We start from the raw sequence: 144,179 nt of genomic DNA on the forward strand, positions 1-144,179 counted from the left end.
AATGCAATAAAGTCATTTTTCAGAATTACCACTATTTTACCATTTTCAACATTACAAAGAAAAGCTCAAAAAACATTTACAGGTTCACTGCATTCGGATAATTAATAAGGTGGCTCTATATTTGCGTTGTAGATTTCTCAACCTCTGGTTCCATACAGAAATCTGATATATGGCAAAATATCGGTTTCGAAGATATGACATATATTACCATACATGGATTTTCCTCATATCCGACCTATGTTTGTCACATATGGTCATATATGTGATATAAGCTAACTTGTTTGAAATTGGCCATTTTTAAATATGGGGCATATATTTCAGCCGTATATCAACATATACAAACATATATATGTAACATACATGTAAAATACGTGGTAGAGAACATTATATATACGTGGCATATATTACTCATGTATACTAGCTTCATGTGTAATTTTTTTGAGTCACTGAGTCAATGCTTCTGGTTTTTCTTTCATTGAGTTTCTGATGTATCAGACTTACAGTATATGTCTGATCCATATATTACACATAGGTGTTAACCCACCTACATATATATATATATATATATATATATATGTGTGTGTGTATATATATATATATATATATACTATATATATATATATATATATGTCCATATTTGATACAAAAAAAATGGAGCTACAGGTTTTCTTCCCACAGCAGCGATATATATATATAGATATATATATATATATATATATATATATTACACATACGTGTTAACCCACCCATCAGACGTACATGTATGATGCATATACTGTACATATATGCCCAATATTTGATACTTACACGTATATATACATATACGTTTGTCTACAATGCGCTGTTTTACACTCACAATTACTTTGTTTACATCTCGACTATTGATTAATGCAGTAAAAAATCAGTGAAATCCCCTTTGAATGTGCATCACATAGCGCATAGTGTGGCATCGGCTACAGTTCAGCTTGAATGAGCCTCTGTTCAGTCGTGACCGGGGGCGGGGCTTGTCTGAATACGGGTGGAAAACAAAGAACGCGCGCGGGTAGACTGACGTTTCCAATGGTTACAGCGTAACACTGCGATTCACACCGCGTTCAGAGTTCAGAGTTGCTCGCCTAACTTTCAGATCATGGGAGACGGTGACAAAGGCAGTTATGATTTAGCTCGACTTCAGGCGGAACTCGATCATGAGAAAGAAGTCAAGTAAGTATGACTATCAGCTCAATAACTGTGTAGATAATTCTAGTTTATTCTACTTAAATGCTACTTTTTTCACCGCTCTTCGTCTGAATGGGCTGCATCCCTTAAAGAGAGATGCTGGAAGATTCTGTCTCTGACCTGAGAAGCACTTTGGCTGATTTGGAACAGCGACTGCACGGTGTGGAGGGAGAAGGTAACGCAGATTAAAATAACTGCACATTTCCCGTTCCCGTTTGTTTTGACCTTAGAAACCCCTTCAGGTATGATAAATGATTTAGGATGAACCTGTTTGGCCTTTACTGAGATAGTAGAAGGGCTGCCATTGGCTGCTGGTCCGAAGTCAGTTCCAGTGTTTATATATATCATAGATACACATTCGTAGATGCCGAGTTCTCTATCTGAGGCGATACGTTTGCACGTCCGCCATTTTGGAGCGGTCAAGATCCTATAATTTACCGAGCTAAAAAAAGCTTTAACCATCATTGTAAATAATTAACTACAACACAAAGTTAAGCTCCCCTGAATAGACTATTAAATGAAATAAGCTTAATATAAAACCAGAGCAAAAACAATCACATCAACAGGTTCTCTGTGCTTCACCAACCACACGGCCATATCTACACAAACATCACACAGACAGATATATATATGTGTGTGTGGGGTGGGTGTATGTATAGTGTCTGAAGTGGAGGTTGGGTACAGTGAGCTGTGAGCTGGCTGTGGATCAGTGTGTAAGGCCTTGGTTTCTGCACTCCTCAGGGAATGAATGGAGAACCAGATATGAGACCCAGCTGGAGCTGAACGGGCAGCTGGAGAGGCAAATTGGGGTTGTGCAGGAGAGACTTGAAGGCCTTCGTGGAAATCCCACAGGTACAGAGCATTGTGAAATATCCATTTGCCATCAGGTGTTGACTCTTCACACATGGCTTGTGTTTGTAGATTTTTTTATTGAATGTAACTGTACAGCTACAGCAATGTGAGTACAGTACGAGCATATTTTACACACCTCAATTCCAAAAAAGGGACAGTACATGAAATGCAGATGCTTTGTAAATCCATGTTTACCTGTATTTAAACAAAAGCAGTACAAAGACAAAGAATATTGTGCAGAGCTTCATTGCTTTTTGTAACTATACATTAATTATGAAATTGATATTTGTAACATGTTCCAAAAAGTTGGTTGAAAATCTAAGTAGGGATAATCCAGCAGTTTAAGTGAGGCTCAATATCTTTTTCATTTCAAGGACATCTATGCTTATTTCAACAAGCCACATTCTGCACCTGGTACAACAGCATGGCTGTGTAATCTGAGACTGTGGGTGAGATACTGGCCTGCCTGCAGTCCAGAGCTGTCTTTCATTGAAAATGTGGTGCATTATGAAGCATAAAATATGACAACGAAAGTGACCTTGTATAAGAAAAGAACGGTATTTTGCTTTCAAAACTGGATCACTCCACAGACAAGTTTTAATTGCTGTTAAAAGAAGAGGTCATGTAAAACAGTGGTAAACATGCTCATGTCCCAACGTTTTTGAAACATGGCATCAAATTTGGAATGAGCATACAAAAAAAAATTAAGTTCATAAGGAAAAACATTTTTTGCACTGTTTTCACTATACAGGGTGATTCAAAAAGATTCATCCGATTTCAAAATGATTTCACTTGTAAATCATTACAGAACAATGCAGTAAACTGTAAATGGTTTAATGGGGTATAAAGTTTATTATGTAATTGTAGTAAGTGCTCAGTCCGAACCTCCTCCAGCTGTACGGTCAACATAAACGCCATAGTCAAATTCATCCCATACTCGATTGAGCATGTCGGGTGTCGCTGTACTCAGTACTTAAATATACAAAAAATATATAAAAAAAGAAACTGTATATATGTGTGTGTGTATATATATATATATATATATATATATATATATATATATATATACACATACATATACACACATACACACATTAATTATTAAATATATACACAATATGCACCAAAATCTATAATTTCATATACTATCTCAACATTTGGAATTGAGGTTTGTATGTTTAATATATTGTAAAAATGTAATAAATATTTTTTCTGTTATCTGAAAGGCATGCTGCTAGATATAATAAGGAATGTCTGTTTGGTATCAAAATTGTTTTAGAATAATTTTCTAAATCCAAGGGCGGCAGGAGCACCCAAGTGTTGCATTAGTCTGTCTTAATGAGGTCAGAATGTTACCTTTAAGCTTGATGTATTTCTTTTCAGATCGACTGGCTTCCATTCGGTCATATGATCAAATGACTGTGGTGAGTGAGGAAAAAACTGCACAGTCACATTTAAGGCTGCTAAATTAGACGACTTCCCAGATTACTGCCCACATTAGTTTACTCCCAGAGCCGGTTTATGAGGAGCCTGGCCTCTTCCTAGGAATGTATTCTTTTATATTAAAATGTTTAAGCATTTATAAACTATGATTTTGCTCCATATCAACCCATTCATTTTGGACTTGCTCAGGAGCGCCCTCTAGTGTTTGAGAAACCTGGAAGACATTACAGAGTGGTAATTCTCCCCTCTAGAAGTTCTCTGTTACTACTACCCTTATATCCGTGTTGCATCCCCATGAAAAGCCCTCTTTTCTCATATCCTGCATTTGCATAGCACAGCCTCTGGGGCGCATCATCCTTGTCCATTGTTGTGCTGTGGACTTCCCCTTTAAAATTGTTCTAGCCTGCTTTTGCCATGAGCAGATTAAAATCATCCTGCTGAAAAATGTTTAATCAGTGAGCAGCAATCAGCTGATGAGGGGAGGGGGAGGAGGAGGGGGCTCACAGCCTAATTCCTAATGAAGGGCTGAGCGAGAGCCCAAGAGGACAGAATGATGAATAGATTGGTCTAAAGTGTGAACATGTCCAGGGTTACTCGAGCCACTGAGCAAGAGGGAGATGAGCAGAAAAGCAGGATTAGAGTCACAGATTGCTGAGCACGGCTTCACTGTGATGCCATGTTGCTGCAGCCTCTCTTGTATTTCATCATGCGCAGTAAGAAGAGATGTGAATGTCCACTTGATTTTTTTTTGCATGACTGCAAGTCCTTAAAGAAGTTATCAAATCTTTAATAGTGTGTCTTAAAGGTGAGGGTTTAATGTGAGTGTCAGTCGAATGAATTGTCCAGGCTTAGATTCACTAATGCTGTGTTCCAACTGCACTTTCAGAAAAAAAAGTACAAAACTGTCACTGGGGTGGGACCCTCAAGGGTACATCTTCAGTACCTTTAGTTAGGGAATATAATAGTACCATTATGTACTGAAATGATATGTTCTAAGCTGTACTGACTCCACACACCCTGTCTCGTCTCCAGGCTTTTATTTTACTGTTCTGTTTAAAACATTCGGTTATGAAAAGGTACAAATACGAACTTTTCACCTGGAAACACTTATTTATGTTTCACAATCAGACCTTAAAACTATTGCTGTACTTATGAGGGTAGATGTACTTTGTTTGTACCTTAATGAATGGAAAATGTACCTGCACAGAACCTTTATTTCTGACAGTGTATATTACCAACTATATACTGTATAACTGTATAATACCAGTATATCACTGTTGTTGGAAGAAAACCTAGTATCTCCAAAATGGTAACTTTACAGGAGAAGGAAAAAACATACTTTACTTTTAATGTAAGTCAATGGAACCAGACCTTTTTCCAAGTCATTTTGGGTCGTTTCTTTTAGTCCATTCATCATGAAATTTACACACAATGTAAAGGATAACAGGCATTTTCAAATTATGTCAAAATTATGAACTGTGCTAAAGTTATGGCACATTTTATATTTAATTTTTTGTTTTTTTCCAAAAAATGTTTCTATTTATTTGCTGAAATTGTGCATTAAAAGAATGTTTCCATGCAAAGGATATTTTAACTTATTGTCACTTGGAAAAATGACAAAATATGTCATTTTATCAGGGACGTTCAAACTAGCATGCAGCATTGTAGAAATTGGGACTACATTTACCTGGATCAGCATTACACAATACAACATAAACGTTCTGCTCTTCTGGAGTACAAAACATTATCAAATATCGAATGCAATATCTGTTCAGTCTAAACATCTGATCATTTATCTGCTGATTCCAGTGATGATTATGATATGATTATCCATCCCTGCCTACAGTTGGGACAAAAATCTCATTCGCCTTGTGAGGGTAGCAAATTTTGTTCATTGATTTTCTCAGGATGCTTTAACACACAGACTCCAACTTCTGAGCACAGAGAAGACGAGCCTTCAGAGCCAACTGCTAGAATGTCGCCTGAGGATTGAGCAGGAGGGAAAGGTGTTTTCTTGCTTTTTCTTGCTCTTACAATTTGTAAAGAAACATAACGCTGCTGTCGGAAGAAAACCTCGTATCTCCAAAATGGTAACTTTACAGGAGACGGAAAAAACCTACTTTACTTTTAATGTAAGTCAATGGAATCAGAGTTTTTTCCAAGTCATTTTGGGTCGTTTCTTTTGGTCCATTCATCATGAAATTTACACACAGTGTAAAGGGTAACAGGCATTTTCAAACTATGTCAAAAATTGGAAAACGTCAAAAACTGAGATATGAGGTTTTCTTCTGACAACAGCGATATGCTTAAACCCTATTCTAATCCTAAAACTCCTAATACCCAAACCAAGATCCAAAGCCTAATCTTTAGAAAGCAATGCTTAAAACAAATACTGAGTTTGAACACAGTACCGCACGTGTGTGGACGTGAGTTTTAAGCTTATTATCTTACTGTGTCTGTAGCACATTCCTTACCGAGGCATATTATTTTCATTGAGGCGGTGGATTGAATGAGGTGACTGGGACTGCTCGGTCTCCCCTGAGACACGATGGCAATTATCTTACACTGATCCTGGCCGTCTTTAACTGGAGAGAAATGGAGGATTAAGTGTAATAACCCAGCCTCGCTCAGTGTAACATGAAGGATGAAGGAAGACCTCCGTGATGTGCAATGGCTGTTCTTGTTTCCATTTGCGTTAGGCGTACCAGAAGGCCTATGATGAGAGACGGGTTTATCTTTCAGAGATTGCAAAGGTGAGTTTAGTGGTTTGTTACATTATCAGGTTTGTGTGCACTGTAGTCAGGATTTAGAATACACTAACGCAGTGCAGAGGCACACTATGAGATGATGCACAGAATGTTAATGAGAGTTTCTTTAGTGTACTGTACATCAGTGAGCCAAAACATTCGGACTACTAACAGATCAAGCAAATAATGCTGATTATCTCATGACAGCGACACTTGTCAGGTCTGGGATTTATGAGATAGTAAGCAAACAGTTGGTTCTTGTAGTCGATGTGCTGGATGTGGAAAAAATGGGACAGAAGACCTGAATGACTTTGACAAGGGTCAAGTCGTCATGGCCAGACGACTGAGAGCATCTCCAAAACAGCAAGGCTTGTGGGGTGTTCCTGGTCAGAGGTGGTGAGTACCTACCAGCAGTGGTCCAAGGAGGACTAACCACAAACTGGCGACAGGGTGTTGGGCGTCTAGGGCTCATCTATGCACAAGGACAACAAAGGCTATCATATCCCAGAAGGGCTACTGTGGCACAAGTCACAACAATCTGCAGGCACAAGTCACAGAAATGTGACTTTAAAGCAATGTTTAATAAAGCAATAAGGTGTTCCCTTCCCTGTGATAAAATCACAGTGACGCACAGCCTCAAGTAGCTTATTGCTTTTATAAAACGCCAGCCAACATGAAATATGATTAAATTCACACTTTTTCAGAAAACAATTTATTAATAATAATAATAACCGACATCAACAAGTATTCCACCAACAAATGTAGTTCCTTTAGAGTATGGTATCGTTACCAAGCAACCGCTGAACAAGGAGAACGTTTGGTTGCCCATCGCTGTATTTTGCGGCCATTTCATGATACTTTTTTTACTTTTTGTCGTATAACAATGAGCATATGATAAGACAGCACTGTTTAATGTAAACTTACTTGTCACTTTATAAGTACTTTTTGGTCACCAAATTACCACCGTGAGTCTTACTTAGCACCAATCCAGCGGCGCCCTCTTCTCACGCTGGGGCTGAATCTCAAACAGCTCCCTGCTTCCTACATAGTGCACTACATAGGAGTTTAAATACTGGATCCTGAAGCCCAACAGAGCAAAATACAGCTAAGAAACAGTCATTTGGGACTCAGACACACCACACTCCATAAATGATGCACTGTTTGGCTGTAGAGGCTAGAATTTATAAACTTTCATAGTCACCACACTATTTAGGGAGTACAGAGCCGTTTGTGATTCAGTCTGGGTTTGACGACTTCTGACTGAAATATGGACATTTGAAGTGTGTAAAACATTCAAGTGATATTTTTTAGACTTTTATACTGCAGTTTTACAGTTAATCAGACCGTAAGTGCTTTAATTCAAGCCTGTGATATTAATGATGGAGCTGTTTAGGCTGTTGGCTCTTTTAGCCTGTTAGCTAGCTGACCAGCCTAGTTCTAGATAAGAACATAAGTTGTCAGCCCATCAGTTTAAACAAAAAACGGGTTCTTACTTCATCAGTACACTCGGTGCTCCATGCGAGCAGCATGAGAGTAAAAGATTATTCATTAACAGCAGAAGGATTTTTCGTGCTGTGGCGCAGTGATACAGAGTCCCGTTGTTGTGAAGCGTCATAGATGTAATCGTGGATTTTACAACAGCTTTGAACGCAGCTCAGCCAATCAGAGTTTAGGACCGGAATTATCCGTTTTATAATGATGGTTATGGGAGGACTGTGTTAGACTGATCAGAGTGCCCATGCTAACCATGCTGTCCACCATCGAAAGCCTCTACAATGGGCAAAAACTGGACCTTGGAGCAGTGGAAGAAGATCTTTTTGTCCTGTTTTCTTTTACATCACATGGACAGCTGGGCACGTGTGTGCTGTTTAAAGTGAGTGAGCTGGTGAAGTGATGGAACCAGGATGCAATTTGGGAAGAAGACAAGCCAGTGGAGGGAGTGTGATGCTCTGGGTAATGTTCTGCTGGGAAGGCCTGGGTCCTGGCATTCATGCGAATGTGAATTTGACATGTGCCACCTACCTAAACGTTGTTGCGGACTGGGTACATCCCTTCACCACAATGCCATGCTGTACACATTGTTTATATATATATATATATATATATATATACAGTATAGTTTGAGGAACAAGATGAAGAGTTCAGGGTGTTGCCCTGGCCTCCAAATTCCCCAGATCTCAAGCCGTCCGAGTATCTGTGGGATGTTTTGAAACAACAAGTTTGATCTGCGGCGGCTCCACCTCACAGACCTTTAGAGGTCCATGCCTTTACAGGTCGAAGCTGTTTTGGCAGCATACAGAGAACCAACAGCGTATTCGGCAGGGGGTGAAAATGTTTTGGCTCAGCAGTGTACACACATTAGCCTGGAATCACAAATTAAAAGTTAGGGATATTCCTTTTTTAAATAAAATAAAATATTGCAGATGTATGAAATGATTCTAATATGATACTAATACTCTACAACTTAGAATAGAACAACATAGAATCAGTCAGAATATTTTGCCAGGTATCAGATGTACAAGGACATCTTGATGCAGATATAAAACAAAATCTAATAATAAAAACTCAAAAATAAATATAAACAGGACACAAACAATCCGTGAGTGATGTAAAGGATAGGCAATGGGACTAGTATAGTTTGATTTTAACTAATTAGTCAGAAGCTGTTAAAAAAAAAAATACATGAATGATGAACAGCTGCAGATGATCTAATAATGACAGAGAAAGCTGTGAAATATTGAGAATGATCAGGAAATTACTATAAATCGATAAATACAGTGCATCATTGCTGTCAGAACAAAATCTCATTCTTTCATCTGATTTTTTTTTCTTTTTAACAATTTTGAAAATGCCAGATGTTGTTTATATTGTGTCCAATTATCTGGTGATCCAAAAAAAAAAACAATTTTAAAACATCTTGAAATATGATATAGTATTTCAGTCCACACTGTCTGCACTGTATACTGTATGAGTTATTATTGAGTAAAATAACAGCGATTATTAAAATGATGAGCAATTCCAAATGTTTGTTTGCTACTGCAGATGTACTGTAGATTCTTCTACATCTTTGAAAATGAAGTGATGTTATTAATTGTACATCCTCAGGTGTCCTCTGCCTTTGATCTGACCAGAAAGCAGCACTTGGCTCAGCCTCAAAAAGCTGCGCAGAGTCCAGAGAAGAGGTAATACTCCAAACATGTGATCTGAGAGTAACTGAGTGGCTCCATGCTTTCCTAAAAAGAATTACACTTACTTTTCTGAAAACAAGACCCTAATAATAATTTTGACATGCCTGAAATGATATTTCATTGGGTAATCCATCCGAAGTTGCGCAGGTGGACTGTCATCAGAGCATGTTTCGTTTAGGTAGACAGAAATTTAATATCAGTCTTCATGTTTTGACAAAAAGAGTTCAGTAGATTTGATGTACATGGTAGAAATGCTTTTCATGGTGGATTATAAAAAGATGATAAATGACTATTGTATTACAGTCAGTGTCTGATTTTATTACTGGGTATTTTGCTGTATTTGATTTTATTTTCCTGGAAACCTTTCTATGCATCAGTTCTATACATAAGTTCTGGGCATGATTGATATTATCAATATAGCAATATTATCATATTATTTCCCAAACATATTATAGCATCATGGTGTCAGTGATATTTATCTTTAATAAAGTTAATAAGTTATTGTTAATTAAGCAATAAAACATGGAACGGAGTGTGTTATCGCGAATAACGTGATGTTATTGGCGATAACACACTCCTCGAGTGTTCTATTGCTTTAATACCACAGTTAAATAAATAAAGTAATAAATTAATAAACTGGGCCGTGAACGCGGCGTTTAATATGTTTTAATGTTCGCAGTTCCTTCACCAAATTATAGTTCCTTAACGAGCAGCTTGTTGCTACGTCAGAGTAACGAGCTCCGCCCACTCGCTGCACAGCGGGCAGTTCGTTCTCCAGCTCCTCACACTAAACTCCCAAACTGTCATCACCACTGAGCAGCTTTTCAGTCGGCAGCTGTGACAGAAGAACAGCTGAACAACCTGGAATCAGCCAGAAATTAACCCAATACCATTCGCCAAACATGTAGCCTGATCTTCAGAGTCTGACCAAATCAGACTGAGCCATAAAACTGACGCAATATCAAGTTCAGCTCAGTTTTGTCAGTTTTTGCCAGATCAGTATTAATGTTGTTTTGTTCCAGCCAGTCTGTAAAGCATCTTACAGACCATTTAGTTTGGCGAATGGTGTTGGGTTCATTTCTGGCTGATTCCAGGTTGTTTAGCTGTCCTTCTGTCACAGCTGCCGACTGAAAAGCTGCTCAGTGGTGATGACAGTTTGGGAATTTAGTGTCGTCTCATCTTCAGAGTCTGACCAAATCGGCTGTCGGTCAAATGTGATCTTAAAAGTGTCCATTTTCTGTTTGTGGCAAAGTAAGAAGTAAAAATGTTCAAATGTCTTGAGCGTCTCCTCCAGCTGTCAAAGTCGTTGCTCAGCAGCGGCGTCTCAGTGGAGTGATACAGTGTTCGTGAAAAAAACGTGATGTTATGGTGAAAAAACAGCACAGTTAGAACGCTTCTCAACCAATCAGCTTGTGTGGCCGGAACTAACTGTTCCATATTGGTTAATGAACCCGTTCTACTTCTCTATGCTGCAGTTAACTGTCCTGGCAACAAATTACATGGCAACAGGGACGCCACTACTTTATGGATATTTTGTCATGTATATAATGGTCATTAGCTATCATATATATTGCTAAAATATCAGTGCTTCGTGCTGCCTTGAATATGTTTTTGATACTCAATGCAAACTGTTTGAGTGTGCTGATAGAGGGCACTGGTCATGCTCCACAGACCATGGTTTAGATACCCTATCTGAAGAAATGTACAGTGCTGTACAAAAGTCAGAGACCACCCTTTATTTACTTTCCAGTCAAAAAGGCCACTAAGTACAAGTTATTAAGATTCAGCGTCAGGGAGCAAAAGTAGAAAACATATTTAACTGAAAATCACACAGAAGCCTCAACAACTAAACGCAATATCACGTTTCAGTATTTAGTGTGTCCATCTTTTGCTTTTCTTTGTGGGAGACTATTCTTTTCAGGAGTCTTGCTTTCACTTTTTCAAAGAAATCTACAGAAATATTTTTCCACACCTTCAAAGTTCAGTCTTAGACGTTTGCTGCACTTTCTGTTTCTCAAAATCCACCGAATTCCAAACACATTTGATGATGTTGAGGTCTGGACTCTGGGGTGGTCAGTCCGTTGTTCAGAGAACACCAGCAGCGTCTTTGTTTGATTTGCACATTTTCTTCTTCTTTTTTGTCTAATTTCATTCTGAGTAACGGCTTCTTCACAGCTGCACAATCTTTCAGACCCACGGGGCTGAGTTGTCTTCTCTCAGTGGAAGGATGGACAGAAACACCTGTGGATGTTCTCAGATCTGAAACGAGTGGAGCTCGATTTTCTTCTATTTCTCAAAAATGAAAGCTTTAATATTTCGTCTTTACGTGATGATAGTTTTGGTGCTCTACCAGATCTTGCATAGTTGTTAGGTCCTCCATTTTCTCTAAACTTAAAATTGTGTTTATTTATATATTGCTGTTTTTCACTTATTTTTCCTTCCTTATACAGGATGATAGTCAAAAATGTTTCCTTGAAAATTAATAACTTTTACTTTCACTGGAACTTCAGGAAACGAATATCTCTGACAGTGCTGTTTATGTTTGGTGGTGTTTTAGCGTTAACACAGTTAATCCTAAACATTCTGTCCTGCTCCTGTTAGAGTTCAGGGGACTGTGCGGCGTGACTGGGAGGGTAGAAGAGGTCCTGCAAGAACAGATGTCACACAGAGTCGACTGCCGAGATTAAAGCGCTGATACAAGAGGCTGCCTGCCAAACAAACCCAGAAAAATTATGACAGCACATTTCATATCACGTTGAGAATCAAGATCAAGAAGAACAACGTTCCTCCGGGGCCTCTGTGCAACATACAGCCATAAGCAAAAGTTTAAACACTCCCAGTAAAATAATGTTTTGTTGGTTTTCTAGGTAAAAATAAGGCATCCTTTACAGAGAACAAACTTCAATGTGATGTTTTTCTGCAAGTTTCAGTGCACAGTTTCTCTGTGTTCTCTGTAGAGGATGTGTTAACATGTAACCTGTGTTTACAGGACCATGCAATACAAGTGAACAAGGTGGGCTACACAAAGTGCAGCTAAACAAGACCAACTTACTGTACAATAAAGACGCAATAGTGCAAAACTGGGCTCAAAACCTTACAGTAAGTGTAACACAGTAAAAAAGAATGCAGGACAAGACAGAATGAGCCACACAGTGAGATGTGTAAAAACATGAGTTGTGTAAATATTGCAGCATTATATAAACTGTATGAGCAGTATTAGCATCATGCAAGTGAAGGGTAAACCAGTTTACAGCATAAATAGCAGCATGCTAACATATTGTACCAGGAATCCAATCAGTAGTCGTTGGGTGATGTTGACGTTCTTGAAAAAGAGGCTGTCGTGATAAAGAGGTGGGCGTGAGATTTGAACAGTGTTTGTTGAGAAGGGCTGTGAATGAAGGGGGATCCTCACAGCCTGGGGGAAGAACCTGCACTCTTCAGAAAAGGTTAGTTTAAGGGTTACTTTTAGAACCTTTACTTTATGCGTAGGGTCTTTAAAAGGGTTATTCACTGTCACATATTCAGAAAAATGGTTCTCCAAAGAACCACCCATGTACAGATGTGGCTAAATGTAGGCCTACTTCTTGAGTTTGCAGCCAAAAGGCGCATCGTCTCAACCCATTTATCAGTGAGATGTCAAACTGCATGATCATATAAACTTTTTTGTAAACCTTTTACACATGTGGTTGGTGTGCAGATGGCATCTTACTGTAGTTTTGGAGATTGGGTGCTCCAAGGATACAACCAGTAATTCACCTCTGTTCTGACATGAATCTTTTAAGGGCCAGGTTCAGCCTTTTACAGAATTATAATAAAATTCATCAGTTGTATAATAATAATAAGGAATAAAATTCTTCAGTTGTTTAATAATAATAAAGAATCAAATTCTTCAGTTGTTTCCCTCAAGTTGTTTTAAACTTTACCCTTTTCATGTGTCTTAATTACTGTCCTGGTAGTACTGATGAGATGTGTAACTGTGCTTTAGCCATTGCATTAAAAAAAATGTCTCCTTTCATTTGTGTTTCTTTAACGTTTTCCATCTTAATAGATGATTAACAGAGTTTGGTGCTTTTGACACGCCACATTTTCGCCCTAGTTAAACAGTAAATGTAAATTGTGGAGGTTCCTAAAAACTCAGATAAATCAGGAATTTTTACTTTTATGTTTTGTTTGTAAGATTTACTTGCTAAACACCAAGAACAGGTCTGGGCGTTTGAGGGTGCAGTGTAGTATATTTGGTGGTCTTAAAGTTGTGCTCTTCTGGACTGAGATCAGGATCCGTTGGAGCCACTGGTCCATGATGGCCCTGAGTGCTCTTATAAACAATGGGAGTATCATGTTTTTTGTTTCTTTATATTCTTTCCTTATTTTACCACTGTTTTGGGCTGCCTTATTTGACACCACTGCTGTTTTCTGCTTTTACCTCTGTGTTATGGTTGGTTCTGTATTACTTGTTTACCTCTGTGAATCCTGAAGTCCTTCAGGATCTTATTTTCCAGATCTGGATGGACACTGCTCAGCAGTCTTTGATCACACTTAAGCACAAAACTGAACCTTTAAATAAATCAAGTTTAGTGGATAATTCTTGACTTAAGAGTTGAAATGAATCTTGAATTTTGACCCTTTAAATTCTCCATCTTCATCTCCTGCATTCGCGGCTATTCTGTTAGGAGTGTGATGGGACTGCCACTTTATTAGGATCACCCATACACCTGCTTAGTTGTGCAGTTATCCAAACAGCCAGTCGTGGCAACAGCAAAATGCAGACATGAGTCAAGAATGGTGAGGGGGTGGGGAGAGGGAGTGACCTACATGACTTTGACCATTGTAGCACTGTTGGTGGTGCCAGACAGGGAGATTTGAGTAGTTCAGAATCTCCTGAGATTGAACAGTAACTAGGGTTTACATGGAATTATGGGTCATTCTACAGAAACGTCCACTTTTCTGTCTGTCCATAGGAGTCACTGGTGTTACTGATCCTCATTGGTGTTACACATTTTACAAAATAACTGCTACAGAGCATCAAACCACATGTTGTCAATCATGGAATATCCACTAAAATATGTAATTTAATCCATTTGTATTCTATTTTTTCACAGTTACCTCAGAATAAAGTCGGTCACACCAGTGACTTCAGCTAAAAGCTTCGTATGAAATCATGAGCTGAATGAGAAAATCTCTGATAACTGAAAGACACAGTGGACTCACCATGAGCTTTTCTTCATAGATCCTCAGAAAACAGGTGAAAGGAAGTCAAGTGATGTCATCAGTGTGACTTTTTATCAAAATAAGACATTTTTGGTTACGCGGTAACACCAGTGACACGACTCCTGGGGACCAGAACTTTCATTATATGTTTTATAATATTTATTTGGTATTTGTTTTCTTTATGTCATTTAAATATATTTCATAGTCATGTATAGATTATTGCAGTTAAAATTGCAGAAAAATGTGTTTTTTTCTTCAAAATATGGCCTCAGCCTTCACACATGACTGTGGGGATGAGCTCTTCTGTGGTGCTTGGAATTCTATATGATTGGTTTAAAAACCAATATTGCTAAATTGATGGCTGAAGACGGTGTGACTGTTAAAATTGTTTTATTTGAAAATGTAAAAGAAATTGTAACCCTAACATGTTTTTTAAGTGTAATATATCTGTGAATGCTACGGACACGAAAATGGATGTTTCTGTAGAATGACCCTTATATGAAAAACAAAACACATCCACTCATAGAACATCCACTGAGCAGATGTTCTATGAGTGGACAATCTTGTTTATGAAAGAGGTTAGAGGAGACTGGCCAGACTTGTTTGAGCTGACAGCAAGACTACACTAACTCAGAGAGTTAGCATCTTTAAACACACAAGGTGGATGGGCTACAACAGCAGAGGACCACATGGGTTTCACTCCCATCAGCCAGGAATCTAAGACTAAAGTGAGCACAGGCTCACCGACATTGGACAGCTGAAGACGGGAAAAACATTACCTGATCTGATGATTCTCAGTTTCAGATGGTAGGACCAGAATTTGGCATAAACGGCAGGAATCCATGGACTCAACCTGCCTTGTATCATCAGTTCAAGCTGGTACTGGTGGTGTATTCATGTCGGGAATGTTTTAGTGGCACTTATTGGGCCTCCTTATACAAATCAAGCATTGTTTGAATGCCACCACTTATCTGTATTGTTGCTGACCATGTGCATCCCTTTATGGCCACATTTTACCATGTTCTAATGGCTAATTCCAGCATGATAATGCACCTTATCATAAAGTAAAAGTTATCTTAAACTGGTTCCATAAATAGACAATGAGTTTGGTGCACTTCAGTGGCCCTCCCATTCACCTGAATCCAATGCAGAACCTTTGGGACACGGTAGATTCACAGCATGAATGTGCAGCTGACAAATCTGCTACAGTTATATGGCGCAATCATGTCAATGATCTTTCAATGATGATCTTTAAGGAATGTTTACAGAACCTTGGTGAATCCATGCCATGAAGACTTCAGGCTGCTCTGAGAGAAAAGGTGGTGATCCTACCCATTATTTAAATATTAAATATTTCAAATTCCTAATAAAGTGGCTAGTGTGTGTACAGAGAATTAGAGAGATAAGATAATCCTTTATTAGTCCCACATCAGGGAAATTCTCAGTACTACAGCAGCAAAAGGACAGCAAGGCCCTTAAGAAAAGAGTAAAAAGAAGAGAATTAACCTGCAAGTAATTGACCTTGTTTACAGTTTTTTGCTTGTCACTATATAGACAATATATATAATACTAAAGGTAAAAAATAAAACATATAAACTCTATCCTTTACAAAAAATAACAACATAAACAATTATGGATAAAAAAGCAAAAATAGCTACACCGTAAGGATATTTTACTCAAATTGCACTTGAAGTACTGATTTGTATTATACATGGGAATGATGAGGAATTAAAGGGGAACTCCACCGATTTTGCAAAAATTACTTCATCATTCAACTGCTTAGATGTAAACAAAATCATTCAGAGTGGTTTGGTTTGAAATGCGCCTTTCTAAAGAAATATGCAGAGTCAGAATTGTTCACTATTGTAGTTCTAGGAACCAGACGTCCGTATATCTACACTACAAATATCACCATTTTATCTATTATTAAAAAATGACCAGTGAACTGTGTGTCTTATAAGGTTTTATATGTCCCGCTGATAATGGTAAAATAGTGCTAAATTCGAAAAAATAAAATTTTTGGGTACTATTTTTTCCTTATAACGCCCTGCATGTGTCTCTCCACCCTGCACATTTGTGTTGTTTGGCTTGGCGGCGCTGTGTCACATGGTCAGCAGAACTCAGAGCTTATGTGAGTAACATTATTCATCAGAGGAGCTGCGATAGATTACAGTTCACCTCGCTGTCCTACCCAGAGCAGAGTAGCAAGTAGTTTGTTGTTGACACCGTCAATTTCCATTCGCTCTGGGTTCTTCTACTTCGGTGCCGGTGCTGTATCCGATTCAGTTCCCCTTCAAATTCACGTTCCCTTTGACAAGGGACCTCGGGCGCTGCATTCACTGAACAACGTCTACAGTGGAACTATGTGTTTTCACCCATCCCCCAATATAAATTCACCCAAGATAATGCAGCACAATTGAGATTCCGTGATAAATATTATTTTCAGTTCAAATACACAGTAAACAATCATACTGATAAATACTGTTTGTACTGTTTGTCGCTGATTGGGTGACTGCAGCTGCCGTACAAACCTTTTTTTTAACATTCTCACTTTCCGTAGTTCCAGCGTTGCTTGGCATTATTATCTGTTCAGTAAACACGTCTCCAAGGATCTGATTTGTCAAACAGAGCGTGAATTTGAGGGGGAACTGAATCGGATACAACACCGGTGTTAGCCGTGTTGAACAGCTGTAGCTAGTAACTACAAAAGCACGTTCACTCGCGCGCATTGATCTCAGCTGAGAATGTGGTTTTGACAGGAAACACAGAAGTGATCCTGGAGTAATATTTTATACTAAAAATACGTTTTAGGCCAAAACTTTATAACAAAACTATCACAAAACAATGTCTCAGGTATCAATCAATAATCAATTCTGTAATAACTTAGCGGGACCCATTCAATGCTTCAGACATCTGGTTCCCAGCACTATAATGGTGAACAATTTTGACTTGATAAAGGCGCATTTCACCCCGACCCACTCTGAATGATTTTGCCCACATCTAAACCACCGATTGATTAAGTAATTTTACAAAATCGGTGGAGTTCCCCTTTAAGAATTGGCCTTGTTAAAAAAAGAAGCTGATCAGCTGGAAGATGTTGCTGTCTTTATGATTCCTTACAGTCATATTCTGTTCATATTCGGTCCGGTGTGATGTTTCTAGGCTCTACATCTGAATAATCTGCTTCATGCTCTTTCCCTCCGCTTTCCAGGTGGGCCGTGTGAGTGAGAGGAGGCACGACAGACGAGGTGTATGTGGGGAGATCCCACTCGTATTCAGACGAGCCCCGCCCCTCCGCTGGGATTGGTTAGCCTGGTTGTCTGTCTGTGAGAGCGCCGCTGTGTGTTTCTCAGCTTCTGTTAAGAGTATCGAGGTCGGTAATCCAGGTCCAAAAAGTAAAAACCCTCCCCAGGATTTTGTTCCAACTGCCTCAACACCTTTGCTGCTGGTTGGAGCAAATTAGAGAAGTCAAGCAGTTGGAACAAAATCCTGGGGAGGGTTTTTTTACTTCTTGGACCTGGATTACCCACCTCTAGGTTTACTTGTGCTCGTTAGGTTACATTCTGTTTTATTTTTTATGATTTTTTTCTATTTCATTTCGAAACTACTGGCCAATCCCAGCACAGTGGGCGGGGCTTGTCAGAATACGAGCAGGAAAACCCGTCAGTCCCGCGCGGGGGCGTGCGTACTGCGTAATTGAATAAGGGAGGGGCGAATGCAAATGAGGACACGACGCGGAGGATCCAGCAGCAACCTCCTCACTCTCCCAGCAGCAGCGCAGGAGGAGAGAGAGAGAGAGAGAGAGAGAGTGAGGGAGGACAACAAAGAGGAGAACACACGATTCATACCGGCCAGGATCACGACTCACATTTCGGCAGCCCAGAAGAAACTCTGAAATTCTTTGAGCCTCTCGTCACTGTTTCAGTGAGTAAATCCCCTCATTCTGTCTGTCTGAATTACCTGCCATGGAGAGAGTTGAAGCTGCAGTCAGTAGGACAGTCTGTAATGTATATTTATGTGTTTCCTGAATTGTCTGGTTTAGTCATTGTGGATATTAGTTTTCTGACGTCGTAACTGATCATAGCTACAGTGTCTCGGGATGATACAGCAGGAGTAGCTGTAGCCTCCTCTCCAAACTCTGCTAGTGTCCTTAAATTCACAGTCTAGCAGAGTTCTGAGAGGAAGCTAGCTGTATGACAGTACATGGTCGAAATGTTTAGCTAATGTTAACGTACAGACCACAGAGAATGGCGTTGTGTACTTCATATCAGATGCTGTATGAGGGCTAAAGTCAGTATGGAACTCGTAGCATTGACACTGTCACCAAAGCTGAGAGCTTTGAAACCTACGCAGATTTAAAAATGTAGTCTAAGCTGGTTTATCTTTTTACAAACCTTGCCTGGAATTTGTGGAAATGGAGTTTGTTTTTATAAATGAACCCACTTTCAACAAATTCAGCCCTGAAACAGCTCCACAAAACAGCCTTTGCAAATGGAGCTTAAGCTGTGCTCATGAATAGAACTCAAGAAGTCTTTACAAAAGTAGCCTGTCCCTCTAAAGGTAACCTGTTTTTCTCTTTAAATGCTGCCTAAGTAGCCTTTACACATGGAACCTAAATAATCTTGTAGCTTAAGCAGTCTTTACAAATGTAGCCTCTCTTTAAAGTCAACCTGAAATCAAAACTGACCTTTTTACTTTGTTAGCTGATGTTCCTGGCCATATTATTCATCATACCAAATAGGGCTGAGCGATTTTGGCGAAATATCTAATTGTGATTTTTCTGTCCAATATTGCAATTATGGTTTAAATTGCGAATGTTTTCTATAAACTGATGTCTGAGTCTTTTTTTGAGTAATAAGACCAGCGTATACGTTTCTGGCTTGAGGCTTGAACTCTTAACACGGAGCACCAGCCTCCCAGTTATTTGCGGTTGTGATGTCACAGCACACGGTTGTTTGGTTGTTTCTGATTCATTAAAGTCATCTAAAAGCAGTTCAAGAGCTCCGTGTGATTAGGTTAAATTTCCCTACTTAAACCTCACAACGTATCAACATTCACGCTCCAAAAAGACGGTTCTTTAAGGGTTCTTTGTAAGGAAAATGGAACTATGAACCCCTCAAGAAACCCTTGGCCTGATTAAATGTTTTTTTGCATTGTGAAACGGTTCTTCTGATTGAAGGAAAATGTGTTGTATATGGTTCTGTATAGCACCCAGAAGGGTTCTGCTACTGTTACTAGCTTGACACTATAACAATAGAAGAACCCTTTTGGGTGCTGTATAGAACCCTTTTCAAAAATGTTCTATATAGAATCATCTACAGCACATTCTCCATCAGTCTGAGGAACCATTTAATCATGCAAAGCGTTCTTTGAGGGGTTCACGGTTTTATATAGAACCATTTTCTTTACTAAAGAACCCTTGAATAACCATCTTTTTTAAAAGTGTAGTTGAAAAAAAACTATAAGACTATGATAAAAATTGCAGCTCTTCAAAATTGCGATTTCGATATAAATCCGATTAATCGTTCATCCCTAATGCCAAACCATTGAAAAGACAAAATTCTTGTATTCTTGTTGTAATCTTTGCTGGAAGTGTAATAGCTTTTACCTACGTCTAAAACATCCTCGGAGTTCTGGTTATGTCACTCTGCACTAGTGGGGGGGAAAAATAATAATAACAAATAACAAATAATATCGTGTTTCTTCTCCCTCTCCTCCTCTCTCGCCTTTCGCTGAACAACAACCCTCAGCTAGCTCAGAGACCCTGACCGATACCATGTTTTACTTGGAAACACAAACAGCCCAGAAGGAAAATGCATTATTACTTCCGATTCACTTTGACTTATTATCAGTGTATCTTTATCAGTCTTAATCAGGAGCAGATCCTCGTAATCTTACCCAGTTCAAGCAATTCCTGTATGTCTTCATTACAGTTTAGCACTTGGCTCTCTCACCTTCGGCAAGAAATGGAGGAGCATTTCGACGAGAGGGACAAAGCTGAGCGGAAAGGCCGTGGCAGCTCGCGGGCGAATGGGCTGCCCAGTCCCACCCACAGCGCCCACTGCAGCCTGTACCGGACACGGACCCTCAGGGCCCTGAGCTCAGAGAAGAGGGCCAAGAAGGTGCGCTTCTACCGCAACGGTGACCGCTACTTCCATGGCATCGTGTACGCCGTGTCCACCGACAGGTTCAGGTCGTTCGACGCCCTGCTGGCTGACCTCACGCGCACGCTGGCCGACAACGTGAACCTGCCCCAAGGGGTCCGGACCATCTACACCATTGATGGAAACAAGAAGATCACCAGCATCGAACAGCTGGTGGAGGGTGAGAACTGAAGTGACTTAATGTTGTCAGAGTGAAAACATCAATATTTTGTGCTTGTGTCTTCATGTACTTTGCAGGTTCTCACTCAGCAGAAGAGCTTTTCATACTGATTAGAAACAATGCACTGACCTCTAGCCCAGCATAGTCCACTATCACGACTACAGCAACAGAGATAGATGCTGGAATACTGGCACTCATTCTCAACCATTTAACACAGAGTCATTTCAGTTACACAGCAATTGGGATAGGCCTGTCTAGTAATGTACTAAGTGCAATGTAATTTCCAATGTGACTGAGCAACGTTACATGCATTAACCCCTTAAAACCTCAGGATTATTACATACTAAGGCTAGTTATTTGATGCAAACTGGCTGAGCTATTCTTAAGTCGTAAAAGTGTGTAATAAAACTTTGGGCCGGCTGTGGGTCTGGGCCATTTAAGGGGTTAAGCTACATATGATTACAACAGATTCTCAGGCTCCTGATTTACAGACTCACCAAATTCTGACATTGTTGAAATGCGTGGGACAAATCAATGCATTTCAACAGAGACATCAATCAGTTGGTCCCGGTGGAGTGTTTAATGACTTTGCTTGAGCGTATTGCCTGTGGTGCTTTCCCTTAGAAACCCCTTTTGAAGTATGTGCTCGCACTGTTATGCAATCACTGCTCTGCCATAAAGCTTTCATATCATATTGGAGGACTGTTCTGATTTCTCCATACGCAAACAAAATAAACTCCCTTACTCAATTTAAAAAATCATTGGTTAAATTGTTCCTTCATGAGGAATTAGCAGTGAATAATGCATATCGCTGTTGACAAAACAAAACCTCGTATCTCCAAAATGGTAATTTTACAGGAGAAGGAAAAAACCTTCTTTACTTTCAGTGTAAGTAAAGGGAACCAGACTTTTTTCCAAGTCATTTTTGGCCATTTGTTTTAGTCCATTCTTCATGAAATTTATACACAATGTCAAGGGCAGCAGACATTTTCAAATTATATCAAAAGCTGAAAAACACCAAAAATGGAGATACGAGGTTTTGTCCCGACAGCAGCGATATGTGTCCACATAGTGTTTGTTGATATTTTTAAAGGGCCCATATCATAGAAACCCTGATTTTCCACGCTTTTTTGAGTTTGATGTGGGATGTAAACATTATTCATGGTTTAAAATGCTTTATTCACTCCCTAGTCCATATTGTCTGTAAATGGAAACTAAGCCTCAAAAATAGTCATGTAAAAATGAATTAGCGAATATTACGATGTTATTAATGTTTTTGGTACGTAAAACCACTCAAACCTCATATTTGGACCGGAAGGGGAAAATATATAAGACAAAATGTAGGATATGGACCCTTTAAATGATATTTGTAAAAGATATGAAAATTCTGAAATTCTGTTCATGGTTTGTTGTTCTAATAAGTTTTGCTTTTATTATTTTTCTTCTTAAAAGTGAGTCCAGTCAATAGCGACAGTCCTAATCTGTTGTCCATGTCATTTGTCTTTCTACTCCAGGAGAGAGTTATGTGTGTGGATCTATCGAGGCCTTCAAAAAGCTCGACTATACGAAGAACGTTAACCCCAACTGGTCTGTGAATGTGAAGGCCTCGGTGAGCTCCAGATGCCCTCCGTCACTGTCCAGCTCCAAAACAGGGCCCAACGAAGCCAGAGAGAACAAAGACTTCATCAGGCCCAAGCTGGTCACCATCGTACGCAGCGGGGTGAAGCCGCGCAAGGCCGTGCGCATCCTGCTCAACAAGAAGACGGCGCACTCCTTCGAGCAGGTCCTCACCGACATCACGGACGCCATAAAGCTCGACTCGGGCATTGTCAAGAGAATTTACACCCTGGAGGGAAAGCAGGTACGATAGTTTATCTCTCTGATTGCCGTCACTGATGTTCTTTGCATTATAGCATAATTATTTTATCAAAAAGAGATTCAAACTTTCTGCCTTGTGTTGGATTTGTCATTCATGCTGTTGTGGGCAATGTTCATGTGAGTTTGCTTGATGAGAGTTAATCCTAAGATCAGTGATGTATGTAATTGAATCAGTGGATGTTTGCTCAGTGATCACTGATCACTAATCAGCTGTGGACTTTAATCAGTGGATCTATAAGCCTGGTGCTCAAAGCCAGATAAATGAGTCAAACTTTATAGCTCAACATTTCCCAACCACTTCTTTGGCCATCCTGAAGTATTGACATTTTAAATTGATAAAGCAGGATTGCCTGAAGTGAAGCCCGCCAGCCAAAGTTGACCTGTGGAGCCGTTTGATTTGGCCTATCAGAAAGTTCCCCTAACCCTGCCCCCCTACCCAATGAGAGAACTGCTGTTATGAAGCTTCAAAAGCTTTATTTGGGGCTAACGATGCCCCCTTGTGGAGAATATTTTGCTGCTAAATGTGAGTGAATGAGTGTGTTATAAGCCCGTTTCATGAGGTTCTTTGCATCTACAACTCCATGCAAAACCTACCTGCCTTCTTTATTTGTATATGCCCAAGACAAAAAGTTTGGGCATCCCTGCCTTAAAGGCACAACCCTACATTTTTTAACTTAACCTCTATCTGTTGCATATATACTGGTTGATTTAAAGCAAAAGCCCACTGGCTTCTATTGTAAGTGATTTTTCAGTCAAAAAAAATTTTTTCTGTGTATGCAAAATGCTCTGAAATTATTGTCCATTCTAATTAATTATATGTCAAAGATGTGGCTGATAGAAAGTAGGTTGAAAAATGCTGGAGTGTTCCTTTAAAGTGTAGAGCCTGCATTTTGGACAACGTTTTGATTCCACAAATTATTTTCCAACAAAATGCAGCTTACTCCAGTGAAAGCTTGAGCTTCTTTTACAGTAAATCCACTCATCTGGCTTCTAAAGAGTCCTCTGAACAGTCTATATTAAGGTCTGATCCATGTGGGTCAAGCAGAGCAGAAAAAAGCCTGGCTGTGACCTGTGGTCCTCTGTGATGGGAGAGATGCAGGGGCTTTATGAATGAGAGTCTGTGTCTGAGCCCACGCAGACTCCAAATCTGTCAGCCGCTCTCAGCGCACAGAAATAGCTCAGCATTCACCCTCCTTTAAATTCCACCCACCTCTCTTTACCTCTCTCTACATCTCTACCTCTCTCTGTATCTCTCTACATCACCGCCTCTCTCTTTCTCGCTATCTACCTCCACCTCGCTCTGTCTTTCTCTACATCACTACTGCTGTCTTTCTGTCTTCCTCTCTCTCGCTCTACCTCTCTCTGCATCAGTACATCTCTCTACAGCCAATTCCCATTTCACCCCTTGCCCCTACCACTACCCTGTAACTCAGTTTCAAGGGGCAACGTGACCCTCGAAAACAAGGGGTACTACCTCTTTACCTCTTTCTCTGCCCCTCTGTCCCTCTCTATCTCTCGCTACATCTCACTGGCTCTCTCTACCCCTCTCTATCTCTCTACCTCTCCTTTTCTACATCTCTCTGTCTTTATTTTTCTACCTCCCTCTATCGCTCTTACCTCTTTCTACCCTTTCTATATTTCTCTCTATGTCCCTCTATCACTCTCCCTCTCTCTGTCTCTCTCTTTGTCTGTTCATCTCTCTATATTTCTGTTTCTCTCTACCTCTCCTTCATTCTCTACCTCTCTTTATATCTCTTTCTCTTTACCTCTCTTTCCCTCTCTCTGTCCCTCTCCTTTGCTCTCTCTACCTCTCTGAGTCTCTGTACATCTCTCAGCCTCTCTCCTTCTTTCTAGCCCCCTCTGCCTCTCTTTCTACATTTCTCTATCTCTCTCTACTTCTTTCCCTACTTTTATTTACCTCTCTCTCTACTCTCTCTACATCTCTCTGTATCTCTCTACCCCGTCTCAACATTTCTCTACCTTTCTACATCTCTGTCTCTCGATACATAGTTCTGTCTCTCTCTACCTCTCTCTACATCTCTATACCTCTCTCTACCCCTCTACATCTCTCTCTCCATTTCTCTTTACCTCTCTACCTCTCCATCTCTCTCTCTCTACATCTCTCTCTCTCTACCTCTCTCTTTATTTTACCTCTCTCCCGCTCCTTTTCTCTACACACACGAAGCACTTCAAGCAGTCTGTCTCACACACACACACACACACACACACACACACACACACACTGACTCAGTCACGCTCACGCTGTTGATCCTCCAACTACATCCCCTCTCTTTGTCTCTCTCTTTCTTTCCCTTTCTCTGTCTGTCTCTCTTTCTCTTCTGTCCTTTGCTCTCTATATCTCTCTTTTTGCCTCTGTCTCTTTTGCTCTCTCCCTCTCTCTCTATGTCTCTCCCCCTGTGTCTTCATCTCTTTCTCTGTCTCTCTCTTCTATCTATCTCTTTCTGTCTGTCTGTCTGTCTGTCGGTCTGTCTCTCTCTCTACATGCATATGTGTTCAGACAGGTAAAATGTGGAAATGAGACGAAGCCATCTGGCTGAAATTCATCAAACACTAATTAGATGGTGCACAGTGCTGCTCCTTCTGTGAAGTCTGTGCCCGTTCATCTCTGCTGAAGCCACTGTGAAGCTATTCAGCAGCTCCTCAGAGAGAGAAGCGTTCCTCAGCTTTATCCTCCTTTACTAACCTTCAGCTTGTGGAACACATCATTGCAGTCGTAAAACTCCAAGTCCCCTTATCTCTAAAAAAAGAGAAGGACAGAAAAACGTTCATAGTTTGAATGTACTTTATTGTACCTGGATTTTATTCCATATCATTTTGGACCATTTTTATTGGTTAGTTTGTCATGAAATGTACAGAAAAAGAAAAGAACGGCTGTCCTTTACAAGACATGATAAGGCAGTGATGATATACAGCCATGAACAGATACACTCTATAAAAACTGTGGCGAGCCATTTTGCATGGTGGTCGTGTGGCTATTGTTTCCCTTAATATCATCCTATATACTCATACTATAGAATGAATTCCTTGAATTTCTGGTGTGTATACAGTGTGAAAACATATAGGGATTTGCTTCTAATCTAGTAGGCTCATCCCAAAAGGGGACCAGCGTTGATAGTGTTCTTCCAGAAGAAGCGATACAGTCAGCTAATGAAACGGTGTTCTGTTGTAGTTTTACTTTCCTCTTTATCATATTTAATGTGAAGCTGAACTCAAAGATTAAACAATGCAGTTCCATACGCCCCTCCGATGTGTTAAGAGCATTATGGTTGGCGCTATTTATAGTGCGGAGATCGATTGGGCCGGAAGGCACCGCGTAATGAACCAGATTGGCCCCGCTCAGAATTCCCTCTGATTATGCAATTATGAACAAAGACAAGGGAGAGGGAGGGAGCAGGACTGTAGAGGAGCATAGCTCGCTCATTACGTACTGATACAAAAGAGGTTTTAGGAGGAGATCGAGAGGCACACGCCCCAGATGGTGCAAAACAAGAAGAACTGCGGAAGAAAAATTCTATTTTTTTTTTCATTTTTACTCACTCTTCATCTCTCTGATTACGCAATTTGTATATTACTGTCTAATGTCTGCAGATGGGGGTTAGGACTCATTATCATAAGCAGTGGAGCCCTTTTAATCACAGCTTTAACACTACAGTTCCAGTAAAGCTTAGAATGTGACCTTTGCTCAGGAAAGGTTTCAGAGGACTTGAGAAAATCCATAGAACTGAAATCCATCTGCAAAGTGCTTTTATATGGCAAGTTGAGTGAGCAAGTTTGGGAACTGAGCTAAGACCAGAAATTGTCATTGGTCAGTATTCCAGTGTTTCTGGATTAAGTCAGTGCCGTGCATTTGGTTTGTGTGCCATAGAGGTCTAATGCAAGTGGTTTTGATCTTTTTATTTTTTTCAACCAGGAGAAAAGCAGAAGAAATGCTGTAGATCTCTGAGGATGTCTTTGTTTTATAGTTAGCCATTAGCAGCCGAACAAGCCATTTTTAGCTATGGGAAAAATGAGTGGCATTTTTCACAGTTCACCTCCATCACGTTCTGTGGTTAACCGACAAATTCTAACACTGATAGATTTTATCCTACATACGTTTTTCCACAAATATCACTGTGTCATTTGAATTGCATTGCTAAATAGTGAGATAGGAGCATTGCTACATATTAGTGGTGAACCCAGAGAATTAGAGCTAGTTTTTTTAGTTCAGCCCAAAAACTCAGGATAAAAACAAGACAAAAGACACGTCTATGATAGAGCTCATTTCTGCTCGCGCCCCTGTGGGAGGCCAGCTAATGCTGGTGCACATGACCAAAGATGGGGAAAACAAATTGTACACAATAGACCTCTGTGGTGCTTTGTAATTTTGTAATTATCTATATGTTTTTTAAGGAACTCCTATACTGGTTTTACCAATGAGATAAAAATTGATGCTCTTTTTGAAAATTACCCCTGTGGTAAACAAAAATGTTCCAACACTGAACAGTTTACATTATGTAGTACAGTGGAACGCTTAGCGATTTTTAGACATTTAGAAAAGGCCTAATGATTACTGGATGCTAAAAAATACATGTCTGCAATTTTTTAGTTTACTTTTTACTTCATTGAATCATCATGCTTGTATTTAAACTCTACATGTACGGTATTGTGATGGACTGGCGACCTGTCCAGGGAGTTTCCTGCCATCTTGACCCTTGGGATAGGCTCCAGCACCCCTGGCGACCCAGGAGGATAAGCAGCTTAGATAATGTGTGTGTGTGTGTGTGTGTTTGTGTGTGTGTATTGTAGTAATACTCTTCACTATCAACTTTTTATTAGAAACAAAGGAGTTCAAAACCATACAATCAGGATAACCGAGTGAGCTTCCTCATTAGTTAAGCCTTCAGGAGACGATCAGAAGGCTTTACAAGTTAGATTAACCACCAACATAATTTTAGAAAGTGACACCAACATAATTTTAGAAAGTGATAGTGGAATCAGCCAATCACATTTTGATTTTCAGTGGGTGGGACCAATTTTCTAGAACAGCCAAAAAGCGTTCCACTGTACTACATAATGTAAACTGTTCAGTGTTGGAACATTTTTGTTTACCACAGGGGTAATTTTCAAAAAGAGCATCAATTTTTATCTCATTGGTAAAACCAGTATAGGAGTTCCTTAAAAAACATATAGATAATTACAAAATTACAAAGCACCACAGAGGTCTATTGTGTACAATTTGTTTTCCCCATCTTTGGTACCATATAATTTTATTTCAGTCCATACGTCCGGTCAGACCAGTTCATGTGTTGGGTGTGAGTCTGTCCCAGTCAAAGAGCTTGTGGATCAGAGGAAGTGGGTTTTTGGGTCTTGCAGTAGATCTCAGTGTCTTGGGGCAGCATGCTGTTAACCTGTATAATGAGGTTGGAGACAGTAGATCAAGGCCTTATTCTCATTCCTCTCTCAGTGTGAGCCAATCCACCAGAGACGCCCCAGTGAAATGTCGAACCAACGTCGCTTCAGCATGTAGAGTGACATACTGTAACATACATTGATGACGCATCAGAATTCACACCTTGTTGTAGTTTCTGCCAAGGATCACTGAGTTCCATCTGCATGAGTACCACATACACTACATGGCCAAAAGTATGTGGACACTTGTAACTTTTGGGCTTTTTCAGCCACATCCATTGCTAATAGGTGCATAAAATCAAACATCAGCCATGTATTCTCAATTAACAGACATTGGCAGTAGAATAGGTCTCACTGAGGAGCTCAGCTTTTTTCATTGTGGCACTGTGATAGGATGCCACCTTCCCAACAAGTCTGGTTGTCAAATGTCTGCCATGCTAGATTTGCCCAGATCAACTGTAAGTGCTGTTATTGTGAAGTGGAAACATCTGGGAGAGCAACAACAGCTCATCCATGAGGCGGTAGAATGAGGCTGTTGGGTGTTGAAGTATGTAGCACACAAAAACCGTAGGCTCAGCAGTTGTTCCTCAGGACCTTCATAGTATATTGAATGACGTTCTGCAGATTTATCTGCTTAGAACTTGGAACAGTTTGCGGAAGACCCTTTCCTGTCTGAGCATGATGATGTCCCTGTGCAAGCTTCATAAAACTTCTTGCACAGAGCCTTGACCTCAGCCCTTTCTAACATTCACATTTTTTTGGGTTGACCTGGAATAGAGATGGGACCGATCCGATCCTATATCGGTATTGGGTCTGATATTGACTTCACTTCACTCATAGAATATCGGACGGACAAGACGGACACTTACTGATCCATTTTCCAGTCCGCAGCTTGCACTGGACCATGAACCCGCCATAATGTGACATAACATAACAGACACGTCACAGATCCAGATTCCATTCCACATCTTACCAGTTTCTGCCGCAGGGGCCTAGGCCACTAGGGCCCCCCCCGCAATCTCCCACTGCCTATACGGCACTGCACCGCTCCCCCATGCTGGACCTTGCGGGTGGTGGGCCCACATGGTCTCCCCACGTTGCCTCTTCGGGCTGAGCCCGGCCGGGTTACGTGGGCTGCCCGGCCACCAGGCACTCGCCGGGGACGCTACCCCCAGGCCTGGCTCCAGGGGTAGGTCCCAGTGACCCTCTCCCGGGCAGGGTACACGATCGTCTGTGTCCATTTTTCATAGAGGATTTTTGGATCGAGTTAATCTTGGTCTTCACTCCAGACCTGTTCGCCCTGGGAGACCCTACCAGGAGCATACTGCTCCCGACGACTTAGCTCTGAAGATCCCTAGACCACACAAGCCCTTCCGCCTTGACAAGGCCCCGATCCATGAAACCGCGGCAACTTCAGTCTGTAACTGATTGAGCTAACAGACAGGAAGACACCACCAGGCAGCGACTGTTCCTGATGCTTTCCAGAAACACGATAAACTTCCAGCAGACGACCCAAAAGCCCTGAGCTTCACAACTGATATTTGGACCTCAGATGTGAGTCCATTATGTCTCTCATAAGTACAACTACAGAGTAGAGCGTCAGAGGAAAAGGTGCAGGGGGTCCCACACCAGCAGTTCAGCTGCAGCCTCCATTACAGACACGCTCAGTAATTGGAAGATTAAACACCTTAAACACAGCCTTAAACACAATATCAACAACAATAATGGTAATATTAAGGTAAAAATTAGCTCTTTTATCGGAATCTGCATCGTTATCGGCAGTTGTGCATCAGACTCGGATTGGAACTGAAAAAATGTGGATCAGCCCATCACTAACCTGGAATGCATACTGTGAGCCAGACCTTATTGCCCAGCATCAGTGCCCGACCTCACTAATGCTGTTGTGTCTGAATGGCTTATAACAGCAACGAGTTGTCAAACTCCATATTACTGCCCTTGGTTTTGGAATGAGACGATCAGCAGGCTCACCTAGATATGATGTTCAAGTGTCAGCTTACAGTGTATCTATTATGTAGGCTAAGAAATTCAGTGTATCTGTTATGTAAGCTGTGAAAATCTGTTTTGTGGGCTATAAGAGGGGATTTACTTTTACTTTTATGGTAATTACAGTTTTAATTGGTTAACAGTTAACCAGTAATGTATTTTTCAGTTTATCAACTAAATGTGGATTTCCACATTTTCCAGCTCCGGTTCTCTGTCTGCTATTTTTACACGCCTTTATTTTGTCTAAGGCAGTTGCTGTCAGACGTGCATTGGCCTGAGACCGATTCCTCACAGATTTCCAGAGCTTTCTGGAGCAGAGAGTAAATCTGGGCTGTTCTGTGCTCAGACTGCTTGGGACGTTACGTTTGGTTGGCAGTGCAGATCCATCAAGGCAGACTGAGCGAGACGGGCTGTCCTGAGCCAGATGGGGACAGAAAGAGCACAGAGCCGAAATGAATAATGAAAACATGTCAGATTGTTTAAGCCATGTTAAACCACATTAAAGCATTCTGCTGGAACTGCTATGCCATGAGCTTTGAAACGCTCATGGCTTTCTGTCTTTCTCTTCCTCTCTCGCTCTCTCTCTCTCTTTCTTGTTGTCAATTAAATTCAGTAAATTTGTATTACCATATTTAGATGTGGTCAAAGCATCATCAGAGCAGCAAACTTGAGCATTTAGAACATGTAAAAAATTAAGAAGCCAAAGTACTACTATTAATATTAATAATAATATCATAATCATAATAATAGTAATAGTAACAATAGTAATAAATAAAGATCAAGAAGTATTCTGCTTCTGTCTTTCTCTCTCTCTCTCTCTACTTTCTCTCTTCTCACTGTCTCTTATCTGTCATCTCTCTTTCTCACTTCTTTCTCTTTCTCTTCTTTTCTTTTTATTCTTTTCCCCCACCTATCTCTCTTTCTTTCTCTTTTTTTTCCTCCTTCTCTTCCCTCTCTCTCTGTCTCTCTCTCTCTCTTCACATCATAGCTGTCTCTCATTTAATCAGTTGACACGGGAGACGTGGGTTTTATACACGTTCAGGACTCAAATTCGTGGCAGGTGGCAGTGTGTGGCGCCTGTCTGACAGTAGACCTGAAGGGAGCTAATTTTAGCTGATGTTACCATTCCATTATGATCTCTGCCTCTATTGAAACTGATCACGCCCCCCCCCCTCCACCCAACAGTTTCTATGACGATGTGATCCAGTTGCTTAGGAACGGGCATAGCCTTCATGACGTCACTAGGGGCAGCGCTGTGTGTGTGTGTGTGGCAGCGGGGAGTCGTGTCAATCTGGGGTGAGGTAGAAACTGGGTAAGTGGCTTAGGCCGCGGCCATGGCTCATCTATTCTTATCCACTAAGCCTCTATTTACCTACAGGAAACACACAAGCGAGTGCTAAAACTGCTGCAGCCAGCATACGAACTAAGGGTGGGCGATAAGTTAAAAAAACACTCTCACGATACACAATATTTATCTTGATATTTCTGAGGTTTGCAAACAAGTTGAAATGGACAAAACGTGCTACTAGAAGGGTAGTGTCGTAGTTAGAAAGGTTATTAACGCTTGTGTGGTGTTCAGGTCTGTGGGACCCATTTTCAATGATTACCAAAAGAAAAAAATGGTGTGATTTATTCTTATTTCAACCTCAGATTCTTGGCCTTTGCTCATTTTCTGTGAAGAACATATAAAATAACCAATTTTCAGTGTCTTCGCTCTGTTCACCCCCCACAAAGCGTAAAGAAAATAAGTTGACAGCCCCTTTAATGAAATAAGATGGCACGATGGGCTGACATCTAATCAGCTAGTTACTGTGCTGGTTATGTAGTTGTTATACAACACAAGGATAATTTGACTGACTGAGAAGTTTCTGTGCTGTTATTTGTGATTTACAGCACATTTCTTGTCTCAGTTACTGTATCGTACTGCTGAGCACCAGTTGCTAAGTAAGGTCTCACTTCATGATGCAGCTGACCCTTACTAAGTTTATACTTCAGTTTATACAACAGTGAGTTCCGGCAAGCTGATTGGTTGAGAAGCGCTCTAACTGTGCTGTTATTTCGCCATAACATCACGTTTTTTTCACGAACACTGAATCAATCCGGAAAATGGATACTTTTAAGATCACATTTGACTGACAGCCGATTTGGTCAGACTTTAAGGATCAGACTACACATTTGGTGAATGGTATTGGGTTCATTTCTGGCTGATTCCAGGTTGTTTAGCTGTTCTTCTGTCACAGCTGCCGACTGAAAAGCTGCTCAGTGGTGATGACAGTTTGGGAATTTAGTGTGAGGAGCTGGAGAACGAACTGCCGGCTGAGCAGCGAGTGGGCGGAGCTCGTTACTCTGACGCAGCACCAAGCTGCTCGTTAAGGAACTATAATTTGGTGAAGGAACTGCGAACATTAAAACATATTAAACGCCGCGTTCACGGCCCAGTTTATTAATTTATTACTGTATTTATTTAACTGTTGTATTAAAGCAATAGAGCACTCGAGGAGTGTGTTATCGCCAATAACATCACAGCTGTGATGATCTACGGCGACCAAATCACAGCCGTGATGTTATTTCTAGATACATTAGGTAACTTCTATAAGATAATATTTGGCCTGCAGCCTGTTTTTGTCACATTCCAAAGAACAGTATGACTTCAGACCTACATTTAATCCTGAACATGTTGTTGCCCTTAAGCAAGCTTTTTATTTAGCAGCTGTGACGGCAGAACTGGAAAACTGGAATTTACCAGACGTGAACAGAAGACAGTTATATAAGACTGGCTGGAACAAAACAACAATCAGGTTATTCTGGCAAATATTGAACAAGCTGATCTGAATCTGATATTGTGAAAGTTGATTGGCTCAGTCCGGAATGCAAAAGGGTACTATGTTTTTTTTGGCGGAAGGAAGTGTAAAGCATATTTAATGCAATGTTTGGAGCTTCTTTGCTTTACTTTTCTCTTTATTTTGCATAACTATTGTATGAAAGCATTAGCATACTCAAGGCCGTGTGTTATCATAAATAATGTGATGATCTTTGGTACTTCACAGCTGTGATGTTTCTCCTGATAACACAGAACCTTGAGTGTTCTGTTTCTTAAATATGTGCATTTTGTTGTTTACAGGTGCTCTATAATTGGTCTAAATATTAGATTAGATTAGATTAGATTCAACTTTATAGTCATTGTGCAGAGTGCAGGTACAGCTTCTAACCAGAAGTGCAAACTACAGTATTATTCACATATAAAGTGCATGAAAGTAACCGACAATTGACAGTTACAATAAGTGCAATTAAGCACGTGTTGTTTTTATGACGTGCAGTTGTTTGGTGTTTCAGAAGTCCTGATATCACTCATGTTCAGGCCAGGATCATAAAGTTAATGGCCCTTGTGCACAAACGTTTGGTGGGCCCCTCCCTGGCTGCCTCTTCTGGTGGTCATATGATATTAAAAAATCCAAACCATCAAGCATCCTAAGCTAAAGCATACTGCCACAACAGGTGTGGAGTTTGTTTTCCATTTATATCTTACCTCTGATGACTTTATGCGTGGATCTAGGTCCCATATGTCAAACACAAGGCCCGCAGGCCAAGTTAGGTCTATGGCACAATCCTTTTCGGCCTGCAAAATGATTTTAATTTTCTGTTAATATTAGCCCATTTCACTATGAGCTGCACTACAGTTTCCAGCATGCAATGCAACGTAATTAGTGCTCCCACCCCCTCCCAACAATGATCTATGGGACAGCACCACAAAAACAAAGCAAAAAAAAAGATGGCAGGTGTCCAGTTCAAGCGAATGGGCAGTTTTAAAAAACCTACTGCACTCCCGAAAGGCGCAACTGTCTAAGCGTTTTCACGAATTCGATCCCTGGGGATGCTACAGCCGTCCGTAGCCAGGAGTCCTAGAGAACGCAACTGACCTCGCTCTCTCTGGGTGGGTAGGATGGCCCCTCCTTCTCCCCCCATCACTTAACGTGATGCTAGTCAGTGCAGGCGTCTGTTAGCTGACGTAACAGATCTGGCGGTTGGCGCTTTCCTCCGAGCGCGTTCAGCTGTCCAATGACGTTGCGTGAGTGGCAGTTCGAAAAGAAGCGGTGGTTCGCTTCACAGGTCTTGGAGGAAGCCTGTGTTAGCCTTCACCCTCCTAGCGTTGATAGTATCGTGTGATTGGGGGAGTCCTAACTAGCAGGTGGAATTGGAGACGACTAAATTGGGGAGAAAATTGGGTAAAAATAAAAAAAAACCCCTACTATACACTGGGGACCTTTAAAGAGGTTTAACAGTATCTGCAGCTAATGTAGTCTATTGTTCTATATAAAACAATTTCTTTATATTTAATATTATTTTTGAATTGTTCAAGTATCTATTTTTTGCCGTTGTAGTTTTAGTATATTTTGAACAAACAATGGGGTCATGGCAAAATGTTTAGTAAAAATAAAATAAAAGCACAGTTGGCCTACAGATTTTTTAATATGACCCTTTTAGTGGTGGAGTTTGACACCCCTGATTTAGGCAGTTCACAGATCAGTGCCAACAAGAATGATGCAACTTTTTTGTTTAAAGCAGGAGGTGTTTTATATTTTACATTTATGGAATTTGGCAGACATTCTTATCCAGTGCGACTTTCAATTTCATAATTTCTAGGTAAAGGTAGTGTTAGGAGTCTTGCCCAAGGACTCTTATTGGTATAGTGTAGGGTGTTTACCCAGGTGGGGATTGAACCTCAGTCTACAGCGTAGAAGGCAGAGGTGTTACCCACTACACTACACCAATCACTATATTGCTTTGGAACAGGGAATTCTCTACTCTGTCAATGTTTCAGGCGCCTTTTACAGATCCCCCAGCATGTCTTTTGAATATTTGGAGCTTCAAATTAAAAGTACTTAAAAAAGATCTTACTATTAAAAAAACAAAAGCTTGATGGAAGTAATGGTGGATGGTACAGCGGCTGCTGAGCAGTGATAGAAGGAGAAAACGATGCAGACGTTTTGGAAAGATATGGAGAGGCATGTCTATTATCGAATGTCACACAGTGACTAATCTGATTTTTTTTGCTATGCTGCTTAAAGTTCCCACTGGGGGTCAAGACAGCTGTTTAGATTTTGTCTGCTCCTCTAGTGGCTCAGGCACCCACTAAAACCCATGACCGATGGCCTCTGTCATCTCGCTTCGTCACAGACAAAGACACAGCATTGTTGTAATCAGTGGTCAGTCGTGTGTTCACTTGCATCAAATCGTGTGCTATCTGGACGCAAACTAATTTGCTGCCCTATTGCTTTCGCATACACGTCCTCCCCTCAATTAGGCATGCAGTGGCCTGCTGCGTCTGTCTCCCCGTCAGCCGGCCTTTGTTTAGATCACCATTTGTCCCTCATTTAATCAGCACTGCGGGGGCAGACGCTCCCCCCACCCCTGCTGGGCAGACAGTCAGACATGTCGGCTCTGACATATGGGCTCGCTCTCCTCGACTCATTTTGGTCAGCAGTATTTTTCCGCCCCCCCCCCTCAGTTTTGGGCGTACCATCCCCATATCAGGATTAATACAAAAGCTGAACCTCTTAAACTCCGGGAAGCTGCTGGGGGTCATTCCAGCTTATTATGCTCTACACTCTCATAACTACACAACTTGTGTAATTGTTCTATAGTAGTTATTGAATATTACACCTTAGGATTAAAGGGATACTGCAGCTATTTTCCTCCTAGTCTGTACATCTGTAGCATACGGTGTATAACAGACAAAATTTTGCTGAGAAGGCGGCGGCGTTCCTGAATCCTGTTTATATAGTGTTTCTTCTTTGCAAGGCAGAATTTTAACATGCATTTGTGGATGCAGTGATGAACTGTGTTCACAGACAGTGGTTTTCAGAAGTGTTTCTGAGCCCATGCAGTGATTTCCACTACAGAATCTTGTGTTTTTAATGCAGTGCTGCCTGAGAGCCTGAAAATCACAGCCATCCAATATTGGTTTTCAGCTTCTCCCTTGCAAACAGAAATTTCTCCAGATTATCTGAATTTTTTAATGATATTGTATTTCATAGATGATGGTTTTCACGTTATTTTTGAATTGTTGCACTATTTACCCACACAGTCTTTCACAGAGTGGTGAATCCCTCCTCGTCTTTACTTCTGAAAGACTCTCTGAGATGCTCTTTTTATACTCAGTCATGTAACCTAGGTAGTTGTGAGATGTTCCACCAGGTGATTTTTTTAGCAAAACACAACTTTACCAGTCTTTTGTTGCCCCCGTCCCAACTTTTTTGAAACATGTTGCTGGCATCAAATTCAAAATGGCCACATATTTTCCTAAAAACAATACAATTTCTCACCATTTAATGTGTTGTCTTTGTGCTGTTTTCAGTTAAATATAGAGTTTAAATTATTTGCATTGTTTTCATTTGCATTTTGCAATCTCTTTGTAAAAGAACAGAAAACGTCTTGAATTAAAACGCACTTATAATATCAGCCAATGGGCAGATTCTGCGATTGCCCTGTCTTTTAGAATGAGTGGTTCCAAGGAGTTTTCTTTTCTTACAACATAGCCTACTTAAAATAAGACTACCCTTATAAAAAGTTCATAAATAGTTTACAATTAGTTTATTAATGGTTGTGTATTAGGTCCTGAAGACCCTAACATCATTAATAAGCATTTACAACACATAAATAAAAAGGGTAACGGTGACCTGTCATTTGCCTAACAATGAACTCACATTCATTTATACTGTCAAACGTCAGATTTTGATGTTTACTGATACTTTATCTTTTTCATCAGTTAACATTAAACCTGTCAGCTTCATCACATATTTGGATATAACAGCTCACTTTTGCCCTTTTTATTAATGTGTTATAACTGCTTGTTAATGATTAATGAAGTGTGTATGACTAATAACCATTAACAAACTATTTTTTTTTTAAATTATAAACACTTTATAAAGGTAGTCTTATTTTAAAGTGGTACCCTTCTTTAATAACTGGAATTTAAGGGGTTAAAGCCCGTTTTGAAGCTGCGACACAAGCAAAAGCTGGACTGCATTCCTCCATGCATTTAGCCCATGTAAAAGTTGTTTTTGCAGTGGCAGCATTGCAGTTTTTGATTATTTTTCATTTAGTCTTTTCTGCTCTTGGTTTCTTGCTCTGGTTTTGCAGCAGTGAAACATTCTGGCTCGTGCTGGAAGATGCCGTACATTAGAATCGTTTCTTATATGTAGTACTTTGAAATGCAGTCCTGTTGTTTTGTTATGTGATGTATGTTGTATCAGTGTGTTCAGTGAGAACAGTGCTGCTGTAAAGGTTGCTTGATTGCAGGCGGTCTGAGCGATCTGCTGCTGTTGCTTTGCTGAGTCATTGCTGCCAGGTGGAGGACTAGTGCCCACTAGTGTGTGAATGTCTCTCTCCCTCTCTCTCTCTCACTTTCTCTCACTTTGTGTGACTATGTGCGAAAGGAAGAAAAGTGTGTGGATGTGTGAAAAAGAAGAGAGAGTATATGTGTGTGAGACAAACAAACAGAGACTGTTAGTTAATGTTCATGTATTACTATACTTAAGACTTTAGCATCATGCAGTACTGTGCTGCAGCATGGATCTCTAGCAACATCGATTTCTTACTCTGTCATGCCTGTAAAGCAAAACATTGATTTGATTTGATTTGATTTGAATTGATTTTGACAGACAGAGATGATCAAAGAGACAGATACACAGGCAGACATGCAGACAAGCAGACAAAAACAGAGATGAAAGGACATAAAAGGCAAACAGTGAGAGGGAAAAAGAGAGGAGAGAGATAGAGAGACAAAGAAAGAGAGACAGAGGGAAAGAAATGAACAAACAGAGACAGACAGACAGTGAGAGACAGAAACAGACAGACAGAGAGAAACAGAGACAGAGGCAGAAAGAGATATAAACAAACAGAGAGAGACAGACAGAAAGAGAGACAAGAGAGACGGTGAGAAAAACACAGTGGGAGAGAAAGACAGATAGACTGAGAGAAGGACGGACAGACAGAAAGAAGAGTAAGACACAGACAGACACAGAGAGCGATAAACAGACAAAGAGAGACAGACAGGCAGTGAAAGAGTGAGACAGAGGGAAAGAAATGAACAAACAGAGACAGACAGACAGAGAGAAACACAGAGACAGAGGCAGAAAGAGCTATAAACAGAGAGAGACAGACAGAAAGAGAGACAGTGAGAAAGACATAGTGAGAGAGAGAGACAGATAGACTGAGAGAAGGATAGACAGAGAAAGAAGAGTAAGACGCAAACAGAAACAGAGAGTGATAAACAGACAAAGAGAAAGAGGGACAGACAGGCAGAGAAAGAGAGAGAAGCAGAAAGAGAGAGATGGACAAACACACAGAGAGAGAGACAGACTGACTGAAAGACAGACAGAGAGATGAATAGATAGACAGGGAGAGAAAGAGGGAGAGATGTAGAGAGACAGAGAGACACAGACAGACAGAGAGAAAGAGAGACAATGAGAGAAAGCGAGAGATCAAACTGCAAACCGAAAGAGACAAACAGACAGACAGAGACAGATATGTGTGTGTGTGAGTGTGTGTGTGTGTGTGTGTGTGTGTGTGGGGTTGTAATCTCCCTGTCAATCATTTTCACCAGCATCTGATACCAAAGCACTGTACACAGTAAACAGCAGACAGCAGGCGAGGCTGCTGTGTTAGTGTCATTAACTGTCTCACTGCTTTAAGGCTTCTACTTACACCACTCTCACTCTTTTACCTCTGAAACTTGTGAATTCTCATCTAGCAACATCTGGAGCACAGCTGTCACCAGATGAATAAGTGTTAAAGCTTCCCTCTCATACACACACACACACACACACACACACACACACACACACACACACTCACAGACTGCAGCACGAACCACGTGCCTGTGATTTAACCATCTTCTTTATTTAAGTCTGTTGCTAAGTGATCATTTATCCACTGTACCTTGATACTAACACTTTGATCCTGAAATGCATCTCACAGTTCAGTCTTATCTGGTGTTGATGCTTAATTGAAACACGCTGGAGAGAGAAACAATGTTTTGAGGTTGTGTCTGACGAGCTTTGCCCAAAAGCAGATGCAGTAAGTCATGCATCGTCCTCACTGTATGTAGGTTATAGACTATTCTCATCGTGAGCTCTTGGTGTTGCGTAATACGCGGTTCTTTAAGTAATCCATCTAATGAATTGCCTCATCATTTATTAATGCCTCCCTGTTGATCATTACTCTATCCTTCCTCCATCCTCTTTCTCCATCCCTCCATCCGTTCATTCATGAGCGGAGACAGAGACAGAATGAAGCAGAAGGGCGCAGAGAGAGTGTGAATGGATGAAACGCACGGAGGAAGTAAAGAGGGATAGAGAAAGAACGATGGAGAGCGAGAGTGTAAAGGAGTTGAGCTGGTCTGTAGCAGCCTCTAGTCGTGAGCTTTTTTTTCCTCTGTCTCCGTGGGCCTGGTTTTCTTCTCCACTGCAGTAATACTGCTGTAATGATAAAAAAGAAACTTAAGCTTCTCCCCAGGCTGGCACACAGGATGCCTTATGTAATTGAGCAGTTACGTAACTGCTCTCCTCGTCGGCTCGCCATTTAGCAGGCCTAGTTTAGGAGATCAAGATGGTATCGGCTTCATTTGAAGGAGTGCCTCATTGGGTCCGTCAGTGGACACATGGACTCTGGTAGCACTTTTAGACTCTGAGTGCCCTTAATGTGTTTACATGCAAAGATTTTTGCCAATCCGATTGAAGACATTCCGATTATAGATTAAGATTGAGGTGTTTATGTTCACTCTACTCAACAATCGGATGGAAAATGTCCGTTTACATGCTCACTACAAGTAATCCGATACACAATTACGCACGCCTGTAGAGAACTGCTTAGTGTAGATGTTACCATGACAACCTGCATCACGTGAGTCCAGAGTGAGTCGAGCAGCAGTGAGCAGCGCTTGTGTTTTTAACCGCTTTAAAATGATGTCAGACCCAGGAAAACGTCCTTCACACGTCCTTATTAAAGAAGGCCGAGAGGAAGACGTCGTGTTCTGAGACACATAAGCTGGACGTCCGTCCCACCGCCGTCTTTTAAAGATCAGAGCATAAACTTCGTCTCCTCTGCAGACCAGTTTCTGCTCCGCCATGTTGAACGGTATAAACTCTCACTATGACGCGACAAACATGATCAGAACAGACTTAAACTTTCCGATAGGGAATGTAATCAGATACAGGCGTTTACACGGATATTATTCTTCTATTTAACAGATTATTTACAGGATTACCCACCTCGATCAATCGGATAGAAACTGTATTCCGAATGGCCTCAATCAGACTAGACTATTCTGATTAAGGTGTAAACATGGATGTGTTCTATTCCGATTGAGCTATTAGTCTGATTATTAATGGATTATAAGGCTGCATGTAAACGTGGCCAATGTGGACTAGAATAAAATGACATCACAGGTGGGATCGTCTTTGAGGTAACCGCAACAGGGTTGCACAATATGGACAGTATTGTGGTTTCATTGCTATATATTTTAATCATGATTTGCCTTCCACTATTCTAAAACACATTGTTGAACCCTTAAAGAGGAATTTCACTGATGTTTCAACATTTGGAGTTAGGACAAAATAATGAACTTGTTATTCTGTAACACCTACTATCCTAAATTCGTTCCTGATTGAAGTTGTCATGGTGACTTAACAGATACAATTTCATTGTTAGGGTGTTTCTGTAATACGGCTCTAAAGAATGTAATGGCTCTAAACGCTCCCTCAGAGAAATCTATTACATGACATTCCTATGAATACGCTGCCTGATGCCTGAAACATTGTTTTACACTAATTCTGAGATAAAAGTTTGACCTAAAACATGTTTTTAAAATGAATTCAGATCGGTACTTGCAGGCCTTTGTGACTTTTTTCAGATACAACACTATTTTTACCGTCATCAACATTACATCTAAAATCCAAGAAGACGTGTAGGTTCACCGGTTGTTTTGGCTGGTAAATAAAATGGCTATATTTGTGGTGTAGACATCACAACCCCTGGTTCCTATCACCACCACTGTAAAGACATCTGAGTCAGCAAGTTTCTCTAGCATGAAGCATTTAATCTCAAACCACACTGAATGACTTCGTCCGCATGTAGTTTAACGGCTGATCTGCATTCTATATCTGAATCCATCCAATCCACCCAAAAACATTTATGATTGGTTAAGATGCTCACAGCAGAGAATAAACCATTCAGTGACTGGTTAGAAGCTCTCATGCATGTAGAGATGGAAATGATCTAAAATCAGGAATCAGCAGAAAATGCTGGACTGGATATCGGATAGAAAAGGAGAGTGAATCCATGCAATTCTGGAACCAATCTAGCCTAAAGTAGTACATACTCACATTGTAGTCGTGAGTGATTTACAAGCTCTTTTCGGTATCAGAAACGGTTTTTACCCAAACTAATTGTCTTCTATTAAAGGCTGACCGTAGTCATTAGGATTACCAACATCTGCTGATGCAAATGTAGTAACACATTCCACTGACTAACCAAGCAATGTGGCATGATCTGATCATTGACTGTGTTACTGAAACATCTTCTTAGATAATGTGCTGCTGTTTACTCAAACAGAAACTGTCCTCAGTAAACACAACCCTAGGCCGGTTCTCTTCTAAGAGTACTGATCTAGGAATTATGGGAAGCATATTGTAATGTTTGCTGTTGCTCCAGGCATTGAAATGCCACTAAGTGATCAGATCTGATTTTTCCCTTGCATTATGCTGACAAATTCCCATCCAGTCCTGGTCAAGGACAGATCAATAGTATCAAGTAATCATGTTAAAGTAGACCATCAGTGTTTTTATGCGCTGAGTGTGCTAGCAGTGGGCCTGAGTGCCACTTCCCTGTGTAATCTAATATTTCCTCTGCTGTAACACATCCAGTCTGATTCTGTGTTTTGCAACATACTAAACATCCTGTAGAGTGATCAGTCTGTCTTATCGTGAATTGAATTTCAAGCACTTCTGTAAGTATGGCTATAGTAGATGAGCCCCAGTCCAGCTTTGTGGTGGTTCTTTTTGATTATATCTAAGCTGCAGCAGTGGGAATGGGAGATTCAGCACCATGGACAGCGCCTCACTCACTGTCTACTTATAGTTAGCCTGACTGATATTTTTATCAGCTAAATATTGCAGATGCCATACAATCTCCTGACAGTAGGTTCGCTATTGCTGGCTAGACTTTTGTTTCCCATCTGAATGATAAAGTGCTGAATGGAACTACATATACACAGATAATAATAATAATAATAATCAGAAAGCAACCGAGAAAGTCCTGATAGTTGTGGTCAGCTTTATGCAGAAGACCCACACAGAAATGGAGCAATAAGTAATGGAGCACAGGGACAATCATATCAGCCATTATATCATTGCTACACTGTATACAGCACAATCAAAATATAAACGTAAAATTATATCAGTGGATCAGACTTTTTAGATTTAGATTTGGCTTCAGTTTAGGCCACAGGTGTTACATATCACACGCATATATATCGCTGCTGTCGGAAGAAAACCTTGCATCTCGTTTTTGAGTTTTTGACATATTGTGAAAATGCCTGTTGCCCTTTATTATGTGTAAATTAATGAAACATGGACCAAAAGAAACGGCCCAAAATGACTGGAAAGAAATTCTGGTTCCATTGACTAACATTAAAAGTAAAGTATGTTTTTTCCTTCTCCTGTAAAGTTTTCATTTTGGAGATCCGAGGTTTTCTTCCAACAACAGCGATTAACCATTTTTAGCTTATATATCTGACAATCACCTCTATAAAAAATATGAAACACTACTAAAAATCTAAAATATTAAGTCTCTCTGAAATAGTGTCCGTTGTATTCATTAAATTTAATTAAATTAAACTTTGGGGTTTTTTTGTAAATTGGAATAATTTGAAAACGCCAGCTGTTTCCATGATTTGAATGGATATTTAGATAGAAACAGAAAAGCACCAGGTTTTTGGTTTCACAAACTTACATTAAACAATTAGAAACATCCATCTCCTGTAAAGTTGCAGGTTTTGTTCTGACAGCGATGATACGTGAAACATAGTGTAAACACTGATTTTGCTAATTCTGTTTATTAAAAATACTGGAGTTTATTGTTTGTCCATTTTAAATTACATAAACTGGTAATTAAATCTTATATCTGTAAATGTTGTATGTTTAAAGCTCAGAAACCACTGTTGTCAGTCAGCATGGGGGTCAGTCACATCCCTTTTCAGACTCTGAGCCATTTTTTGGTTTCTGGCAAAATGCTCAGCTGTCTAACGTAGCCATCTTACAATCTCAAGAAAACTGTAAGACATGGACTACTGTGCGCTGTTAACTTTATGCGGCGCTAGATCATTTATTGGTGTTTCTTGATGTGTTAGTTCTTTACTTAGCATTTTATTTCCTCTTTGACTTTTAAAATTATTTTTACCTTGTATTTATATATTTATGAAGATAATCTCTGAAGATTGAGATAAAATAAGCTCTGATTTTCAGTTTTATCAACATCTCTCATTGGCTTTCCTTCCCAAGATCCACAGATCTTGCTGTATTTACTCCAAGCTGGTCAGACATAGTGTAGAGGTATCAGACAGATCTGATGTGCATTGCTGACATACACTCTTGGCACTCTTCTTGTTGTCCATATACCATATGCTCAGTTTTCTAAATGCCATTTGGTTGTAAAAGCCTCTAAAAATGTTTGATATGTCTGGGTCCAGGAGTCTAATGCCATTCTGACTCCCAGCCTTCTCTCCGTTCTTGTTTCTAACTTGAGGACACTGCTTTGCTTATCCAGCATTACCTTAGATTAAAAGGGCAGTGTGGCATGGCAGCCTTTGTTAGTACTAAGTACTAAGTAGGCTGCGGCTAATATCCACAAACAGAGATGGGCATTATTGTGGACTGAATGTGTGGGAACATATAGAGGTGGGCAGCAGTGCAATCTGCCTGGTCTTTTTGGCTGGTGCCTTCTAATTGCTTAGAAAGCCAGCCTTTATGAAGAGGCATCCACCTACGTCTATGCTTTTCATGCTGTCTCCCTTCATATGGTGTGATTTTCTACCTCAGCTCCCCTACAAACACATACATAGACACATGCACATACACAGGAATAAGAGTGTGGGCTGACATTTTCATGTGGTGCAATTTATAACGTCCTTACGTCAACACTTTCCCTACGCCTACATGTGCGCCTACACGCACACAAACAAATGCGCAAACCTGCTGGTGGGTCTCCACATGGTAGTGGGCTGGTGGATGAGTGTGTTGGCTTGGCGAGCCGTGCAGCGTGTCACCGGCTGACCCCCCTGCGTCACGCTGAGCTCATCTCCCTACCCCCCAACAGGCCCAACCTGAGCTGCCTCACCTGGACTCCGACCAGATTAACGACTGCCTTCGTAATTCAAGATGTGGAACACAAGCAAGTGAATACTCTTGGATCAAGGATCATGGTCTCAGTTTCAGCTATGGGCCAGGCATTACTGATCAGCTGTTAGCTGGATTGATTCCTGATAGATAAAACAAATGAGCTGTTTGAATGTGACCAGCTGAACATTGTAGATGGGATACAACCTTTACATATTTTAAAAAAAGAGAAATATGATACCCTGAACAGGGAAGGGAGGAATATACTGTGTAAAAGACAGAGACCACCTTTTATTCCTTTAATTTTCATGAGGCATTTCTGAGGATTGTCCACTTGCACAAAGGAAGGGGAAGGTCAAAGGAAAATAAGTGAAAAAAAACAGGAGTTTGATTAAAAGATACAGAGAAAATGGGACTCTTAACAACCGTAGAAGACCTGGTAGACCACCAAAATGGTCACCATCCAATAAACAGCATTTGAAGCTTTCTCTTTGAGAGATGAATGTGTTTGGGGTTAACTGGATTGTGAGAAGAAGAAAGTTCAACCAAGTTCTAAGACTGAACTTTGGAGGTGTTGAAAAATATCCCTGCAGATTTCTTACTGAAAGCAAGTGTCCTGAAAAAAATGCAAGCTGTAACAGTAAATATATATATATATATATATATATATAATATATATATAATATATAATATACGCTGCTGAACAAAACCTTGTGTGTCCAAAATGTTAACTTTACAGAAGAAGGAAAAAACATTCTTAGTTTTGAATGGAAGTTAATGTAATTTTTTTTCCAATTACATTTTGAGCATATATATATATATATATATATATATATATATATATATATAGTTTACTTTTCCAATTTGCAGAGGGACAGAGACAGAGAGACAAGTCTCATTTATTTAGTAATAAGACTCACAACCTTTTAAATGTGCTGCTTATTCAGGCCATTTTAGTGACAGATGTCTCATTCATTCACTATCACAAAGCAACTAGGCATAGATGAGATGTGCAACCTTTATCTCAGCGAGAGAAATTTTGTTTGATGTGCATACAGGTACATTCATTTATCAAAATCAAAAATAACATTTTGTACCATCTTTTCTCTTGTTGTGAATTACATTTCAAATGTTGTTGTATTCGTAGTTATGGCACAAAGCATTCAAATACCACTATGTGATGGTTCTGTCTGACTGTGTTCAGGCTGTGACAGTGTCAATGGACAGCTCCATATGGAACAAAGCCAAGACTGTTCCATTTAGGTCAGTAAAATGCTGGAATGAGAGATCGTAGATCATCAAATTTCAAAATCTATCTCTAAAGTACACTGTGAAAAATTCTGAGAAAATGATAAAAAAGTCTGGCAGCAGGGGTGCCAGACAAAACCAAACAAATTAACAGTAAAAGAATATTTTCTCAATGATGGTTAAAATCTGTAAAATTACAGTAATTTAGCTTCTTTGAAATATTAACTTTCACTGTAATTCAACAGTTTCACTAGTTGTTGTAACATACAGTATTTTACAATAATAATAACAGTAACTACCATTGAAATAAATGCAAATATCTGTGGAAATAAAGGTGACTGTTTTTATGGGTTTGCATTCAATTTCTGTAAACGAACAACAGTAGTGTTCAAATACAGCATGGATTATTTAGATGCATTGACTTTTTTTTTAAAAAATGGATATTGACCATTAAATTTTACAGTACTTCGACAGTGAAAATACTTTACTACAAGTCAACTGCCCATTGGCTTCTGCTTTAAGTTCTTTTTATGTCAGTGTTTCTTAATAGTACAGTGAAATTATATTTATTTTCTATGGTAATTGACTCTGTGCTCTGTGCAGCAGATGCAGGTTAGGTTGAAATATGGAGTATTCCTTTATCGTGGAGCTTTTTCTAGTGATCCCATAACTGATTGTTATGAATTGTGGGTATTGCTTTCTGTCAGCCTGTTGCTCATCATGTGTCAGCATGGCTGAGTGCTGTGCACATGTTAATTGACCCTGCCTTTCAGTCTGTTAGCGTTTGACAGTCAATCTGTCAGTAATGTGTTCCTGATGGCGTCTCTGTAAGCCATGCTTGCTCTTTGAACTTGACTTTTTCAGGGTACTGGCAGTTCTACCTGTCCTTCTGTCCGATTGCTGTTTGTCTGCCTGTCGCTGATGGATTATGCGTCTGCTATGGAGAGTAGACGCCAAGTGATAATACCAGCCCTTATTGTTGTCCTGCAGATCTATGGGTATTGGTAAAATTGGCAGATAAAGCACTGATAATTAGTATTTTCATGTTGTAATGAACAGGCACCTCTGCTGTTTGGAGAACCCTCACTTGAGAGGATTTAGCAGTTTCATTTTTCAGACACCAATCTTTACAGAGGGTGGAGCTTATAGTCCTGACCTATGCATTTCTATGCCTGTAGAATGAACCGGTAAAACACAAAACACTGCCTAACTACAATAACAGAAATATGTAAAATGCACTCAAATCTAATCTTTAGCTTGAATATAGCATTAAAACACAAACGCGAATCTTTCTAGAGAGAGATAAAAGATAAGAAAATTATAGCTAATTAACAGAAACCAGCAAAACCACTAAAAACTCTGGGAAGCCCCCCCTCAACAACATTTATAATATTTGAAGGGGCAGTTGCTGCCTCTGTTATAAACACGTCTACTCACATCCTGCAATGGTGCCACAATAATCTCCAGATTGGGATCTTCCAGTTTAAAGGCTTGTAAACCCCCTTCTGATGATGTAACTTGAAGGTGAGAACAAATTTTGAAAAACTCTGTTTACTGAGAGAACATTGACGGATGAAATCATGAATCCTGTCAAACCAGTGAGGCTAAGAGACACAATGCTGTGGATATTACATAACATATCAAATGCTATTTTTAGGCCAGAATACCCCTTAAAGGCTTGTTTATTCGAATTGAAGAAATCTCACAACTGAGAACGGCAAAGCAGGGAAAGGCTGTTTAAAGAGGTGTCAAAGCCCATCCAGCTTACAGTTTCCACTTTCTGAAATGTCATTAAAAATGGCAGTTAGGGGAAACAAACATGATCTGCATTGAAGAGTCATCTAACCTTTAACTTCGTCACAAAAGTCAACATCTAAAACATTCAAACCAACATCTAAATAAGATGCATTTTGAAAACGTGCAGTGGATTGATGAAGCACGAATTGAATATTTTGGCCACAATCATCAAAAGCATGTTTGGAGAAAAAAGGAACAGTATTTGATGTAAAGAACACCTTACATACTGTCAACCATCAGGTGGATCTATTATTCTTTAAGGTTGTGCGGCAGCCAGTGGCACAGGAAACGCTGCACAGGTAGATGGAGAATAGATTCCACTTAAACAGCAAATTCTGGAAGCAAATATAACAGCCTGGAAACTGAAGCTGATAAAGGCTGGCGTCAGCAACAGAACATGCCTCAAATTTCACCCTGAACGTTTACAACTACTTTAATTTTTGACCATATAAAATTATATCAGTTGATATTATTGGTTATCAGAAGTTTAGCTCCTCAAAAGTAGTTACACTCACAAAATCTCCATATTGGCCAGGCGTTATTGAAGAGTTTGGTCTGTCCTCCTGTCCCCAGGACTTTCTGCCTGTTTGTAGTTTTGTTTGTAGCCAGGCTAAGTTAGGACACTGAGGCGAGAGAGAGAGATGGAGCAAGGGCGATCAATACTGGCCCCTCTCGTTGTAGCCAGCTGTCAAAATTGCAATTTGTTGTTTACATACCGCCCAGCTTTAGCCTCTGAGAACAGAGGGCTGGAACACAATCAGCGCTGCATCAATACAGTCTGTAGATGTTCTGGAGAACACTGGCTTTTTATATGACAGGCCGTAAAGTGGCCTCAAATGCAGCAACATATTACAGTCACAATCACAGTGTTTCACCTTCTAGAGCCGTTCACAGTAGGTGCAGTCATGAAACCGTTAAGTAGATGAATGAAGCCTCGTTAGTGTACTCATACTCATGATCATAATGTTAGCATTATTGTGATATTGGCTTTTGCAGTATTAATATAAAACAAGGCTGCACCATTACAAATGAGCGTCTACCAAATCACAGGTTGTTTAAGTGTGATATTGTAAGTATTCTCTGATGTTCCAGATGGGTGTTAGGATGAACTGATGAACCAATAAATGTAAATACGTTTGATCACAACAATACAGGCCAGTCTTTAGTTGTGTCAAAGGTTCAACGACATCTTTTAATGGGCCATGTCTGTTTTTTTTTTTGTATTTTATTTTTTCCTCTGAGGTCCACTTTGTTGGGGGTTAACATACTAATTCATTTAAATTCTTTCATTTAATTCATTGTTCTAAATCATTGAATAGTCGACTGGTGGTGGACCAATATCTGATGTTTGTGCAATGTATCTGCCAATATTGATACTTAATCATTAATAAAATGTAGAAATTGGGACTAGATCCACCTGGATTAGCATTTTCTGAATAAAGATAAAAGGGAAAAGTTACATTGGTGCTAAATTGCTTATAGATCAGTGGCTAGGCTAGCAGTCAAAATTGGGCAACTTTATAGGGATTCCCAATGGTTGTATGGTGCATTGGTGTAATGCATGCTGGGTATTGTAGTGAGAGAAAATGGAGGAACAACAACAATATAAAATCTTGAATTCTTTCAAAACAATGAGGCTGAGGAAACGATGCATAACAGAATACCTTTAGCCCTTGTGTGGTGTTCAGGTCTGTGGGACCCGTTTTCAATGTTTACCAAAAGAAAAAATGATGATTTATTATTATTTCAGCCTCAGATTCTTGTCTTTTGCTCATTTTCTGTGAAGAACATATAAAATAACCAATTTTCAGTGTCTTCACTCTGTTCACCCCCCACACATTTATATTACACATGTGGTGTTGGGCTGAACCAGCGGGGAGTAAAAGTGTGGAGGTGCTGTGTCCTTCACTCTGTTCTCCTCCTACATGGCCTGCTGTTAGTGTGTGTGTGTGTGTGTGTGTGTGTGTGTGTGTGTGTGTGTGTGTGTGTGAGGGTGGACAACATGGACAGGCTGCTGACTGGCTACAGCTGCTAAAGGAGAACCCTACGCTGGACACTTGTGATATTTTAAACATCTGGTATTTTTACATAAATTTTTGTGGCTGTATTGATTTAAAAACAATAATGCGGTGGGTCCAGCAGACCACTGAGTAACAAACACATCAACACCACACAAGGGTTAAAATAACTTCTTAAACTCTAGTTTTAGGCCAGACTGCCGCTTTAATGATGCTCATTTCCTGTGAATGTCTCATCCCAGCGGTTCCCTCCGCCTTAAATCTTTCTGAAGAAGAAGAGTTTTCTGGGTTCTGATCGTTTTCCTTTAAGATGGTCCTGTTATCATCATTGCTAGACACAGAGTACCGGTTCACAGCTATATATACTCCTCCCTCTCTCCATCGCTGTCTGCTCCTCTGCCTCTAGGCCAAGGTGGACTGTTTGGAGACAGTTTAGCTGCAAGAAGAACTTTGAGTCTCTAGCACTTTTTTTAAAATCTGACAGAAATAGCAAGTCTCAGTGTTTTTTTTCCCCGGTTGCTGAATTAGCAGAGCTGCGGCTAAGAACAAGACAACCCATGAAATGTAATTTTAGAAAGCTTCTTCAGCGCAGCAACTTCCCTTCTTACAGAGGGATCGAGGTTTGCTGTGAAAGCGGATGCGTTTGCGCTTTTTCAGAAGCTGCCTTTGGAATATTTAACGTGATGCGTGTCCTCATCTGCTGGCAAAGCAGCTGTTTTGAGTGCATGTCTAAACGGCTGACTTACAGTATCTGGCAGCCCATTAACCCTTAGAAGTCCTGCTTATTGTTGACTATGATGAAAGCACATATTAAAGTTATAGTAGTATAATAGTATCTTACTCACTGCTTACTGAAACTGTATTTTGTAGAATAAAATATGTAAAGAATGAATTTAAAAATTTCAATTGATACCACATTTGGGTTCGTAAGTAGAACAGGAGATATTTATTATCATTAAGGATTTACGTTCTTTATGATTTTGCCACATTCTTGTCATTTTTATATTGGAATACCCAGGAAAAACTCAAATCTTTCAATACAGATTGATCTTCCTATGATAGGATAGACCGAAGCCGCTTGAACTGGTGGATTTAAACGCAAAACACCATCATGGTTGGAATAATAAAATCAAAAGTCCAAATATAAACCCTCGGCATAACAATAACATTATAACACAGAAGCCAGTGACAGATATGAATAATAAGGGCTAATTAACAGAAACCATAACTGCAAAAAAGTCTGGAAAAACCGCATCCAGTGCTACAATATTTTTATTATTGTAAGACTGTGAGTTTCCTCTGTTTAAGAGGTGTCAATAATGTTTGTCAGTGAAGCACTGTTTAACTCAGGGGTCGGCAACATGTGGCTCCGGTGCCACGTGTGGCTCTTTTACTGCCCTGTTGTGGCTCCACAGCTGAATCAGATTAGTAGGTAAAAATAAAATAATCCTCCTTTACAGTAAAATAAAGCTCTGCTGATCGTTCAACACAGTTTAACAATAAATGGTCTTAAACTCTGGAGTTAATATAGAACTGCTAATTCACCCGTTTAACCCTGAAGATCAGCGCAGACTGCTGGTCACCATAGCAACACAGACAACAGTCTCGCCTAGCTAGCAGCTAACGAAACAGCAAAGAGAGAGATTTAAGATAAACATCGATAATTTAGAGACGAATGGACTTACTTGTGTTTATAATCACTGCAGCTGGTTTCCTGATACGTTTAATCTGCAACGAGAAACTGACAAACACTAAAATGTCATGAGGCTGAAGTCTGATTCTTGTTCAGATTTTCCCATTCCACCTTAAATGGTGCAGCAGTTCATTCTGGAGCCTCAGGCACCATTTAAGGTGGAATTATTCCGCTTTTCCTGCCGGAGATGTGAGAAAAGCGGCTATAGCTGACCTAAAGCTTAAAGCTGAGCATAGTAAGTCTGTGTTTTTATTTATATTATATTTTTAGCCTGAACTAGAACATCAGCACACACTGAGACATACTTACAGCCAACATGGTAATATGCACATAAAATGTTGTGGCTCCCAAGGTGATTTGATTTTTATTGAAAGGACAAAATGGGCTCTTCTTAACGTCTGGCTGAACTAAAATTATGGGAGTGCAAAATTTTGTTCTAAAATATAAACATAGTGTGGTAGGGTAACACCACTGCCCTCTATGCTGTAGACTGGGGTTCAGTCTCCACCTGGGTGAGCACCCTACACTATACCAATAAGAGTCCTTGGGCAAGACTCCTAACACTACCTTCACCTACCTGTGTAAATTCATCAACTTGTATGTCGCTCTGGATAAGAGTGTCTGATAAATGCTGTAAATTTAAATCGATGGTCATCAGATTTTTTAGCCCTTTAAAACTGTAATTGGTATTGGTCACAAAATGTTTGCGTGGTTTTTATATTCAAACATTACAGCAGAGGGATAGTAATTACTCTAGACGTCTTAGGGATAAAACACACAAAGACAAGGATTTTTTAGATTCCACTTTTCACTGTTTGTTTCTTTAAAGAACCATTTTAGTACATAGAATGTGCTGGTGTGCAGAACCTTTTTTTAAGATTGTAAGATTCTGTTTGTCCAAACCAAGAACCATTTGTTTGAAGAAGCCTTTGTTTTTAAGAGCATAGCATGAGTAAAAGCTCGTCTTCTTTGCATGTTTTTCTTGAGTAAGAGTGACTGAGAGGATATAATCGACTATTTGACATTCTACAGTCATGAATTAAAGCTAAAATGTTACAGTTTGCTAAAGGCTGTGGGCACACTGCCCATGCACGAATGAAGGTGGACACACACGTACATCCCTCTCCCACTCACGCACCACTCAAACATACACACGAGCCCCCCTCAGCTGCCTGCGTCCAGCCCCCAGATCCTCTGGTGCTTCTGTCCTCTTCACGTGGAGCCCTCTCCACCTCCTCTCCCTCTGGCTCAGCCAGCCATGCTGAGACCACTCGTTACTCACTGCACTGCAGGGTGTGTGTGAGAGAGTGTGTGTGAAGGGGTGTATGGGTGGGAGGGAGATTTGTGTGTGTGTGTGTGTGTGTGTGTGTGTGTGTGTGATATACACTGCCCGTCGAAAGTTTGTGGACACCTTGTCTTCTTTTGAAATGTGAATTTTCTTACTGTTATATATTCATAACATATGATTTCTGATACATTCAGAGACTTTGTCCTCTTTAATTTACTGAAACCTGCCCTTAGACCTTAATAAAGGTAAACTGCAGTATTTAAAATGAAGCTGGCATTTAAAAATAATGATAATGTTTCAGAACAATGTCAATTCTATTCCGCTACTAAACAGCCAGATGAACACGTGGGAGCTCACCAGTAGGTGGTGCTAATAGAAAAAAGGTAAAAATCAGAGACTGGAAGAACAAAAAAGCTAAGCATAGTAGCTCAGCGAGGGCTAGTAGCTACACACAACGCTTAAACAGGCTAAATTTCAGCTTCCACTCTAACTCCAAGCACTTGACCGTGTTCCTGCCCGCGTTCCTTGTCCTGTAATCTTAATTAGCAGTTTGTTTTTTGCTTAATGCAACCGTTAAAGCCTAAAGTGGCCAGACTGACTTATCTTGCTTCCAAACTGTCGATATTTTGTAGCTCCCAACTAACGACAGGTAGGTTGTGGGTTCAAATCCCACGACTGACTCGGTCTACCTGGTAGTGCCCTTGGGCAAGGCACTTAACCCCCCACTGCCTCAGACGGTGCTGCACTCCTGGCGATGCTGTGCTGCTCCCTGATTGGGCATAGTTATGCAGCAAAATGACAGATTTCCCTTGTAGGACCAATAAAGTACATAACATATATAACAAACCTGCACTGCGCTGTGTGGCACTGTTTGGGTCTGTAGCCTGCTCACTAAAATTAGGTAGCTGATCAGTCTGCAGATCCAAATACCACAAAACAGGATGAATGTGGCATGAAACACTATCGTCTAAACTGTGCTTTAGTTAGCCAGAATCTTATGCGTTCTGTGGTGAGCAGAGCTGTCATCATAACAAAGCTAATGCTAACCAGCTGCTCTGTCCTAGCCAGCAGCACTGTTAACGCTTAGTAGTTGTTAGATAGATGGTTTGACATGATCCCGGTAAAACCGTATACTGCAGTGATATGTGTAGATGCTTTGAAGGTATGAAGTAGACACCGCCCAACCTTAGAAAGCATAAATGTCCACAAAACAGATCAGCATGTGGGATTTGTGCTTTCTGCATGGTGCCATGTTTTCTATCACTGTATAAAAGAAGCACCAAGTTGCCTTTATTGTTTGATGCACTGTGATGGTTTTTGAGCAAACCTGCATATTTTCAGAATGCAATTTACATCAACTCTTATGATTGCTTTGTTTCATTAGAGTAACAATAAAAGTAGGTCTGACATGATAATGAAACTTTTGCTGACGAGTAATTGCCCTGTAATCTTCATTAACAATTTGTTTTTTGCTTAACCGTTAAAGCCTAAAGTGGCCAGACTGACTGATCATCTTGATTCCTAGTTGTTGATATTTTATAGCTCCCAACTAACGACAGCACAGCTCCAGCTCACATACATGACCATTGTTCACCGCTGCCTTCTAAAATTTCACCGGTCAGGAAGTTAGAACTTTCGTTGTTTTCCTAAGACCAGTGAGTGATCTAACGCCCCCAGTTGACATTTTGCTTGGTGCAATGTAAACATATGATTGTGAAAGTTAATAACTGAAAAATAATTGCAGTCAGCTCAAATATTTGTGATCAGGAGATTATGTTATAACTGTGACAGGCATAAATGTTCATATGCTTTTGCTTTCCTGCTCAAAATGGGTGTTTTTGGCACAAACAAAATAAAATCTGTACCTTTTTAGCTAGTTAAATCATATTTTTAAATAAATGCATCATTGACACATCACATTAATAAAGATGAAGAGTAGATTAAACGGCAGAACAAGTACTTTTTGTCTCTGAATTGTTTGAATTAAGTAGAAAAAATACTACAAAGGACTTAGGATAAAATACATGGTTATTATTAAAAATGAAGTGTCTTTATATTAAAAGTAGTCTTTGCTTAAAAATGATTTGACAGTTTTCTTTGCCGAACTATTAAAAGACTGTATTGAAACTCTTTTGACCACAGCTTCAACGTTTGTTATTGAGTGCTGACATTACAAGAGGATAAAATGTGTGGGGAATGGCGTTATTCCCAACATAGCACTGTCATTAATATGGTCACAAATATTTAAACATGCTACTGTTTTCCTCAAAATAAACTTGGTTAGTCTTTCATATGTTACTCTATTGCAAATTTGACAAAGAAAACAGGCTTAATTACATTAAAACACATAGAAAAGCCAGGTGCCCCAAACATTTGATGGCCAGTGTTAGTTAAACCAGCCGTTTGAAAGCGAGTACAGTACACAGGTAGCTTTCTGAGTACATGAAGGTCGGTCTGCCTGTCTGTCTGTCTGTCTCTCCAGTGCGCTCTGATCAGAGATGTAGCTGTCAGCTCTCCAAAGCACGTTAGCACCTTTGTCAGTCGTGGTTCGCTCCAACGACAGGCAAACGTGCATTCACACGCAGTTCTATCAAAGCCCACACCACAGCAGCTTATTACTGTGGCAGAACTGTGCAGGCTGGCAGCTTAAGCCCTGTCATTACTGTCCTCATAAATACAGGCACAAACCAGCCTGTTTACAACACAACCACCATGTCAGCTGCTCTGCTTTATGTTTTGTGCCAAGCCTTACAGATAACACCAACTGGAAAGTCTACATTTACTGACTTCTGTGTGGAGATGTTCTGATATCTGCTGTCGGTTTTGGTGAAGACTGATGACAGAGGTGCTTAAATGCACCTAAACTACCATGACTTCCTGTGTTTGTACCAAACAGATGAGACAGATAACTTCTGACACCCGATACCCCTTTAGAGCAAGACGTTTGGAGAGAGGATGTGTACTGCAGACTCCCTAAGAGCTTTAGAGTGCAAGTGAACAGTGCCATCTAGTGGATCACAGGAACACTGACTCTCTATCTCTCTGAATGACGAAGGCCTTCTGTGTATCTTCTATGTTCATGTATTATGTAACTGACCTTCCTTTACATTTATTTGCAAAATCAGATGTACATATGAAGAATTCTTGTTAATATGGATAGGAACGGAATACGTCCTCTCATTATGTAACTGGAAAAATGAGACATTTGGCATGACGTGAGTTGTATATGATTGTATATGAAGCAAAATATTGTCACAGTATCCTCATTCTGGGGAAATAAATTTACCATTTACCAGCAAAGCAAACCCACATATTTCAGGACTGATACATGGAAAGCAAGTATCAATCACGTCGGATCTGGAAATCATTTTTAAAAGGTTATATTCAGCCAAATTGTTAGCTATTGTTAGCTATTTCTGTGCTAATTTCATATTAAGAAATAAGATACAGCTCAGGTATAAACGACCACACTGTGGCATATCCTGGGAGGAAAAAACATCACTGCATCACTCTGAATGTAGCACATTTAACTGCAGCATTGATTTTGGAATATTAGAATTAATTATATTTGATTATAGTAATATTCATGTCCAAATAAGTCTGCGTTCTTTTAAAACTATTATTCCAAAATGATTAAATTGAATCTTGAAAGTTGGTGTTTCATGGGAATTTTGGGCTGACGCTGATATCCAATCTTATACATATATGCCACTGCCAGTACATAAACAACTATACATTATATTTATTGAGATTAATATTACAGAGAAATGTAACATTTATTTGTAGTGGGTCACAAATGCAGTAAAACAAATAAAATGCAGACATTTTAGCTCAGTCGTCCAGCATCGCCTAAACGTTCTGCTCTTACAGAGTACAATTAATTTATCAACAATTATCTGTTTGGAATAGCGATCTAAATATCTACCGATACCGACATGATTTCACGATCATGATGCACTCCATCATGTCCTAAAGGACTGTAATAGACCACTGAAGTTGTGTTGTCGCTCTGTAGTCGGCGTCTTGCCTGTGTTAGGAACTCTGTGTCAGATTTCTCTGTGGGGAAAATTAATGGAGTTCTTAAAAAATTGCTGTTATTACAGCTGGTGATAAACTAAAATGTTCCAAACATTTTTCTTTAGAACGTCACTGAAACCTCTGCATTATGTATCACATGCAAAAGTTTGAACACACTATAGTTCAAAAAAGTTAACAGGGAACAGCTTTGTACTTTTTCTCTGCAAAATTTTGATGCACAATTTACACAGTGTATTTCTTTGCTGAGTTTAATATACTAAAAAAAACTAAAATATTAATATGACATAACTTTTGAAAAACTTTGTTTTATTTTTTCACTTTAACAAAATCAACAAATTGTCTTTTTTGACCGGGGGTGCCCAAACTTTTGCAGACAACTGATCGAATATTGCTAAATGCAAGCTAACACTGCTGCACATTGAACTGACATCATAAGACTGGCAGTGTCACTAATATACCCTACAAAAAGCAGCAAGGTTTAAGTGTTCAAGTTTAATAGTAGACTCACTGTTGTACAATGTAATTCCATTGCGGGAGTCTTAGTTTGCCTGTAGCAGGCATGTAGCATTAATTGTATTTTGACTGCTAAAAGACTTTGTAATTCAACGAATCCGGTGACACTGTAGGGAAAACTGTATTTAAATCAAAACATATTAAGTCAAGCTCCTAATATGGGCATGACTCCGGCTACAGAATGATACACGACTTCAGAGACTGAGTAAACATTGTGAGGGCACTAATCTAATGTAGTTCGTGTTTTGTCCTCTAGATGGCAGTGTTACTGCATTTACTGCATTGACTGGACTGACAGCACTTGCAATCATGAATAACAGAAGTCTTACAGACCAGGACAGAGGCTGATTAGCAAAGAACACGTCTTTATTTCATCTGTGACTCTGTTAACAAAACGTGTATTCTGCATGTTCGGATCTAAAGCTGCAGTGCGCCTGATCTGGGTTCTGTATCCCTTCAACATTGAAGATGTATTTATCTGGGTAAGAGAAGCAAAAGACAGATTCTATATCCATATTTGTAGGATTATTATCATATGCATAACTCCTGATTCATGTTTTCCCAGCAGTTTCCATGCCCTGTCCCCAGCTGGAGTTCATTCATTTCTCTCTTTCAAACTGCTCCTTTTTTCAGCTTCAATTACATAAGCAACGACTCCAGAGTGGCCTCATCACTGATAAACTGCCAGCTCTGAAACCGTCCTCATGTTATATTCGCTTGTTTTTTTTGATGGCTCCCCAGCTGAGTGTGCCAACTCCATCCCTCATCCTCTTTTCCTGCGCTCCACTCTGAGTGACAGAGAACTTCGGAGCAAGTGTGTTGCGTAATGGAACTCGTTTTACATACGTTCGCGACATCAAAGCTCCTTTTTGTGTCTGTGGGAAAGCTATCTCCGGCAGGCCGAAACGCTGCCTTGGCCTTTCAGACTTCCACACTGCCCTCCCTCCTCCTTCCAAATACCTGTTTCTCTGTACTCTTCTCCTCTGTTTTCATGTATCCCTCTCTTTCTCTCCAGGAGCCCCGCTGAGCTGTGCTCTGAGGCTCAGCTGCTTTCCTCTTACATCAGGAAGGCATCCTTTTGATGTTTTTACCTGCTTTTCTGCAAGGCACTTCAGAAAACTCTTCCTCTCCAAGGCCGGTGCCACTTCGGACATGACTGACCCTTGTTTACTGACACTGTTCTTCCTCTCCTCCTTCTTCCTTTTCTCTTTCAACTGAATATGCTGACAAACATCTGTCTGCACCCTTAAAACTCGTTTGGAGTTATGCTACTGATGAAGGATCTTTGGGTCCCTGAAGAATCTTTTAAATTTATGGGGTTTTTTAAACTAATACTCCTGCATTTTAACCTAATCTTACATTTGCATATGGTCACTTATCGTGCACAGTAATGATGTTTTTCCCTGTAAGGAATGAAAATCTGTAGATTAAAAACACATTATACCCAGTTTTACCCACCTTTGCCCACCCTATTCAGTTTTACCCACCCTACCCAGTTTTGCCAGTCCTTGCCCACTCAACCCAATTTTGCCAACCCTACCCAGTTTTGCCCACTCTTGCCCACCCTACCCAGTTTTGCCCACCCTTCTACCAAGTTTTGCCCACCCTACCAGGTTTTGCCCACCCTTGCCCACCCTACCAAGTTTTGCCCACCCTACCAAGTTTTGCCCACCCTACCAAGTTTTGCCCACCCAGTTTTGCCCACCCAACCCAAGTTTTGTCCACCCAACCCTAGTTTTGCCCACCCTACCCAGTTTTGCCTACACTTGCCCATCCTACCCACTTTTCCCACCTTGCCCACCCTACCTAGTTTGTCACACTTGCCCATTCTACCCAGTTCGCCCACCCTTGCCAATCCTACCCAGTTTGCCCACCCTTTCCCATCATACCCAGTTTGCCCATCTTCCTCAGTTGTGCCCATCCTAGCCCACCCAACCCAATTTTGCCCACCCAACCCAGTTTTGCCCACCCTACCCTGTTTTGCCAATCCTTGCCCACCCAACCCAATTTTGCCCACACAACCCAATTTTGTCCAGCCTACCCAGTTTTACCAGCTCAGCTGCCCAAACTTGTCCCCCCAAATGCTTGATCAGCAGATGAAAAGCAGTTAAAGAGTAGCTGCTAAAGGGGTTTGGGAGGGGCGCAGCCAAAACGTGTATCAGCCTTTGGTGACACTGATCACAGTATAGTACCTGTCTAGTACCCACGGTGTCCAAGCTTTAACTGGATTACATGGTGCCTCACCCACATTGTGTGAATACGTGATAAGATCTTATGCTTAATCTGGACTTTTACCACTTACAGTGCAAATTACAGTAGAATTGAACCAGCTTGGATAGGGCTGAAGTCAACATGAATCAAAAATCATAACATTATCCTTCCATTTTGCGAAATCATTTAGAGATCTATGAGGTGCTTTGCATCTAAAAGAGGTAAATTATGATTTGAGATCAAAAAATGTTCAAAAAACTGGACGTTTGGATATGAAAGTGAGGAAATATTTCATGGAAAAGCCCAAGTAGTGCTTTCATTTCTTTCTTTGAGATGTTGTGGGCTTTGTGAAGAAGAGCCTTTCAGGTATTGCGCGGCTGCAAGTGTCCAGGCCTCAGTGCAACTCCAGTAACCTCACTCCCACTCATGTGTTCCCTGACTGCTATAGGCTCAGCCTTATCTACATCCAGCCAACCTGAGAGGTATAATGGACACTGGCTTTTCATTGTGAGGCACAGGTAAACACAGGGCCACTTCTTCATTTAACTAAACGACTGCAGTTGGAGCTTTTCTGAGCATCTCCCTCATGGTAAACTCATCTGAGTTGTGGGGAGGGGCTGGATAGATTATGAAACAGGAATAATTTCCTCATTCCCTGAAACGGCCTATCCCGTCCCCCTCGTGGGACTTGGCCGGTTATGCAAGCCCGTTTCGATCGCACTCCGAATGGGGTTTCGTTTGCCATGCAGAACTTGTTTACCGCTTGTTTCATTGTTTGTAATTAGTGAGCTGTAAAATGGAGTTCACACAGCGGCGTCCCTGAAGGCGACCATGAGACTGGAACGAGAGAGAGAGAGAGAGAGAGAGAGAGAGAGGGAGAGGCATCTCCATCGCTAGATTAAACTCTCCTGTGTCAAAGGCGATCAGCAATAATGAAGAGAGATGCTGTGCTGTGAATCACCTTAAAAAGACATTAGAGCCGGACTCAGTGTATCGTCTGAAGCCTTTTGGCGGTCCGTTGCAGTCGAGATGTCCCCTCATTCCATTTATTCCCTGCCTCATGCAGCGAGGGTGACGTCTCTATCTCTGTAATGTCTGCTTTGATCATTAAGCTCTCTATTTAAAATGTACCTTAAGGCCAATTCTAATGAGTCGTTTAAATCGACTGTTCTGCTTCAACTTTGTTCTATCAAAAAAATAAATAAAGAAATAAATAAATAAATCCCATCCTGTGTAAAATTGACCATAGATAATGGAAACTGCTGCTGCGATACTTCCACTGAGTTATTCCTGGAGCTGTTACAGTCATTCTTATTATTTATTTCAGTTTCATTTTTGAAATTGAAATGTGTTGCATTTGGCTCCTGATCTAAGACAGACTCTGTTTGATATTATAATGAAAATTATGATGAAAATCTCTATGCGTTCACCACACTCAGTACCAGAAACACCTACCTTGTAATTTCACTCACTGTCCATTTTGAGTGTTTTTCCACTGCACAAGGATCCTCTGGCCTGGTTCTCTGGAAAAGAACTGTGCTTCTTCCATTGACTGTCGGTTCAGTACTAAAAGGCCCTATTTTATGTTTTTTGGTAACACTTGCAGCTAACATCAACGTCAATTTAATGAAGTGTCATCACCAAACACTAATAACTGGCAAATAAGCGCACCAGTAAACTAGAATGATGTGTCGTTTGCTGTGTTTAGAGTTGTTAATGTAGAGTTCACTTAGTCGGCATAACATAGTTATAAGATTATGCTTCTCAATGCAACTCTGTTTTATGTTAGCACTCACAGAATGACTGTTTTTGTAGTAAAAAATATAGGATTTGCTCATTTTTACACAGGGTTCTGTGTAATTGTAGATGTTTTGTGAGTGTGTGCGTGCAGAGCAGTGTAGTACATTTCTATCTATCTATCTATCTATCTATCTATCTATCTATCTACCTACCTACCTACCTATCCATCCATCATATCAGTTCCATCTCTCTCTCAAGAAGGTTAAAAATGAACTATTTTTTACATTGTACAGTTACAGACTGTAGCTCATCTGTCGTCAGCCGCCCTCCACCCCCCAATAATATCTGTCTGCAGAGCTGCAGAGCCACAGTTTCACTCCAGCAGGTTAAAGCCAGTGGCGTTCAGCGCCTGCGCCGAGTGGTTTTGTAGTGAACTTTAGGGTAATCAACATTACAGTTGTTTTATGTGGATTTCCAATAAATCTGCTTTGGGCTGACATTATATTTTAAGCTTTAGGCTAAAACAAACTTTGGTTTGAAACCGTGTAGAGATTCATGGGGTACATATTACACAAACTACAGCTGATGTGGTCTGGGTAGTCTAATGGGTTATGTAGACATATAGCTCAGTCAACTTACCCTTAATACAGGGGCTGTATGTGTACACTGACATTACATGTACAGGAATAACACTTTACCTTATGCAGGATTAAACTGAGCACAATGTTAAGCTTTAGGCTAAACAAACTTTAGTTTTTGAACGTATCCCTGCTGTCCTACTGCGCATGAGTTCCACTGGCCTGAAAATGCTGGAGTGAAACTGAGGGGGTAAATCTGCGGTCAGACCCTTCTCCCTCTACTCAGTTCATCATTGGTCAGTTCCTGATATTATTTGGATGGTGGAACATTCTCAATACAGCAGTGATGTTGACTTGGTAGTGTGCTGGTACAAGTGTATCAGTAGTATTGCTGGAGTTTTTGCACCGGTCAGTGAGAATGGTCTACCACCTACATATATCCAGCCAAGAGTGGCTGTGCGGACGGAAACTGACCATATATTCTCCAACATTACACCAACGAAGATCTACAGGGTAGATGTTTCCAATGAAGTGGTTGGCAAGTGTCATTCAGATACTTTGTAGTACTTTATTTAGTACTTAAAAACAACGCTCACCTCACACGTTACCCTGCGCATGCACCTGCTTATTTCAGTCATATTTTAATCTGATACCACAGTAGCACAAACTCGTGTGCTAGTTCGCTGTAGCTCCTCTCTCTCTGTCTCCTGCACGTTCGCTGTCTCCCCCAGAGGCAGTCGGCATGTGTGTTGCCCACAGCGTTTGTTTAAGGGGGTGTGAAGTGTGTGGGCGTCAGACGAAGCCATGCACCACCCTGCTAGAGCTTTGATGTAGGTCTAATAAAGATCCTACAGTATAGAGCACCAAAAATACCAGATTCAGCTGATTAATTTGCTTTTACTGTGGTTTATGTAAAGATGGATGGCATGGCAAAATATAACATCACAATACATGTTGGACAAAAATGCTTCAGCAGAGCAGCAGTGCTATTAAAGCTGAGTACATTGAGGTACTTTGGTTCTCTGTAATTGCTCTAAATCTGTCTTATGGTACGTGATCTTGATGATGTGTTGGTTCAGTGTTCTAGAAGTACTGATGATGCCCATTGTATGCTCAGAAAAGTGTAACAGGATGTAGTTTATGATGATAACAACCACATAAATATCACATTATATTTTTCACCCAGTAGCATAATTTGGTTTGACCTCTTAGGGGGTTTTCTGTGTTGAGGTCCCTCCCTAAAAATGTGCTTGTTAACAACTAACATTATGCTAATTTCTGCTTGTTAGCAACTATCTAGCTTGAAAACTTGAAAAAAGTGGCATTCAGGTAATACATTCTTAAATTTGTATACGTGTTAAAGACCAGATGTTACAGCCTGTCTCTGAAGGAGCCGACTAGCTTGTTAGCTATCTGCTGTGTTGTTCAGCCCACACTAAGCTACAGAGAGCCTGTTAACAGCATTCAGGAGTCACTAATCTTGTTTTTTTTTAAAAAAAAAGGTCTTTTGAGAAATCAGCGAATAAAAACATTTACACATATATAATAATATAATAGATCATGAGATGGAGTGTGTTGTCCCAAATAACATTGATTTGGTCACAGCAAGTGCAGTAAATCATAATAGACAGCGAAGCGAAGACTAAGATCACTATGTGCAGTGCCAAGCGCCAGCTGGAGTGCGTGAAAGGCGCCGCCACTGGACTCTGGAGCAGTGGAAACGTTCTTTGGAGTGATGAATCACGCTTCAATATGTGGCAGCCTGATGGACAAATCTAGGTTTGTTGGATGCAAATAGAGCGCTACATACTGGAATAGTGTCAGCAGTAAAGTTTGGTCTGGGTTTGGGCGAGGCCCTTAAGTTCCATCCATCCATCCATCCATCCATCATCTAAACCGCTTATCCTTCTGGGTCGCGGTGGGGTGCTGGAGCCTATCCCAGCTGTCATTGGGCGGAAGGCAGGATACACCCTGGACAGGTCGCCAGTCCATCGCAGGGCAGACAGACAGACATACACATTCACTCACACACTCACACCTAGGGGCAGTTTAGCACGTCCAATTGGCCTGACTGCATGTTTTTGGACTGTGGGAGGAAACCGGAGTACCCGGAGGAAACCCACGCAGACACGGGGAGAACAGGAATGACCCTGGTCGCCCGGCCGGGAATCGAACCCAAGCCATTCTTGCTGTGAGGCGACAGCGCTACCCACTGCGCCACCGTGCCACCCTCTTAAGTTCCAGTGAAGTATTATAAATAATAATAATACTACAGCAACAACAATTGTGTGCTATAACTTTGTGGCAACAGTTTAGGGATGACCATGCTTTTGTGCACCAAGCGAGCTCCATAAAGACATGGTTTGAGGAGTTTGGTGTGGAGGAGCTCCAGTGGCCTGCACAGAGCCCTGACCTCAACCCCACTGAACACCTTTGGGATGAATTGAAATGTCGATTGTGAGCCAGGCCCTCTTGTCCAACATTAATGCCTGACCTCACAAATGCTCTTTTGACAAATGGGCACTTGTAGAAAGTCTTACCAGAAGAGTGGAGGCTGTTTTAGCCACAAGGGAGGGGCCAACTCCATATTCATGGCTATAGTTTTGGAGTGGGATGTCCAACAAGCTCATATAGGTCTAATGATCAGGTGTCCACATACTATTGGCCACATAATGTATTTATTAAGTTTTATTTAAATCCAGTAATGTTCACCCCTGCTGGACGCACCGCGTCAGGCAGTGTCGAAAAATTTGAAATCATTGTTTTTAATGGAGGCACGCCCACCGGCACCGACACTCCGTGTTGATGTACGCCAGTGTTCCATGACTCTGAGGACTGTTCAGTTTCTCAGTGCGTCACAACGGGCCACTCAGCATTTTGCCATTACTACATTAAATTAAAGCAATATTGAGACAATAGAAAGCCACATTTGAAATTTGAAGGGCAGCCAGTCTTTTAGAGAAACAAATGCTAATGCTAAGCTCACGTTAGTGTCCTGGCCTTTTTCAGCTTGTACCTTTCAGCTCAAAACCAGCCAGTTTGTGAAGAGGTAGTAAACTGATGACAAGTGTGATGATATTTTTTTCAGTTTATACGAGTAGAGTGTAAAAATGTACTTTAACCTGGCTTTTATCGGCTCTCCCTGCTGGTATTCTAGCAACGCTCTGCTATGTGATGCTACTCGATGCTGCGCTATGATTTGCGGCATGTCAGGTGTGCGATGGCCTTTAGCTTGCCATCTCACTCTGCGTGTTGAAATATTATAGCCAGAGGTTTCACAGTAGCTTACAATTCTTCAGTAAACTGATGTTCTGTTGTGAGTTGTCTCGTGTGTACTTGATGTAAATCAGACTCTTTTTTCCCACCCTAGGTCACCTGCCTTCAGGACTTCTTCGGCGACGAGGACATATTCATCGCGTGTGGACCTGAGAAGTTCCGCTACCAGGACGACTTCCTTCTGGACGAGAGCGGTGAGTGGCATTTGCATGTTTTTCGATCACCTCACTTCTGTGGCAGTAAAGGACTTCTTTGTAAATAGAAGCACACCTGAGCGTTCTCCCTCCATTCTGTTTGGCTTCATTTCAAACAAAAAGACGCCCGTCCTTCCACTTCAAGCATACTTAGAACTCATCAGCGTAGGCTGTGTGTGGGATAAAGCCTCCCTCTACCCGTGTCTGATCTCTTTGTCCCCCCTTTTTTCTTCTCCTATCAGCCTCTTCCTGCCCTCCTCTGCACTCCACACCATCACTTTCAACAAGAGAATGAAAGCCTTGTTCCAATTAGTTCCCAACTCCAAGTCATGTATTGTGCTCATGTGTAGGTCCATTAAGCCGGTCTTCATCTCAACCCACATGTGCTGGGTGAGACTTATTTCTCTGATTAGACACCCCATCAGCTCCGACTCCAGTGACTCTACTGCCGCTCTCCTCTGTTCTTTTTTTGACGGGTCAGGAAATGAGCAGCTGCATGTGGTCTTGGCACGCATCCCTCGGTGAACCCCACACAAGCCCTGTGTATGTGTGTGCGAGTGCAGAGACAAAGCCAGGCTGCCGCTCCTGCTCCTCTCCGCTTCACTAATGGGAACACGCTGATGAGCAGCTGTCCCAGTTTGTGGAAGTGTGTATGGAGTTAGGGGCCTTTTGAAAAGCTGACTTTCAGTGTTTTTCTCTCACAGCTTTCACTGCTGCTCTATCACAGCAAGGTATGTTCGACCTAAAGCTTGAATATTTGTGTGAAAACTACAGGAACCGAAACCATAATTTCCCAAATGTTGGTTCGGCTTGCATCAGGTTTACATTATACGTTCATGGTCTCCTCATGGTCTCCTACTTCTTACACAGAATTTGCACAGAAAACATCACATCTTGCCCAATGAAAACATCTTAAATCTAAAATCTAATCAATACAGACAATTCTACTGAATTAGCTCAAACTGCAGTCCCACAGTAAAAAAACTATTTTAAAAATCAATTATTAGTATTCAGTATTCAGACCTTATGCTCATATTAAGATATGCGTCCCTCTCAGAATCTCAGTGTCTTTATCTTTAATCCGGAATGTATTTGTGACAAAAATATATAAGTATATAATGAGATCACCAGATATTAACCCTCTGTTGCACAGTGTTTCCTCAGGGCAACAAACTCATTTTCCTCACTTTATAATAACGTTATACTTATCGTCACTGTCCAAAGAAAAACATGTATCTCCAAAAATAGCAACTTTACAGGAGAGGGCAAAAACGTTCTTTACTTTTAATGTAAGTTAATGGAAAAAGTTTTTATTCTAAGCAATTTTGGAGCATTTCTATTGATCCAATCATCATGAAATTTTCACACAATGTAAAGCACAGCTGCTGAGCTCAAATGATGCAGAAAAGTAAAAATCGCAAAAAATTGAGATACATGGTTTCATTGGACAGCGACGATATGTAAAGACAACAATAGGGTTAACAATAAATGGAGGAGTTTGAGTAAGTCAATAAAATGCATGTACTTGGTCATACTATCTCTCAGCGGGCACATTTAAACCTTTTTTTAATGGTCAGTATCAATATTTCTGTCATGAGAATTTGCAGAAACATGTTTGTTGCCTAGAAGCAACATTGTGCGACAGTGGAATGGATTTAGCCACAACCGCTTTAGAGAACACAGCTCTATATCATTTCTCACACAGTGTTGCCTCAAGGCAACATACTCCAAAAGGTCCCCTGCACACATTTTTTTATTGTTTTTGAATTTAATATTCGGGTCTGGAAAAAACTGTGCAGTAGGGGGTTAAATTGTGAGATATTTGATATATTTAAGAGTTGTTTATTCTTTCCGAGTGCCTTACCTTTTGTTAGCATAGCTATAGCCCAATGAATTATGCTATATCTATGTAATAACAAGCAGCAGTGCAGTCTGCTGATGATGTTTAGACAAATATCTCCCCATTCTTGCTAGATATGGCTCTAAAGCTAAATACAGATGAGAGGTTTTCCTGGATGCACTTCAAGCGAGTGAGATCATTAGGACTTTACTTGTCTTTAAAAAAGAAACATCTCTTTATATAAAATCGAATAAAAGAGCGAACACAGTGGACTTATTAGCATACGTCACATCGCTACACCGCAGTGATCAGGATTGCTGTTTAGCGGCCTGCTGCCACATGCTGCACCATATGTACTTGCATCGTTTTGGCCACAAAGACATCATTTTGCTTCTAAACATCTTTTTCGTTTGAAATATCCTGCCGTCTAAAGCTCCAACTCAGCCCCCAGTTCTCTTCTCCACAGATCAGGAAAGTGCCAAGTGCCCATCTCTCCTCCACTTTCTTTCATCTCCCCAGCTGTTTGGCTATGCCTCTCTCCCTCTCCTGACTCTGCATCGATATCTGTCTCTTCATCCCAAAGGCCTTTTCGGGATGGTTACACATTTTTCTGAGCTTAACAGCTTCAAAGTTGAGTAGCTGCACTCTCAGCCCTCTCTGTCTCTCTGCCCTCTCCACACTCCAGTGGATGGTGTACCGGCAGGATCACTGCTGTAGAGCTTTCAGAAGCGGTTTGTGAATAGCACGGATGTTCATTGTCCCATCCTCACCTTTCTTCACCTCCAGTCCTCCACTATCCCACGGTCCTCTTCAGCTCAACAAAGTAAAACAAAAGAGTTTGCACTGCACCCTGCACGCTTAATCAAATCAGGGGAGTACATTGTGATCACTCAACCATCTTATCCAGGCCTTCACTCTGACGCCTGCCACAACTCTGTTTCAGTCACTTTTAATAACCGTCAGATGTCATGGTGTGTTAGGAAAATAGAGGAAGTCAATCATAGGGGGAAACCTAATTAAAAAAGCATTAGCATGGGGCCACGTGAACATCTAATGAGCTCTGATGATCAGAAACGCGTGGAACATATGAAGCATGCCGATGGCAAGACTGATGGAGCCAAACAGACAGCCTGCGAAGACCATCATTTCCCTATAGGAATCTTATTTATTACTAGCCACACAACAACCGCTTATAACATGCTGGCACTCGTGTATTATTACATTAAATCTGAAGTTATGAAATTATTTTTCTTTACGAAGCAAAGCACTCCATGCCGGTGATGTGGTGTTTGGATGGGACGGTATGCTGTGCATCCATCCACACTATGGAAAACAGCATTTCCCCTCATACTTTAAACCTAAAGGGTCCACAGTACCTTGCAAAAATCAGAGACCACCCTTTGTTTAATTCATTTGCAGTCTAAAGGGCCATTTAATTACAAGTTATTCATTTTTCAGCATCAGGGAAAAAAGCAGAAACCATGTATTTAACAGAAATGTACACAGAAGCCTCAACAGCTAAATACACTATGTGGCCAAAGTGCTATCAAACCTGTATGAGCTTGTTGGACATCCCATTCCAAAACCATGACGACTGATATGGGGGTGCCCCCCTCCCCGCTTTGCAGCTATAACAGCCCCTACTCTTCTGGGAAGCATTCCACAAGATTTTGGAGTGTGTCTGTGGGAATTTGTGCTCATTTAGTCAAAAAGCAGATTGGTGAGGACGAGGAGGCGTGGCTTGCAGTCAGTGTTCCAATTCATCCTAAAGGTGTTCAGTGGGGGGCACTGGACCACCTCCACACCAAACCATGTCTTCATGGAGCTGCTTTGTGCACATGGGGCTCAGTCATGCTGGAACAGAAAAGGGCCTTCCCCAAACTGCTGCAAAGTTTAAATCATGTGATTATCTAAAATGTCTTTGTATGCGGTATCATTAACATCACCCTTCACTGGAACTAACCCTGAAAAACAGCCCCAGCCCATCATCCCTCCTCCACCAAACTTCACTGTTGGCACTGTGGATTCTGGCAGGTAGTGTCTCCTGGCATCCACCAAACCCAAAATAGTCCATCAGACTTCATCAGATAGTGAAGCATGATTCATCAAATGCTTCCATTTCACAATAATAACACTTACAGTTGTCTGGGGCAGATCTAGCAGGGCAGATATTATATTGATATTATTATTGCTTGATATTATGTACCTGTTAGCAATCACTGTGGCTGAAACTCAACGATTAGGAGAGGTGTCCACATACTTTTGGCCATATAATGTACCTGCATACACGCACCTCCACACTAGTGATCCACAATGCAAACTGCAGGGTATGCGGACCAGCAGCATTGAATATCAGAAGGAGGCCAGGATTCTTTGAGATGTGATCAATGCCTCGCATGTAGCAATGCATTAGGCCTCTTAAAGTCGCCTGTCAGCAGGGGGTTAAAACTGTCTGCAGTTACTTCTGGGAGATGCGGAGTGACTCCGTGCCCTTCAGGCTTTCTCTCCTAATTGACTGTGACATTTGCTGTCTTACACGGTGTCAGAAACTTAATGCGTTCTCATCTGAATTCATTACGTCCCCAAAGTGATTGCTGCAAAAAGCCAAATGGAAAAACAAATCAGATGCAATAAACAAACCAAGAAAAAAAAGTCAGAAAAGTATGATATTTGAATACATTATGAGCAATAATCGGAGATACGGTGTGGTGCGGTTAATGTACTGCATGTAGACCCAGCCTTCACCTTCAGATCCTGCAGGATTAAGAGTCTTATTTAAAACTAATGCTCTTCTGCGGTAGGGACGCAACTCTTTTTGATCAGACTCTGCAGGGTGCGAAGTAAATCTCTTTCTACAAGGTGCTGTTTTTCCTCAAACGAGTGATTAAATGAGTCCCCCAGCTGAAGATTACGTCTGCGCGCTGCAGTCTCACCGTATATTTCTTGAAAACACTTCCAGGGGATTGGACAAATTCAATCAAACTTCCTGGGTCAAGGCAATGTGTGAGCAGCAGCAAAGATGTGCGAGCATTAGCAAAGATCACTTATGATACAGCAGCCACCATAATAACTGGCACCTCAGTAAAGGGGAGAAATAATAGGTAGAAAGAACATGATGTTGCACTGAAAGTACAAGAGAAATCTAACCTTTATAAATCCTAATGAAAAAAATTTAACACATCAGTCACAATTATTGGTACCCCTGTGTTTAGTGCTTTGTGCAACCTCTCTTTGTCAGGATAACAGCACTAAGAGCTCAATGTACTAAGCTTTTTTTGTGCCAGTTTCTGGCTCAGAACAGACACTTTGTGTCTGCCTGTTGTGTATGAAACTGGTCTACATGTATAAACGTGCAGTTTAAGGCTTGTGTTAAAATGGTAACTTTACAGGAGAAGGAAAAACATACTTTACTTTTAATGTAAGTCAGTGGAACCAGAATTTTTAAAGTTATTTTGGGTCATTTAATTTGGTCCATTCATCACGAAATTTACATACAATGTAAAGGGCAACAGGTATTTTCAAATGATGTGAAAAACTGAAAAAGGACAAAAGGTTTTGTTCTGACAACAACGATATTTATATATATTTAGCTTCAGCAACTAGCAACCCTTCCTGGATCGGGGCCTTGCCATGGCGGAAGAGCTTGTGTGGTCTAGGGATCTTCAGAGCTAAGTCGTCTGGAGTAATATGCTCCTGGTAGGGTCTCCCAAGGTGAACAGGTCTGGAGTGAAGACCCTAGACTAGTTCCATCCAAAAATCCTCTATGACAAAGGGACGCAGAAAACCGTGTACCCTGCCCGGGAGAGGGTTACCGGGACCTGCCCCTGGAGCCAGGCCTGGGGGTAGTGTTCCTTGGCGAGCACCTAGTGGCCAGGCAGCCCACGTAACCCAGCCGGGCTCAGCCCGAAAAGGCAATGTGGGGGGACCATGGGGCCCACCACCCGCAAGGTCCAGCATGGGGGAGCGGTGCAGTGCCATATAGGCAGTGGGAGATGGCAGGGAGGCCCTGGGCAGCATAGACCCCTGCGGCAGAAACTGGCTCTTGGTACGTGGAATGTAACCCCACTGGGGAGAAGGAGCTGGAGTTTGTGCGGGAGGTTGAGAGGTACCAACTAGATATAGTTGGGCTCACCTCCACCCACAGTGTCAGCTCTGGAACCAAACTCCTTGATAGGGGTTGGTCCCTCTCTTGCTCAGGAGTTGCACAGGATGAGAGGCGCCGGGCGGGTGTGGGGATGCTCATGAGTCCCCGGCTGTGCATGGATTTTTATCTGCCTTTAGAAACTGGACAGAAAGGGTCTCAAAACACATCTTGTTGCAAGACTTTTTCTAACAATGATAGTAGACATTATGGCTAGACAGAGGAAAGACCCTTATTAGTCCAACAACAGGGAAATTTCATCTCTGCATTTTAACCCATCCGTGCAGTGAAGCACCACATACATACTAGTGAACAGTGAGCACACTTGCCCGGAGCAGTGGGCAGCCATATTTATAACGCCCAGGGAGCAGTTCGGGGTTAGGTGCCTTGGTCAAGGGCACTTCAGTCACGTACTGTCAGCTCGGGGGATTGAACCGGCAACCTTCCGGTCACAAGACTGATTCCCTAACCTCCAGCCCACGACTGCCCCAAAGCCACACACTCTTCTAACTCCCGGGACCAGATATATGTGTGTGTGAGGAGATGAAACACAATATAGAAAACAAACATGTAAAATACAGAAAACATGGAGAGGCTCTTTCAGTTATTACGCTTCTAAACTATGAAACTCAATTCCCCCTTTTATTAGACAGTCAAGCTCAGTGCTCACTTTCAAGAAGCATCTAAAACCGAATCTCTTTAACTCAGCATTTAACTAAAACTGTACGTCTCGTGGTTTTTATCTTCTAATTTGATCTTTTTCATTTTCTTCTGATTCTAAATAAATACTAATGATTTCTTGTATAACTGTGTTTTATCACTTGTCTGTAAAGCACTTTGAGCTGCCACCGGCATGAAAAGTGCTGTATAAATAAAAATGATTATTATTATTATTAATATGATGTGTTGAGGCTGCAATGTTCGCACACAGTCCGTGTTATTGTTTCACCAAGTTTTACACCCATGGAGAATGTTTTGCTGGTGGTGTTCTCTTTTCATCACTTAACTGTCGTTTTGTGTTTTGTCTCAAGCTTTTTGGTGGCTCTATAATTTTGCTGTGACTTTTAAACCCTTTGCTTCACAAGCTCACAGTTAGTAGGTGTTAGCTATACTGCTGTCACATCAGGGACATTTTATGCTCCACCTGTGCTTATAAATACATCTACATGAAGTTAATGTTTCTATTTTCCGATTATTAGAACACTCAGTGTTATAAAAGTACAAAATTGGAAGCAAAAGTTTATTGTTTATAACGTTCTGATGCTCTTAGCCATAAGATAATGATTATAACACACCAGCAACAAGCTGACATACCAGTCACAATACAATAATACAATATGATATGCTGCTGTACAGCTCAATATGTGGTATTGTTACATCATTAGAGAATATGTATTAGGGGATCTGAACATTTAAGAAATGTTTTTCATAAGGATTCATAAGGAAGCCCAAGCCAATAAACAGTAAACAGTCACTTTTTCACACCTTTTTTTGCTTATGTTTGCCAAGAGTGCCAATAATCCCAGGGCGCTTCAGCAGACCTATAGGGATTTGATTAAAAGGCTGCTGTTATATCATCTAAATGAGATGTGACTACATTTTTAAGATGTAAATCTGTTGTGGAAAAACATTGCTTGCCAGATTATCTGTTAATTGCATGTTCTGGCTCTTCTTGTGTAACAGAATGCAGGTTGATGAAATCGTCCTCCTATGGGAAAAGTCTTCTGAGCAGAGGATCTCCCAGGAGTGTGACGCTGGCCAGACGCAGCAAGTCTCCCACTGGATCAGGTAGGATATGAGCATCTGTATGTGTGCTTGTCAGGGTATGCGTGTAGTAATTACATCACATCTATTACGCTAAATTGCTTTTTCATCCACTCACACTTGATTGCAAATATAATCAAATGAATGAGTTACATAACCAAGCGATTTAATAACAAAAAGATTTGGCCAGATATCTTCCCTTGACCGACCAGCCTAAACTCTATTTGGAAATTATGTCACAAACCTTTATACTGTACTGTGCAAAAGTCAGAGACCACACCTTCATTTATCTAATTTCCAGGAAAAACAGCCATGAAGTTATTCATTTGTCAGGATATTTCAGATTAGATTAGATATTAGATAATCCACTTGCACAAAGAAAGAGGAAAAAAAACAGGAATTTGCAAAACTAGAGTTAAAAACATTATTAAGAATGTGGAGACAGTGGTACTCCTAACATCTGTGCAAGACCTGCTAGACCACCAAAACTGCCAGTACTTCAGTTTTTAATCTTAGGAGAAAATTCTGCTCCACTTTTGTCTCAGATCTGAAAACATCCACAGGTGTTTCTGTTCATCCTTCCACTGTGAGAAGACGACTCAATGCTGTGGGTCTGAAAGGATGTGTAGCTGTTAAGAAGTAATTACTGAGAAAAGGAGACGGATGAAAGAAAATGTTCAAATCGAACAAAGAAGCTTTTAAGACTGAACTTTGGAGGTGTGACGTCTCCTGATAATATATTTAGTCGTTGAGGCTTCTGTGTAGTTTTCTGCTTTGATGCTGAAAAATGACTTAGGCCCAATCCCATTTTACCCCTCGCCCCTACCACTTAGCCCTTAGCCCTTCATTTTGCGTGTTTGTTGGTGAAGCGTTGGGGCTACATAGCCCTCCAAACAGGTTTCAGAGAAACACTCCAAACAGAGAGTTTGGATGAATGGATGAATGAGAGACCAAAGAAACCCACAAATGTGAGAATTTTCTCCATTATAAATTACAATAACCATTATATTATCTTAGTTTAATGTGGCTTCAGTGTATTATGGTCGTTTTCTTCATAACAAGCTAAAAATTGCTTATAGTATGCTGGTGTCTTGGTAGCTAGCCAGCTAAATTTCCTGTTCCACCTTAAATAGTCCAACACAAATAGTCCAAACAAATAGTTGCTGAATAGCTGACTTCAGCTTCATATCACTGAAGAATTAAGGGTGGGCGATAATAAATAATTGCCCCCCTCTTTGAAGGCATATGATGCCCTAAATGTAACTAAAGCCCAGCAGTGAGGAGCTGAACTTTACCCTCCTCTGCTGTCACTGCAGACTGGCAGGGTCGCCTACAGAGCAGCGCTGGTAGCTGTTAATGAAGTGATGCTCTTTTTATTTGAGGGTCCCATTTCAGAGGGAAGATTAACCACTACCCTGTGACTCAGTTCCAAGGAGCAAGGTGACATTTGAAAACAAGGGGCAGGGGTAAAATAAGAAATGAGACTGGTTCTTAATGGCAGTTGAATCAAGTAGATGAATCAAGTAGAGTCTCTGACTTTTCACAGACCTCTGAGTCCAGCAGCATGTAGACACCAGTGCCTCCAGTGAAATCAAGAGTAATTAAAAAGGAGTTTGTCCCCTTTTTCTGCAGTAAAGGGAAGGCTTTACACTAGATGTGAGGATTTAATTGTGTTCAGCCACAAAAGCATTAGTGAGATCAGGTACTGATGTTGGATGATTGGTTCTGGATCACAAACAGCACTCCAACTCATCCCAAAGCTATTAAATGGAGCTTCATCACTCAGGGAGCACAGTTCTACTGCTCCACAGCCCAGTGCTGGGGGGCTTTATTGCCCTCTAGCCAACAATTGTCGTTGGACATGGTGACCTTAGGCTGCTCCAGAGTGTTACATTCTATTGGCACTGCTTTTCTATGAAGATTATACAAGCTGTGCAGCTTAATGCAGCTGAATTCACTAATTAGAAGGAATCTGGATACTTTTGCACACCTAAAATGCTACCTGCATGCTGATTTCAGAAGCCAGCCAGGGGTGGCTGCTGATTTCGACTAAGCTAGCTGTAAGATATTTATGTATTCCAAGCATGAACATGGCAGCTGAGAGTTTTTAGCACTGAAGGAGGCAGAGTGTCATTGGCTCATTTTCTCTCTCTGTTTCTTTCTCTCACACACACCAGCCAAACCAGTAGCTTTCTTTAAAATTTTAATATAAAAAGGACGTCTTGCCTTCAAATGATCTGCTGTGGTAAATCACGTTTTCATCGCCCGTTCGTCATTCATGTTTTCCCCTCAAAAGAAATATAGCCTCCTGCAAGATTTGGTTTGGTAATGGAAGCTACTGAACAGAACTGAACTCCACATCAAACTGGAATTCATAAATTTGGCTCACTTTTGAATCGCATTGCTAATCATTGATCCCTGGACAGGATTCCTCTACATCAATATGAGCAACGTTCTAACCAATACGGACATCCTCTCACTGAAAGAAGCAAGAGTTAATGTCTTCTTCAAGCAGGGCCGGCTTCTTGCAGCAGTAGCAGTGCGACCGTACATCGTGACATTGTGATACGCTGTCTAAAATATTTGCATTGTTTGAACACCAAAGTTTGCGAACAGTGAGCACCAGTTAACACCTCACTGCAACACTCCTTTAGCCTCCCAGCTCTGATGTTTCAATAAGTTTTGCAACAGGATTATAGTTTTTATTCAAATTTTGTTCAGTATGGAGAGATATCTGTTCCAAATTAAGGTGCAGTCACTATAGAGGAAAAATGCGAAATGCAGTGCACACACGATACTACTGTCCATCTTATGTATACTTTCAAATGTGACTTTGGTTGAAGTCACAGATCTGTAGGATTATTGTGAGTGTTTTGATATTTACAGTGAGTTTCCAGCACCTTTAACAAGCTGGCTGCAAAAACCAGAAGGAAAAGATGTAGGTAGAGTGCAGTTTTCTGTTTCTGGATAATAATAATAATAATAATAATAATAATAATAATAAAACAATAATAATAATAATGAATTTTACTTGTGATATAAATATGAGTATAATTGGTTGAATAAAGCGTTTGAATAATATTACATTGTCACTGTAATTATTTAATAGAGCATGAAAGAATCCTGATATGAACAAAGTGCCCGAAAGTCCCTTTTTCTATAGTGACATGCGGAATATGTTTCAAAATGGAAAGCCAAACTTCTGTTACCTCGTGTTTCAATGTCGCTCGAACTCTTAACTGAAAAGCAGTACATGAGGAGTTGCATTTAAAAAAGCTTGAGGCTCAAAATGAAGAGTGCCCTTTCTGAAGAGCTCTAAATGCTTAATATGCTGCTGTGCAAAACCCATGTGAAACATAAAACTCTCCTTGGAGTCAAAGTCAAAGTTTATTTATATAGCACTTTTTACAACAGGTGTTGTCACAAAGCAGCTTTACAGAAAAATCCGGGTCTGAGCCCCCATGAGCGTCGCCAATGGAGACAGTGGCAGGAAAAACTCCCTAAGAACAAGAGAAAGAAACACTGAGAGGAACCAAGACTCAAAAGGGGAACCCATCCTCCTCTGGTCGACACCAGATAGCAAACAGCGTTAGTATAAAATATTCGAATACAAAACGGGGAAAAACAGGCGGAGCAACGGTTAATAAGAGTTTGAGTTTATGCAGCAGCAGCAGGAGGGTCAGTTCATGCAGGTGAGGTTTGCACAGCTTTGTACAGCGTGAAGCTCCGCGGTGGTTGAAACTCTGGTGGCTCCCATGTGGCGACTCAGGCAAGCGTTGCTCAGTTGCTCAAATAAAGGGAGTGAGAGAGAGAGAGAGAGAGAGAGAAAGAGAGAGAGAAAGAGAGAGAGAGAGAGAGAGAGAGAGAGAGAGAGAGAGAGAGAGAGAGAGAGGGAGAGAGAAATTGATTAACAGGGCAGGTCCATTTATGGAGAGATATTAAAGAGTAAATAGTGCAAACAACTCAGTTTAGCAAACTGCTTGTGCAAACAGAAAAGTTTTGAGTCTAGTTTTAACTGTAGAGAGTGTGTCTGAGTCCCGAACAGAGGTCGGGAGATGAACCCACAATTTTGGGAAAAAGCTCGACCCCTGCTGTGGTTTTTCTCATTCTAGGAACCGTCAGCAGGCCGTTATGTTGTGAGCGGAGGGCAGGCACAGTTTGGCTGCGTCTGTAATTTTATAAAATGGCTTTAAAACAGAAGCCTGATGGCACCGTGTAGCTGTTTCTCATGGCCACACTTTTTTGTCTGCTGCTTTTGGTTGACATCATGCAGCAACTTTAAACACACAGTAACATTGGCCTAAATTTCACAGTGAGGCTATGAGGTACATCGCTTTAACTCGGCAATAAATGTCATGACAAAACGTTCACATTAGTAACACATAACTTAATGTTATACCCAACTTTGGCCGAAGCTTTACTGACTAGCTAACAGCTGTCATCACAGTTTTGATGCATGGGTCGGCTTTTGGAGTACGTCATTATCCTGTGAACGTTGTGATGTGATGTTTGCACAGTATGCAGAGAAAGGAGCCTGAATCTTTATTTTATTTGTTTTATTTGTTTATTTGACAGGGACAATTCAGATGACCATTGTTACATAGAATGCAACACATGTAATGTATATAGAGCATCTAGCTTAACCTAATTTGCAGCCCCAGTCCCTGGTTATGGTGCCAGGATGTAAATGGTGCACCATTGAAGATGGAATAGAAAATTTGAAGAAGAAGCTTAAACTTAAACTTCGTCACGGTTACCAAAGTCATTACCGGTCGAACAAATTCCCTCCATAATTCCCTCCATAATTCCCTCCTTATCTTGAAAGTCCAAAACCTGACAAAAGAAAGAAAGAAAAAAGAAAAAGCCTGCTGCTGCTACTGGGTTATTTATGTTGCCATGGGTACAATCACTGTAAGGCCTGAATCGTACACAGTCATGGTCAGGCAGAGACGTGGAATCTTTATAGCTTTTACGTCCATTATTTATTTTTCACACACATCTGTAAGATTATTGTGAGCGTTTTGATATTTAGAGTGAGTTTCCAGCACCTTTAACAAGCTGGCTGCAAAAACCAGAAAGAAAAGGTGAAGGTAGAGTGTAGTTTTCTGTTTCTGGATTATTATTATTATTATTATTATTATTATTAATAATAATAATAATAATAATAATAAAACATTTTACTGGTTATATAAATTGCTGCTATCAGAAGAAAACCTCGTATCTCCATTTTTATTGTTTTTCAGTTTTTGACATAATCTGAAAATGTCTCTTGCCCTTTATATTGTGTGTAAATTTCATGATAAATGGACTAAAAGAAACGACCCAAAACTACTTGGAAAAAAAGTCTGGTTCCATTGACTTACATTAAAAGTACAGTATGTTTTTTCCTTCTCCTGTAAAGTTACCATTTTGGAGATACGAGATTTTCTTCCGGCAACAGCGAAATATGAGTATAACTGGTTGAATAAAGAGTTTGTCACTGTCATTATTTAACAGAGCATGAAAAAATCCTGATCTGAACAAAGTGTTCTCACAGAATTCCCTTTTGAAACACCTCAGCCTCTGCCCTCGCCAAAGTTACACCACTGATGAAATGTAATTACTGTCCAATTGCAGTCCTCGACTGAATTTAGGCTATGAGTATAATATAGAATGTAATATGTTAGTGTATTATACCACCAAGCTGTTGAATGGACTTCAGCGCATTTTCATCATGAAAAGACGCATAGGTGTGCACACCGTTTCACAGTTCCACTATAGTGATTGCAGTTCCTCTCCAGGGCCTTCAGAATATTGTGAGAATATGAATCGTGAACCCAGTATCATGAATCGAATCGTGAACCCAGTATCATGAATCGAATCGAAACCTGGCCTGAGTGCATCGTTACACCCTTACGAAGCAGTATACTCACGTTTACCCTCCTGACTCTGTCACCCAATTTAAGAAACAGGCTACAAGCGGAGACTGAATCGCCCCTGCATTCCTGTGCATATGTTTATTAAGTAATGATAACTTTAATGACATTAATGAATAAATAATCCAGCTGACAACACTTATATACCATTACACCTCAGCATGGCCGCAGGAACGTGTGCAGGGCACGTCTGAGCGGGATTGCATCAGGTTATGACTCCCTTATTCACAAGGGGCATCTGATGATGGAGAACAGCAGAAGATGAAAAGAGATGAAAAGAAATGAAGGTGTGGGGGAGGAAGAAAAGGAGGAGGGTGATGCAGAGAGAGAGAGAAGGAGGGGGGGAGAGAAAGAGGTAGAAAGACTGGGAAAGCATGGGGAAGATGGAGAAAGTGTAAAGGGGGAGGATAGTGACTCAGAGAGAGAGAGAGAGAGAGAGTAACGGGGTGGGGGCAGTGACTCAATCTTGCAGATCCTGATAACTTCTGCGTTGAATGCGAGCGTCTGAGAGGAGAGTAATATTGACCTTGTTTGTCTTCTGTCTGTGTTTGTTTTTAATCTCGGTGTGTAAGCCTGCAAAAATATGAAGCGTTTTTGATAAGCTGGGATCTAACAGTAATAACCTGTCATCACGTGTGTGCTTGGCCCTGTACAAGAGAACGCAATAATGTTCATATATAACACTCTGTGTTGTTGTTGTTGTTGTTGTGTTTTAGTTGTTTGTTGTTGTCCTCCTTTATTGGCGCCCGTTTGCAGATATTAAAGCCAGCCCTTCCGTCTCGTCCTCGCCCTCTGGAGAGAGTTCTAGAAGCAGGTGTTTTTTCTTCTTTTCCTTTCCGCTGTCTGAGACGACTGTGATATGATTGGTTTAAATCGTGCCAGCTGAAGCTGTGCGCGAAGAGGTTTGTAGTCGGCCAGTTGAAGTTCGGCGCCGTTGCTATGGCAACGTGAGAGAAGGAAGCCGATGCCTCGGAGACAATAGTGCTGCCCATATATGGGCGTGAGTTCCTGTTTGGCAGGCGGGCTCGGAAGCTCCTCTATTCTCTTCAGGCTGCTTTGTTCCTCCAGACAGCTCGGGCGCTCGCAGACAGGCTGCATGAATGAACGGCAGCCTCGCTGGGCCGAGAGCACAGTTCCACCGTGCGGAATGCTAATGTGGACCCGAGATGAGAGGACAGAAGGAATGTGTCCTTTAGGTTCTGGCTGTTTCCTGTTATTCGTATGTGCATCAGGTGCTGGAGTAGAACCACTAACTGGTTCTTCGCTCGATGGCAGGTGTTGTCAGCTGCAGAGTGTTGGACATGTTTGACTGGTGTGTCCAGTTTAATTAGTCTGATCTAAAGTTGGCACGATTAGGCTCTTAAAAATAAAGGTTCTCAAATGGGTTCTTCATGCAATGCCATAGAACAGGGATTCACAGTCCGGGTCCTGGAGATCTACCACCCTGCTCTCCAACCTAAATGCTGCACATTTGATCCAGGTATATTAGCCAGGTGTGTTGGATCTGAAGGGCGGGAGATCTCCAGCATCAGGATTGGGCATCACTGGCCTAGAAGAACAACTTTAAAGAACCATTTTTGAAAATGAGATGAGTGAAGAATATTTAATATAAGTTTAAAAATAAGTATAAGTTTAAAAAAAAGTACACAAAGTAAAAATTCTCTGAAGAGCCTTGAGATTTGTGAGTCTTCGCACTATATGAAGATTCTTTAAACCATTAACGCATCTCTTGTTCAAACATGGTCCTTTAGGGATCCAAAAGTGGTTCTTTTATGGCTTCAGTCAAAAAAACTTTTTTAAGAGTGTACATGATTTTTATTTTCAATAAATATCTGTTTATAAATCCAGAAGAAAAGTGTTTGTGTAGGTCAGCATATGCCTAGACATATTGTGGCTTATACTATTTTCATGTTTTTCTTATATTCTTGTGTAAAGCACTTTTTTGTTTTTGATTTTTGGTAAGTAAAATGAAGAGTACTATATAAAAAAAGTATAAAATGCCTTATTATATATATTTTGCGTATTTGAATGGCTCTGTACTGTTTGTTATTGTTCGGTTAAGTCAGTTTATTGTGTGGCCTTTTCATCAAAATAATCCAGGAGATTGCAGGATTACTACTATAACTGAAAGTGACGGCTCTCGTCTGATGCTGTATCCACAGCATTTTAGATCTTGACCGCTGATTATTATTCCCTGACATATTTACTGTCTCTTGTCCCCTGTCCAACTTACACCTCTCCATCTTGCTGTAACTCTCCTGACAGCTCTCTGTCTGTCTCAGTCTATCACATGTGGGATGATGTGGAAGGACTCCAGAATGGAGGTGATCTGTCTCTCTCTCTCGCTCTCTCTCCTTCTCTCTCTCTCTCTCTCTCTCTTTCTTTCTCTCTCTCTCTCTCCTTCTCTCTCTCTCTCTCTCCTTCTCTCTCTCTCTCTCTCTTTCTCAGATATGTCAGATAAGGTGCACACTTCCTGTGCTTTAATGATTTTATTCAGCATTTCATTTCTTTCTTGAATTAGATTTGTCATATTCCAGCACACAAACAGTTAGTTGTTGACAACAAGAGACATTTCCTTTAGGACAGTGACGGTTGTCCAGAAGCACCAGGACACAGACAGATTGGCGGATAGCGCTGAGACAGATCAACAGAGAAGTTGACAGACAGTCAGGCAGAGAGATCTAATTTATAGGGCAAATACAATGTTTAATATGTGCAGAGGTGCTTGAGTGTTTATCTATGCAGTGAGGCTTTCGAGAGAGAGGAAGAGAGGGAGAGAGAGAGAGAGAGAGAGAGGAAGAGCGCAGGGAACAGCAGCTCTCCACGCTGTAAGAGGCTGTTTATATAACCGACCCTGCCGATGATGTTTCTGCAGCCAGGCTAAGTTTAGCAGATTGATGTATGAAGGTGAGCACCCAGCAGCCCACACACAAACACACACACACACACACACACACATGCACACACACACACATGCACACAAACACACACCTCTTTGCTGATGATTTATATAAATGCCATAGTTGTTTGCAGACAGACATGAATGGTCTCTTTGTCTGAAGAGAACCTTTTCCACCCCACCAGTTAGTCATGGCTTTAACTGGGTTAGCCAATTAAAAACTGGATTAAGGGTGTCTTACATCCCTCTGCATGTCTGTCTGTCTACTTCTCAGTCGTTCTGTCTTGCAGTCACCTAGTCTGGCTTGATGTCAGTGTTCTGCACCTAAAAGAAAAGTCTCTCACTGTGAAACGTCCACTCTGTCCACCGCTCACAACTAGGAATGCAACTATTGAATATTATAATTATTTAATGCTATATTATAGGGCTGAAAAATTAATCGTTTTATATCGAAATCACAATTTAAAAGGGTGCAGTTAAATCGCAAGAGCTGCAAGTACAGCCTACACTCTTAAAGTTCTTCATGGTTCTCAAAAAAGATGGTTCTTCAGTGAAGACAGTCATTCTGTATAGAACCATAAACACTCAGACTCATTTGCATGCTTAAAAAGTTCTTGCATGGTAAAATTGTTCTTCAGATTGATGGAGAATGTGTTGTATATGGTTCTGTATCGCACCAAAAAGGGTTCTGCTATTGTTGCAATGTCAGGCTTGTAACAGAAGAACATTTTGGTGCTATATAATAGAACCATATACAACACATTCTCCATAAATCTAAAGAACAATTTTACCATGCAAGAACTTTTTAAGCATGCAAATGAGTCTGAGTGTTTATGGTTCTGTATAGAACCATTATCTTTACTAAAGAACCCTTGAAGAACCATCAAGTGTGTACATTAGCAAAAACGTTTAAAGAGGGGAAACGGAACCTAATAAGAGTTTGTGAGCTGCCTGTAGGTGAGTTAGACCAATCAGAAGCAACCAAACCTCCATGTGTTGTGACATCACAACCACAACTTACTGGCAGTTTGACACACTGTGTTCAGGTTAGCTACTCCAGCAGCACTGCTGTGTCTGATCCACTCAGACCAGCGCAACACACACTACCACACCACCACCACGTCAGTGTTACTGCAGTGCTGAGAATGATCCACCACCCAAATAGTACCTGCTCTGTGAGGGTCCATGGGGGTCCTGACCACTGAAGAACAGGTTAAAAGGGGGCTAACAAAGTATGCAGAGAAACAGATGGACTACAGTCTGTAACTGTAGAACTACAAAGTGCACCTATATAGTAAGTGGAGCTGATAAAATGGACAGTGACCGTAGAAACAAAGAGGTGGTTATGCCTGATCGGTGTATATATATATATATATATATATAATCATTATTATTTATTAATGCAACTTGAAATACTATGTGGTAATGGAAAAGCATCACTTCAACAGTTCAGCAGTCATTGTCATAGCAAGTGGCATAACTTTGCTTTTACTAGGGTTCCTGCCCAATCTGGCAACCCTGACATCAGCTATACTTAAATAAATCTTGACTTGCTTGTTTGCCTGTGAAGATCAAAAACTTTTTCCAGCTTTCTGTTTTGTAAATCATACATATTTCCATTGAAATATGTTCTATAAAAGTTTCTGAAGAAAAAAAAATCACAGCTCAAGTACATTTTAAGGCTACAGTGAAAGATACTGGAACATTGCAGCAAGGATTTGGTTGCATTCAGCCAAAAGAGCATTAGTGAGGTCAGGTACTGATGTTATATGCTTAGTTTTCGATCACGAATGCCACTCTAACTCATCCCGAAGGTATTCCATAGTGCTCCATCACTACAGAGAATGGCGTTTGACTGCTTCACTGTCCAGTGCTTGGGGTCCTGGTTGGACATGGTGACCTTAGGCTCATGTGCGGCTGCTTCAGAGTATTTCATTCTATTGGCAGTGCTTTTCTCTGGAGATGAAACGAGCTGTATTTGCGCAGCTGAACATCTTTGGTGCACGTTAACGTAGCTGAATTCACTGATTAGACCGAATGTTGGGGTACTTTTGGACGCATCATGTATTATTGTTGTTGGATCAAAACCTCATTTGAACATAGCAAAAAAGCCTTTACATTGTGTGAACATTGCATGATGAATGGATGAATGGAATTTCTCCAGAAGTATGAGAAAAAAAATCTTGTTACATGAAGTTAATGTATGTTTTTCTCATACTATTTCGCAGATGCAAGGTTCTGTTCCGACAGTGATGATATACTGATATGCTAGGATATCAAGAGCATCGAAGGATAAAGTGTACACCCCATTCCAAAGCTGAGTAAGAGAGATAGAGTCTTTAACAAGAGTTTGGCAAGATGATCCAATGGTAAACGGGGTAAGGTGCACCTTCCCTTCACCACCCTCAGTCTTGAGGATATAAATGATTTTCTGCCATGCGTTTTCGGTCTCTTCCACTTTCACCCTGGTGTATTTACAGCCCAGTAGCCATCACGGATGCTGAGAGGAAGAACCACTGCCTCCTCATCTCCAGCCGCCATCCTTCTCCCTTTAAACCATAGTCTGAGGTCTCATTTAATTGAACAGCAGAGCCCGGCGTGAAAGTCTAATTACAACGTGGCCAAACGAACTTTTTCCTGACCCAGACTCCTTTAGTCAGAACGTAAGGATTTAATTAGTGAACCTATTCTGCTCGGAACGGCCGGCGCAGAGCTCCCACTGAAAGTCATTACGGAGCGCCTCTGCCACACGGCTGATTCAGTAGCTTCACTCATTATAATCCACTCCTGCTAACTCACACAGTTTATTGCACGGCTATCCAGACAAACAGCCACTACAGGCCCTACATATGCATGCCTATCCAGCACACGTTCCATGCTACTTTGACAGTAATGTAAAAATTTTAATTAAGCCTTATTAGTCCCACAATGGGGAAATTTCACATCCGCATTTTGACCCATCCATGCAGTGAAACACCACATACACACTAGTGAACACACACACTAGGGGGCAGTGAACACACTTGCCCGGAGCAGTGGGCAGCCCTATTCACAGCACCTGGGGAGCAGTTCGGGGTTAGGTGCCTTGCTCAAGGGCACTTCAGTCACGTACTGTTGGCTCAGGGAATTGAACCGGCAAGCTTCCGGTCTGGCTGGTTCCCTAACCTCCAGCCCACGACTGCCCCCAAACATGCACAGAACTTTTTGTTTTTTACTCTCAACTTCCTGCTGCTCGAGTTCACTTATGATCATTTCTGCATCTTTCGCTTTGTGCATCACCGACCCAGAAATTTCTCTCCAGTCTTGGCTCGGGTGTCTTCCTGAAGCATAACCTTACCCACAGGATATGAAAATGCTACTGAATGTGAATCTATTTAGGGCTGTTTTAAAAATCAAGAGTTGAAACGGGGCATCTGTATGCCACAGCTCCGTTTTAAACCAAACCGAATCATCCGTACCTTCCCTTCCAGCAGTCGCCTTTGTGCTCTGGGACAACATGTAATCTCACGCTTGTGGGATATTAAAATCAGACTGTTTAAAAATACACAGGGCTCAATTAAACCTAGACAGGATTATTCCATGTCTGTTTGCAGTGCTCTCTCTTATAAGGCTGTCCACTTGTGCTGATAGTTCTCTCTGCTGTATCAGCCAGCGCTGCTTTATTGCTTCTACAGGAATTCAGCTGGTAACACTGTGTCCCCTCTTCCCTGCACTCGCCTCCAAAAGTCTGTCGTGCGTGTCACACAGATGCTTCCCAAATAGAAATTTCATTAAATGTGATATCCACCATGACACAGAGCAGCTGGCTGAGAATCTTGCTCTCTCTCTCTCTCTTCCCTCCCTCTCTCTCTTTCCTCTCTCACTCTCACTCTCTCTGTGCAGGATTCTGTAGGCATTATCCAAGCTTAGTGCAGCAGAGTTGAAGAGATGTCCTCTGTATAATCCATCCATGCATGAAATGTGTAATACATGCATATTAATGCCAGTGTTGGTGAGATATATGTCATATGACATACAACAGATGCCCTTCTCCCCCCTCACACAGATCACACTCGATACAGCCATGATTTATGGCTGTAGCATGACTTAAGTGCATGACGTATGGCATGAGTGTAATGTTCATAGCCTTGCTGTGTATGTTCAGATGTCGAGGTGGGCAATATGATGACGTCATGGCATTTGTGATGAATTCTGTCACTATACACGTTTTTTGAGTAGGAGTACTGCCAGTACATCTAGCATACTAAACAACTGGACGTGTCATAAAAACGTAGACCAGTTATACAGATCCAGTGAGGTGGAACTGCATAAAAATCATAGTAACAAGTAGCTCACTGGAGGCTGCCTCATTGTATTATTAGCTTATTACTTTTGCTATTACTTAGTGCTGTCATTTACATTCAACATTTACATTTACAGCATTTAGCAGACGCTCTCATCCAGAGCAACTTAGAAAAGTGCTTTGTCTGTCTAGAGAAAGTATCTTTGCTAGTTACAGATAGGTTGGAGAGAAAGTCAGTCCTGAGCTCAGATACTGCTAGAAACAGAAGTCCATGTTGATACACAGAAAAAAGGAACAGAGTGAAAACACAGTGCAGTACATTTCAATAAGTGCAGTACAGTACATTACAATGAATACTAAACTCAGTGCTCATTTAAGTGCTGTATACAGAGACGGTCTTCAGTCTGTGTTTGAAGACTGCGAGAGACTCTGCTGTTCGGTCAGCCAGTGGGAGTTCGTTCCACCACCTGGGCTCCAGGACAGAGAAAAGTGTTGACTCTTGTCTTCCACGCGTCTTGAAGGATGGCGGGTCGAGCCGAGCTGTACCTGAAGCTCGAAGGGCTAGAGGTACAGTTCGAGTTTTGACCATTGCCATCAGGGAGGGAGGGGCTGGTCCGTTTTTGTCTTTGTAGTCATCAGGGTTTTAAATGTGATGCAGTTACAGGAAGCCAGTGAAGGGAGCGCAGCAGTGGATTGACGTGACTGAACTCAGGAAGACTGAAGACGAGCCGAGCTGCTGCAGCTCAGTCTCATTTATTTTAACCTGCGGTTTGATTTTTTTTTCTCTTCAGAGTGGTTTGATGTGAAACCATTCTACAAAAATGTACCGAGTCAAAATTGTCCCCAGTGGTGGTGATAGGAACCAGATGTCTGTAAAGATTAATACCTCTAAAAGCTCCCTCACTGAAAGTTATTACATCGAATGATGGTGAATATGTGACCTGATACCTAAGACGTTGTGTAATAGTCTTCTTCAGATAAGCTTTTGGCCTAATTTTTTTCAATCCGTTAATGGTGAAGAGGTACATGCAGGGGGTTGTTTGGCAAAATAGTCCCCAAAGAAAACTTTTTTTTTTCAGATTTACCACTAATTCACCATAATCAACATTACTGAAACTGACTGAGATTTTATTTTTAAGCAATATCTTAAAAATTTTGAAATATCTGAGGTTTGCACTGTGTGAGTAGGAGAAAGCATGAAGCACACTAGTACCAGTACTTTTTATTAGCTAAAGTTGCAAGATTTTTTGGTCTTTAATGGTCATGTTATTTACATTAAGTTGACTGATTGCCAGGTTGACAGATTCTGATTACACCTCCATAATATGTAAAGCTAGACAATTGTATGCAAAGGTTTGGGCACCCCTTGGCTTATTTTGTTGACTGTTGAAGTGAAAATAAGTAAATATAACCTCTGCAGCAAACTATTTAAAATAACATCTTCTGCAAATGTTAATGCACAGTTACTTTACGTTTGATGAACTTAAAAAAATAGTGAGGTAGTCAACATTTAGTATCGCCCCCTTTGGCCGATATCATAGCCTGCAAACACTTTTTGTAGCAAGGAGTCTGAGTCATTCTACAGAAACGTCCCTTTTTGTGTCCTTAGCGTTTACAGATATTTTACACTTGAAAAACATGTTAGGGTTACAATTTATTTATATTTTTAAAATAAAACAGTTATTTTAACAATTACACCTTCATGAGTTGTCAATTTAGCAACATTGGTTTTTGAATCAATTATCTAGAATTCCAAGCACCACAGAAGAGCTCATCCTCACAGTCATATGTAAAGGCTGAGGCCATATTTTGAGGTAAAAAACATTTTTTTCTACAACTGCAATAATCTATACATGACTATGAAATATATTATTTAAATGATAAAGAAAACAAATGCCAATTAAATATTATAAAATATGTAATGAAAGCTGTTGTCCCCAGGAGTCGTGTCACTGGTGTTACTGCATAACAAAAAATCTCTTATTTTGAAATAAAAGTCACACTGATGACATCACTCGACTTTTTTTTAACCTGTTTTCTGAGGATCTATGAAGAAAAGCTCATGGTGAGTCCACTGTGTCTTTCAGTTATCAGAGATTTTCTCATTTAGCTCATGATTTCATATGAAGCTTTTAGCTGAAGTCACTGGTGTGACCGACTTTATTCTGAGGTCATTGTGAAAAAATAGAATACAAATGGATTAAATTGCATATTTTAGTGGATATTCCATGATTGACAACATGTGGTTTGATGCTCTGTAGCAGCCATTTGGTAGAATGCATGTAACACCAGTGATGACCAGTAACACCAGTGACTCCTATGGAGAGATAGAAAAGTGGACGTTTCTGTAGAATGACCCCTTTCTGTTCCTGTTTTAGGAATTTTCACCCAATCTTCCTGGCACAATCACTTCTAGGTCTGTGATACTCTTGGGTCATCTTGCATGCACAGCATGTTTAAGATCTTTTCACAGATTGTCAGTGATGTTCAAGTGAGGGTCATTCCAAAAGCTTATCGAGTGTTTGTTTAAGTAGTTCATAGTGGATTGTGGTGTATTGTTTGGATCATTGTCCTGTTGTAGAAGCCAGCCTCTTTCCAGCTTTAATTTGAATGACTGTGTCTGATTGCTTACAGAATTTGCTAATATTAGTGGAATCCATTCTTTCATCTACCAGTGTTTCTTGTACCTCTGGCTGCCACACAAGCAAAATAGACCAACCCCAACTATATATACAACTATATATCTGGGCAGTAAGCATTAATTTGTTTAAAACATTAAAATAGAATACAAACAAACAAATAAACAGCACCTTGTGATTTAATGTGTGCCAGTGCATTAGCTTAGCCATTTCCAAAACCTCAGTGATGCTGCTAGTCATCTTTAGTTATACATCTGTGTCAAAATGACTCACAGGCAGCACAACGTTACAGAAGTACACTGTGTTCCCTCCTCAGACACAGACCAGGTGTACTTCTGAGCTTGCCTCTCTTTTCCTAGGGTGTTCAATGCTTAACAGTTGGGAAGGTGTTCTTTTCATCAAATGCTGCTCCTTTAATCTCCAAACAAGTACATTTTTAAAGTACTTTGTCTGTTCTTTGCAACCCTCAGAAAAACGTTCATGAACGTTCTTGAAAGTTCATGATACATGTCGTATGTACACCGATCAGGCATAACATTATGACCTTGTTTCTACGCTCATTGTCCATTTTATCAGCTCCACTTACTATATAGGTGCACTTTGTAGTTCTACAGTTACAGACTGTAGTCCATCTGTTTCTCTGATACTTTGTTAGCCCCCTTTTACCCTGTTCTTCAGTGGTCAGGACCCCCATGGACCCTCACAGAGCAGGTACTATTTGGGTGGTGGGTCATTCTCAGCCCTGCAGTAACACTGACGTGGTGGTGATGTGTTAGTGTGTGTTGTGCTGGTCTGAGTGGATCAGACACAGCAGTGCTGCTGGAGTTTTTAAACACTGTGTCCACTCACTGTCCACTCTATTAGACACTCCTACCTTGTCCATCCACCTTGTAGATGTAAAGTCAGAGACGATAGCTCATCTGCTGCTGCACAGTTTGTGTTGGTCATCCTCTAGTCCTTCATCAGTGGTCACAGAACGCTGGCCACATGACACTGTTGGCTGGATATTTTTGGTTGGTGGACTATTCTCAGTCCAGCAGTGACACTGAGGTGTTTACAAACTCCAGCAGCACTGCTGTGTCTGATCCACTTAGACCAGCGCAACACACACTAACACACCACCACCACGTCAGTGTTACTGCAGTGCTGAGAATGATCCACCACCCAAATAGTACCTGCTCTGTGAGGGTCCATGGGGGTCCTGACCACTGAAGAACAGAGTAAAAGGGGGCTAACAAAGTATCAGAGAAACAGATGGACTACAGTCTGTAACTGTAGAACTACAAAGTGCACCTATATAGTAAGTGGAGCTGATAAAATGGACAATGAGTGTAGAAACAAGGAGGTGGTCATAATGATATGCCTGATCGGTGTATATATTAATGTCATGATTTGTTTCCAAATTGCCCACCCACAGTCAGATGTGTGATTGCTGCAGGCCATCGGCCAGCTGCAGAGTTCAGTGAGGACACAGGGAACATGTTGTCTGAGAACATGATGGACTCTTTTGGTTTCTGTTTCTGCCCCTCTGCCCTTGTTCCCACTGGAGGAAGGGATGGACAAACAGAGACAGCCCAGTAAACAGCACCTGGTGCAGAAAGAGAGAGAGAGAGATTTATCATAAGACACTCCCCTTTCTGAGCTTGACCTGTTATACAATAGATTTCCACCTAACCCTTTTTTCTCTCCTGTCTAAATATATTTCAGTTTGATAAACTTTCCCATTACTGAACCCGAGCTTTGATAAACTTTACTGAACCCGAGCTCCATGCATAAAATATGAGACGATGCAAATCCAGCAGTGCACAAACGGCTTAGTCCTGGCTAAATATGTGTAAGTAAGGGCACATTTAGAACTGTGCACCACTGCATTTGTGTGCATGTTCAGGTTGCCTTCGGGGTTTTGTGACACGGACAGCGCTATGCAATTACCCAGTGCTCAGCCGTGGGAACGGATGTGCTTAGAGCAATCAATGCAATCTCTGCGACCACACGTACACATCCCTTAACTTTAGTCTTGATCTCTGGGTTCTGTATCTCTCTCTCAATGTGTGCTTCCAGGATTTTGCTCTCTCACAAAAATAGCACACTTGAGCCAACTGGTCATCATTAACCAAGAACCAAGCCTTTGGTTAAAAGAGTCTAGACCATAGATATGCACACCTAGATGCTGCATTGGGTCCAGCCAGGCACGTCAACGGCGCCGCCATTTTGGGACGGTCAACATCGCTGCTGGACTGCATTCAGTACCATTACAGAGCGGCAGTTTAAGAAAGATACTGTCCAAAATTACACTATTTTAAGAATATTACACTCAGAAAGAGGGATAGGATTATATAACGGAGGGGACGCAGTGATCCACACTCATGTCTGTGTGATGTGTATTGTTTGTGTGGTGTTTGTGTAGATATGTCCGTGTGGTTAATGAAGCATAGAGAACCTGTTGATGTGATTGTTTTTCCGCTGGTTTTATATTAAGCTTATTTCATTTAATAGTCTATTCAGGATCTTAACTTTATGTAGTAGTTATTTACTTACAATGATGGTTAAAGCTTTGTAGCTGGGTAAATTACAGCATTCCTTAATCCGTTTAGATATTCATAATAGATTAACGTCAGAACCTTCTTACACAAAGCTGAAGTTAGCTTCTTATTTGCCAGCTTCTTGTTCGAATTTTCCCGTTCCACCTTAAATGGTGCAGCTTCAGGCACCAGAAAGTGACTCCTGCACCATTTAAGGTGGAATGGGAAAACTCGAACAAGAAGCTGGCGAATAGGAAGAATAGGAATCTGTTCACAAGCGGATCTTGACCTCTCCAACATGGCGGACACGCAGACATATTGCCTCAGATAGAGAACAGCAGACAACGTGGCATCTAGGAATGGATATGGTCTAGACACACACTAGCTCTTTCTCAGGATGTCCCCCGGTGTGATGTTCCTCAGATGTACTCACCAAACCTCATGTACTTACGCATAGTTTTGAACCCAGACTTGGCTCGAAACACCCTGGAACGCACTCCAGATGGCTGTGGAGGTCTAAGGTTGTGAAGGGGCCACACGGCGACTCATTTCAGGGGGCGTCCGAGTTCAGCTCTATTATGGGCTTTTTATGACAAGATGCTTTGAGAAAGCGCCGGAGCACTGACCCAAAATAACACGGTGAAGTCTGTCTGCGAATGCATCATCCGCATCACATTAACAGGATGCCACAGATGGTGCCCATGAGTTCGCTTCATCCCTCCCTTGTCTCTCTCATTCTCTCACACACACGCTTCCCCCTATGAAACCATCAGCTCTGTTGACCCAGGCTCAGCACCAAGCCATTATAACATTACTTTAAAGCAGGTTCGATACTTTCTTACTGATATCTAAGAGCGCGAAGCCTTTCAGACACGACAGAGTTCAATAGAATTGACATCCAGAATCGTTGGCGCATGAGGCAAAAGATTGATCTTAGTTTATCCTTTGTCCTACTGCTCTGACCACAACCAGGCCGTGGTGTTGGTGCTCTGCAGAACACAGTGTTCTCCTCCTGATCGGTGCTGCTAGACATCCTTACTTATACATCTGTGTCTAAATGACTCATAATGTTCCCTCCTCAGACACAAACCATGTTTACTTGTGAGCTTGCTCCTCTTTTCTTGAGGTGTTCTGTGTATCTTTTCTATTTTGTTCTTTCATTTTCAGCAGCGTGGACTGTAATTTGCTTTCTAATTCAGTTTAAATCAGGATTCACGCCCCTTCTAATCACTTACGCAAGTCTAATCACGGTCATTTCATAGTTATTTATTTTATGCCCGTCGTGTGAGGACCATTAGCAGTCTCCTGCCACCGACTCGCAAACGAATCATTCTTTCGAACAGGCTCTTTAAGGAGCCGATTCACTGATCCAACGGAATCAAACTTTTTGCTCCATCTATGCTGCTCAGTGTTTACATCTGTTTTATATGCTGGAGACTCCTAATAAAAATGGAAAAAGTCTTTCACAATTTAATCTCGTAAAGGGATGGGGAATAAAGGAAAGTCGGAATCCAGGCCGGTGTGTTTAGTTCTCTGCCCGTCGACTGTAATTTGGTTCTAATTCAGTTTAAATCAGGATTCACGCCCCTTCTGTTCACTTAGAAGTTTCATAGTTATTTGTTTGATGCCCGTCGTGTGAGGACCATTAGCAGTCTCCTGCCACCGACTCGCAAACGAATCATTCTTTCAAACCGGCTCTTTAAGGTCATTCAGAGGAGCCGATTCACTGATTCAACTGAATCAAACTCCATCTATGCTGCTCAGTGTTTACATCTGCTTCATATACTGGAGATTCCTAATAAAAATGGAAAAGTCTTTCGCGATTTAATCTCATAAAGGGGTCCGGAATCCAGCCCGGTTTGTTTAGTTCTCTGCTCTGGTGTGTATTTTAATATAGCATTAAACATCAGCAAATCAGTTCCTCGCCACAGCATAGATTCATATTCACTCGCTGAACCGAACATGGAGGGGTAGGTGAGGATGAAGCGGACTGGACTTGTGAATCAGTGAACAGTTGAATGGCAGTTGAATTGATCGCCGTCTCGGAAGAATCGGTTCGCCAAACGGAATCGAGTCCGTCACTACCTGCTGTGCTTTTTTCGGCGCGCTCACCTCCTACCACGCCGGCGCGCGTCACTGCCTACGCCAGCAGCCCGTCTGCCTATTGGCCGCCCACGTGCGCTCGCGCGCGCTCCGCTCAGCTCGTTCACGCCCTTTTCATTCATTGCTCGCGCCGGCGGAGCCTCAGTTCGCAGCCACTTTTTCTAAGCGCCTCTCGGAATAAGCACTGTGTCCTCAGCATGCTGCAATACGAAGGTAGGAAACTCTAATCTGAGCGGGTAAAACGGCTTTTTTCTGTCTCCAGAACTTCCATTTACGCTCCTTTGAAGTCTCCAGTGTTGATTTAACGTCCGCGGTGCTGATTTGAGAGATCTGAAAGCAGCGTAAATGGCTTTTACAACCAATGTAAACACAGTCGATGGCTGGCTGGCTGCTCTGGACTGACTGACTGGCTTCATTCCGGCTGTGAAGATATGAACATGGGTTATTATGTAGTTTTCAGGTTCTTGTTTGACGCTATCCAGTTCTGTTGATTGTCTCTGACAGTTTTACTGAGTGAACATTCTGTCACTTTAACCCTTTCAACTCCTTGAGACCTCCGGTGGTTCCAAAACTCACCTCGTCATATTCTTCATAACTTTCATATTTCATAAGCTACATTCTAAAGGTGGGGGTCGTATGAGAGCTGTAACTGTCTTCTCTCCAGTCAAATAGATGGGTGATGTAATTTTAAACCCTTATAATGAAAGAAGCTGAACTCACAGTTTTTTATTCTACTGAAAGTCGAATAAAACCTGAAAATTTTTCCACAAGTCCGGGCTATAAACTATAAACAGATGGCATCTCTTCAGTGATCTGCTCTGTAAACATTATTTTTATAAAATAATACAAAGAGCGTCTCAGATTTTTGGCTTTCAGCAGTAAATTGTAAGCATATAGGAATATGTGTATCATAAAACACATGTTCTGTTAATCTGAGGGGAGCTTTTACAAAAAATAAATAAATAAAATAAAAATAGAAATTTATTTTGTGCAGAATAATTTGCCTTATGATTTGCTCATGTAAACTCAGATGGACAAACCAAAATATACCCTGGTGAATAAGAGGTTAAACTAGCTTTAAAATTGCACTAATAGTAAACTGCTCAGTCAGTTTAGAAACAAATATACTGGACATTTTAAAATGCTGGCAATATTTAAATAGTTAATTACTTAAATGTTAACAATTTTTTACCATACTTCATGTTGTTTCTGTTTAGATTGCCATTTATATTTTCTCTTAAAACCTGCTCTACCATACTGATGCATTAGAAAAGCAGTGCAATGGGGCCGAGTGGAAAAGATGAACCGTTTATGAATCAGTAGGTGTTATAGAGGAATCTGAGGTGCTGTTATGGTGTATAAGGTGCTGTTGGACGATGTCCTACTTGAAGTGGTAGGTGGGCTGTGTGTGGTATGAAGTGTGGGGGAGTCTGTTCATAGACTGTTGTGTAGTACAGGTCGTGTTTATGTCAACAGGGAATGGCAGGCATGGATTTGCAGATTTGAGTGTGGGAAGAGCTGTATCTGTGTGGGCGATGCCTCCTTTTCCACCTACTCCTCATATATATATGGCTGCTGTCAGAACAAACCTCATATCTCCATTTTTGTCATTCTCCAGTTTACGGCATAATTTAAAAGTGGCTTGGAAAAATGTCTGGTTCCATTGACTGACATTAAAAGTAAAGCACATTTTGGAGATACAAGGTTTTGTTCTGACAACAGCGATGTGGACGGTTTCTTGCAGCCTTGCAGATTTCTTGAAATCTACTGGACGTTTAGGTCTGGATTAGGTCTAGTCCTGGACTACATGTGAGTGAAGATTTTCCATTGAAAGGAAAATATGGCCCATGCCTAGGCTTAATCCCTGTCTGGGAAACTAGCCCTTAGTGTACATCTGTAGTTTAAGCTTTTCTTTCATGTTCTGGTTTGTCACCAATGCTTTTCTCATTTGCTCCTAGTAAACGGGACCCCAGCCAGCCAGCTGTCCACGCCCCACTCCATGAAGTCACCCAGCCCCTCCCCTACCAGTCCAGGGAGTCTCAAGAAGCGCAAGGTAAGGCTCTCATAATCGCACCGACACACAACACATGCTCAGATATATATATGTAGCTCAGAGAGCTTAGATCCCAGTTCATGTTCATCTCTCCAGTCCCCATTACTGTAGACAGCTTCCCCCATTCCAGACCTCAGTAACGCAATCCTTCTGTTCTCCAGGAAAAGGACAAGGCAGGCACTGAAAGCACAGCATAACCCCCACCCCCCACCCCCACTCATTCGTTCTGAGAGGAGCTTGCAATGAGGAAGACCCACTGAATAATCCCGCAATCCTTAGCGTGTGGGGTTTGGTGCGACTCTCGTGGACGCTGACGCATGCTCTGTCTCACTCGTTTGGCCATCAGAGCCATGTGTGAAAACCCAGCAGATTGGCCCATGGAGAATGACCTCTGCCTTTAGTAGTTTTCAAATCATTGACATTGACATGCAGACATGTGGTGGTAGTGCTAGAGCTTAAATCAGGCTGATGAACGAGCATGCAACTCAGCAGGCCTTATACGTTTCCAGCAGCCGCACTTTCTCCTCTGATTTTGGAGACTGTGTGTGTGTATTTGTCAGTGGCGTCTCTACATTAGGGTGCCCCATCAGATGATCACGACATGATCAATAATTCAGTATAACAACTAATATATATATATATCTTTTTCTTCATAACTAACATTGTTGTGCATTTATTACATATGACAGTGGTAGGGCTGTCCAATACATCCCATATATCTTCCTGTACCTGTTGTGTAAAAGCCAGTAGGCTCCCTATTTCTCCTATCAGTCTTCGTTTGGTGAGCGTGGGGCTCGTCAGCGCTCGTCTAACCAAGTGAGCCGTTAAAAAAACTCTGCGCTTGTTCAACACGCTTTCAATAACCAGCTGTGGGCCCGATCATGTTGGCCCCCTGCTGAGAGCAGCCAATAAAAAATAATGCATTTACATACGTCCAGACGTTCAGTAAACGGTGTTTACAGTATGGGCGTCGCTACGCAGCTAGTCATAGTTCCACATCGGTTGTGGTAGCCGCTCATAATAGCAAGGCAATATAATGAGTCAAGTTGAAAATGTAATAAAAGTTAAATTTGCCAGCCGTTAGAGCAGAAATTAGAGATTAAACGTTTGGGATACACTAGAAGATTTCAACACCATTCAGTCTGGAAAGGACAAAAACTGGTCCTTCAGTCCAGAGAGGTTCAAGAGAAAAACATGGCTAACTGTGAGTGTACCTAAAACACTCTTCTGCTTTCCTTGCCTGCCCTTGCTATGCTATCTCTTGAATTCGTTCAGGGATTGGTGGACTTTGAGAGAAGTTTTTAACAAGTTTGCCCAGATGAAGATCGTCGTGCATCTTTTCTTTTCGAGTACTGAACGCGCATCCTGCACCACATTACGTTAATTTGTGAATGTGTGATTTCATTGATGGATTTAGTTAAGTCAGGTTTTGTGAGTCGCTGCTGCCCCTACAGTTTATTGTGCCCCGCCAGGCTTTCTGTGCCAGAGACACCACTGGTGTTTGTGTGCAGGGCTAATGATGTGTGTGACCACATCAAAGTGTTCCCAATCCTGTTGCTTCTGCCGATAATGAGGAAGCAAGTCTACGGACAAACAAGACTTGTCACCAACTCTTTAATTGGTGTGAGCTGTAAGCCTCTCCCTGATTACTGCTTATTGTCTCTCTGTCTGTCTGGCTGCCTCTTTCTCTGTGTCCCTCTCTGTTCTTCCTCCATTACTGCAGCCAAAGAGCTGAAACTCGTGTAGATTTCCCACTGGGAGCTCAAGCCTGGCTAGTGCCAGGTTTACTCTCAGACGCTTCAGCTTTGGCTGTGTAGCTGGAGTGTGGTGGGGTAAAGCTTGCCAATTGAGTCGCGTGCTAGTATTGAACTCGGATGGATTAATTGGAGGCTGACCGCTCCAGGCGGAATGGAGGGCATCTCTGACCTGGAATGGGTTTCACGTGCTGTGGGCTCATGTCAGGACACAAGTGTGGGCAATGCTGGTCCAACACGGTGTCAAGATCTCTGTCTTCTCTTGAGTTGCCCAAATACAGGGTGATTGAAAAAGATTCATCCGATTTCAAAATGATTTATTTCACGTAAATCATTACAGATCAATGCAGTAAACTGTAAATGGTTTAACTGAGCATAAAGTTTATTATGTAATTGTACAAGGTCTCAGTATGAACCTCCTCCAGCTGTACAGACAACATCAACACCATAGTCAAACTCATCCCATACTGGATTGAGCATGTCGGGTGTTGCTGCACTCACGGCTCTTTCAGTGCGATTTCGGAGATCATCCAGTGTTGTGGAACCAACGACGAACGCTCTGAGCTGTTGGAGCTTCACTGCCCACAAAACCACACTGTTATGACGGATTCACTCTTATTGAAGTGGAGAACACAGAACGCTTTCTGCTCAGGGGTCTCATCTCCTCTCAGACTGAAGGGAGCCATCTTCCACTGACGGCCAGAAACTCTATGACCCCCTCTTTCAATTGGATTGTGATTGGTTCCTAGGCGCCTCACGGTTGTAAAAATACTGCGCTTTGAAATTGGATTAATCTTTTTGAATCACCCTGTGTTAGGGAAAGTACGCTCTAAAAAAATCCACCCATAATACTTCTGATCTACACTCTTAAAAGTTAAGCTTTATTTTTTTGGAGTGATGCCATAGAAGAACCACATTTGGTTGGAGTTTTTTGAAGAATCATCCATTAAAAGGTGTTTTACCAGCATCACACCAAACAACTCTTTTTACCACCCTTATTTTAAGAAAGTATATCCAAAGTATTTTCAAGAACACTTAGGATGTAGAATTTGTTGCTCTGTGAATGAGACACAATCCAGTTGTCCCAAAAGAACCCGGCTAAGCCAATCAGTGTGTTCCTTCAGCGACAGAAACACAGTGCTCTTTGAGTTCACCCCCCCCCCTTCAGTTTGTCACTGAAGTATTTCATATTCTCCACACGTTTCCCCACCATTTCTGTGATCGCTGGAAGAGTGCTCGAAGCAGAATGATCTCGCTGTGCTTTGATCGGGGAGGATTGCTTTGCTCTCCTCGCAGTTTGCCGCCTCTCCAGAGGAGAATTTGGGGCAGACTGATGATCGGCTCCGTAGTGAGGAGGAATCATGATGTCTTCACAACCATCTGCCACATAAGTGGGTCACGCCATGGAAAAAAACCCTCCTTTTTCTGTGAATGGGGAAAAGGAACGCGGAAAGCACTCTTGCATAAACACGAAGTTTGAGTGGCACTCCGGCACTGAATGTTCCTGTTTTCCTCTTTGTCTTTAATGAGTTAGACGGCAGCTAGCTGAGGATGACATGAAGAGCCCGAAGTGTTCCACAGTCTCTGAGATTCATTCTCGGTGTTCCATCTGATAGCTGTTTGGAGAGCGCTTCTTAATTTAATTCATGAAATAGTAGTACATTGTGTTCATCTCTCATGACTTTGGCCCAATCCCATTTCACCACTCGCCCCTACCACTTACCCCTCTGTTTTGCGCGTTCACGTCTAGGGTTAGGGTGTCCCAGTTCTTTTTGAGATAAAGGGGTACGGTGAAGTGTTCTGGCTTCATGGCCCTCCAAACAGAGAGTTATGAGAAAAAAAGAAAAACCGGCAAGATGGCTGCACAAGAGATCAAAGAAACCCACAAATGTGAGGATTTTCGTTAAAAAATTACGATATCCACTGTATTATCTTAGTTTAATGTCGTTTCAGTGTATTTTGGTCGTTTTCTTCATAACAAGCATAAAAAATCACTAATAGCATGCTAATGTCTTGGTAGCTTGCCAGCTAACTTTCCTGTTCCACCTTAAATAGTCCAGCAGTTCTGACGCCTGAAGCGCCAGAATGTAACTGCTGCACCAATTAAGGTGGAACAGGAAAATCTGAACAAGAATCTGGTGAACATCTGACTTCAGCTTCATATCACTGAAGAATTAGGGGTGGGTGATAATAAATAATTGCACCCCTCTTTGAAGTCATAAGATGCCCTAAATGTAACTAAAGCCCAGCAGTGAGGAGCTGAACTTTACCCTCCTCTGCTGTCACTGCAGACTGGCAGGGTCGCCTACAGAGCAGCGCTGGTAGCTGTTAATGAAGTGATGCTCTTTTTATTTGAGGGTCCCATTTCAGAGGGAAGATTAACCACTACTCTGTAACTCAGTTCCAAGGGGTTAGGGTGACACTCAAAAACAAGGGGTAGGGGTAAAAAGAAGAAATGGGACTGGGCCTTTTTCATGCCTGTATGTTTCATGTCCTCCACAGCTCTTCAGTAGCTATGCACAGATATACCGCCTTTGTGTGCATATCCAAAATTTATATTGGAGCTCGTGTTATTTCTGCTTTCTGAGCCAACATTCAGTTTAGCTTGAGCACTGAATGTTTCAAACACATCATTATCCTTTGTGCATGGTTGATCACTCTTACGGCCCGGCTGGGCACGGCTTTCGCCGATGTACATAGCATGACCTACTTTTCAAAATTACACAAGAACGGCAGCTTAAGACGGTTTCTTTAGCTGCTGTGTCCTTAGGGCACCTTCCTCCCCTCATATCTTTCTCTCTAAACCCCTCTGCTCTATTCACCTAGAATATGGGGCAGCCATGCATTTTCCGTTAATGCGAGCGACACTTGTAAATCCAAACCCTTCAGTGTGCATGATTTGTTTATAATAATCGGTCTCGGTTTGGCGAGCGCCCCTGTTTGCAGTGATGCCTTGTCACGAATGAGGTTAAACAGCTTGGCAGAATAGATGCTGCCTGGTTCTACTGGATTCATACCCATAAATGTGAGGATAGAGTTTCTGTGAAGATGGACAGAGAATGCTAGTGAGAGAATAGACTTTATTTCTCTTGCGTTTATGATCAGATATCAGCTGTAGTGATGTCACTTCCTGTTCCACGAGTCAGCCATTCAGTATCTTTCTTTCATGTCTTCTCACCGTCCTGTCAGTCAAACCATGGTCCAGCTTCATCAACCACGCTGTCTGTTGAGTTGCATGCTCTTCTCATTCTCACATCTGTGTTTGCTTGTCATTCATTTCATAGTACTTGAATGTAAAAATTGTCATTCGTTCATTTTTAATTGAAACATTTATGTGTTTTTCTTTTTTTCTTTTTTTTTTTTAAATACATGTGCACATTTGTCATCCAGCTGTATCATCTGTCATATGTAAATAGATTTGCATGTATGTATTTATGGTTTTTATGAATCCGTTACCATCATGAGCAACATGGCACCTCATCTCTTTTCCTTTCGCATCACAGTGCGGTCTCCATTTGCTTATTTCTCTCCTTTCCTTTTGCAATCACTCATGTTTGACTTGAAATTTGAAGGTTTGTCTCTTTTTTTATGCATTTTGTCTTTGTTTTCATTTCTCTCGCTTTTTCATCAGTGCAGACATTTAAATCGTGTACTCTGCCACATCATTCATGCCCCATTAGACAGAATCTCAGATCTTAGCCCTGCCATTCCGTTCCATCTACTGTTTATTGCATTTTGATTTTGTTTAGTGAAAATGAGTGTAACATGCTGGATGTATTAAACGTAATGTATGTATATTGGTTTATATCTTTTCCTCTCTTTGCATTATCTGTTGTTTTGGGTGTTTCTAAGTTGGACTAGTTTTTTTTTTCACCTCTACTTACAGAACTCTAATCTGGGTCACTGTTGCGCTCGTGCCGCTTGTGCTGCTCCTCACGTTCTTCTCCCAGAGTGCACAGGGAAACTACTTATTAGAACGTTTTTGTAGCTGGCTCAGGTCTTGTGGCTTATCCTAAAAACAGATTACCGCCACAATGCCAATAGTCTCAATATTAGATCATAAAGCTCGAGGCAGATTAGTGCGTCGGGGAGATTTTGAGATGCCAGCTGCCTTATTTGTTCAGATCATCCTATGGACGTTCATTTCTTTCCTGTGAAAGATCTGAACCCCCCCCCCGAAACAAGAATGGGATTATTAAGATCATGCTCAGTTAAACAGTGTCGAGTCTTAAGCGAAAGCTTAAGTCTCTGGCTGTAATTTGGTGAGGTATGCTGGAAGCAGTGCACGGATTATAGATGGGGGAAAAATACTCGGTATAAAATAAATCATCCCTTAAGAGGTTTTAGCCCTTCCACTGTTGTAACCTTGAATGTCCTCCTACAGAGAGTTGAAGCAGACACGTTTTGTCTCCTTCGTCCAGTCGATACGGGGAACTCCCCTCCCGTTTCCCTTCCTGACCTGTATTGTTTAGCGCTGCTTGATGTGCTGCTCCTTTATTTCGGTTTCAGTGTTGTTAACTCGAATGTAAGCAAAGCGTGAAGCTGGAAGAGCATCAGTGGCTTCTTTCATAATGCCCAGATCCAGCTCACCATTGGCCCACGGAGGCGCAGGAAATCATCGTATTTGGACAGCGGAGAAGTGGCCTCGCATCCGAGCAGGAAACAGGAAATTGCTTTGTATGGGCCTTGTACTGCACCCTGTCTCGCACAGGAAAAATATTACTAGAGCTGCCGCTCATTCCGAGAGGCCAGCAGTTTCCATGGTAACAGAGTTGTGTTGCCATCACTACGGCCTGGGATGTGAATGAAATGGATGTGAGTGCAATATTAAGAGCGACTGACATGCATTCGCACACATGCACTCACTTTTCACTCCCTGGTGGTTTCGGTGCCTTTGTTATTGAAGCCACACCCAAAGCAACAGCAACAAACACAGCCTAGGTGATACCGAACCGACTGGTCTTGATTTGCGTTTCTTTTTCGCAGATTCATTCGTAAGTCAGATTCACGTGTCCGCACATGTGTACTCGTCAGTCAGGCCCCAACCAGGTCACTCCCATCCACATGTACCGTCCAAATCCAGGCCCACGGCTCTCCCAGTGGCCAGACAAGTCCAGTGCAGAACATCCAGCTCTAATTACTCTCAGCGATGACCCGAAGGGGTCCCTCTGCTTCGAGCAGACGAGCCAGAGGAAAAAAAACAATTTGCAACTCAGCTGGCATCTCTTCCCTCCCTCCCTCTCTCTCTCTATATCTCTCTAAAACTGCTGTCATGGCAACCAGCCCCGAGGAAGCCAAGGGGCTTTGCCTTAGCCTTAGTGTTGCATCCGGAATTTAAAGGTGAGAAGAGCTGTTGTGCTGGAGGTGTGAATGTGGCCAGCGGTCCCGTTTGGGGAGGGGAGGTGCTGAGAGGTCGAGTTAGGACGCCCCAACCTCAGAGGAGAGACGATAAGCTGAAAAGAGTGTATGTCAAACCTGTTTACAGGACCATCATCATCATCATCATCATCGCCCCTGTCATTTCTCCCTGTCTAACAGCACTTGCTGAAGTGATTTGTGAGTGAATTCTTGGCTGCTCTGTTTCTCTCAGGGTTCAGAACAGGGCGGCTCCTCCGTCTCGCTGGCCTCCACCAAGGTGTGCAGCCTGGATGAGGGTGAAGGGCCCGTCGGCGATGGTGAGAGACGGGACAGTTCTACATCAGCACCTGACTCTGATTACACAACACTGCAGTTTTCTGACATTTTGCATGATAAAAGCTTTCAGAATATGCTGAGGTTAGGAGAAAAAATACATTAAAAGAAAAAGCTTTCACCCTAAGGGGGCTCTTCAGGTTCTTTCAAAAGGGTCCTTTTAACCGCAGTCTAAAAATGACTGCTTTTATGTTATTTCTTCTCTCAACTTAAGACAGCTGCCTTGCAAGTGCACAATGACACAATACGGTTTAAATGCAAACCATTGCCATTTGCAAGTCTTTGATATGTAATCTCATCTGCCATGAAGGGTCATTATAGAATAAGGCTCATTGCCAATTCTGTATGGGAGAAGGGCTGAGTGAAGTATATGTGAGTCCTCATGTCTCTCTTTCTCTTCTGATCAGCTGAGCCCGTAGAGGAGAGCACAGCCCCTGCAGTCCCAGCCTCCATCTCTGACCGCTACAGGGTGGGCCGTATGATCGGCGATGGCAACTTTGCAGTAGTGCACGAGTGCGTAGAACGCTCCACGGGCCGGGCGTACGCCCTAAAGATCATCAACAAGGGCAAATGCAGAGGGAAGGTGAGTAGGAGACCCTATTTTACAGATTATGTATCTGCAATAAAGTCCCTTTTTGGTTTCATTGCCAGTGTCTTGCATCTCAAGCTTTCTTCAAACCTGAACATTAAATTCCTTCTTCTCTGTGAACCTTCTGCCAGGAGCAAATGATCCAGAACGAGGTGGCTATCCTGCGGAGAGTCAAGCACCCTAACATTGTCCTGCTGATTGAGGAAATGGACACCTACAGTGAGCTCTACCTGGTCATGGAGCTGGTCAAGGTGTGCAAGCACAGCTTTGTTCTCCTAATTATGAGGCTGGCGTCGTTTATGCCTTTGATAGGAAAAGGAGGACTTGGTTCAGATGTAATGCCAGATGATATATAATGATTTTTATAGATGTTGGACACTTTGACCCAGTCCCATTTCTTATTTTTACCCCTACACCTTGTTTTCGAGTGTCACTCTAACCCCTTGGAACTGAGTTACAGGGTAGTGGTTGAACTCTTCCCTCTGAAATGGGACCCTCAAATAAAAAGAGCATCACTTCATTAACAGCTACCAGCGCTGCTCTGTAGGCGACCCTGCCAGTCTGCAGTGACAGCAGAGGAGGGTAAAGTTCAGCTCCTCACTGCTGGGCTTTAGTGACATTTAGGGCATCATATGCCTTCAAAGAATGGAAGAACTAGCTTCTTGTTTGAATTTTTTAAATGGACTATTTAAGGTGGAACGGTAAATTTACCTAGCTAGCTGCCAAGACATCAGCTACTACTAGAGACTAGGAGTCTCTGAAAAACCTCCGTTTGGAGGGCCATGTAGCCCCAACACTTCGCCCCTCTGTCTCAACAAAAATCAGGACACCCTACCCCTAGATGTGAACACATTAAACGGAAGGATAAGAGCTAAGTGGTAGGGGCGAGGGGTGAAATGGGATTGGGCCTTTAACTCTTATGCTGGCAGCAGTTAGTTCCCAGGTTTATGCTGCAAAAATATCTTGGCGAGTGAAATCATTTTAAATGTTGTCACTATCTACTGTATCTCTATTTAAGATTGATTATGTAAATGAATTCTAGACTTTTTTTTCCTAGTTTTAAGTCATTTTATTTATGATATCGTCTTATTCTATTGGCAGATTATTTACCTGCCTCGTGTTTTGAAACAAGCAAAACTATCTGCCAACAGAATCAAGACAATTTCACTAGATAAAAATGTCGCAAATCTCAAAATGAGAAATATTAGATATATTGACTAAATTTGAGATGTTTTCTCTTGCCAGTGTATCTTTTTTTGCAGTGGTAGATAGGCTGTCTGAGCAGGAAAATCACCAAGCTCTGGACTTTGGCCCTCCAGCCTGGAACTGGACACATCTACTACAGTGTCCATCCTTTGGTCCACGTCCAAAGTGGAAGCTCAGAGAGGGAAGGGAGCACAGAGACATCTTAGAGGAAGTTGTGTTTGATGTCTCGTTTTATTCAGTGGCTGCTGTGTACAGTAGCTAGCTCAGTCCAGCTGAGCTCTATATTAAGCCGCTGCTCCACTTAGCCGCCTCAGTGAGGGGATTTCGGCTTCTGCCACACCAGAGGCAAACCAGGCCACTGTAAACTTTCAGCTCACATTATTTACCATCAGCACAATTTCCAGAAAGCTGCTGTGAAGTAGAAACGAATGACCTTCATGCACGTGTGTTTACTGTAGTCTCTAGGCTGTTGAGTTGAAGCACGAGGTTTCTGGGTTAATTAGCTTCCAGTTCTTTTTTTTGTCTGAATCTGTAGACATCTGGAAGACCTTGTAGACATCGGTATTTATTGTGCTGTTGTGTCTTGCTTGTCCACAGGGGGGCGACCTCTTCGATGCTATTACCTCGGCTACCAGATACACAGAGAGGGATGCCAGCGGCATGCTCTATAACCTGGCCAACGCCATTAAATATCTACATAGCCTTAACATCGTCCACAGAGACATCAAGCCAGAGAACCTTTTGGTAAGAGCATTATTTGTGTCTTTGGGACTTTTTGGATGCATGTTTGATTAATGTCTCCTCTGCCCTTTCATACACTTATTAATTTAGTAGAGCATTCATTAAATCCCATTTTTGATATTTGAACCAGCATGTGTGAAGGTGAGATCCTATGAGCTAATACCAGTCGCTGCATCCATGCTCCGCCCACAAAGGCATTCTTTAAAAGCAGCTGTTGCAAAGTTCAACAAGCTTTACAACCTAATTAATTTAGTTTTAGGGGTTTCCAGATTAAAATGCTACGCTACAAAGTTGGACTGTGTTGTTGTGGCTAATCGAAACTAGACGACAAAAGACGACAAATTTACTTCCATGCTGCTGTTAGCTCGATCGCATGACATAAACTACATCCAACTGCGTGACCGTTCACTTGCATACAAATTAAATATAATTTTAAAGCAATAGAGCGCTCTCACTTTCCATATTTTTTCATAACTCAGTTCTGTGCTTACATTTCTCATTAGCAGGGCCGTAACTCGGATCAGGATTTTAGTGAATTTTGCAGAAATTTGACCTACATCTCATAGTGAATAAAATTACTGCCAAAAATGAATCAATCTTGAATAATTTTTTACCCATCCATAACTGTTATGCACCTTTCCTTCCTTCCTGCCATATTATAAACAGTCGAAACTAAAAAAAGGAGTTTAGGCCATTTTACAATATGTGTTAATTGTACTCATAAACATTTAGCTAGCTACCTTACATTAGCATGAGTGCTGCATACCTGAAAATCTTAAGAAGTTACTCTTAAACGTTAAGTCTTATACAGAGCGGGCAGTCAAGTTTATGGCTGAACCACAGCGGTTCTGAGGTCAGCCAAGAACCAGTCGCTACTCATTGGGTAGTTACGTCGCATTTTTCCCCACACTAAATCTTATAAAACCCTTCAGAAACTTACGAGGACCTCCGTGTCCTAACGTGAGTTACGAACATGACCGGTGCTGATTACTAAAGCAGTTTTGGATAACAACGATTGCTAAGCTGTTACTGGAGGGTTGAGGAAAACAAGGAGCAGCCTGACAGATTTTGGTTAGCCAAAATAAGTGAGTGACCCTTTTTAGTCCCACAGCGAGGAAATTTCACCTCTGCACTTAACCCACGCAGTGAAACACCACATACACACTAGTGAACACACACACTAGGGGGCAGTGAGCACACCTGCCTGGAGCGGTGGGCAGCCCTATCCGCAGTGCCTGGGGAGCAGTTGGGGGTTAGGTGTCTTGCTCAAGGGCACTTCAGTCACGTACTGTCGGCTCAGGGGATCGAACTGGCGACCTTCTGGTCACAGGGCTGGTTCCCTAACCTCCAGCCCACGACTGCCCTCAGTGACTGCAACAAACTCCTCATAACGGCCCTGTTTTTACATTTAATCTCAAGAAAGGTAAAAAAAGCTGGAAAAAGTCTTTGGGGAAGGATCCTAATAGCTGGTTACGGCCATCCTCGTTAGGTTGAATGTAATTTTTGTCAGCGTTCTGTAAGCGTATTTGGGGCGGAGCCTGGATAGAACAATTCCTTTAGCACATCAGGATATGAACTTCATTCTGTTTTATGTTCCATTATGTGATTTCATAACAGCCACCTCATACTGTCTAATAGCAGCCATGCCTCCACACGTGTGTACTTCACCTCTGAAGCCTCCCTGCAGAGTTTGTGGGCTGGAGCTGAGCGGAAAGAAAGAGACAGACAGTGAGAGAGAGAGAGGGAGAGAGAGAGAGAGAGAGAGAAATGAAGGCAGTTAGCTGACTCTTTGACTCACTCCCTGCCAGCTTGCCTGCCTCTTTCTCCCTGAGCCTGAATGTGTGATATCACATTCACAGAGGAGGAAGTGAGACATGACTCACACGCCGACAGTTACCATACTGTACCCTGCTCAAAGGCTAAATCGCTCCAGCCACACGTCACTACAACACCAGCATCATCATGTGGACTGTGTGTACCCTTTCCACAGCAACCAGCCCGCCTGGGATGATGATTAAGAGAGAGGGGCCATTACTTAAGTGCGCTCCCGATGAAACATCATTCACAAAACGCCTCTACACAGCTCCATTATGCTCAAATGAGCAACATGACTGGCAAAACGATTAGCAATCCTTTATTACCCAAGCCGGGAACTATTATGGTCAATTAATGTAGCATCACATCTAAAGCCGGTACCGCTTCAAGCTCTTTTGTATTCACGACCTGTCTTCTACTGCTGCAGACTTTCCTTGAGCAGTATAAGTTGAATGTTTGGACGCATCTAAGAAAAATATAAATGAACTGAACCAGGGGCCGTATTACAGAAAATCCTTAAGTCTGAGATCATATCTTATCTGCTTTGTTGTCATGGCAACTTCAGTTAAGTCTGAAGTTAGGACAGAAGCCAGTTCAGAACAACAGTTCTTAAGTCTACAATCTTATTTACAGATAAGAAAACGGTTTTACAGAAACATCCTAAGTTGCCAAAATATCCTAAATATTTTCTTAACTTTAAGATAAACCCCAGAGCGTCTTAACTTCTGTTTACCCGTCTGTTTCTATTGTTTTATGCAGTGATGGGCAGCACAGTTCACTATCAGTAGCATAATGACGCTAATTTATCTACACCGAAAACGATGATAAAAACTCGTCAGATACAATGTTACAGTGATGGTGGTGAATAATGAGGAGACGGAGCTGAACGTGTGTCTGTTTATTAGGAGAAGTAACGTTAGCGCGCTCGGCTAAAGCGTTTGGGAAATGGAGACTGAAACTGGGGAGTGGCGACTCTGATGAAACAGCAGGGGGCGCTGAAACGATATTCTTAACTCTCAGTTTATCACGCTTTAGTATTATTTGACCTTTTCTTTACCTCTGTAATGGTAGCTAATGTTAGCTGTCTGGCTAACTAACTTGATTACGTGTTTACGTTTCAGCTGTGAGCATTTGGTTGGTTGCTAGGTAACAGACACAACAGTAGATTGTCGACTTCAATCGAGAAAGTTACAATTTCCTAATTTAAGATAAGATTCTTAAATTAAGATCAGATTTGCTTCTGTAATACAAATTTGTGAAAAATCATATCTTGACCTGTCAGACTGAACTTAAGACAAAAAGATAGGAGGTTTCTGTAATACGGCCCCAGATGCCTGTGCACAAAACTGCATTAAGGCTCTAAAACAAAACACTTTTTCTCACTGGATATTTCCAAATATGTTGTCTCATAGTCAATCAGAACAGAGGTAATTTATCTTGTATCAGTCTTAAAGGTACAGTAACAGCCTGTTTAATTCTTAGGCATAAAGAGAGGTTGGAAAATACCATGTAATAATGAATTAACCACACAAATGTTATAAGTGGATCTCAAGGGAAAAAATAAAATTTGATAAAAATGTACAACATGGGCCCTTTAACCTCACGTCCACTCCGTCCTTAAGAGTGTCCCTTAAGTTTTCCCTCTCATTACTATTTTTCCCATTTTAGAATATTTCATAACTAGTGTTCTATTATTCTACAACCTGAAAGAAACAGTAAAAAATTTAGGAAAGCACTTATATTACTAGCTGTGTCCAAATTGTTTTGACAGGCGCTGTCTCTTCGAGTCGTCACGGTCTACAGGACTGCAGTCATATCGTTACTCTTCCTGCCTCTCTTCCCTTCCTCTGCCAGTCAAACTTAATCAGCGCCTCAGCGCACAGTTACACGGGCAGTAAGCCAGCGGAGCTCGGCTGATGCAGGCTTTCCCTGCGCTCATTCTTCCCTTGTGTGAGCCGAAGATAATCGCTTGTGTGGCTGGAAGCGTAATTTTCAAAGAGGCAGCGGTACCTTCCGACACTCGATACGAGGCTCTTTTGAAACGCCATTACCTCAGATATTACGTAACCGAGCAGAATAGAGGAAGCTGGTCAGAGTAGGAGTGGGAAGCACTTGTGCTAGTAGAGTTTTTAGCATCAGTGAAATTCAGCTGTGAACACTGGAGGCCTCAGATTGCATTTATAGATAGAGAGCTAGATAGATAGACAGATAGATAGAACTGTATTGATCCCAAAGGGAAATTGCAGTGTTTCAGTAGCAGCACATATAATTGCACATAAACTTACATATCGCTGTTGTAGGAAGAAAACCTCGTATCTCCAAAATGGTAACTTTACAGGAGAAGGAAAAAACCTCCTTTACTTTTAATGTAAGTCAAAGGAACCAGACGTTTTCCCAAGTGATTATTGGCCGTTGCTTTTGGTCCATTCATCATGAAATTTACATACAATGTAAAGGCCAACAAGTATTTTCAAATAAAAAAAAACTGAAAAATGTCACAAATGGAGATATGAGGTTTTCTTCTCTATTTGCATATTTACATAGCATATAAGACAGATTTGTTGTATTTACATGAGAGCAGGTCAGGCCAGTGAGTATAGACATAACTAGGAGTTGCAGCAGTATTACAGTGTAAAGTGAGCAGTGAGAGTCATTACAGTAGCAGTTATGATATATTGCACAGTGTGTATTAATCAGAGAGGAGATACAGTGATGTGGTTCAGCTCAGTTCAGACAGCAGGAGATCAGTACCGTCTCTGCAGTAAGGAGACTCGCTGTAGAGCCGTATATCAGTGGGTAAGAAAGATCTCACACGGTGCTCTTTAACACAGCGCAGCTGTAACAGTCTGACCTGAATGGGCTTCTCTGTTTATCCAGTGTAGCATGCAGGAGGTGTGAGGTGTTGTCCAAGATGGCTAACAGCTTGTTGAGTGTCCTTAGTTCTGCCACAACCTCCAAAGAGTCCAGCTTGACTCCAACAGCAGAGCCAGCCTTCCTAATAAGTTTGTTTATTTTGTTCAGAGCACTTTTGTTAATGCTGCTGCCCAGAACACAACAGCACAGAGTAAAGCATTCACTACAGCAGACTGGTAGAATGAAGCACTCGCTATAGCAGACTGGTGGAACGTCCATAGGAGCTTAGTGTTCACACCAAAAGACCTCAGCCTCCTCAGGAAGTAGAGACGGCTTTGGCCTCTCTTGTACACTGGGAGAGTGTTACAGCTCCAGTCCAGCTTGTTGTCCAAGTGCACACCCAGATACTTGTAGGTCCCGACCACCTCCACATCAACTCCATCAGTGGTGACTGGTGAGAAGGCAGGTTTGGACTTCCTAAAGTCCAGATCTCCTTAGTCTTATTAGGCGTTTGGGATCAGGCCAAGGAATTCATGTGAAACAGTTGACGTCGTGTGATCTGTGGACTAAACTACAGATTTGTCTGTTTTCCTTCAGGTGTATGAGCATCAGGACGGAAGCAAGTCTCTAAAGCTGGGAGACTTTGGCTTGGCAACAGTGGTGGACGGACCGCTGTACACTGTCTGTGGAACACCCACATATGTAGCACCTGAAATCATTGCAGAGACTGGGTGAGAACTCACTGAAAATACATAAATAATCCCAGCGTTAAAGCATAACATGTTACTTGTGTGTATTTAGGCTTGGTTTCACAATTGTATACAGTATCAGTCATTTATTGCATTGTTTTAGACTGTATTTTGTTACCTTTACTAAAAGAGCATTATTGTCTGATTTAGACTAAACTCTTATTCCTATCTTGCTGTAGTTATGGCCTTAAAGTGGATATTTGGGCAGCCGGAGTCATCACGTACATCCTACTGTGTGGATTCCCACCATTTCGCGGGTATGTTTATAAGCTGTTGTTCCATTATTCATTTCTAAATATTATTCACTCCAAGATAGACTGGTCTTTTTTTTTCAACTCAAGCCATTTAACATACAGTGGGTCCAAAAGACTGAGACCACATTGGACATGTGGCGTTTTCTTTTATTTAAACCTGGAAATAAACAATAGAAAGTTTGAAAATGAGGAATTAGTCCAACAGTCTGCAGTATTTCTATGTCACTATTCAAATTAAAGCAACAAAAGTGACATTAGCCATGCTAAAGTCTTTGTACAAAAAGGTCAGATTTTTATGTGTCTTATCTCTTCTATTGAAGCTCGTATTCAGAAGACTCTCAGGTAGATTAGATCTACTCATCAGAGGCTTTTGCCCAAACGTCTGGAGTCCATGCCAGCTTGAGTGAACACTGTCATTAAATCTAAAAAGGAACATACTAAATACTAACGGAATAAGAAATTCTGAAATAAAATGAAAAAGTATTACAGTAGAAAATAATGCACAGTTGAAGCATTTTTACTAGTGGTCTCAGACTTTGGACCCCTGGGAACATTGTGGCTATTGTATTGTGTGTGAATTGCATAAGTGCAATATTTAGTTCCATTATGCAGTAATGCACATATTTAAACCTGTCCAAACAATTTTCTGGACACAGCAGGAAAAAGGGGCATTGCTGCTGCTGCTTTTAGATCGTATTTGGTAGATCCGGATCCAGATTGAGTGTCAGTTGATTTGTAGGCCCTCTCTTTCACTCCTTATGCAAACACTGGGATTATGATGTGTGAAGTGCGCTAGCCAGTGTAGGAAGTGCAATATACATTACTTATGTAAGAGAGCAGGGCCAACAGGGCCCCCATGTGGTAACTGGAGGAACTACGCTTAGATCAACCTGTCTTCAAGCTCACTTGAATTTGCTTACGTACCATTTCTTAATTTTCCTTTCTCAATGTGATTTGGTACGTTTCATCTTTCCCACAGGAGCACGGAGGACCAGGAGGCTCTGTTTGACCAGATTCTGCTCGGTCAGTTAGAATTCCCTCTCCCATACTGGGACAATGTGTCAGACTCAGCAAAGGTGAGTGAAAATGATGGATATCGCTGCTGTCAGAAGAAAACCTTGTATCTCCAAAATGGTAACTTTACAGGAAAAGGAAAAAACATACTTTACTTTTAATGTAAGTCAATGGAACCAGACGTTTTTTTCCAAGTAATTTTGGGCCGTTTCTTTAGGTCCATTTATCATGAAATGGACATACAATGTAAAGAGCAACAAGTATTTTCAAATTATATCAAAAACAGAAAAACGACAAAAATGGAGATATGAGGTTTTCTTCCGACAGCAGCGATATGCTGTATTCTTACATATATATATATATTTATATATATATATATATATATATATATATATACATGATAAATGTGAATTCTTTTTGGAGGTGCAAATAAACACCTCTGAAGTCATTTGGGTCAGCACTAACACTTTCTGTGTCTTTGTCCTGTGTGTGTGCTTGCAGGAGCTGATCACATCCATGCTGCAGGTGGAAGTGGATCAGAGATACACAGCTTTGCAAGTGCTGGAACATCCCTGGGTCACTGTGAGTACTCGCACTCTGTATAAAAACACAGCTATGACCTTCTCATAACTCTAAATTGTGTTTAGATTGATCAGTGCTACCTTAATCCGTTCACATGTCGGATTGAAATCAATTCTGAGTTGATTGATAGGTTTTTTGTTTCGATCACAGACATACAGTATATATAGCGACCTAAAATGTATACAGCATCTTGAAAAGCCTAGAAAATAGTAATAGTGACTTGCTGATTAACTGGATCATAAACTAGTTGTACTAGTAATTTTATCAGTATCTTTCAATGACATAAGAGTGACTCATTGTGGAAAAAATACATATACCTTTTTCTTAATGTAATTAATGACGCAGAATGACGGCCTGTCGGAGAATGAGCACCAGCTGTCAGTAGCAGGAAAGATCAAGAAGCACTTTAACACTGGCCCCAAGCCCAGCTGCACCACGCCGGGAGTGAATGTCATCACGGTAAGCTGTGATCTGCTGCCAGATCGCTTTGTTTAGCACACTAGTGTCCTCCAGTCGGTCCTATAGAAAGACGGCTCTGTAAATGCGTGAATTAGACCAGAGGCTTTATCAGAGATGAAGAGCAGATTAATGTCTCATAATGCTGGAACAGGGATTTACAGATTCAGATGGATTAGGGCTTGAATTTATAGTGTTTTCCCCAATCTAATGTCAGCCCCTTCAGCTTGGGCTTGTTAAATGGCTGATTAATGGAATGCCTTGGCACCAAAATATGCAGGTCAGGGTTGCTCCAGGATCAGGGTCCCCTGGAAAGGACTGTGCAGCATAGTTTTTTGCTACACTACTAGAGTCTGTGATGTTGCACTGGACCAGGTTCTGCGTGTGCTGAAAATCAGCCGCATGAATATACAGCAACTACAGTTACATCAAAGTTAAGGCCGAGCCTTGTGGTCATCATCAGTTTGGGGGGGTGTTTATTTACATTAAGGCCCAATCCCAGTTCTTCTTTTTACCCCTACCCCTTGTTTTCAGGTGTCACCCTAACTGAGTTACAAGGGGTAATCGTTGAAATCTTGCCCTACGAAACGAGTCAACCCTCAAATAAAAAAAAATATATATATATATATATATATATTACTTCATTAACAGCTACCAGCGCTGCTCTGTAGACGACCCTGCCAGTCTGCAGTGATAGCAGAGGAGGGTAAAGTTCAGCTCCTCACTGCTGGGCTTTAGTTACATTTAGGGCATCATATGACTTCAAAGAGGGGGGCAATTATTTATTATCACCACCCCTAATTCTTCAGTGATATGAAGCTGAAGTCAGATATTCACCAGCTTCTTGTTTGAATTTTCTGTTCCACCTTAAATGGAGCAGCAGTTACATTCTGGTGCTTCAGGCGTCAGAACTGCCAGACTATTTAAGGTGGAACGGGAAAGTTAGCTAGCTAGCTAGCGAAACTAACCCTAGCATGCTAGTAGTGATTTTTTATGCTTGTTATGAAGAAAACGACCAAAATACACTGAAACAACATTAAACTAAGAAAATACAATGATTATTGTAATTTTTTAATGGAGAAAATTCTCACATTTGTGTGTTTCTTTGGTCTCTTGTTCAGCCATCGTGCCAGTTTTTCTTTTTCTCTCATATCACTCTGTGTGAAGTCTCTGAAAAACCTCTGTTTGGAGGGCCATGTAGCCCCAACACTTCGCCCCTACCCCTCTATCTCAACAAAAATTGGGACGCCCTACCCCTAGACGTGAACGCACAAAACAGAGGGCTAAGGGCTCAGTGGTAGGGGCGAGGGGTGAAATGGGACTGGGCCTAAGTATCCCTGTTTTCTCTCTACTCAGCTCGACCATGACTTCTGCATCCAGAGATCAGGGTCGTTGGACTTCTACCAGCATCCGGGCATGTACTGGATAAGGTAAAGCCACATCTCCTCTGCTGCCACTAACGGCACAGCCGCCACTGCTCCTCTGTGTGAACGGCTCTCATACTGAATGTTTTTTTCATGTCTTTCATGTGCACTTCAGGTTCACTTACTGGTTATGTCTTTTTAAAGCATGTCACATTCATGATGCTGCTGTTTCTCTCATTTCTTCCCCCTGTGATATCGAGTTTCAGTCACTTCCAAAGCAATTGGCTGCTGTCATCACATCCCATCCCTTCCCTTCCTTCGTCTGATGTAGTTGGCTTAAAGGAGAACTGCTCTAGTTTCTTTGGATTTCCACGTATCAGAAATGTGATATATAGTGGCTTCTTCATCATAGAATTAAAGTGATAGTTCTGCAAAAAATCGAACTTACTTCATTTTCCACTTTATCCAGATGAAGTTATCAACACGTTTGGTGTCCAAAGTCTGCTTCTTTTGTTTTCGTCCTGCAGCTTGCAGTGTGAATTAGTGTGGCTGCATTAGCCTCATAGTTCCAGCACCAAACTAAAGCAGCAAACTCCAGAAACCAAACATGTCTTAGCTGATTGGCTGCATTTAGCATTATTTGTACGTTATTGTTGATAAATTCATAACATTTTAATGTTTTCATTAGACCTCACTTCATGGGTAAAACGGGAAAGTTCTCCTCAAACATCAGTACCTCATCAGTATCATACCGTGCTGGCTAAAATTCCCTCTTTCTCTCCTCCAGACCACCGCTCTTGATAAGGCGAGGCCGGTTTTCGGACGAGGATGCCACCCGAATGTGAGCGCGGCGCCACGGATTACCCAGCCATCCTGTAGCCTCCCCACCCTGTTCCCGGCCCCCAGCCTCTGCTCCGCTCTCCAGCTGTTCCCTCCTTTACCCCGGCTGCTGCCCTGCACTCTCCCCAGCCCCGGCCACCTCCACGCCTGAGTCTGAAGACTTTTCTGCCTGCTCCACTCAGACTGTCCGCTCCCCCAGCTCCCACGTCCAGAGCCGGTGGGAAAGGGACGCAGAAGGAGAAAAGAAGGGTTTATGAGGATTCAGAACGCGGCAGAGTGGAAGGACAGGACTGAAGCTGTTCTGTAATTGAAGCGCGACGGTGTAGGTGTCGTCTCCCACCTGCAAAACGTGAACATAGTTTGTCAGGACTGGGGGGAATCCTTTGAATTATTTCACTCCATTGTAATAGTTTTCTTATTTATTTATACACATTGTATGCATTTTTATTAATTAACTTTAGACAGAGGTTTTTTTCCGTTGATGGAAGCCTTCCTCAGGCTCCTCCACCTTGATTTTATTTATCTCCGGGTCCAGTCTTGGTGAATGTTCCAGCCAGTTTTGTGGATGGAGCAGCTAATTGGCAGGTAGTTGATTATCGATTAGCTAGTCGTTTTCAATTTGTGCTTGCTTGAAGCAGCTGCAGTCCGCTTCTTTTGTGCAGAGGCATCTGATCTGAAAGTGCAGTCCAGAAAACTGAGAGCCTTTCGTGTCGGCCGCGTGAAAACCTCTCTGAGCCCCCTCGCAATAAATGCCCCCTCATCGTTTCAGTGGTAAGCTCCCTCTCTCAGCACTTTGCTCTCCTTCCCACTCAAACTGCAGCTGAAGGTGCTATCTGGCACAGAGAGCATACTCACGCATAAGATGGGGACCGTTTTTTTTGTAATCAGTGTAAATAATATGATTTCAATTATTTTGATATTGACAATATATTTCTTTAACTTAACTAGAGAACATAGCAATCGCATACGTCATTGTTCAGCTGTATGTAAGTGTAAGGAGCATAAGCACAAAGGCAGTGACGTTGTGGGAAAGATTTCTTTGACTGAGCTTGTGTCCAAGAAATCAGCGGATTACAGTGTGTGACGGGTTGTGTGCGAGAGATCCGTAAGACAATGCAGTGCTCAGACGCTCCACTGTACAGTGGAGAGTTTCAGACTGAAATTCAGGGTTTGAATTGAGACCTCACTGATGAAGTGTAGCAGGGACTAGTGCCCCAATGATATCAGTTAACCCTTACAAAATTGGCTGCTATTACAGCTTCCACAAACTTGTCAGTATCAGCAAAAATCTTGCAGTCAGAACACCGAAACATAGAAATGTGTAACATTGAGGATAATTTTAGCGTAAGCTTCACAGAACCTTTCAGTGACAGTTGCTGAAAAATAATACCAACATAATAGATAGGGATTCTGGAAAACTCTGCCTTGGGGCTGCATTATTTGTAAATTAAAGACGATGAGTTTCTGCTGTTTATTTGAGTTTAAGAAATTCGATAGTTGCTAATGACTGACAGTTTCATCATATAACATTTTATTGGCTGATAACAGTTATCAGATTTTTTAGTTCCTCAAAACCAGTAACTGTATAAGTGACAGGTTTCATGTCGCTTGGGCCCTAGTAGGGACAGACGTAATGCACCTCTCGACGCTCCTGCTTACTCTCATCGTGAGGTAGTGGGTTGTTCACAATGCAATACCATTATAACATCACTGTTTATTCCAGTATTCACATATTTCAAAACTGTACCACAAACTGATTTCTTTTTCGATTGATTAGAATCTCAGAGACTTTGGAAAATGGAAGGTGAAGACTGCAAGTGCTATGAACCACAGACGAATGCTACAGTGACTTAAACAGATGAGCAACGGTCAATGAACGTATTAAATGCGTATGTTTATCTGCAAATATTTAACCTGCATTTGCTCCAGAACTGACAGTGACACAGCTTTAAGGATTCACCCTAACTGCTTCTGCTCATTCAACATACTAAAAAAAAACAAAACTACCAAACCAAGTTTTGTGGACTTCCACAGGCATTGCTAGACCGGTTTCACTTGTATTTACATAATTTGCACCACTATTATCTGCCATGATGCATATTACCCGGCATTATGGAAATCAACTTTATTGTGTGCCTGGTTTGGGCCAACTGTCACACCGAAGCAAATAAAGTCTTGTAAAATAATCATGAAATGTGTGGTTTATGTGTCACGAGCTACACTATGTAAATTTTGTGAATTTGGAGACCTCTCTGGTGGAAATGTGCAATTGCATGCAAACTGTGGAAGAACTTTTTGTGATGTTGGTTGTTCTTCTGAGCCATAGATATACACACCTAGATGCCACGTTGGGTCCAGCCAGGCACATCAATGGCACCGCCATTTTGGGGAGGTCAACATCGCTGCTGGACTGCAATCAGTACCATTACAGAGCGTCAGTTTAAGAAAGATACTGTCCAAAATTACACTATTTCAGGAATATTACACTCAGACAGTGAGATAGGATTATATAATGGAGGGAACGCAGTGATCCACACTCATGTCTGTGTGATGCGTATTGTCTGTGTGATGTTTGTGTAGATATGGTCGTGTGGTTAATGAGGCACAGAGAACCTGTTGATGTGATTGTTTTTCCTCTGGTTTTATATTAAGCTTATTTCATTTGGTAGTCTATTCAGTGGATCTTACAGAGCCCCTCTGGTGACATCCTGTATAAATAAAAATAATGCATGGCCACAACTTAGTAAGGTGTGGGAATAAGATCCTAATGTGTGGCCATGACTTAGTAAGCCATGATCTCGTTCCCACGCCTTACTAAGTCGTGGCCACGCATTAGGATCTCGTTCCCATGCGTTAATAAGGCGTGGTCACGCATTATTTTTTATTTATACAGGATGTCATCATCAGGGCTTCGTAGGATCTTAACTTTATGTAGTAGTTATTTATTTATAATGATGGTTAAAGCATTGTAGCTCGGTAAATTATAGCATTCCTTAATCCGTGTAGATATTCATAGGAGACTAACGTCAGCAACTTGTTGTGCCAGCTTCGTGTCGAGTTTTCCCGTTCCACCTTAAATGGTGCAGCTTCAGGCACCAGAAAGTGACTGCTGCACCATTTAAGGTGGAACGGGAAAACTCGACACGAAGCTTGCGAATAGAAGCCAACTTTAGCTTCGTCCTTCTTACTGTGTTTCGGGTGGGTTACTTTATTTTTATGTGTATTAAGATTAGAAGTGATTCACACATTGATGGATTTGCTGATGTGTCTGTGTTTCTCGCGCCAAACTCGGTTTTTAATCAGGTGCAGACTGAATACTTTCCTACTGGTCTGGACGGCTAATTATCACGATCAGTTATTAAAATAGTAAAAGCTACCGAGAGCAGATCCGTGCAGCCTGGATTAATCTGTGTTTGAGGATTATAACTAAACAGATTTGGGGAAAATCGGTTGAGTAATAAGAAAGTTGTGGCCGATTTAATCCTGAGAACTCATCATCTTGACCGCTCCAACATGGCGGACGCGCAGACGTATCGCCTCAGACAACGGTGCATCTATTAATGTATATCTATGGTTGAGACGGCGTTATCTGACAACATTATAATAACGTAGTGGCAACGTTGTCACAACCTCCTACCCAGCGAGCAAGCGGCGTTGATAACAGGCCAGTCCGTCGGGCTCTGTTTCGGATGTCCGCAGCTGTTGTGAATTGGTCGCCAGCTGGAGTCGTAATAGGGCATCTTATAAACATATTATTAAAAGACACTAGTTGTGCGGTTATAATACTCAGAATGGCAAAGCATGTCTGTGCCAATAGGAAATGTAATGCTACACAAGTCCATCAGGCATAAGTTAGTTTTTTCTAACGAATCTTTTAATGATTTAAGTCATTTGGCGTCCTTTCATCTCGTTCCCTCTGAGGGAGAAGCAGTGCGGCGGCAGCGCCAGCAAGCGGTGAGTGAAGCTGTCTTTTAGTGAAAACGTTAGATAGAAAACATTAAATTACAATTAAATGTGTTATTCATCAGTTACTTGGTAGAGTTATGTAAGGCTTGGTTAACTTTAATCCAAATAGGAGAAATCACCTAACGTTAGCCAGCTAATCTGTGCTAGCCAGCTGCCCAACATTAGAGTTTGCTGGATGAGTCAACAACTCTGACGATTTTAAGTGTAAATTAGTTAAAATGGTTTCTTCATGAGCAACGAGGAGATTATCTAAGAATAAGTGCGTATGTATGGTGTAATTGGTGTTCAGTTACACTTTAAGGTTAAATGTTATTGGCGTAGCTACATAGCGTTAGCTTAGCAGACCAAAGTGTTAACCGCTAGCTAACGCCGTAGAGCACTGTAGTCGTGTCGTCATTCTGTAGTCCTCTTTATGCCCATATTAGGAATTCCGGCTCTGAGCTCCGTTTCTCTATGGCCAGAATGAATAGGGTTTTAGAAAAATCGCCTCTAGCGCCCCCTGTGTTCAATACAAATGTTCAGAACCCGATTCGTTCTGTCCTGTGAACATTCCTCTCCCGAACATCACTGGATCCTCTGAGTTACGAGATTGTTAAAGAGCTGAAATATGAATATTGCTCCATGTGAGCTGAAGCTACTGCGCTCTGAATTCCCGTCATTAGACTGGCGGCCTCCTTAAGCGGGTTTAGGCAGCGTACATTTCCATGTTCAGCCTGAGGGGAAATGAAAAGGAGTCCGAACAAAATCAGCAGGTTTCCCTGCAGCTCTCTGTTCTTCACCTGATGCTCAGTGAAACCCGATAGATCTCTCCTTTTAGCTGGGTTTGAAAAGCTCTACAAACGAACCTGAACTCGGGCTGATTCGGTACCGACTCGGCTTAATGATCCCTGCTCACCCTGATAAACTGATTTAGGCTCTCAGAATGTCCTCATTATTATTTTAATGCTTTTCTCAGGACATTCGCCAGCTTTTTGTTCGACTTTTCCCGCTCCACCTTAAATGGTGCCGCGGTCACGTTCTGAACTGCTGCGCCATTTAAGGTGGAACGGGGAAATTGGAACAAGCAGCCGGAGAAAAAGAAGCTGAGTTCAGCTTCATGGAGGGTTGAAAGGCCTGATATGAGGAGGTTTCTCTCACACTTATTTACTCATTTTTGCTGTTTGACCGAACTAACAGGTCAGTGTTTTGTCTCGTTTGCTGATGTTTGTGATGGCCAGTCACAGCTGCGGCACCATTTAAGGTGGAACGGGAACATTCAAACAAGAAGCTGCGAAAAAAGAAGCTAAATTCAGCCTCGTAGTTTAACACGGGTAGTGTAAGGAGTTTTAGCCTCAGAATATCCCACCTAGAGGTTTTATTCACAGGTATTTCTGTAAATATGCGCTACAGTAGAACATTTCGATAAGGTAGCTCACAGCCCGCTTTAGCTTAGTGTAGCTTAGTGACCCGATATTGATGCGCAGTAGCTTTAGCTCACATGTAGCAATATTAGTATTATAGCTCTTTAACGACCTCGTAACTCAGAGGATCCAGTGATGTTCGGGAGAAGAATGTTCACAGGACAGAACGTATCGGGTTCTGAACATTTGTATTCAACACAGGGGGCGCTAGAGGCGATTTTTTCGAGAACCCTATTCATTCTGGCCATAGAGAAATGGAGCTCAGACCCGGAATTCCTAATATGGGCATAACGAGGACTACAGAATGACGCAGGACTGCAGTGGTCTACAGATGGCTAATGCTACCTTTACTTCTAATCCGGACTCCCTGAAGACTAGCTTTAAGTGTTATAAGCAGTTTGCTTTAGTGTTTTGTTCTTTGAGAGCTTTATCAGAGATAAATGTCTGCAATGTCTTCCGGTTTTGTCAAACGCTAGAGGGCGCTCCCGAGTGAGTCCAAAATGAATGGGTTGATTTGGAGCCTTTGAGCAAAATCATAGTTTATAAATGCTGAAATGTTTTTAATGTAAAAGAATGAAATCATTTCCTGAACACAGAACAGCATAAAACATTTTAACACTGCTGTTATGTTTTTAAGAGCTTTTAAACTCGAGTTATAGGAGTTTAAAACGGCGCCTCATGTATGTTCATGACGTCAATGAGCTGCTCCGCTCGCCAACCAATCATCACGTTCTAGCAGTAAAGCCCGCCTTCTGCTGCCCAAAACCCATTTGCTGTAGAAAAAAGGAAATATACAGGTGAGATTTCTTTGCTTTTTTAGTGAAATACATCCTGCTTTCTAAAATTAAAGGAAAGTTCTGGGCGTGGCCAGGCTCCTCATAAACCGGCTCTGGCTTTATCTTGTGTAGGTAGCTTAGCGAGTGCAATAACTAGTCAAGAAACTGCCCACGGATTTGTAAACTGTACTCTCAGTTAGCAAAACTGTACTGATGGATTTATAAACTGTAAAGCACCAGCTGCCTCCCACAGCTACAGTACAGGAAACATTTCAGAGATATTTTGAGAAACTGGAGAATTTTGTGACATTTCTGAATGAGGGCAGGCAACTGGACAACACAACCGTGTCAACCTTTCATGATGAAAAGACAAATATAAGCAAGTAACGTTAACGTGACATAAAGCGGACATTACTAGAAAGTAGGTAGGATATTGTGCTGTATCTTTCACACACAGCGTTTTCAACGGCTTTAACATTTCTTTAAATTACAGTTTAACCTCACTGAATTGGAGTGTTTTGTAGAAGTGTAGTATGTGAATGCACTTGTTTAAAACGAGGCAAACATAATCTCGTTTTTGCCTATATCATCCCACCACGCGGCCAGCGACGGCTGAATGGAGTTTCAGCCCAGAGAGCACATCGCATGTTAAAAGGAATAACGTTAAACCCTGACTGTGCATGAATTGCTGGATATTTATAGCCCAGTGAACAATCAACATTAAAATCACATGCATGAGCTTCATTTCAGTACAGTAGTTTACAAATCTGTCGGTACAGTTTTGAAAACCCGAGAGTACAGTTTATAGTACAGTTTACAAACCCGTCTGTACAGTTTTACTAATCAAGTGTACAGTTTACAAGTCCGTCGGTACAGTTTTGCTAATCGACTGTACAGTTGAATGAATTCACATGAATTGCTGGATATTTATAGCCCAGTGAACAATCGACATTAAAATCACATGCATGAGCTTCATTTCAGTACAGTAGTTTACGAATCCGTCAGTACAGTTTTATTAATCGAGTGTACAGTTTACAAATCTGTCTGTACAGTTTTACTAATCAAAGAGATGTAGACACGTTTAATATAGGGATGCATTAATACCAGTACCGCTATCGGGTATCGGGCCAGTTCAGAGCTCATTTACTCGTACTCAAACTAGTTGAGTTGATGGCATAACGACTCAAGATGGCTGTGAACGAGAGTCCACACAGTGACGTTGCTGACTCCGTGGTGGTCGGACACAAAGCCATCGGTCACTTTAAACATTCTGACTTGATTTTAGCCTGTTTTTAAACACACAGTCAGAGCCGCTTTCCCAGTATGTGTGGAGACACAGAGGTAAAAAAGTCGACAGTTGTTTCTAAAGTATATGTTGAATTTACTCTGTTTTACTGAATATGATAGTTGTGTATAGGGCTGAACGATTCATGGAAAATATCTAATTGCAATTTTTCCAACTAATATTGCGACTGCGATTTAAATCACAATTTGTTTAAAAAAATTGAGATTCAGGCCTGATTTATTTCGGCCATGAAGACCAGAACATCCACCTTTTTTGTCTTGAGGCTCGACGCCCTGAACACAGTGTGTCAAACTGCCGGTAAGCTGTGGTTGTGATGTCACAACACATGGAGGTTTGGTTGCCTCTGATTGGTCTAACTCACCTACAGGCAGCTCAGAAACTCTTATTAGGTTCCGTTTCCCCTCTTAAAACTTAGAACAACGTTTTTGCTGAATGTACACACTGAATAGAGATGGTTCTTCAAGGGTCCTTTAGTAAAGACAGTGGTTCTATGTAGAACCATAAGGACTCAGCAACCCATCTGCATGCATAAAAAGTTCTCTGTGTGGTGAAATGGTTCTTCAGATTGATAGAGAACGTGTTGTATGTGGTTCTCTGTAGGACCAAAATGCTCTTCTATTGTTATAAGCTTGACATCAACAAGCAACAAAGTAACAATACCAGAACCCTTTTTGATGCTGTACAGAACCACATACAACACATTCTCCAATCTGAAGAACCATTTCACCATGGAAAGAACCTTTTATGCATGCAAATGGGTCTGAGTGTTCATGGTTCTGTATAGAATGACTGTCTTTACTAAAGAAGGATCTTTTTTAAGAACATTGAGGAACTAAATTTAAGAGTGTAGGCTAAAATAAAAAAATGCAGCTCTTGTGATTTGAAAATTGCGATTTTGATATTAAAATAATTAATCATTCAGCCCTAGTTATGTATACACGTTAAGACCGTGATTGTTTTTTGGGTAACTGTCGTGGTGAAATAGGCTTTCGAGAGACTTTATTGTCTTACTGTGTATATTTCAGTGCCCAGCTGAGCTGCTCAGCGAGTTTGCTCAGTACTCGGGTGTGCAGCGTGTTATTTTAAATGAAACAGCTATATTTGAAATTATAGACAGAGCTGTTTGTAGCAGCTGTACAGGAGCGTTTTTCTGGTGCAGAACACCACCTGGTGGTCTCCACCGTCATGATACTCCATTCAAGGTAACTAATATAGTCAGCATAGACAGCTAATATACTTAAAACAGCTAGAATTGAATGATTTACCTATTACACTCATTTACACCACCAGCTACCCTTTGATGTAATTCATTATGGTATCATAATCAGTATCGGTGATTACTAAAAGAAATGTACTCGTACTCGGATTGAAAAATAACGGTATCGATGCATCCCCAGTTTAGTGCATTTAATTTGTCATATATAAGAGTTGGTACAAAGCTAAATATTGCTCCAAAGCTGAGAAGAGTTTTTCAGGTATGGCCGATTTAAGAGCATCTAAAATGCTTCGTTGGGTGAAGGAATATTTTAAACATGCATGCTAAGAATCAATGAAAGCTTTTAGCCTCCAATAAGCATTGTGTAATTTGCTTTAATCATTGTTAGCAACATTAGCGTGAACATTAGGACTGATTATTTTTAAAATACTTCGATACTTTCCCATTTATTACCGTTCCTCATTTTCTCATTTGTAAAGCACTTTGAATGACGACAGAGTTTGAAATGTGCTATATAAATAAACTTGCCTTGCCTTCCAGGTGTAAAATGCCGTTGTATGCAAGAGCCTAGAAGATGGAAAAGAGATGGAAGGCAGAATCTAAAGCTTTCAACAACCACCATCATCTTGGCTCGTGTTTCTCTCATCAAGGTAAAGATGACATCTGCTAAGTTTATATGCATAGATTCTTGATTGCAGTTAATGTTTCAGAGGTTGTAATTAAGGCTGGATTTTGTTTAAATTCAATGTCAGTACTGATACCTAGATCTCAGTACACATTCCTGAGCTATACTATTTTAAATTACGAACTAAAAGTAAGTGTGGCTTTAATATGAAGTGTTGGAAATGGGTCTGTTTACTCATTGTAGGGCACTGCGGACTATTTAAAAAGCCACTGATATCAATAACGTGAAATTTAGATTGCTAATCAGCAGCCTAGTTTTTAAAACGAGAAATTTGGTGTTGAATGATACTTTTTCAATTCTTGGTAGTATTGATTTGGTCAGTAGCTTTGAATTTTAATTGTGGTCCTTACCTTTTGGTGATTATTCACTTGTAGTAAGTCGTCGAGAATGTGAAAAGTACAATTACGCAAGCCAGAAGGAAGAACCTGTTGCAAACCTAGGAAAGAGAAAGTAACTACAGAGTGGTAGTTCTCCTTTCAACTTTCTCTGTGGTGAAGTGTGCTGGGTTTCTCAAACGCTAGAGGGCGCTCGAGCTCGAGTCCAAAATGAATGGGTTAAGTTGGAGCCTTTGAGCAAAATCACAGTTTACGAATGCTTAAACATTTTTAAAGTAAAAGACATACATTTATTTCCTGAACACAGAACAGCATAAAACACTTTAACACTGTTGTTATATTTCTAAGAACTTTTGAACTCAGATTAAGGAGCTTAAAATGTATGCTAATGACATCAATGAGCGCGAACAGCCAGTGAGCTGCTCTGTTTGCCAACCAATCAGCACTCAGTAGTAGTAATGTTAATGTCCTGCTGCCCAAAACCAGTTTGCTGTAGAAAAAAAGGAAACATACAGGTGAGTTTTCTTTGCTTTTTTAGTGAAATACATCCTTCTACTCTCTAAAATTAAAGGAAAGTTCTGGTTCAGTGATTAGAAACAATATCAACTTTTCGTTTGTAGCCGTTTAGGTCCATTCACCCCCATTCATTGAGGACTCGCTCGCAGGCGCCTTCTGGCGTTTTGCGGTCATGTTCTTGATAAACTGGGTAAATAGGAAGAGGCCAGGCTGCTCGTAAACCGGCTCTGCTCTTATGCCCATATTATGAACTCTGGATCTAAAAGGAATTTCTCTGTGAGAAATTTTGTTCCGTGAACACTTTTTCTCTTGAATACCACTGGATCCTCTGGATTATGAGGTTGTTAAGGAGTCGAAATATTGCTTCAGGTAATCTAATGCTACTGTGCACTGAACTGACGTCAGTAGCCTGGCAGCCTCCTTAAAAAACAGCACAAATCAGCACGCTTTGCCAGTGTGGTTGTGTATTCCTGTGTACAGAATGAGGGTGTATGAAAAAGTCAGAACAATAGAAACAAGTTTTCCTGTTAGGTTACAGTGCAGTTCTCTGTTCTTCATCTGATACTCACTGAAACATGACAGATCTTTCCCTTCTGCTTATAGCTTCATTTTAAAAGCTCTACAAACTCACCTGCTTTCAGGCTAATTCAGTACAGACTCAGCTTAATGTTACTGCTTACCGCGCTTATAAGCTGATGTAAGCTCTCAAAATTACCAAATTTTTCTTTTAATGCTGGTAACATTTTCTGACATTCGTCAGCTTCTTGTTCGAATTGTCCCATTCCACCTTAAATGGTGCAGCAGTTACATTCTGGCACATGAATCGTTATGAAAACGCTACTAAATGCTGTGCCATTTAAGGTGGAACGGGAAAATTCGAACAAGGAGCTGGAGAAAAACAAGTGGACATCAGCTTCATTAAGCTCAAAAAGGCATGAAAAGAAAAAGGCATGGTCACCCACTTTACCTGAAAATATGAACTTGCATCATCTAGAAGATGAAGAATATTCAAATCTTTTATTTCATGTTTGGTTTCAGCATCGCTCCAACAGTGTTTTGCTACGTTTTGTGGCAACGCTGCTCTTATTTCCGGTACTACTGTCTGATCTCGCGCATGCACAGACTGAGAAATCTGAGTTTAAATGCACTGTGAAATCTGATTACTGAGCTAAAATCCAGCCTCTGTCAGATTTCTTAATCGGATTTGTAGCTCGGAGTATGGTGTTTACATGACCATTTGAATAATCGGATAAACTCAAAAATCTGATGAGGATTGGATTATTAAGTGTGTGTAAACGCACTCCTTTTTCCATATGCTACTACTTCTAGTAAACAAAGGTTTTAATATTTTTGTTATTAGTCATAATTTTGTTTTAAAGATCCAATATGAAATAGTCACTGGTCATCGTCTGCTCGCTCTTATTAGGAACCAATAAGAAGTGTTGCTCCTCTTCTGCAACCTAATTATGTGGCACATTCTGATTCCATGACATGCTGCATTTTTAGTTGTTTCTTGGGATTTAAAATGATATACAAAATATTTAACTTTCTTTAATTGGTTTACAGTTCACCTTTAGCTGTACTTCAAATACCTTTAAGACAAAAATGAAACATGGTGGTGCTCAAAGACCCGAACATTCAGTCGTCAGTGTCTTCATGTGTGCCACAGTAATATAAAATACAGATTTAAAATTCCATCAAACACGCCAATTACAAAGATTCAGGGTCTACAGCAGAGGTCACTAATAGGCGGACCACGGTCCAGGTCCGGACCCAGACGCTGTCCTATGCAGATCTGGACCTATAAGTGATAAACTATGGAGAATTATTTAATTTGGACGGGGTGGTCCTGTTTTAGTCGGTGTAACTTTTCTAGCCTTTATGGTAGCTTTAGTGGTCCGGGAGACTCACAGACCAATCGCATGCATTGTAAATATCACACGTGACGCTACTCAGCCAGTCAGATCTGTGCATTACGACGAGCAACAAGACTTGAGTGAGTGAGGCACACACGGGGGAGGGACGAGGCGAGACACAGCAGTCAGAGAAGAAAGTGAGTCAGAGGGAAGTTATTTCACATGACGTGATCTAAAAAGAGAAAACTGATGATAAATATTGTTGAAATATGACTGAACTGTACTTTATTTGATTTGATATTCAGTTGTTGACTGTATAAGATGTTGATATACCTACTAGGCTACTTCAGTAAACAGTCTATGGCACTGAATCATGATGCAAGTTAGACATTATGATGTTCTGGACCTTCGCTTGAGGATATTTTCTCTAACTGGACCTTACTGAATTCAGCAGCGTCCTGTGACCACGGATGAAGGACTGGAGGATGACCAACACAAACTGTGCAGCAGCAGATGAGCTATCGTCTCTGACTTTACATCTACAAGGTGGACAGACAAGGTAGGAGTGTCTAATAGAGTGGACAGTGAGTGGACACAGTGTTTAAAAACTCCAGCAGCACTGCTGTGTCTGATCCACTCAGACCAGCGCAACGCACACTAACACACCACCACCACGTCAGTGTTACTGCAGTGCTGAGAATGACCCACCACACAAATAGTACCTGCTCTGTGAGGGTCCATGGGGGTCCTGACCACTGAAGAACAGGGTAAAAGGGGGCTAACAAAGTATGCAGAGAAACAGATGGACTACAGTCTGTAACTGTAGAACTACAAAGTGCACCTATATAGTAAGTGGAGCTGATAAAATGGACAGTGAGTGTAGAAACAAGGAGGTGGTCAGAATGTTATGCCTGATCGGTGTAATCTTTCTGTGTATGAACGAAGTGCGAGGTCTAGCTTGTTCTATGTGTCATGAGCGGCTGAATTTGAGTTCTTGATATAAACCACAAAAGAAACAGACGCCTGAAAGGGATGTTTTGGTTGGTTTTATTGTAAATACGACAAAAAGGAAACAATTTTATTTTACAGTTATTGATCTTTATATATTGGCATGAATTAATATTTAAACATTTGAAGAGACACCTCCTGTGAGTTTTCTGGCTTATTCAAGTTGCAGCAAATGCATGAAACAGCAGATGGGGGCCCAAGTTCATCGGTTAAGATTTTTTACTCTAAATATAATGTCCTTCTTTGACTTTTTCACCAATAACTGTACCTCTCCTCTCTACAAACAATACACAAAGGAATAAATTAAACATATGCAAATGATCAAATCCACCACGCAAAATGAAAGAACAAAAATATTTTGCAAATGTACAAATTAAATCAAATGTACAGTACTAACCACTCACCTAATCACAGACAGATTGCACCTCTGTCTCAGTCAAATATGCACATCCATGGCCAATGACCAGGCAAAAATCAACAAATTCTTTGCATAATTTATTATTCACTTTTTTTTCTTAACTGTGACTCGTCATTTACATCTTTGCAAGAAAACAAGGATACATTGGATTGTAGTATCATACTGTAGATTCAAAAATATTTTTTTTTTATTATTTTAGGAGGATGAGGGGGAGGAAAAAAAGAAACCGCTTCATATTTAAGTGTATAATGTACTCTAAACAGCTTAATACTCGTATAAACCAAGCTTCCCCTCCTCAAAAAGCTATATGATTTATATTTCTCTCCCGGCTACAAAGTTATGATATTGCTTACTGTGGTTGTGGTTGTACAACATAATCATCACACATGATTTTAATATTGATCAAATACAAGAAACATTGATGCACAACTCATACAATGGGGGGCGGGGAAATGGGCCTAAATGTGTCTGTCGATCGAAAAATAAAATCGATACACTAATAAATTACGGCATGTTATTGGTGCAAAGTGCCATTACAAAAGACTTCAACATTATTTTTTTTTCATAATCATAAATAATCAGCAAATATGTGTGAGTGAGAGAGGGTTACTTTTTCTTTTCTTTCTTCTTTTTTTTTTTCTTTTTAGTTCTTTACTCTTTGAAGTCCCTCGTACATGCCTGTCTGTCCTAGCCGTCACATTATGTACATATATGACAAAACGGTTACCAAATATACAAAGAGGAAAACGCCGCTCGTTTTCTGATGGGATGTTACCTCCACGTTTGCTGGCTGCTCTCATCTCGCATCGCCGTCGTCGTCGTATGCGTCGTCATGTCATTGATAATACACATTATAGTACATACAGCAGGTCATTAAGTTAAAGGTGATGGGACCATCCATACGGGCGGTGGGGAATACGGGAACGTAAGCTCTCCCTCATAGTGAGGACCTGCCTGGCTGCAGTGAGGACAAATTTCATATATACAAAGACTACGTTGAGCCCAGGCCCCCTACCCCACGAACTAAAACGATAGTAAAAGCATTCTTTGTTTTGTACTGTTTGGCGGTTCGTCTGAAAGGAGTAACTGCGGTATGAGACTCGCTCTCTTCAGTCTATGGTGGTGCTCGTGGATTCTGTGGTCATGTTTACGTTGTGTTCACAGTTTGCAAACAAGAGGACTTCAGGCGACCTATCATCATATGTGGGAGGGGGAAAGAAACAATCCTAAGGATCTAGGTTACGACAGAGATAAGTTCTTATGTTTCATCTTTTCGCTCGGTCTGACGCTCGGTTCTATTCCAGAACTTCGACACGCTCTGCGTTTCCGCAAACCTCTCGATGGACTAGCAGAGCACCGATCGGTAGGAAATCTCCCAGCTGAAATGTGGCCAGCAGGCTGCCGACTAGGCCTTCTCATCCCTCACTCTCTTGTATCTCTGGTCCTCTCTTAGTATCTGTTCTGGTGCTCGTAGTGCCAGCGGTTGAAATCGATGTTGAATGCCACGATGCTCCCCGATGCCATTCCAGTGATTAGAGTTCTGAAACAGAGAATGAGAACAGAGTCAATCACATCCTACTTTGCAAACATTTAAAAAGAAAAAAAAATCTTAAAAAGATGGTTCTGGTGGTTCATGACTACCATGTTCTACAGTGAGCACTTTATTAGGAACAGCTGTACACCTACTCAACTACTTTTTAGAAATGTTTTATTGTATTTTTTATTGAGTTTACAACAGAGATAAGTCTTATGTTCATCTTTTCGCTCGGTCGGACGCTCCGTTCTATTCAGACCAAATGTGTGGCAGCAGTGCGGTGTATAAAATCATGCAGATATGGACCAGCAGCTCCAAGTAAAGTTCACATCAACCATCAGAATGGGGAAAGAATGTGATCTCGGTGATGTTGATCGTGGCGTGATTGTTGGTGCCAGCTGGGCTGTTTTGAGTATTTCTGTATTTGTACTTTTACAGCTGATCTCATGGGATTTTCTCACACAGCAGTCTACAGTTTACTCCGAATGGTGCGGTAAACATCCGGTGAGCAGACATTCGGAGCGGAAATGCCTTGTTAATGAGAGTCAGTGGAGAAAGTCCAGACTGGTTCGAGCTGACAGAAAGGCTACGGTCTAACCCCAGAAGTCTGGCCATTCCTTTATGTCCACTGCCTCAGAAACAAAGTGGACTACTTCAGACGCAGTGGACAGACAACGGACCAGACAGCGGGAGCTGACTGAGGGCTACTGTATCCGTGACTGAATCACTCGTGGCTCAGTCATCCGGTTTGCACTGTCTATGATGAAACTCACACCTGAGGAAGAATTCCAGCCCACTACTAGATCTTGCTGCCCTGCAGCTCCTGTGTTGTACTAACAGTGTCTGGAGGAGACTCTCTTCTGATACAGCAGTCAGAACTGTGACTGTGATTGTGTCACACTAAATCTCCTGTTTGTGCTGTCAACCAAACCAGCTGTGAAACTGATTAATTAGAAAAGCAAAGGAGAAAAAAAAGCTGATCTTCCTTCCTAAAGCAGGGACACGTGACGGAGCTGAGTCAGATTCATGCTGCACTTGCATGGTGCTGATGTGTCCTGCCTAAAGCATGTACACTTCCTCCGAGATGATTCGTCAAACTTGTTGTGCCTCCAGGTCGTACCAACCTGATACTGCAGATTTTGCACTGGGCATTTTTTTCATCATTCAGAAATTTGCTCCCACACAAATGCTGTCTTTATGAGACATCTCTGCTCTCTTAGCGTCAGTGGCCGCGTGAAAGTGGTCCAGTTTGTTACTCTGAGGCAAGGTGACGTGAACGCCTGGCATTAATTTATGTATTCAATTAAATTAACTAATTAATCAAACAACCAACTGACCAATCAGTTATGCAGGCTGGTCCTATATTGTGTGCATAAACAGTCAAAATGTATTTTTACATGATCTTTTTCTGTGTAAGTTCAGGCTGAAACGTACAGAACAAACTAGACAAAATTTGGATGTAAACTTTCAGGGATATCACAAAAATAAACTAAGGTCACTCCTTATGGATACCAGGGGCCGTATTACAGAAACTTCCTATCCTTTTGTCTTAATTTAAGATCTGACAGGTCAAGATAAGATTTTTCACAAATTCGTATTACAGAAGCAAATCTGACCTTAACTTAAGAATCTTATCTTACAGCATCTTTTCTTATCTCGAGTTAGGAAATCGTAACTTTCTCAATTGACATCGGCAGTCAACTGTCGTGTCTGTTACCTAGCAACCGACCATACGCGCACAGCTGAAACGTAAACATGTAATCAAGTTAGTTAGCCAGACAGCTAACATTAGCTACCGTTACTGATGTAAAAAAAGGTCAAATAAAACTAAAGCGCGATAAACTGAGAGTTCAGAATACTGTGAGAGCTCCCCCTGCTGTTTATCAGAGCGGCACGGTCTCCAGTTTGTCTCCATTTCCCAAACGCTTTAGCCGAGCGCGCTAACGTTACTCCTCCTAATAAACAGACACACGTTCAGCTCCGTCTCCTCATTATTCACCACCATCACTGTAATATTTCATCATCAACATTAACACACGAAGGTGATCAGAGGGGCGGTGGAGATCGAGTCTGCAGCGTCTGGGGTTTTAAACACTGTTAGAAAAAAAACTCAAGTCAAAGCTCTGTTTTCAGTGTAGATAAATGTAGCGTCATTATGCTACTTATCATGCTCATTATGCTGCCCATCACTGCATAAAACAATAGAAACAGACGGTTAAACAGAAGTTGAGACGCTCTGGGGTTTATCTTAAAGTTAAGACAATATTAAGGATATTTTGGCGACGTAGGATGTTTCTGTAAAACCGTTTTCTTATCTGTAAATAAGATGAGATTATAGACTTAAGAACTGTTGTTCTGAACTGGCTTCTGTCCTAAATTCAGTCTTAACTGAAGTTACCATGACAACAAAGCAGATAAGATATGATCTCAGACTTAAGGATTTTCTGTAATATGGGCCCTGGATCCTGGAAGCTCTGCCACCACTTTGTGTGTTTGTTTCTGACATAAAAAGTGGCTGTTTTTGAAGTTTAGGTTCACTGTATGTACTGTATTAACTGAGGGGTGATACATTTTGAAACTAGAAGAATATTTACATACTACATTTCGCAACGATCATCACTGTCATTATTGTATATCATAGTTTGTGCATCATAGTGGAGTCCAAAAGTCTAAGGCCACATTGAAAATCTGATATTGTTTTCATTTAATCTTGGAAATAAACAACAGAATGTTTAAAATTTTTGAGAAAATCAAGACAGAAAAGTTAACAAGTAAAACGAAGTAGAAAAATTCAAGATTCTGCACTGTGTGTCGGTCACCATTCAAACTGAAGCAAATTTATGAATTGACCGTGTTCAGGCCTTTCAAAAGGGTCAGATTCCTATTCCTCCCATTGAAGCTCACGTTCAGACGAATCTCATCTAGTCACCTGAGGCTTTTGTCACTGTTAGTGCATTAAGAAATGATGAAATTCATGTAAATATTTCAGTGATTCTACTTTTCACTCAGATTGTTGAACTGATAATATAATTTGTAATGGAAAAAAATGCATTAAATTAGAAAATAATGCAAAATAGAAGCATTTTCACTGGTCTCAGACTTTTGGACCCCACTGTGGTATCACAGTTGTTTTTAAAGGATGCAGCAATAAGTAATAGTTATTAGTACTAAACAGTAAAGTAATAATTCCACAAAATGTGATAATGTTGCATTTACAGAGTGATAGTATGTAGTAACAACAAATAATGTAAAATAAAAGTCTTATAATGTTTTAAACTTTTTCTGATCAACATCTAAACCGACAGCATAACAAGCTATAATATTATAACGTATTGGTAATATGCTATGGAGGACCAGATTTGCCAAAGTGAAAAATAAATAAAAATCAAAAAATAAATGGCTCAGTAAATAAATCAATAAATAAAAATAACTAAAGTATATATTGCTTATTTTGACTGTAATTATACACATTTCCTTTTTCTGCAGTTATATATTTCACAATTTATTTCTGTATTTTTTTTTTTATTATTTGCCATTTTTATACTTTTTCCCCCATATCTTTATTTTTAACAACTGTTCGCTGTATTTATTGATTCATGTATTCACCTATTTATTTTTTTTCATAAATTCATTTATTTATTTCTGTATTTCTTCGTTCATATGATAATGAGAGGGCGTGTTTTTCACGTTCAGGCATAACAATCGAGACCAGGAGGAGAAGAGCTGATTCAACTGTTCTTTCACTCCATAAAGGGCTGCAGTGTCACGGACAGACAAACCTGCCGATAAATAACTTCCACCTCCTCCAAAGTTCTGACCACCAGGGGGGTTGGGAAGGGGAAATTAATAAATAAACGTAAGTAAATGCAGACATATGTAAGGTTTTATTTATTAATATATTAATTTTTATGTATGTTTATTTTTAGATTTATCATCATTCTTTGTAATTCTAGTTCATATATTAATTTACTAAGTAATTTATTTTTAACTTTATTTATTTTTCATTTTGACCAACCTGTCCTCCATACTATGCAAATTTAAACTAATAAGGTAAACTTTATTCTTGATCATCTGTAAAGGATTTGATCATCTGAAGCATTGTGGTTTTTCTCACCTCTGGTCATGAGACAGGTCCATGGCTCTGATGCCTGCGTCACAGCCTGGGTAGATGTAGAGCTGTTTGAAGTCGCAGGCTTGCCACACCTCCACCACGCCGTTATCGCCTCCTGTCACCAGGTTCTGCCCATCGCTGCTCAGCAGGATAGCCTGAGAGACACAGAGTTGCTTGTCTGTCAGTTTCCCAGTGAAGATGTCAGTGTGTGCGAGTGGTAGTGTTTATCGATTGCTTTGCAGTGTGTTTGAGTGCTTGATCTTACTCGGGTGGAGTCGTTGACTTCCATCTGAGCCAGCAGTTTGCCGTTGATGCTAAAGTTGCAGAAGCGCCCCCTCTCATAGTAGATGATGCAGTGACCCTCACTGGACACTGAGATGAGCCGCGGTCGCACGCAGTTCTCCGGCCCCTCCAGAGCCCTCAGCAGGTCCCCCGTGATGGTGTGCACCAAACATGGACCCTCTATTATATTTACAACACAAATAAACACATCAGCACAATGCAGCTCAGCGTGCTTCCCAAAAACACAGATCAGGCATAACATTACGACCACCTCCTTGTTTCTACGCTCATTGTCCATTTTATCAGCTCCACTTACTATATAGGTGCCCTTTGTAGTTCTACAGTTACAGACTGTAGTCCATCTGTTTCTCTGATACTTTGTTTACCCCCCTTTTACCCTGTTCTTCAGTGGTCAGGACCCCCATGGACCCTCACAGAGCAGGTACTATTTGGGTGGTGGATCATTCTCAGCACTCCAGTAACACTGACGTGGTGGTGGTGTGTTAGTGTGTGTTGTGCTGGTCTGAGTGGATCAGACATAGCAGTGCTGCTGGAGTCTTTAAACACTGTGTCCACTCACTGTCCACTCTATTAGACACTCCTACCTTGTCAGTCCTTGTAGATGTAAAGTCAGAGACAATAGCTCATCATAGCTCATCACATTTTGTGTTGGTCATCCTCCAGTCCTTCATCAGTGGTCACAGGACGCTGTTGGCTGGATGTTTTTGGTTGGTGGACTATTCTCAGTCCAGCAGTGACACTGAGGTGTTTAAAAACTCCAGCAGCACTGCTGTGTCTGATCCACTCAGACCAGCACAACACACACTAACACACCACCACCACGTCAGTGTTACTGCAGTGCTGAGAATGATCCACCACCCAAATAGTACCTGCTCTGTGAGGGTCCATGGGGGTCCTGACCACTGAAGAACAGGGTAAAAGGGGGGTAAACAAAGTATCAGAGAAACAGATGGACTACAGTCTGTAACTGTAGAACTACAAAGTTCACCTATATAGTAAGTGGAGCTGATAAAATGGACAATGAGCGTAGAAACAAGGAGGTGGTCGTAAAGTTATGCCTGATCGGTGTAAGTACACAGCGTCACTGATGCACAGCACCAAAAGCTGTTTTAGAGCTAAAAGCACCCCCATGTGGAGAATCTTCAGCCTGCAAAACATGAATGAGTGACCGACCAACAAGCAAAATGTAAAAAAAAAAACATCAATAAATGAAAAGGTTGGGAGTTGGGTTGTGGGAGTGTTAAGAAACCACATAAAAAGAATAATAAAATAAAAACCACTTAATAATGCAAACATTATTACTACAAAACAACCAAAAAAGACAAAAGTCCTGAGATTAAGAAAACTATCTGATGAACTGAGCAGGCAAATAATTCCAAATCTTGTAAGCATTTCGCTGATGTCGGCAGAAAGATCTCGTATTTCCGTTTTTGTTGTTTTCTTTAGTTTCTGACATAATTTGAAAATGCTTGTTGAAAAGAAACGGCCTAAAACAACTTGGAAAAACGTCTGGTTCCATTGACTTACAAGTAAAGTAAAAGTAAAGTATGTTTTTTCCTTCTCCTGTAAAGTTACCAGTTTGGAGATTTTCTTACGACAACAGCCATTTGCTTTGTTTGAAATGCAACAAAAATGGGCTCTTTTTTCTGTACTAAGGGTAAATGTTTGTGCAGTATACATTTGTCTTAATCTAGTACCTATCTAGAACTTCTCAAGACATGCAAAACAATTATACAGATATACTGCAATGCTGTGTACAGTCATCTTCAGGTTATGCACCTATTCTGAATATTCTTCACATAGTGTTTATTAAGTAAGACTGATTGCAGTAGACAGCAGTGTTACTTGTACTGACCTTTAGCTCCACTGATGACGAGTCCCAGCTCAGCGCACACAGACACACACACCACCTCATGGTCGTGACCGGTCAGAACTGCCCGGGGTGCTGGATAATCACCTGCAACACAACACAAGACAAACCTTCGGACCACTGAGACTCAGATAAAAACCTACATAGACACAAGTTCGTCCTGCTATGGTCTCTGTTATTAGTGCAGTGGTACAATAAAAATGATAATTATAATCGATCAGCTTTTTTTTTTGTGTGTGTTTTTGTGATGAACTGGCAACGTGTCCAGGGTGTATCCTGTCTTCCGCCCAATGACTGCTGGGATAGGCTCCAGCACCTCCCACGACCCAGAAGGATAAGCAGTTTAGAAAGTGTGTTTTTGTTTTTGTAGCAACTCCAAACAAGCAAGCAAAGGCAACACTGTCTGTGTTTACAAGATTTTTGCCAATCCGATTGAATTTATTCAGATTACAGATTCAGACTGAGGTGTTTATTCTCACTCTACTCAACAAACTGATGGAAACTCTTCGTTTACATGCTCACTACAAGTAATACGATCCAAAGTGATGCTCATGCATAGAGAACCACTTAGTGTAGATGTTACCATGACAGCGAACATCACCAGAGTCCAGTCAGAGTGAGATGAGCAGCAGTGAGCAGCGCTTGTGTTTTTAATGACTTTAAAATGATGTCAGACTCAGGAAAACGTCCTTCACATGTCCTTATTAAAGAAGGCCGAGAGGAAGACGTCGTGTTCTGAGACACATAAGCTGGACGTCCGTCCCACCGCCGTCTTTTAAAGACCAGAGCAGAAACTTCTCCTCTGCAGACCAGTTTCTGCTCCGCCATGTTGAACGGTATAAACTCTCACTATGACGTGACGAACACGATCAGAACAGACTTAAACTTTCCGATAGGGAATGTAATCAGATACAGGCGTTTACACGGATATTATTCTTTTATTTAACGGATTATTTAGAGGATTACCCACCTCGATCAGTCGGATAGAAACTGTATTCTGAATGGCCTCAATCGGACTAGACTATTCGGATTGAGGTGTTTACATGGACGTATTCTATTCCGATTGAGCTATTAATCAGATTATTAACGGATTATTGGGCTGCATGTAAACGTGGGTACTGGCAAGAAAAAACTCCCTAAGAGCAAGAAATCTTGGGAGGAACCAAGATGCAAAAGGAACTAATCCTCTGGTTAACACTGAATAGCAAAACAATAAATGTGAAAATAAGCAAAAAGAAAAGAAGTCAGTCTATCACTGGACAGAAATATTTAGATTAACCAATGATATGGGGGCAGTTGTGGGCCGGAGGTTAGGGAACCAGCCTTGTGACCGGAAAGTTGCCGGTTCGATCACCTGAGCGGACAGTACGTGACTGAAGTGCCCTTGAGCAAGACACCTAACCCCCAACTGCTCCCCGGGCGCTGTGGATAGGGCTGCCCATCGTTCTGGGCAGGTGTACTCACTGCCCCCTAGTGTGTGTGTGTTCACTAGCGTGTATGTGGTGTTTCACTGCACGGATGGGTCAGATTGCGGAGGTGAAATTTCCCTGTTTTAAGTGACCTATTAAGGGTCACTTAATCTTAATAACATATGACTACTGTCTGACTACTGGCCTGTCTGAGTAACGCTCGCAGCTCAATACACCCTGACCTGCCACCGCAAGAGAGACAGTGAGTGACTGCATCTCATACACACATACACACACACACAGATACACACGGTTGTTTTTTTTTTATGTATTGATCCTTATTTTATTTTTGTTGTATCCTGTCTTTTTAAAATTACAGCTATACAACTCAGCAATATTGCAACATTTAACTTCTTAAGATCAAAAGGTTTATTTTTTAAACATTTCTAGACTCTAATATGTTCACCGCTCAAATCGTTGTTTTTTGTTTAAAAATCTCTGGCAAGCTTTGGCAAAACAAATGTAGCATTATTTGTTATGTTAATAAAGCACCTTGAATTCAATTCAATTGAATTGTATCAAATGAGAAACAGATCTATGAAAACGTGTGTGTGTTAGTGTGTGTGTGTTAGTGTGTGTGTGTGTGTGTGTGTGTGTGTGTGTGTGTGTGTGTGAACTCACTGTTGTTAGGATTGTCTCCAATGATGTGGTGCCGCCCGCTCCAGTACCACAGCAGCAGCGTAGCATCTCGAGAGCCCGAGACGATGTAGCAGTCTCCACCAATGTAGGACTCTGAGCGAGCCAGACACGTCACTACGTCCCAGTGGCCAAACACAATCTGAGTCAGTTTACCTGAGGACACAGCAAACCAGCAGGGTCAAAATCAGACAGTGCAGTGAAACGGAAACTTGCATCACTTGGATCCACATACAGTACTTCTTTGGCTTTAAAATGCCTCTTTAGTCTCAAAAAAAGGACATAATTACAATGTTTTACTGCAATTATGTGCCCTTTAGAGATATTTCAAAGTCAAAGAAGCAGTGTTTCAGACACAGACTAGAGGATGAGTTCTAAATAAGCTAAATAGACTCACCTGTTTCTGTGGAATACACCCGAAAACTCTTGTCCCAGAAGCCACAGGCCAGAATATAGCGATTGTCAGCAGTGACCACAAAACAGTGTGTGTTGATCTGAATGCTCTGGTCCACCAGATCCGTGATCTGCCTTTTATTCACTCCAGAGTTATTAGCTGTAGTTATCAGAAAAGTCATATTATTACTTAACTCCAAATAAAAGCATATACAATAGAGAAACACTTACCAGCAAAAATCTAACATTTAAATCCAGCAAAAGGCTTAACCAATGAGAAAGACCCAGCTCCACTAACAGTAACAGCACTAATATCAACAGTAATAACAATTTTTATATAGCAGCTTTATGTGGTTCCCAAAAAATGTAAATAAAACAAGAATAGATGAAACGGTGAAGATAAAAAGAGGATTTGCTGTGCAAGAAAAGAGATGAACAATGCAGCAAAGCAAAAAAAAACAGTTAACTAAATCACTGTCGTCGGAAGAAGACCTCCTTTTTGATGTTTTGAGTTTTTGTCTTAATATGAAAATGCCTGTTACCCTTTACTTTACATTGTGTGTGAATTTAATGATGAAAGGACTAAAAGGAACGACCCAAAATGACTTGGAAAAAAGTCTGGTTCCATTGACTTACATTAAAAGTAAAGTAGGTTTTTTCCTTCTTCTGTAAAGTCACCATTTTGGAGATAGAAGTTTTTCTCCCGACAACAGTGAAATGCAAAAGTACATTTAAAACTAAGATGAACAAGTTTTGTGTAAATTGTTTAAACTGTCAACAGGCAATGGGTTTCAAATGGATTTAGGATGTGCTGGATTTATAATATGATATGATAAAGCAGGCCAGCACTTGTTAATCTTCAGATCTAGTGTGCCAGACATTCTGTAATGCATGAAGGTGCCAAACCACATCATCGTCAGCCTCGCACAAAGCTGCTTTCAGTCTAGTTGCTATATAAAGACTCACTGATTGTTTTTTTAATTGAATTATTCAATTCTAAAATGGTACAAGATATCATATAATTGAAAGAGCTCCCTGTTACCTATCAGAGGATCCATCTCAATGGGTAGGTGATGAGCCTGCTCCAGGGAGTATCCTGGGGCTCCCCTGAGACCTGCACAGAACACGGTTTATTCATTTACATAATCAGAAATCCTCAGCAGTGTGGACAGATAAACTGATGAAGAGCTTTCCTTATTTTACTGTTTTCCACAAGACAAAAACAACACTTATGAACACTTATGCAGTGACCAATGTTTTTCCATGGTCTGTAATCAAAACACAACATTTGCTCCACTTCTAAAAAGTCTTCTGAATTTTGATTACATCGTTGTTCACCAGTGGCCGGAGAAAATTAATATTAACCAGTGATGCTATGTTTCACCTCTCCCTCCCACCGTCCCCACCTAACACTGAGCCAAATGCTCATCTAGCTCACAGACACTCCCTGATCGCATATTTCACTAAGAAATACACCGATCAGGCATGACGCTGTGACCACCTCCTTGTTTCTGCAGTCAATGTCCATTTTATCAGCTCCACTTACTATATAGGTGCACTTTGTAGTTCTACAGTTACAGACTGTAGTCCATCTGTTTCTCTGATACTTTGTTAGCCCCCTTTTACCCTGTTCTTCAGTGGTCAGGACCCCCATGGACCCTCACAGAGCAGGTACTATTTGGGTGGTGGGTCATTCTCAGCACTGCAGTAACCCTGACGTGGTGGTGGTGTGGTAGTGTGTGTTGCGCTGGTCTGAGTGGATCAGACATAGCAGTGCTGCTGGAGTTTTAAACACTGTGTCCACTCACTGTCCACTCTATTAGACACTCCTACCTTGTCAGTCAGAGACGCTCATCACAGTTTGTGTTGGTCATCCTCTAGTCCTTCATCAGTGGTCACAGGATGCTGCCCACAGGACGCTGTTGGCTGGATATTTTTGGTTGGTGGACTATTCTCAGTCCAGCAGTGACACTGAGGTGTTTAAAAACTCCAGCAGCACTGCTGTGTCTGATCCACTCAGACCAGCGCAACACACACTAACACACCACCACCAGCTGAGAATAGTCCACCAACCAAAAATATCCAGCCAACAGCGTCCTGTGGGCAGCATCCTGTGACCACTGATGAAGAACACAAACTGTGCAGCAGCAGATGAGCTATCGTCTCTGACTTTACATCTACTAGGTGGACTGACAAGGTAGGAGTGTCTAATAGAGTGGACATTGAGTGGACACTTAAAAACTCCAGCAGCACTGCTATGTCTGATCCATTTGTACCAGCACAACACACACTAACACACCACCACCACGTCAGTGTTACTGCAGTGCTGAGAATGATCCACCACCCAAATAGTACCTGCTCTGTGAGGGTCCATGGGGGTCCTGACCACTGAAGAACAGGGTAAAAGGGGGCTAACAAAGTATCAGAGAAACAGATGGACTACAGTCTGTAACTGTAGAACTACAAAGTGCACCTATATAGTAAGTGGAGCTGATAAAATGGACAATGAGCGTAGAAACAAGGCGGTGGTCAGAATGTTATGCCTGATTGGTGTATGTCCCATAGTGCAAAACGTGTTGTGATTTCCTGCTCATGTTCACTTTAAACAATTCAAAATTGTATTATATGTTGGATACATCATAGTGGCCCCTTTTGCCTTGATGCAGCTTTGCACATTCCATTTTCTTCTCCAATCTTTATATTTTTAATTTGAATTTTTCTGCATCATTAGAGCACGGACTCTGTCCTTTATATTGCGTGAAGTTTTCATACTGAATGGAACGAGAGAAATGCTCCAGAACTGCTTGGAATGAAATCTTTTCACTTTAACTTCCATTAAAATAAAGAATGTTTTTGTCCTCTAATGTAAAATTGCCACTTTGGAGATACTTGTACAGCAATGATATGCTGAGCACTTAAGACAGTATTTGTCCTGTATAAATTCATGCATAAGCATTAACTTTACTGTTTGTCGTACACACTGATTTCAAGCAGTTGAGTATTAGCCTTTGGATCCAAATGTCTAAAATGATGAAAAACAAATTCAGTCGGATACGTACGAACGTTTGAAAGTATACAATCAAATGCAAAAGTTGGTCACAATTACTGTTTTTTAGCTGAATTTGCCTTTTTGGGAAAAAGAAATGTGGCCTGTGCAAAAGTTATGGCTTAAGTTAATATGTTCTTTTTATATATTTTGTCCATATATTTTAAATTCAAGAAATAAATAGAAATTGCCATATTTGTGTTGTCTGGTAGAGGATGTGTGAACCTAAATTCACTTAGAAAATCATCAAATCGTGTCGTTTGACCAGGGGTGTTAAATGATGCGTGTTAAAGCTTCTGGCTGACACTGCTGGCTGTGTGTTAGGGGCAGTGAGGTGTGCCAGGCCGGGCGCCAGCGCTCACCGACAGTGTTGTGCCAGCGGTTGACGGCGAACAGGCGGCTGCAGGTGACCGTGACAGCAGCGGGAACGCTCAGGTGAGGCAGCGTGTTTGCGGCCACGTGCGTCACCGGAGAGTTGGAGGGAAACTTCAGCACCATGATCACATCCTGCTGCATCTGATCCTTAAACATGAGCGGACTCTGAGGAAGGAAACACTGATGAAGAGAAAGAGAGCGAGAGACGCAGCCAGAGAAGTAGAGGAGGAAGGAGAGGAGGAACGAGGAAAAGAGGAAGGAAGGATGAAGGGAAAAGGGAGACAAAGGACGGAGAGAGGAGAGAGGTATGTTAAAGTGGAACCGTAAGGTAAGTATGAGGAACTATGGTGGGGTTACAGGGTTACAGGGTGACGTATAGGGGATAAAGGATAAGGTCTGATTCGGGTCAGAGGGAGGAGGGTTTGACTGGTCTAATCTAAGGCCCAATCCTATTTCTTCTTTTTACCCCTACCCCTTGTTTTCGAGTGTCACTCTAACCCCTTGGAACTGAGTTACAGGGTGGTGGTTGAAATCTTCCCTACGAAATGGGAGAAAACATTTCTTCATTAACAGCTACCAGCGCTGCTCTGTAGGCGACCCTGCCAGTCTGCAGTGACAGCAGAGGAGGGTAAAGTTCACTGCTGGGCTTTAGTTACATTTAGGGATCATATGACTTCAAAGAGGGGGGCAATTATTTATTATCACCCACCCCTAATTCTTCAGTGATACGAAGCTGAAGTCAGATATTCACCAGCTTCTTGTTCAAACTTTCCTGTTCCACCTTAAATGGTGCAGCAATTACATTCTGCCACTTCAGGCATCAGAACTGCTGGACTATTTAAGGTGGAACGGGAAAGTTAGCTAGCTAGCTACCGAGACATTAGCATACTTTTAGCGATTTTTATGCTTGTTATGAAGAAAACGACCAAAATACACTGAAACAACATTAAACTAAGATAATATAGTAGTTATCGTAATTTTTAAATGGAGAAAATCCTCACGTTTGTGGGTTTCTTTGGTCTCTTGTTCTCCATCTCGCCGTTTTTTCTTTTTTTCCTCATAACTCTCTGTTTGGAGTCTCTGAAAAACCTCCGTTTGGAGGGTCATGTAGCCCCAACACTTCACCCTACCCCTCTATTTCAACAAGAATCGGGACACCCTACCCCTAGACGTGAACGCGCAAAACAGAGGGCTAAGGGCTCAGTGGTAGGGGCGAGGGGTGAAATGGGACTGGGCCTAAAAGTGCTCTAATCATGGGTCTATGTGCCCAATAGTTTGTAGATGCTGATCCAGCATTTTCTTCTGAAATTAAGGGTATTAATAGACCCGCTGTAGTCGTGCGTCACTCTGTAGTCCTCGTTATGCCCATATTAGGAACTCTGGGTCTGAGCTCCATAGGGTTCTCAAGAAATCGTCTCTGTCGCTGAGTTAAATATAAACGTTTAGAACCCGTTTAGAACCCGATACGTTCTGTCTGTGTACATTTTTCTCCCGAACGCCACTGGATCCTCCGAATTACGAGGTCACAGTGGTGCTGAACGACTGTAGCTATAGGCCAGTAACACCAGTGATCTCACTGATCTCAGTTGAGAATGCGGTTTTGAGAGGAAACACAGAAGTAATAGTTTATACTAAA

The 144,179-nt window shown here is 41.2% G+C and overlaps 3 protein-coding genes across 5 annotated transcripts in view; 2 read left to right on the forward strand and 1 right to left on the reverse strand.

Annotated features, from left to right (window-relative positions):
• The first annotated feature begins 1,024 nt into the window (after positions 1 to 1,024).
• Positions 1,025 to 13,334, forward strand: ccdc169 (coiled-coil domain containing 169). 2 transcript variants are annotated; one of them, XM_036595082.1, is made up of 8 exons: positions 1,025 to 1,203; positions 1,311 to 1,393; positions 1,960 to 2,070; positions 3,454 to 3,494; positions 5,421 to 5,519; positions 6,213 to 6,266; positions 9,366 to 9,442; positions 12,050 to 13,334. In XM_036595082.1, the coding sequence occupies exons 1-8, from the start codon at positions 1,130 to 1,132 to the stop codon at positions 12,141 to 12,143; spliced, it is 633 nt and encodes a 210-aa protein (XP_036450975.1). In that variant the 5' UTR covers positions 1,025 to 1,129; the 3' UTR covers positions 12,144 to 13,334. The 2 variants fall into 2 exon arrangements, with proteins under 2 accessions (XP_036450975.1, XP_036450976.1); XM_036595083.1 differs by lacking the exon at positions 5,421 to 5,519.
• Positions 13,335 to 18,372: 5,038 nt separating this feature from the next.
• Positions 18,373 to 117,513, forward strand: dclk1a (doublecortin-like kinase 1a). Of its 2 annotated transcripts, XM_036595269.1 has the most exons (17): positions 18,373 to 18,580; positions 20,590 to 20,980; positions 22,495 to 22,841; positions 65,159 to 65,258; positions 72,923 to 73,027; positions 95,322 to 95,416; positions 102,761 to 102,845; positions 103,269 to 103,444; positions 103,582 to 103,701; positions 105,254 to 105,400; positions 110,663 to 110,796; positions 110,994 to 111,071; positions 112,048 to 112,144; positions 112,584 to 112,664; positions 113,010 to 113,123; positions 114,477 to 114,550; positions 115,272 to 117,513. In XM_036595269.1, exons 2-17 carry the CDS (start codon positions 20,623 to 20,625, stop codon positions 115,327 to 115,329), a joined length of 2,169 nt encoding a protein of 722 aa, XP_036451162.1. In that variant the 5' UTR covers positions 18,373 to 18,580; positions 20,590 to 20,622; the 3' UTR covers positions 115,330 to 117,513. The 2 variants fall into 2 exon arrangements, with proteins under 2 accessions (XP_036451162.1, XP_036451163.1); XM_036595270.1 differs by lacking the exons at positions 102,761 to 102,845; positions 103,269 to 103,444; positions 103,582 to 103,701; ... (6 more) ...; positions 114,477 to 114,550; positions 115,272 to 117,513 and adding an exon at positions 95,578 to 95,669.
• Positions 117,514 to 128,411: 10,898 nt separating this feature from the next.
• The window catches only part of nbeaa (neurobeachin a), a 199,846-nt gene continuing 184,078 nt past the window's right edge, over positions 128,412 to 144,179 (reverse strand). The window contains exons 49-56 of the mRNA XM_036594648.1: positions 142,531 to 142,723; positions 140,165 to 140,236; positions 139,127 to 139,282; positions 138,715 to 138,885; positions 136,610 to 136,711; positions 134,717 to 134,913; positions 134,455 to 134,606; positions 128,412 to 130,346 (exon numbers count right to left, since the gene is read on the reverse strand). Of these exons, the coding sequence (XP_036450541.1) occupies positions 130,256 to 130,346; positions 134,455 to 134,606; positions 134,717 to 134,913; positions 136,610 to 136,711; positions 138,715 to 138,885; positions 139,127 to 139,282; positions 140,165 to 140,236; positions 142,531 to 142,723 (1,134 nt within the window). The 3' untranslated portion in view covers positions 128,412 to 130,255. The remainder of the gene's footprint in view (positions 130,347 to 134,454; positions 134,607 to 134,716; positions 134,914 to 136,609; positions 136,712 to 138,714; positions 138,886 to 139,126; positions 139,283 to 140,164; positions 140,237 to 142,530; positions 142,724 to 144,179) is intronic.

Source organism: Colossoma macropomum, unplaced genomic scaffold (genome assembly GCF_904425465.1).
Source record: "Colossoma macropomum unplaced genomic scaffold, Colossoma_macropomum, whole genome shotgun sequence".
In the NCBI taxonomy this organism is placed as follows: Eukaryota; Metazoa; Chordata; class Actinopteri; order Characiformes; family Serrasalmidae; genus Colossoma; species Colossoma macropomum.

Coding starts and splice junctions, on each gene's coding strand:
- ccdc169 (XM_036595082.1), top strand. CDS start 1,130: ATGGGAGACGGTGACAAAGGCAGTTATGATTTAGCTCGACTTCAGGCG. Junction 2,071..3,453: donor CCTTCGTGGAAATCCCACAG/GTACAGAGCATT, acceptor ATTTCTTTTCAG/ATCGACTGGCTTCCATTCGG. Junction 5,520..6,212: donor GGATTGAGCAGGAGGGAAAG/GTGTTTTCTTGC, acceptor CATTTGCGTTAG/GCGTACCAGAAGGCCTATGA.
- dclk1a (XM_036595269.1), top strand. CDS start 20,623: ATGGAGGAGCATTTCGACGAGAGGGACAAAGCTGAGCGGAAAGGCCGT. Junction 20,981..22,494: donor CATCGAACAGCTGGTGGAGG/GTGAGAACTGAA, acceptor TTTCTACTCCAG/GAGAGAGTTATGTGTGTGGA. Junction 112,145..112,583: donor ATGTGTCAGACTCAGCAAAG/GTGAGTGAAAAT, acceptor GTGTGCTTGCAG/GAGCTGATCACATCCATGCT.